General features: G+C 41.8%; 1 protein-coding gene across 4 annotated transcripts; it reads right to left on the minus strand.

Moving 5' to 3' along the window:
• Window positions 1-55823: 55823 nt before the first annotated feature.
• DNAJB6 (DnaJ heat shock protein family (Hsp40) member B6) lies at window positions 55824-120336 on the minus strand. 4 transcript variants are annotated; one of them, XM_065830054.2, is made up of 10 exons: window positions 120220-120336; window positions 111020-111138; window positions 109482-109591; window positions 106762-106821; window positions 106302-106412; window positions 94361-94492; window positions 93344-93485; window positions 91195-91265; window positions 65427-65633; window positions 55824-57434 (listed from the first exon to the last, which is right to left on the minus strand). In XM_065830054.2, exons 2-10 carry the CDS (start codon window positions 111082-111084, stop codon window positions 57352-57354), a joined length of 981 nt encoding a protein of 326 aa, XP_065686126.1. In that variant the 5' UTR covers window positions 111085-111138; window positions 120220-120336; the 3' UTR covers window positions 55824-57351. The 4 variants fall into 4 exon arrangements, with proteins under 4 accessions (XP_065686126.1, XP_071661417.1, XP_071661419.1 ...); XM_071805316.1 differs by having other exon boundaries at window positions 55824-57490; XM_071805318.1 differs by lacking the exon at window positions 120220-120336 and adding an exon at window positions 119967-120065 and having other exon boundaries at window positions 55824-57490.
• Between the last annotated feature and the right edge of the window lie 1560 nt (window positions 120337-121896).

The following is a 121896-nucleotide window of genomic DNA, read 5'->3' on the forward strand; positions in this document are numbered from 1 at the left end:
AACTGTAAATAAAATCTAGCAAAATTTCCTCTGAGAAATTTCACCATGGAGCAAATTTTCATGCCTGAGCTATAAACCCAATGAATTCACAATACTACAATGATAGTAATTCACAATACTACAAGGATAATAAAAACCATACTACAATAGTGCTATTGGGGATGTCTAATTCTGGTAGATGTTATTCCCTTTGTCTTATTATTGTTCCTTTCTTCCCAAGCTAGAAATAAATATATAAGTTAAAAGGAATAAAAATGCCCACCTAATTGTGCAGATGCATAGTTAATTAATCACTTAATTTAACCCACTTAACTTCAATAAGAAAGAAATGTAATCTGACAGCCAAGGCAGCAATATTTTCCATTCACTCTAGTGTTTGAAAATATCTACCTTTTTTTAAAATAGCGCCTGCATTCAGTGGATTGATGCTAATGTTCTTGCTTAATTTGGTTTTAGAAAGGCTGTATAACATTAAATAGGTAAAGCATGCACCATGGATAAAAATAACGGTGTCATCATGTGTCTGGTAAATATTAACAAATTTTATTTAAAAGAAATATATGTATTTGTGGATAGCTGAGAAAATTCGCTTTGGGCTGAAACTTGATTAAAAAAATTATGTGCTTATGGCTTCAGCATATCCACTGAAACAAAACATTGAAATTGTCTTGTTCATTCTATTTTAAATCTAAGATTCCGATGTTAATGTCTCTCCGATATGCATTAACATAATACAGCATTAAACAAGCTATGCTACACTGCCTCCACAACGCCTTTCTCTCTGTCAGGGGGGAGCTGGGCACTGGGGACCTGATCTGTAACTCTGTGCAGCCCAAGGCTGATTTGCTCGTTTTCACAGAATCACAGAATGTCAGGGATTGGAAGGGACCTCAAAAGCTCATTCAGTCCAATCCCCCTGCCGGAGCAGGAACACCCAGATGAGGTTACACAGGAAGGTGTCCAGGCGGGTTTGAATGTCTGCAGAGAAGGAGACTCCACAACTGCCTTGGTAGCCTCTTCCAGGCTCTGGCACCCTCACTGAGAAGAAGTTTCTTCTCATATTTAAGTGGAACCTCCTGTGTCCCAGTTGGCACCCATTGCCCCTTGTCCTATCACTAGTTGTCACTGAGAAGAGCCTGGCTCCATCCTTGTGACACCCTTTACAGATTTATAAGCATTAACGAGGTCACCTCTCAGTCTTCTCTTCTCCAAGCTAAAGAGACCCAGCTGCCTCAGCCTTTCCTCATATGTGAGATGCTCCATTCTCTTCATCATCTTTGTTGCCCTGCGCTGGACTCTCTCCAGCAGTTCCCTGTCCTTCTGGAACTGAGGGGCCCTGAACTGGACACAATATTCCAGATGCGATCTCACCAGGGCAGAGTAGAGGGGAAGGAGAACCTCTCTCAACCTACTGACCACCCCCCTTCTAATACACTCCAGGTACAATTGCCCTTCCTGGCCACAAGGGCACAGTGCTGGCTCATGGTCATCCTGCTGTTCCCAGGACCCCCAAGTCCCTTTCCCCTACACTGCTCTCTAACACGTTGTTTCCCAACTTGCATTGGAACCTGGGGTTGTTCCTGCCCAGATGCAAGACTCTACACTTGCCCTTGTTACATTTCATTCAATTTTTCCCTGCCCAACTCTCCAGCCTGCCCAGGTCTCTGGATGGCAGCACAGCCTTCTGGTGTGTCAGCCACTCCTCCCAGTTTGGTGTCATCAGCAAACTTGCTGACAGTGCACTCTGTTCCCTCATCCAAGCCGCTGATAAATATATTGAATAGTACTGGTCCCACTACCAGCCCTTGAGGCACTCCACTAGATACAGGCCTTCAACTAGACTCTACCCCATTGACCACGACTCTCTGGCTTCTTTTCTTCAGCCAATTCACAGTCCACCTCACTACACTTGCTTCCCAGTCACCCCTGAACCAGGTGGCACCTGCATCCTGACCAAGCCTTCACGTTCGGCACCACTGCGCAGGTTGAGCTGGTCTTGCTGCACCTCTTGCTCTACACACACTATCCATATGTTATGGCAAAGGTGGCTCAACCAAACTCAGGGGGAAGATAAACCTGAGATTTGGCCTCGAGGATGAATGACCAGGGCCAGTTTGCCGAATCCATGTCCTCTGTAGAAGGCTTGGAGCCGAATTTACTGAACCTGATGTTGCCAGAGATGGCAGCAAGAACACCTTCTCCAAGTGCTGTCTCTCTTGCATGCCAAATCATAGCTATGATCCTCAACACCTTATACACCACTGGTAGCAACAGCAGATCTACCTCCAGGGCATCTGGACCATGACTCTTATACAGCTATACATATATCTCATATATACCTTATGCATTACAGCCCTGCATGTTTTCTCTGCTCTTAGAAGTGGCCCTGTTTCAGGAAACGAAAGAAATGTTGGGATCCAAACACTTAGCACATACAGCCTACAAGATGAAGCGGCACACACACGTGTCGCGTCATGGTGGTTTCCAAAACAGAAGAAAATGAGGGATATTGGGGCCTGTTAAAAAGGTTAGTAATAGAATCTTACACCATATATTCAAGGAAGACTTTTAGGAAAGACTTAAGGAAAACTTCCAAGCAAAGCTCATTGCAATTACTGAAAACCACAAAACACAAACATAAGCATGTGCTTAAATCTTGAATTGAGTCCAAAGTTGTAAAGAAATAATATCCGTAATAATGCAGATGGCATGTCTCTCCATAAGCTATATTGAGCTACTACATTTGAGGACAAAACTACTTGTTGTTTACAGTTATACACTCACACATTCATATATATATATATACATATATAAATATACACACATGTACACATATATATGAGATGTATATATATATATAAGTGCACAAAATCTACCACCAAAACCGCATAAGATGCTTTCAACATAACATTCATGACTTAGACTGTCTGAGTTTTACAGATAGTGGATTTTTATCTCATTAGTAGCTCTGGAAAAATGTCATTGACATAACTGTGTCTCATTCCAAAATGTTTTTTTAGTTATCAGCAGACAAATATTTTTAAAATCATTGTACCAGGCAAACTAAAATTCTTCATGTAATAAAATAATGTATTTTCCTTTTGATGTTAGCATTTTTTTAATAAATTTTTATGCCATTTCTAGCTGAAATGTATTTTCCAATAAAAATACAATATAGTACCCTGGAAGTATTAAAAACAAGCACACTTTCTATGAAACTAGAAAAAAAAAAGCCTCAGCAAAATAAAATATGTTTTGAAGTAAATATTTAGTATCATGAAATCTTTGTGGTTCAGCAGAAATTTTACATGAAATAGTTCATCCGGTTTCATCTTTTGGGCCTGGTATCTGGTTCCTGTTGTAATTTTGAAGTTGTAGACAGATTGGAGGAAGTTTAAGATGTGTCCCTAATCCCTCAGGTTTTTTTGTGCAATTACGTATTTTGTACCATTGAGGTAGAGACAATAGGGGAGGGAATACATATGTAATAAACGGTAGGTGGGCTGCATTAGTACTGGGAAATGAAATATTTTCTTTGGCAATAAATGTATTAATGACAGAAAAAAAGTGGAAAGCTCACCTTCACTAAGCAGTAAGGGAAAAGGGAATGGTAGAAAAGGAGAAAGCTCAAAACCAAAACCCACCGCTGTGGCTACCATGATCTATAAAAAGCTGTACATCTCCTGCTTCACACATACTGATGGCACATTTGTCAGAAACATCCTTCTCCTAGGATGAGAACTGGGGTTCTGGCACTGCTGGGGTCTCCAGCTGCCTGCAGGCGACAGAGTTTGACAGTTCCGTGTCCAGGGAGCTGAGTACGAAACTTGCCTTCAGGAGATGGAGACAGGTGAGGAAATCAAAGAAAGCCTAAAAATTGTTATTGCCCAAACACATAGGCATAGAATTTAATTAATATTCAGCTGAAAAGATAGGCATGAGCATGTGTGAAGATACCCTGAGCAGCAAATAAAAAGAACGGAAAGGCCGGGCTGTGCTACAATTTGTTTAATCAGAAATATAATGAGTGATGGTGAAGAAAAAGGTCTTGCTAGTAAGGCAGCATAGCTGGATCCTTAGTGAGGCGTAAGCTTTAGTCTCAGATAGTCTTTCTTGAAAAATAAATTCATATTGGCTTGAATACGGGCATTGTCACACAGAGTGACAACTGGCTGAGTGGCTGTAAACAAAAGGTAATGATAAATGACACCACATCAGGTCGGTGTGTCTGCGTGGAAGTGACGGCCAACAAGATACCATTGGGGAAAGGCTGGAGCTGTCACAGAGCCAGCCCGGTTTTATGTAACATCTTTGCTAATGATCTGGAAAAGGAAGGAGAAATGCACAGTATTTACTTCATTTGATTTTCAAGAAAAGAGGCAAGACTCTCACCTGCTCCTGGGAGACCCCTAATATCAAAGCCCTGTTATCCCCTGTCTGCATGGAGACGGATTGCTCCGAGGCTGCGCAGGCGAGTGTTTGAGAAAGCGCCCGATGGTGGAGGTGGTGGCAGCAATACAAAAGAATATGTAGCAATTATCTGCCTGGCGAGGGGGCTGTACAGGAGCAATCCAGCTCTTGACGTAAGCAAAATGCAGTAAAGCAGATAAATAAATCTCTGTGTGTGGAGGGCAGGGGGAGGTTTTCAATGAACCTGCAGGGATTTTTGCTCCAAATTATTTTAAGTATCCGTGATATTTCCGTGAGGGATTTCTTATCTTTGCCTTCCATTGTCAGTGGGTTCATTCACCTCGCAGAAATATGAGCAAAGAGAAAGAGGTGAGATGGCATTCATTACCTGAATGTTGAGGTTTTACATGACAAGGGGGGATGAAAAGAGTAGCAAGAGGGACGTCTGAGTGGGCAGAGCAAAGGAAAAGCAGAGGCAGAGAAAGGTAATGGTACAGGTTAGGCAGAGATCCTACAAAATATGCTAAAGCCAAAGGGAAAATGACTGTTTTCTTGATGCCTTTTAGATGAAGGCAGGCCTGGCTCTGCTGTGCCCTGCATACCTTCCTGCCAAAACCAGAGCAACACTGTTTAAATGAGAGAGAGAAAAACTCAAGACATGGAAAACAGAGTAAATGGCAGACAAAAAGAATTCACAAATAATCCTTCATGCTGGGGGAAGGGATAATCCCTCCACACCACGACAGGCCCAAGGGACTGAGATTGCTTCAGTCCACTCCTGTGGCTAGAGGAAAGAGGGGGAAAAAAGCAAGCAAGCTCTGTTGGATTTCTCGGGTGCTGCGTCTGACTTTCATTCATACAGAAGATGGCTCTTAGCAAGCTGCTCCTAACCACTCCCCTTATTTCTTGATCATTTCTGCTCTATTGCATATGTGGTGCTATTGTCAGATGCTAAAAGCCATCAGGATTTGAGGAAGAAAGAGACAGAGCAAGACAAGGAAAACAAACAAACAAAAACTAATAATTTCTTCAGGAATTCAGCAAGTGACTCCAGAAAATAGTGCATATCTATACTTCTGTCCAGGGTCTGACAAACTGAGCATACTTTCACCTTTTATCAGTTTTGTCTTATTTTCCTGAAGGTATTTTTAAGAGTGCTTTTCACTGCTGCACTATAAGCCAGGGAATAATACCCCCATACACAGGGGAGTCCTGCCATTTCATTGTAATGTCCAGCGAGGGGTATGTAATTGCTGAAGACGCTTGCAATACCTTCAATATTGAAGCTGAGAGGTGTGGGGATGTTCCCAACAGCCTCAGTCACATCTTCAGGTTGCACAAGTAGAGGAATAGCTGAAGTGAACCAACACTGTTTCATGGAAGTCAGTCTTCTTGTTCCCACATCTGCCTTGATGCTGGAAGTAATGGACTTCCAAGTAACATCACTTGACATGTTTTGACAAGACACATGAATTCATAGATGCTGTTGGAGTACAAATAATTAATAAAGATGACCAAGAGTGTGTCTAGTAACAGCTTCAGCCAAGAACATCAAGCATCAGTATGCAATGGCCTTTTAAACAAATCTTTTCACATTGCCATCATAAAATAAATTGGCCCTTGACTCTTTAAAAGGTTCTTTCCCTCAGCTCTGAGTTGTATAAATACAATATGATTTCATGACTTTAGACATGTGGTACTGTCCAGAGCAGGCTGTTCTGTATCACTGAGATGCCAAAATTTGGCTTGCAGAAGTGGAAACACAGCAGGTAACAACCCAGCAGAGGCAGGCTGATGAAAGTATTTTATTCTGTTCCGCACTGTGACTCATGTTACAACAGAAAAATCTATCAGATTGTTGTTCTCTCCTTGTGAGCCAAACAGAAGGTAGAGTTGTTGTGCCTCCCTGAGACACGGTCATGACTCCGGGTCAAGAATTACCAACACGATGGTCTAATAAAACTCTTCTCTTTGACTATGGAAATCAGATCATGCTAAGAAACTTCGACCTCTCTTGTCATAAGAGATTCAACAGTCAGAATTCAATCCTATTCCAATCCAAGGGCAAAGATGTCTCTGGCATCAATAGGAGCAGCACTGGTATGAAAGAGTTCAAATGTCAAGTGTGTATTTGCAGAAACTGATTCCACTGAAGACTATGCAGATATTATTATGCTGCTCTCTTCCTCATTGCTCTCTTTTTATATTATCTAAGGCAGAGTGCCCACAGAGGACACAGATGCACTCTATTAGATGTAGAGTGAGTATTGTTAAAAATATCCTGCCTAATACCAACTACATATTTACTCCTTTGTAACCTCGTCAACTGTGACACTATGCAATTAGAGATTGTTCAAGAGTCTTGTCTGCCCACTCAGTGCCAGAAAAAAACAACGAAAGAAAACATAAAAAGCAAAACAGACAAACGAGCATGAGCCCTCCACCATATTCCCAAGAGGCTCAATGTACAATTCACATCTCAGGGCAGATAAATCCCATGTACAGCATATTCTGCCCCTCAGCAAGACACTTTTACTACACTAAAGTTGCTAACAGAAGAAAACAGCAACATGTGAGAAAGTAAAAGTTACACAGAATCAGCACCGATGAGTCACATTTAATTTCTTATTTCTGTTGCACAAGCTTTCCTGAAAAAGTGTGGGTTTTTTTCTGAGTAATGGTCTCTTCTCTCATGTAGTATTGGTGCACCCAGTGCTATTCCAGGACTCTGCCTAAATGCCCCAAGAAGTGCCGTCCCTGTTGCACAAACCTCAGTCCTTGTCCTCCAATCAGCCCAGCATGGGCAGAGCATCGGTACATGCAGGGTTCTGCTGAGATTTGGGAGCTCGGCACAGATGAGGCAATCTTCCCACGCAGATCAAGGATCGAGAGTGGGGTTTCAGAGAAAAAATAACAAACAAAAGGATAAAAACCACTGTGAAATACTGGGTAATTTTTTAAAATGTAATTTAGCAGGTGTTTAGTTATTACCTTGAAAATAAGGCATGAACATTTTCATGACTCATATTTGTGCTTTAGTTAAATTCTCTCTTCCATGCTACAGCTGTAATTTAAAACATTTGCTTCATCCTGAGAGAAAAAAAAAATGAAGATGTTTTAAATAAATCACTGCTACAGAACCATAGGGTGCACACAGAAACTATATCATCAGCAAATGTTGGATTCTGATCATCATTCCTCCTTGAGGGAAGAGCTGTACTCACCTTCTTATTTTGGATCCCTTGTTCCTTCTACACTAAATGCTTTGATCTAGTCAGCTATAAATAGCTTATGGTACAGTCCCACATGCTTTCTGGGATGGGGACTGCATTACATTTTTGTCCTAATCTGGTGATGTCCTAGACTGGCAGGCCTATCTTAATGTTTTCGTAATATAATAGTGAAGTGCTAATTAAATATATGAATAACTGGGTGGGCAAGGTGAGAAACTATACTTCTCAAAAGAAGATTGCTAGTGAATTTTTTACTGTGCCTTTATGTTTAAGATACACTTGCTGAGTCAAACGGTTGAGGTTTTCTTTGATTCCACTGTGACCCTGCTCTCCATTCATGGTTTGGTGGGCCCTATATTTTTACTGGAGGTAGGAGAATTAGGGACACAGAGCACTATACAGGATGCTACAGGTTGTCACTCCCTTTGTCAATGTCCCTTAACGTGCACATGCCACTTCGTAAAGCACTTTCTACATCTTCAAATGATATAAAGCACAACAGATCCACTGGCAGGAACTGACTCCACTGGAGGTTGGTTGATTTATGCCAGAAATGGTCCAGGACCGGGCATTGCTTTGCAAACATTCAGTATCAGTATTGCAGAAATTATCAGGCAGTCTCTTTGGGGGTAGGCTGGGAACGTTTAGCAGAGATTTACTTTTCAAGAGAAAATGCCTCTTCAAATACACCAACAGTAATAAATCATCTAGCCATTCCTTCTGAATTTATCCTCTTTCTTTCTTAGATCATTTCTTCCTCTTTCCTCATCACTTGCTAGAAGACAGTGATGGTGTCTGACCATGCAGCATACAAAAGTAAGCAATTTCTGTCAGGGAGATGTGGGGAAAGAAAGACTTGGGAAGTGCTTTTTAGAGGTAGAACTTCAGCTAAGTTATAGAATTATGCTATCAGTTTATATAGGTATTTACTGGTGGAAAAGATACCTAATGAAGAGCTTTCAATCTTGTTGACAAAAGCTTGAAAAAGACTGAATGGCTGAAAGTTGAAGTTAGACGAATTCAACCTTGAAACAAGATGTAATTTTCTTGCAGACAGAGTAATTAAACATCAGAAGATGATCAGTGACAGGGGAGGTCTCACTATTTCCTGGAGGTTTCAAGGCAATACTAGATACCTTCCTAAAAGTTGGGGTTTGATACAACCTCAGAGTGAGGCAGGGTGGGAAAGATTCCCTCTCATGCAAACTGGCTAGATGGAGATGACTGGGGGTTTGAAGACTGGGATTTTCTCTTTATTTGAGTCTTTAAGGCTTTCTTTTCTTTTTTTTTTCTTTTTTTTTTTTTTTCCCAAAATTACAGACTTGCTGTAACAGATAAGAAAATACCAAATAAGCTAGAAGTGTGTTCTTGTTGTATTTCTTAGTGAAATATAACAAGGGCAAGTGTAGAGTTGCATCTGAGCAAGAACAACCCCAGGTTCCAGTATAAGTTGGGGAACCTGTTAGAGAGCAGTGTAGGGGAAAGGGACCTGGGGGTCCTGGTGGACAGCAGGATGACCACGAGCCAGCACTGGGCCCTTATGGCCAGGAAGGGCAATGGTACCTGGGGGTGTATTAAAAGGGGAGTGGTCAGTAGGTCGAGAGAGGTTCTCCTTCCCCTCTACTCTGCCCTGGTGAGACCACATCTGGAATATTCTGTCCAGTTCAGGGCCCCTCAGTTCCAGAAGGACAGGAAACTGCTGGAGAGAGTCCAGTGCAGGGCAACAAAGATGATGGAGTGGAGCATCTCCTGTATGAGGAAAGGCTGAGGGAGCTGGGTCTCTTTAGCTTGGAGAAGAGGAGACTGAGGGGTGACCTTATTAATGTTTATAAATATGTAAAAGGTGAGTGTCAGGAGGATGGAGCCAGGCTCTTCTCGGTGACAACCAACGGTAGGACAAGGGGCAATGGGTGCCAACTGGGATACAGGAGGTTCCACTTAAATATGAGAAGAAATTTCTTCTTAGTGAGGGTGCCAGAGCCTGGACCAGGCTGCCCAGGGAGGTTGTGGTGTCACCTTCTCTGCAGACATTCAAACCCGCCTGGACACCTTCCTGTGTAATCTCATCTGGGTGTTCCTGCTCTGGCGAGGGGATTGGATGAGATGATCTTTTGACGTCCCTTTCAATCCCTAACATTCTGTGATTCTGTGATTCTGAACAGATAGAGACAAATGTTCCTAGATACTATGTCTGTATTTCTTGCTTACAGGCACAGAATCATATTGATCGGCAGATTTAAGATTGGAAAGAATTTCTCAGGTTAAATTGTAAAGAAATGAGTTAAAAGACAGGAGACAGTATTACTTTGACTAATTGCAATCAGTTAGGCATGGCCCATTTAACAAACTATCCATCGTGCTGGGCCTCACACATACTTGGCACTATAGTTTGTTCATCCTGTTCTATGCCTGTTAACCCTAAAGACAAAAATGCTTTACCTAAAATCATCATCCTGGAAATACATGTGAATTGCAATAAACTGATTAGACTGTGTAATACAGGAGATCAAACTAGATGATCTTGTGGTGCTTTCTTACCTCAGAGGAAATTGCTCTTAAGAAGCAAAGGCTCAAGGTTGTTTCCATTGATCACAATATAAGTTTTGATACCACTGTCAACAAAATTCCTATATATTCAAAGCTAACATAGGCATGATTCAAACACGCCAATTTTGCTAACAACTGTGAGTTCAAGACTTTCTTGAAAAGCTCAGTCAATACACAATGTAGGAGCCCACTGCATGACGCAGGGTTTGCTGAAGGGGAATTAGAGCTTTTGCTTATAAATAAGCTGAGTAATGTTAACTATTACACACTAATTATCTATGCTACTTTTATTCACACAGACAGCTACTGTATCAATGTTTCTTTAACGTGAGCACTTACTCCTTATGAAACATCCATGATTCTGGTATCGTGGCCCTTTCTCTAGGAAGATCCTACCCATCATGGCATAGAAGCTATTTGTAATCCAGTAGAATTATGGCATATGGGATCCACATCCAAAGTCCCATTATTCCTTTTATGTCATTGTTTTATCTCAGTTTTGGATAAACGGCAACATTTTGACCTACTCTATTTAACCACAGAACATTGACAAAACAGTGTGCTGTGTCACTATGGTAATCGCTGCAAATACACAGGGGTTTCTGGAGATGTATTAGACATTTCACTGCCGGCTGGCTGCAGCTTCCCAGGTTGGCTGCCAGGGGTCTTGGAAAGCTGAAGCAGCTACCGACCTGTTTTTAAAGCAGCTTCTGTGTCTACGCTTGCAGGGATCCTACCTAAAGCTACTGCATGTGGGTTAGGAAAGTCAACAACCAGTTACTTTGGAGTAACTGTTCTTGGCACTTTCAGAAAAAGGCTCTTTCCAGGCTCAGAAACAAGCTGAATGTCGAAGAGGATTGTGCAGCAGACAGCAAAGACCAATATGTCTGAGACACAACAGACACAGTCTGAAGCAATAGGATGCTTCATCAGAATATGAGGAGAAACTTCTTTACCTTGAGGGTGTCATGGCACTGGAACAGGCTGCCCAGAGAGATTGTGGAGTCTCCTTCTCTGGAGCCATTCAAAACTCACCTGGACACATTCCCACACAATTCGCTCTGGTGAACCTGCTTTAGCAGGTGGGTTGGACTAGATGATCTCCAGAGGTCCCTTCCAATCCCGACCATTCTGTGATTCTGTGATTTTAACATCATGCTGAGCTCTTTTGAAGGAGACATAAAGTGAGTTTTCTGAAGAGCCTGGATCACCACAACTTGTCATGACAGCATATGGTTTTGGACCTTGTGGTCCTAACACAAAAGTCCAGGACATAGGTCTGTCTCAACCTACAGAAGACAGAATTAAATAGATGCAATGAACTACATGCAAGAAGGGACTGTTTATCTCCAGTGCCTGGGCTCACTAGATCTGCTGTAGATGTCTCTACTCCAAACATCTAGCACATAGCATCATGTTGCCTGTTCTTTCTTCATTTTGAAGAATGATTACTCTGCAAAATGGGACCAAATCTGAAACAGTGCCTTGCTCTAAGAAGCAAAAATCTCAGTGGCACCAGCAGGGTCTGAGTCTCTCAGTTCTCTCTTCCCAGTCTATAGCTCCCAATATCCACTAGTCAAGCAATAAAACTGTGACAGCATGCTTGTAAATTATTAGAAAGTTTTAATCGGTAAGTCTCATCAGTTTGATCAATACCCTGGCTGAGCTTACAGACTTTGTACTAAATAAGTTTGTTTCCTAGTGCAGTATCATAAAAATGTATAAACCATATCGCACTGCATGTGAGTACATTGCACAGAGCTATATTAGTACTTTTTCTCTGGTACAACACATAACATTCAAGGACTAAATATGCATTTAGAGGATCACTGAAAATTCAAAGAGATGGGAAAAAAGCATTAGCAAGGAAAGAGTGCAGCCACGCTGTTAATCTGCAAAATTCTGAATGATCATTGCAAAATTCCTTGCAGTTCACAGCAGACCTGATGCACATCTACAGGAAACACAGGTACCAAAAGTGTCTCTTATGGCTCTAAACTTACATGCTCAAACATCTTTGCTGCTCATTCCAGAGTGGATGCCAAGACTCTTCTAACTTTGCAGCACCTTGCTGGGTTCATTTGGTCAAGTAGTATCAGCACATACCATATTACTTCTCCCAGACCAGATTCTCTGCTTCCTAGCCACATGAAATAGTGCCCCATCCTCCATGAAAGGGCTCCCTATAGAAAGGTTTGTCAAGCTATTAACCTGCCCAAATTCTACTCTTATTTCGTCAGAAGTCTCACTTGCCAACTTAGTGTTGTAGCAACAGCTGCAACTCCCTTAACTGCTGATAAACACAACCCACCAACAAAATGCTCCAGAATAGTGAACCAAAGTGTTCAAAGGCAAAGGTGCGCAAGATGGAAAAGGGTTTGACAGAAGTACTATTAAATGCCGTGACAGAAAAACAAGTGGTGAAGAAAGATCCTTGCTGTCATGGAAAGCTAAAAAAGAAAAGAGCATTTGCCCACTATTTTCTGTGCTTCCAAGGCTTGGCACTGAGCCCTTGTGCCTCCAAGGAGCAGGATTTTTTATTGAAATCCTGGCCTTTAGCAAACCTGATGCGGACCACTAGAAAGACCAAAGAGGTTATGTTTTTAAAAACTCCCAGCAGTCTCCTTGAGGTGAGCCCAAATGGGACGGATTCATGTCTGGGAAGCTTGAAGGAGGCCCAGGGATAGATTAAAAAGGACTCACCATATCCCTGTTCATACTAATAACAAGAGCTGCCTGTCTTAGGGTTTGCTAACAGAGTGTTCCCAGTGCCCTTGACCTGAAACTCACTTTACTTTTGACATTTCCTGAGCAGCTGGCATTAAACAGTGGGTTTCTTTATCTGCGCTGTGATTCTCTATCCTTTGTTGATTCTCATCAGCTTCATCACACTATACAATGTTTGTGGATTAATGTAAACTCTATGAAGATTACTGATAGTATAAACCGGTTGAAATTACTTCAGCAGAAAATGTTTTAAATTATAGAAGGATCTTTATGAAGAATATGTTTGTGCTACAGCACAATTTTGAAACTATTATTGTTAAAAATGCAAAGCTTTTTTGTTCATACAGTCCTTAATAGAAAAGAAGCCTTGGAAAGTTTTCGTTCTTTTTAAGTAAATTGAAAGAAACCTTTTGTTTCTAAAAGAAACTTCTACTGAAACAATAACACTGAAAATTAGGAAGAAGTAAAATACAGGTTTGATATTTTCCGTGGAAATAGATTTGAGATTTTTCAGTCAGATGCTACAGATATGAAGAAAAAAAAAATACTTCCTCTCCTTCTTTTCTCATAGCCACTACTGCTTTCTGAAGGTCACCTCCTGCTCCACCCTGGCCATACATACACCGACCTCCTGCTCATCATGCACCAAAAACTTCCCTTTCCTCAGTCAGATTTTTCCTTAAGAGCTGCTGCTTTTGTGAAAGCTTCCTGCACCATTTTTCTCCCTGTTTATGGCTCCAAACCTTCTTGCACTTGAACTATTGTCTGGTATATATTGTATGCATTTGAGTCTGGTTGGTAGGTCCACACCATAAAGGCCTCCAGCCCCTCCTCACCTGTCAGCACACAAACACAGCAAAGGGAATTATAAAATCTTAATCAAGAAAACCTGGCAAGGTTCTTCCTGAGGAGCTGCCTACAAAATGTCCAGGAGGAGCCATACAGCTCGCTGGAGTTGAGATCTCTCGGCCCTTCACATTCAAGCACTCTTTTCATGAAGTTAGGACCAATGCATGAAGGCAACAGTTGTGCTGCAGACATCGCTACGATGCCCAGCTCTACTAAGATTTTTCCAGAATCTGACAGCATAGCTGCAGAAAGAGCTTGGCTGCTGGTGGTTGTATTTCTTGTAGCTCCTGAACAGAAAGATGGAGAGATCCTAAGGCCATTTATAAGACTGGAAATATAGATTTGTTTAAATTGCATGTGTTTAAGAAGTCATTTGCTGCCTCTTTCCTGACTATTTCAGCTATTCCAAACCTCATGGTGCATGCTGTATTTATATAGGTGTGGGAATACTCATCTTCCAATGGATTAGGTATAGAGTATTATACACAAAAATGTAGATCACTAATTGAAAAGTTGAAAACACAATTATTTGGTTCACAAAAACACGACCTACACTTCCCGCAAGTACAAACTGCTAACCTATTTTTCATTTTAATGTATGTTGCAAGGAACCACTGTCAAAAAAATAACAAATTTAACACGTTCATATACACAAATGTTAATACTGTGTTTTCAGCAAACTGCATCTCAGACATTTCTGTGGTTTAAGCATCATTGAGTCTCTAATGACACATCTATAGCCTGAGCTTTTTTTATAATGGAGTTTGATGAATGTTCTGTCAGGAATGTGTGGGATAGGCAATACAGTTTTGCCTTAACAGTTTTCTTCAATAGAAAACATTTTAATAATAGAAAATAATAAAACTTAAGGGCCATTGCAGCTGAAGCTTTTAGGGACCGCCTGATAGTCAGAGTTGAGCGTAAATGTTCTTTACTCCTACATGCAGTGTTTCACAGACTTTTTTTTTCAGTGCTCATTGGTTTTTACACAACAGAACATTTTGTTTAATAATCCTAGAAATAAGATACCATTCTACTCCGAATCACAGGAGGGTCGGATATATTTCATCTTCATCTCAGAGCTCTTGCTTAAGTCATTTACTTCTCCCTGAGGAACAGCCATGAACCAGTCAGGAGTTGAGGTGTCAAAAGCATAAATTCCATGATACAAAATCTGTAGAAATTCATCTAATTGCTCAGACATTTCCTTGCTGAGTAAATTGCTTAGCCTGCACTTGCCTTAAAAACAGGACTTTGAGGAGGAGTGGGGCTGCCTCATCCCCCACATCAGTCATGAACCTTCAAGGCACCAAGAGACCTTCACTGCGGTCAGTATTTGGACAGCTGAGTCTGGCAAATATTGTGCAAGCTTAAATCTGACTCGAAATAAGGATCAGTCGCATTATTTTCTCTGAAATTAATAATTTTTTCAGTTCACATTTGTCCACAGAGGCTTGACACAGAAAGGATGGAAATAATTTGTCACCAGTATGGAAAACAAAACAAAACACAACAAAACACACACCACTCTCTGCATGAGCACAAGAGAAGTGTCTCTTCTGATATCAATATTCATTAGGTATAGGAAAATACCATAATTTCTGTAGCATAACATCCATCATACTTCTTAAAAGATGAAGATTAGGGAATTTAAATGAATTGCAATAACCTGTTTATTCAGGTAAAAAGCATCAGAGGTTTTGTTCGTGTGGGGGGTTCCAGCTGCGGAATTATCTGTGGGTAACAACATTCAGTTTTGCACTTGAGTGAAGGGGACAAGTTGCAGATGTGGCACTCGCAGGGATCCTCTCTTCAGCCACTGGAACCACTAATTGAGCCCCAAGCCTCGTGAACTCCATCAACAGAAGGTCTCAGGTCATATTTGGGCAGAGGTAACTGTTACAAGGTGAGAAAAGCCAGCACACTGGCCAGCCTGGCCGCTGGATTCCTCCAGCTCCATCGTGCTCCAAGAGGACAATCTCCTTTCTAACCATTAGAAAATAACCACTTCTGGTGTTTGTATCCTGTTTTGTCTCCGAACCAAAGAGGGGGGAAAAAATAATACCCCAACGAGTCACAGAGTTCAGTGAAAATCCTACAAGCTTTTCCTGAACAAATAACAGATAGTGACCTCTGGCCCTGTCTTTGCATAAGAATTAATATCAGTATTCAGGAGTCACTGCTGTGACTGGGGACGGCGCAAATGCCAGATTCTGATTTAAAACTCAGATTTTTTTTTTCCTTTTTTTCATTTTTTTAACTTTTTTTTTTTTTTTTTTTTAAGAACCCAGAAGAAAAGGGGAGCCTTGCAGCTCATCTGCATTACAGATCAGGCCTCTTTGAGAAAATCAACCATCCATAATTCATTACATGTTTCCTGCAGGGCCCGGAGACGGCCGAGGCCCTAGCAACAGAGTCATAGCAACAGCAGCCGGCCCCAGCCAATCGGCGGCCACCTTCCTGATGCTGCTCAGCCAATCCAGCGGGGCGGCACAGTCCGAGGTGCCATCGACCAACGGCCGGGAGTCTGCGCTGTTAATGGGTGCTGAGCATTGGGAGGGCGGGTGGTGGTGTTAACGGCAGAATCACAGAATCATAGAATGTCCTGAGCTGGAGGGGACCCACAAGGATAACGGAGTCCAACTTCTGTCCCTGACCACAACAACCCCACAGTTCACACCATGTGTCTGGGGGTGTTGTCCAGTCTCTTCTTGAACACTGTCAGGCTTGGGGCCGTGACACCTCCCTGGCGAGCCTGTTCCAGTGTCCAGCACCCTCTGGGTGAAGAACCTTTTCCTAATGTCCAACCTAAACCTCCCCTGGCACATCTTCCTGCCATTCCCTCGGGTTCTGTCGTTGGTCACTAAAGAGAAGAGTTCAGTGCCTGCTCCTCCTCCTCTCCTTGTGAGGAAGCTGCAGCCGCCATGAGCTCTCCCCTCAGTCTCCTCCAAGCTGAACAAACCAAGAGACTTCAGCCACTCCTTGTACGTCTTCTCCTCAAAACACTTCACCAACTTCATAACCCTCTTCTGGACACTCTGTAGCAGAGATGGTGGTGGTGGTGATGGTGGTGGTGGTGGTGGTTGTGGTGGGCAGCAGCTGCACAGGGAAGGTGGCTGAATTTGTTTTGTGGAAATCAGGTAATTTTGAAAGTCTGTCCAGCCAAACCGTAACAATGCATGCTGATGCTAAAAGATGCAGTGGTTTTTGATCAGAAGGAAGTGGAATTATTATTGATTTATTCTTTGTGGCAGACAAGTGTATATTTTTTTTGAAACACTTGTAGCTTGAGGAGGACTTTTCTGAGTAAAAATGCCTTGTATCTACCTGGCACAAAACCTACATACATCTCTGGTTGTTGTTTCCTTTTTTCCTAATAAAGATTCTTAACTGCAAATAACTGTATAATTCAAAAAACATTCTTTTGTATTCTGTTGGTCTTTATGAAGCAGAAATACTCTGCTACAACTTGCTGTGACAGTCTATAACTGAGAGATTACTTTTGAATAAAATGGCTTAAAAAACAGATTTTTTTTCTCCTCAGTTGTGCTCTACAACAATAATTACTGTGTTCTGACTTTGCTCTTCCATGCAATAGTTTGTCTTACAAGACACAGTCATTGTTCTCAAATGACATACAGGAGAACAAAGCAAAAATGCAGGAATTGTGGAAACAGAATAGTTGCAAAAACAACCAAAAAATCTGCTGTAGTAGAAACTGTACTTGGAAACAGAAGTGCAGAAATCATTGGGCATTCCGGCATGGAATTCTGTTGTGAAGTTTTGTTAACTGGTGTAAAGTCCTAGTACTGCTACACACACGAAAATGCGTGATTTCCTTTCTTTGAGGGAAAGGAAAGGTATTGAGCTTTGTTTAGATTAAATAAGAATAGTGAAGCCAGGAAAGCTTGCCGGTCACTGAAGTCACACAATGGTGGCTTACTGCAACCATCATGCTCTGGAAAATAATACAGTTTTCCTCAGAATGGCATAAGGAAATATGTGCTTTTGCAGTATTTGTATTTAACGTAAATTTTAAAAGAAATACTTGATGCCCATGTCTATGTGGGTATAGAGGTCTATAAATCCTAGTATAAAACTGTATCTTTTATCATTTATCTGTGGGGAAAATGAAAAGCAATCATTTATCCAAACCTGAGCATTACACTTGAAGCCAAGATACTGTAGGTTATCTAAGAAAGCGTTTCACCCCTCAACCTAAAAGCCGAACCCAAATTCCACTCTAATGCGTATGTTGCTCAGATAGTGAAAGTGGAGATTAGAAGATTTGCTATGGATGCTTCAAAGTACATTTTGGGACCCAGTGCCCCACACTGAACTTTAACAGATGATGCATAAATTGACTAAAGCCGTGAAGGCTGCCAGGGGATGATTGAAAAACACATTCCAATCTCCTCTCTTATATTTTATAAAATGTTGGAAACAGCCTGCTTTGTCAAGGCCATGCCTTCTGAGATTCCACAGATGAAAAAATTCCCTATCACTAACTTCCTTGATCTGACAAAGGCTCAGAACTCTGCTTAATCATTAATTTTTTTCAACAAATTAGTAGGACTAATTACTGTTTTCTGTTTAGAAGTGACCGTTTTTCACTTGTTTGAAGAGAAGCCATGTTAAGATTTTTACAGCAGTATTTTGCAGCAGTTAAACCTGAAATCAAAATATTTATTTCATCCTAAAAAAATCCCCAAACAGAATCGTTTAGGCACAATGGATCTGAAAATATAATTACTGACTGTAAATTAAAATTTTTATTTTTCTTTCTTGGCAAGAAGGATCAATCTAGCAATTTCATATTTTGCTTGCAATTAGACACAAATTAAGATTTGAATGTCAGGCCTATGACTGTTCCTTAAAGTCATTTAATGAACCCTGTGGTCTGCATAGTTAGAAATAAGAAATTGCCTTCCAGGATGGTTAGGTTGTCCCATACCTTTATCCTTAACTTTGACAGATTCAATGCAGGGCTGGAGGCATGCTCACTCTGAAAGGCACAGTGCTCTCTAATGAGCTGTTGCAATCACATAACTTAAGCTAATGAATTTCTTATCCTCTTATGCGGATGAAAGTTTCCGTTACAAGTCAAAAGATCTCTGCTTTTTAAGTGGATTTGTACTTCGCATTTGGGGAGGGAAGGGCGGAAAGGATACTGCCATGAGTGAAATTCATTGTGTTCTTCTTAACGAGCAGCACTGTATGGCAATAATGAAATCATCACAATTAATAAAGGATCCTCGTGTGCTCAGTTTGAAGTGCAGAACGCTCCAGGGCAGAGCCACGGATCCATGGGTATGGGTGGAAATTTGAACGAGCCCCGCGAGTCTGTGCAAGAGAGCGGGTCCTGTTCCCCTCACATGCTGTGCAGAGAACCAGCAGCCCACCTACCTGCAACTCAGTATGTAGAAGAATATGACACTTGTATTTGCAAAGGCCAAATCTCTCATTTATAAGAGGGGTCATCTGAGGCACCGATGAACAATGTCAGTCCTCAACTCCGCAGTGGTGAGGTGCTGTAGAATAACAATATTGCACATTTACACAGGGCCCTCAAAGGCTTTTGTAGCCATTTGCTGCCCAAGCCACACAGCATCACAGAGACGTATTTCATCTAGAGCATAAAACCTATGTTGTTCCACATTTAAGTGCTACTGCTTCTATAGAAACAATGTGTTATCTCAAGAGCTGGGTGGGAAGGGTCTGAGTTATTCCAGTGTGCTCAAATGTGCAGACTGCAATCACAGTGCCAGGGGTCAACATCTGCCTTAAGAGAAGTCGTTCTGACTTTGCAGAGGAAGTGGGAAGGAACAAAAAAGGAAGAAGAAAACAAGGAAAGAAAGAGGGAAGAAGAAAACAAGGAAGGAAGGAAGAAAACAAGGAAGGAAGGAAGGAAGGAAGGAAGGGAGGGAGGGAGGGAGGGAGGGAGGGAGGGAGGGAGGGAGGGAGGGAGGAAGGAAGGAAGGACGGACACATTCATTTATGCTGCCAAATTAGTTTCTCTACTCAGTCTTATGAGTATGTAGAAAGTCTCCACATCTTTTTTAGGCAGGCTGCTGTTCCTGCCATTTAATACAGTGAAGGCTGAAATTGTAGGATACCTTTAGAGTAAAAGCGTGTTTTCTACTTCAGTCTTAGGGCCAAATTCTTGTTTCAAGGTAAGCAGCTACGCAGTGCTTATGTCCCTTGTCTGTGCTTTGGCAAAGAGTGGCTCACCGACTGTAATGGGGACTGCAAACCTCTATCTCTGAACAGAATTTGGCCCCAAGACTTGAAAGAATCAGAACTTAATCTGTGAAAAAAACAGCTTTTGACGAGGACTTTTGATTCCATATTAGCTCCCTAAAGATCTTCCCAGAGACGAATGCAAGGACTGGTCATGGCCTGACCTAAAGCACGTGAAATTCAGCCAGAACGCTTACATTATTTCAAAGGATTCAGATCAGGCCCTAAGGGAGTCACCTGAAACAGTTCAAACCCTAAACAACAATCAGGACAGTTGTTTTTATTTACTGTTTCCTGCCTGATAACACAGAATCTGAATTTTCCAGTGTATTTCACATGATCATTGATTTCTTACAGTGCTTCACAGGAGCTTAATGTTTTCCCCAAATTTAGGGCTGGTGTGTACTCAGAAGTCAGTAGAAATTTTGCCGTGGATTTGCAGCGGTGCTGGGTGGTGTCACCAAAACCTCCAAGTGACTCAGAACCTTCAGCATTTCACTTTTATGTGGATTTTAAAGTTTTGCTCAGCTAATTCTACTATGCCCCAGCAGCCCGAAACATCCTCAGAAAAAAAAAGAACCTTAGGAGCTGCCCTTTTGTTATTGCCTCTTTCCAAGAGAGGCCCAGGTAGTGACTTGTGAGTTCCCTCTACACAAAGAAGAGAGAGGAAAAAAAGAACTAATCTCCCCTGCCCCCATGCAGGAGGGCAAGCGAGCGGGAAGGAGAGTGTGTGTGTCCACAGAGCTGGGCAGGAGGTGACCCCCGGCTGCCTGTCCGCCACAAAAGGGACCATGGCATTGACACGGCCTCGCTGCTCCCCTTCGGAGGGGGCAGATTGAGAGGAAGTGACCCTCGGTGCCCCCCTTCTGCGGGGGACCTTGTGAAATAACTGTTGCTCTTCTCTTCCTTCCTTCCTTGGGCAGGTCAAAGAAATTAATGATGAGGAATCTCTCTCTTTAATTTCGTCATTTGGAGAGCAAGAAAAAAAAAGGCTTTTTCCTTGAAAGGGATGAGGAGGAAGTGCTGAGGTTCTAAACTTGACTATTTACTTCTGTCTTGGGAAATGCAGAGTCGTTCCAGAACCAGTCCGCGGGGTTTGTGGGTGACAGGGCAGCAGCAGCTCCGGGTGAGGCTGTGTGAGTCCATCTGGGTTTGTTTTCTAAGGAGACTCATAAAACCCTGTGGCTCAGTTCCCAAGAACCAGGAGTATCAGGAGGTTCAACGCTGTTCAACACCACTCCCAGATGACATCTGCTTAATTCCTAGTGAAACCCAGAGCTGGGAGGAGAAGGAGGATCCTGGGGACTGTGGGAAGGGAAAGGCTGGTTCAGGTAATTGAAAAGGAATCAGAAATGGTTACCCCCCCCTTCTCAGCTGTGTGAGCGATCTCTGCCCTTCGCTGCTGAAGTTCACGAAGTGCCAAACCTTGAACCTGAGGCCAGGCCTGAGTAGGTTTGAGTTTCGAGGTAAACATTGCATATACTGCCCTTGTTCACATCTCTTGGCTGTTGAGGGACAGTAGGTAGAGCACATGGACTCAGTCTCTCCCCTCCCTCTTCAAAGGAGTTTTAAATGTCTCTCAGATGCACTTGGGGTGAGTTGGAAAGGGAGGGAATGACCTTTGGATTCTCCCTCCAGAGGGAACCTGAGAAAATGACCTTTTGGCCCTTAGCTCCACGGGGGCTCGGGAGAGGTCGGGAGGAATGACTCTTGGTCCAATCTTGTTCTCCACAGGGGCTAGAGGGGGGGAAAAAAAGAGAAAGAACTCCACGAATATGTGATCACGGGAATTTTTGTCTAAAAAGGGACATGTTTACTTCATAGCCCCTCTAAGAAAAATAACCTGCCACAGAGAAGCAAGCAAGTCCATTTAAAGCAAGAAAGAGCCTCAACTCGATGACCTAGAAATCAAGGCAGAAGGTAAAAGCTAATAAATAAATAGATAAGTAAATAAAATAATCAGGGATGTCACACAAAATCAAGGGGTGCCCTCTGAAGAGGTGTAATCAAGGCTCTGAGCCATCAGTTATAATGGTTTTGATTAAAGAAAGCTGTGCAGAAGTAATCTGTTTTATTTTTAAATAGCTTGATTTTCCCTCGCTACTTGCTTGGAGGCTGAACCTAGAACAACTCGAAGGAGGACATGAAATGTTCAGTGAAAAATGACAACTGTAAAGGCATGCATTTCATAAAAAAGTTACTTTTGCGTTTTGATGTGGCACATTAAAATTGGTTCAAAATAGGAATGCTTTAGTAAAATAAAAACATGAAAGACCTTCCAGATTCTGGCTGATCAAGCCACATGGTTCTGCACTTCTTCCACAAAACCTGTAATATAATTAGAAGAGCAGTTGTCGCACTGAGCTGGGGATGGAGTTCATCATACACTGTACACCTAGAAGCATGAAGGTTTTTATTTATTCCCTGTATTCTTCACAGTGTAAAATCTTAAAGTGAAAACTTCCTTCCTCCAAACTTCATATTTATTCACAATTTTGAACGTCTTTGCTTGTTTCCATTAGAACTGAAATCTTTAAGTCTGAAAGTCTTCTGTTCTTACACAGGGTCAAATTTACTGTTTTTGCTTGATAAATAAAGACAAATAGTAGAAAAGAACCTCAAAAGAATCACAGCTGGGGTGGGAGGGGAGGGAGGTTTACATTTTCTTCCTCAAGAAGGTCAGATGTTTATTCAAGCCTATCCAAGCCTTTTGAACAGCGCATAGGCTGTGCTGGAAATCTCCTGAGAACAGCTTTTCCTGGAGAATGGAAGGGACGGCTGTCTGCAGAGCGGCCGGCTGCAAAGCGCTCTGCTGCGTTTACAGCCTGACAATGCCAAAGGTGCATTGAAATACAAGGTGCAGAAATGCAGCCTGTTTCCAAAATGATTATTTCAATAAAGTGAGCTGAGTTCTTGTAATAACCTGCATCATGACTGCAAGAATAAAATGTGTGTGTTATATCCTGCCAGTTACGCTCTGGCCATCACTGAGAGTTCCTCCCAAATGACTTAGATGTTGGAAATGGGGGGTGGGGCTGTCCCCTTACCTAGAGTTTTGCTGACCAACATTTTTAGTCATAGCAGTTTTTAGGAGAACTTTGGAACATTATTAGCAATGTTCAGCTCTTTCCTTTTCTAAAAATTATTTAAAATAAGCTGCATAAAATATTGGAGCCTGGAAAAGCAAAGGCAAGCCAAAACTTCTACTAAGTGCAGAGCAACAACACTGTGTGATTTGGCCTACAAAAGCATCAGCGGCACATTCACCACATGGCATGGCAGAGCCATTTAAAGCTGAGCATCTTAACACTGATCCATGGAGGATGGCTGTGAACATGAGCACAAGCAAGATGCCGATGTCCTTTTCGCGAAGGTACGCAACAGGATTGAACAATGTCTGCAGCCACAGCTTCCTCTGCAGGGACCAGGAACTAGAATTACTGCTCTCCTGATAAAATACAAGAATCCAAACCAGCCTGCAATGTACGGTTTTTGTAGAGGTTTAGAAATTATCTTTGACCACAATGAATGGGCAGAAGCTTATTGTGCCCACCAATCCCGACTCACAATTAACACTGGATTTCTAAAAGCGTGGCAATCTTGTATGTTCTTTTCAGTAACAGCATGTGTTCTCTATTCATAGGAAATCAAAGTTGTATGATGTTTACATTTCAGCAGCATGCTTCAGAGAATGAATTTAGCCATTCAAAGCAGAGCTACTTTTAAGTAATACCAAGATAACAAGAAAGTCATGGAACAGAGGACCAAATGAAGTTACATTCCTCACCTGCTAAAATTACTTTCTTAATATGCCAGCTGTTGCCTGAGCTTCAAAGATCTGGAGGTAAAATAAGCAGTGGTCTAAAATAAAGCTTCTTTAAGCCATTTGTGAGGAATAATGTAATTACATTCATGGCCAGACACATTCTGTATCTGGACCATCCCTTTCCCAAAGTGAGACTCACCCTCCCCAGCTAGCTGGGAGCATCCTACCCAGCAGCCATGTGGCACTTTTTCTGTTGGGAGAAAATTTTAGCTCATTTTAAAAAATTTTACAAGATACTTATGCATTGAAATGCTGCCTGTTCTGAGCGACAGTTACAGTAAAGTGCCCCAGGTGTCATTTATAAGGCCTGTGGTACCCTAAGGTACCCTGGTTATCTCTGCATAATGCTGAAACATGCTGTGTAGGTACGCCTTTGTGGTGTTCTTCGGGAGAAAATCTGTTCCTTGAACCATAAGGAAAAACTGGATAAAATTTGATTTATGCAGAAATAATATCCTTTTATGTCCTGTTCACATGGCATTTTTTTAGGTAGTAGCAAGAGACCACTTTTGCAAGGTGTACGAAGAATGAAACAAATAGTCAGCTCTAAGACACAGTCGCTTTAAACCACCTGGAATTCACCACCTGCACACCAAATGCATTGGACAAATCCTTGTGTTCGCTGAGGATGGAGAGGTTGCTTGGTGTGTCACCTACAAAACTAGGATGTGGCTTCGGCCGATGGTTCTGCTCTTGTCACCCAGCCTTAGTCAGTTTGTGTCAAGTCTTTGCAAGTTACACAGGGATCCCTGGAGCTCCCATTCAATGTAGATGATGTAAATCCACTGTGTTTGCCATTGGCGACTGAAGATGTGTTTAGTGCATTATTATTAAGTGAGAAAAGGCAATGTGTGACTGAAATTCCTGCCTTTGAAATCAGTGAAGTTCTTTCTGTTGATATTGGTGAGCTGTGGTTATAAGTTTACATGCATTTGTATTAACAAGAGGGAAAATAAACAGAAAGATGACTGGAATCACAGTAACGCAGGGATACAAATACAGCCACAACTGTTGTACAAGGATTGGTTGCTGTGCCCTTGGCATGTGGATTTGTCAAAATACTGCTGAGAAATGTGTGTTTGCTGGATATATATTATAGCACATACTACCACAAAAAGGGGAGGGGGCGTTCAGTGACACATTCTGATTAATTGGTTAACAGGAGCTTCCTCATACTCATTACAGCTATTCGGCCATATCACTTTCTAAATCGGAAGCCACAATTTTATCTGAGAGTCCATATGGCTTATCAGGAAACTGTGCATATAGAAAACTTCCACAATCCTGAACCAAGATAATATTTATCTAATAGACCATAACAGCTCGGAAAGAGTCAATATGGTCTCTCATTTGAGCATGCATTTTGATATGCATTCTACCTATCCAAACACAAGCCATTTACATTGTAAGATATCTGCCTGGTAAATCCATGTTTAGGTAATTCTGATAACGGTGGATTATTTTTTTTTACAAGAGAGATTACGAAGATCATTTGAATGTATTGTCCATGGACTAATTTGGAAATTACTGAATATTTGCCTGATAGATTGTAATGGACTCTGATGGAGCTGTTGGCTTTTATCAGCTAAACCCATATTTTGATATGTAAGCAATCTGAAAAAGAAAAATATTTGCAGAATAATCAACCAGTCCGCTCTGTCTGACTTGAAGCATCCTATCTGCTTGAAGTCACTAGATTGATGAAAGGAGCAGACTATGTGCAGCCAGGGCCCAAATCTGGCAGAAATTCTGTCTTACCCCTTGAACTCAGAGAAACCCAGGAGCATGAAGAGCAAATTGCTGGGGGTTAATAGTTGAGCAGAAAATGAAGAGTTAACCCTGTTCACCTAATCCCATAGAGCTCTGCAGAGAACATCCCATGGTAAAGCCATACTTGCCCTGAGAGTCCTGAGTGGGTTCCCCAGCTGTATGTTCAGACAGCCTCAAACAGTGTAGTTCAATAGGCTTAATCTTCCTCTCTCTTGGTATTTTCTGTTCTGTTTTCCCACTGTTGGAAAAGCGAAGCAAAATAAAGAAAAAAATTGAGAGAAAGCAGGGAGCGTTGGAATATGGAAAAAGAAAATTAGCAACAAGACATAGTTTAGGTTTTGTTTCAATGTTTGGATACTGTTCAAAGTGAAGGATCAGAAATTTTCAAAGAACACAGGTTTTTGTGAAAAAGACACTTAAAGAAAATCTTTTTGTCAGTTTTTTTTTTTAAGGCAACATTTTTGGCAAACTACAGTCAAGGAATAGTCTTCCTGAGGAGGGACTGTCCAAATTCACAGGTGGCCCCTCAGCGTAAGCTCTGAGAGCCCACAGAGGGATGAAGATGTCTTTCCTCTTCACTGAATGTAGAGGGACCCCACGTGGCTGGTGCAGACTGTGTCTGCTTCCTAAATGATTCAAGTTAGGGGAGACGAAACGTTCTCAAATTCAGCTTTTTCGTCAAATCCTCTCATTGAAGAAAAATGGAAGAGCAGCCAGGCAGTACCAGCCTTTCCAGCAATTTTCCACAAGTTATCAAAGCAAATCTCCCCACATGTCAAGGTTCACAATCCTTTTAAGTAAAATGATTTCAATGATGTGTTTATACCATCTCCAAGTCATTTGGTAGCATTTCCAGAAGAGGCAGGACGTGCTGACACTGAGTAGAATAGAGAGAGAGTTATTCTGTGTTGGAACCACACAGAGAGCAAGTGACCTTGTGGGCTAGAGCTCTGGTAGGTCTTAATGCAACTGTGCATAGAGTTGCAGTTATTACCATTATGAGACATTTACGAAGTCAGCCACAGAATACTAAAAATAAAATTCCTATAAATAATTTAAACTGAAATACGTATTTTTATCAGATCTCACTTTTCTGGAGGAGTATCAGTAAAACGACAGTTGACATAGTGCCAATAAGATAGTATAATGAATGGTAGTATTTAATTTTCTTGAAAACACATTTGGATTTGATTATTGAGGGTCTGTTGGCAGCTGTTGAACTGCTAGAACAGACATCAAGACCTAAGAGTATGACTCCATTACCCAAACCCTTCTTACTATCTAAGTAAATAAATACAATCCATATTCTGTTTGAAGTTATTGAAGAAGTTGCTATGTTGTAGAAATTAAGGTGTCATGAAGAAATTAAGATTATGACCATAGAGACTGCACTGCTCACTGCAGCTTTGCCTGGGGTTTTAAGAAGAGGATTGGAAAGGAATATACTGCAAAGAAATGGCCCTATTTCTGAACTGCCATGTCTTGCCCATCTTGTGAAGTGAATGAGGGGAGAAAATGGGCCTCTCCGCAGTATCCCCTGATTTCTTTGATGTAGTATAAGGGTATATACGAAGCCCCAATTTCATTCATATTCTGGAAGGTAAGTAAGGATGCTACATTTAATCTCCATTGAAACAGCAACACAGATTCAACAGTGCATCTCTCTGAGGCTTCCTATATACCTTTGTATCTTGTCTGTCACTTACCAGCCTCAGTCCTTGCTCTTCGTCACTTCCTGCTCTTCCTTGCTCCTGCCATCAAGTCAGTGACAGTTGTATCTACTATTCTCAAGAGTACCCCTACCCCAAGCCCATCTCTGACAGTCTCGTGTTGTGGTCTTCAGCCGTATGTGTAGCTTTTGTCTCAGCAAAGTCAATATATGCCTATTTCTAATCACAGGGTAATTCGAAGTGTAGCCATCACATTAGCCCTGTCTTAAGTAGAAGGGATTTGAACCAAACAGTTACTAAGTTCAGGAAAGCCATGTTTGCCATCAGTGAGAATGGTCCATGCTTGAAGCATGTATTCAAGCCCTTTGCAGGATCAGAGCCCCAGTCACTTATGTGCCTCGGTTTCCCCATTATCCCTGGTGTGGATACCATTTACTCACATCACGTTGCATGGTGAGCTCCCACTGATCTTATGTTCCTAATGTACTTGGAAAAATATCATTAGTTTTTCCAAAGATCTGAATTGCTTCTCTTTAATTTTAACTGGTTTCGTTCATAACCTCCAATGTTCTTTCCCCGTAGAGTGTGTCTGTGTGTGATTTCTTTATTGGTAAAATTAAAATGCATCAGGAAAGTTCCTGAATAACAAAATGCAGCACTCCAGCCTCCTGGAGTTTAATTATATTTGTATGCCCACTCCTGCTTCAGTGGCTCTTTCAGAGGTTCCCACTCACAGCTGCAGCTAAGTGGGCACGTCTTAAGGTGACAGATTGAGAATATGTGTTCAAGTGCATATATAAGTGTATATATAGATTTCCATTTCTCCTTCATTTCTCCCTCCCACTCACTGATGATAAAATCACACACTTGCAATTTAAACTGCAACACACTTGGTTATTTCAATAAAAAAAAGAAAAACGTATTGCTCACCCTCATCCCTCACCTTTTACAGGATTTCACACATTATTTCCCTGCTTGCTCACCCTTATTCCTGATTTGACAAGGGACTCTCACAAAGCCAGTGATCCTCTTCTTTGACCATCTCCTTGTCATCCCAGCAGAAGTATTTCCCGCACCACAGCCTTCCCATCTAGGTCTAAGCTGACAGTTGACTATGAAAGCTTCAGATCCAAATCAGACTTTGTGACACAACTGATAGGTTCCTCATAAGGCTCTGAGGAGTCTCATGGCTTGTATCGCATTATATTTACCTGAAAAATTCAGAATCCAGTCAATACTGTAAAGCTCTCAAAGTTGAAGGCACTCATGTTGGTGGGGTGAGGGGAAGCCGTGATTCTGGACTTACATTTTTAAAGCTGTTTGCTTCAACCACACTTGCGCTGCTTTTGTGTTCACTTTCTTTGAATATTCATGTGATTGAAGTCTGTGTCCATTAACATTCAGAGAAAGTGAACCTCAGAGCTGCACATATATTTGCAGTAGGAGCGGTTTACATTTGCACGCTTAGGTATTCATAGCTAAAAGCACTCACTCGAGGAGCAAAATCACCACCATTTAGCCAGCCAGTCCCAAGCAAAACTATATATTACCCACAAAATAAATTATTTTTTATCCTGCTATAGGATTTTTTTTGCTTGCTCATAGAATAAAAAATGTATTTAAATAATCCAAGGAAATCACAGCTTTCCCATAGATTTGTGCAAGTAGAAGAAAAGCTTAGGCTGATTGTGCGTTATAAAGTATTTGTTCAGAATTTGGATCCTCCTGCCACAAAAGCGTGACCTCTTGTAGATGTTAGCGGTATGGAAACTATGACACACAGCTGAGCAGATACAGGCTTTTCAGCAGAGATGTTACACATCCACCTGACACAGTTAATTAAAATGTCACTTCTATAGGAGTAAAGGGAGATGAATGTGAGCCAAACAGCTGAGCAGAGAATTTTGTTTTGCCTTTGAGCAATTCACTGTAATTTTGTTTAAACACAGGGTGTTATTTTTCCCATTGTATTGATCAACATAAAGCTACAAAATTTACCCTAAAAAAAAAAAAGAGGTATTCAAACCATTTTCTTCACACCTTACACTTATTGATCTTAAACTTTTGAGCCTATTGAGTGTGGTGGCCTGGCACACTAACATCAGTGCAAAGACCCCTTTTGATTTCAGTGGGAGTTATAATGATCTTGCTGGGAGGGTATTTAACATCAAATGCTGTACTGAGTGACGACGTGGGGTTAAGTCATCCTCTGTCAGGGTATATGAAGTAGCATGTGGTTTGTTGAAAGTGTAGCCTAAATGCAAATGTTAAATTGACACAAATGTCAGGAACATGTTGATGATGGGTATTGATGGCACAAAGCTGTGAGGTGTTCCCAAACTGAGAAGAATAGTTACGTTGTATGGAAGGAATTGCATGACACTTTGAACTGGAATGATGGAAATAGGATGAAATTCATTCCAGGTGCAAAATACTAATTGATATGTCTGGAACTAAAACCCAAAACACTGCCTGTAAGAGGGGAGCTCATCAGTGGGAAATGACTGAAGGTCATGAGTTGATGTGGTGTGATCATGATGATGATGGTGGCTATGAGCCACCAGCCTGGGGCACTTGTGAGGAGGCTGCCTTCAGTTGTACCAGGAGCAGTATTTCTAGAAGAGCTAAGGATGTATTAAACTAAGTATCATGGTCTGGTGGGCTGATCTAATGGCTCACTACTGCCTTAAAAATGGAGACATGTCTTGTGCCCTTTCCTTACTTTCAGTCACGTGTTCCCACCATCTCCTATGCACCATCTCTAACTTTCCTCATACCCTTCTCCTAGTCTTCTGCTGCCTGTCAGTCCAGACTCCTGTAATTTTCAGGCAACCAAGGTAAAAAAAAAATGTTTTTGTTGTTACTGAGCTGCATGCATTTGAGGAGAGATCCAGACAGACTCAGACCTCCCACACAGCAAATGGCAAGAGTGTGTAGCAGGGAGCAGAGGCAGAGGAAAGAGAAAGGAGTAGGTCCTTCTTCTACTGAGAAGTGGCTGTTAGGTCAGTGTAACCCATTTTCATAGAATAGTTTGGGTTGGAAGGGACCTTTAAAGATCATATAGTCCATCCCCCCTGCAATGAGCCGGGACATCTTCAACCAGCTCAGGTTGCTCAGAGCCCCGTCCGGCCTGGCCTGGGATGTCTCCAGGGATGGGGCATCCACCACCTCTAATCCTCTGTTTTAGGAAAACTGCTGTCATATTGTCTTTGAGTAAAACTTTGTCTGGGTAGGAGCTCATCTAAAACATAGCATACACTGATGGACACAGAGGGATGGACCCTTTGGTGGTATCATTGCAGAGCAGCCAGAGAAGGGGTGTTCAGACCACCTCACTGCCCTCCAGAGATACTCCTGGGGAAGCCAGAAGTTGAGATTTGCTTACCAGTTGCAAAATGTATATTGCCAAGTGGCAACCTCTGTGAAAGACTAATTTCTAGATCTCTAGTCTGTGATAGCAACTCATCAACAAGAAGTAGACACCACTCTACCTCCAGGGAGGTCTGAGACTTCACAGAGTCTGGCGTGCCAGCACACAAATGCTGCGAACACCATCATATGGTCCTTTTTGTAAACCTGTTAAGTTTGTTGATTGGATTTTTGTTGTGTTTTGGGTTGGTTTGTTTTTTTTTTTTGCCACTACTGAAAGCCTGGTCCAGAAACTGATATCTGTACTTAGTAAAAATCTTCCAGTTTTCAGCTAAGTGTATTTAAGACCTGTGTACACAGGGAATCAAGTAAACTCAATGGCAAAACAAGAAAGGAGGCAATTGGCAAAATGTGTGGTCAGGCACTTAGTTACCGCATTGAAAGCAAACGGTCACAAGGAAACAAAAACAAAACCAAAAGCCATCTCTAATCAGAGATGGCAACCAACATCCAGCACCTAGACCTCTCAAGAGCCTTTTCAGCTGCCAGACATAGGAATCAAGAGCTTCTGGAGACACCCTACCTTCCAAATGACTCTCCCGTTTCCACTTCTGCTTGTATTCTGGTGTTGTACCAGTTTCAGGAGCTGGTGACCTGGTTTTCATCCAGTGACCCCTCCCTGAGCATCCCTTCGGCATCAGGATCTTTCACTCTGCAGCCACTTACCCATCTTTGTCAGAGGGGCTTTGGCATATTGTACACAATTGTAAGCGATCTTGATGACTCTCTCAGGACCCAAATCTGCAGCAGTGAGCAGGTCTCAGAATCCTTTAAATGATGCCTCAAGGGATATAAGACAGAGATGAGGAGCATGAGGGACCATGTTTGAGCATGAGGAAGCTGCACAAAACGAGGAGGACAAGGTGTTTTCTGCCTTCGGAAAAAGAACAGGGAAATAGGTCTGGAAAACAGAGCTGGAGGTGTAAGAACCAGATGATTCATGTGTAGATACACATGAGAGAATGAGAAGCAAAGTTTCAAACCAGTAATTGGTTTAGGGTTTATATTTATTATAAATTCTAATTCCAAGCTATAATTAACAACCTGAGCCTGGACCGTACCTGTTATACAGAGTTGCTAACACATCTCTATAAAATGTCTTGCAAGGCAATAGCTAGACATAAATTCTGTGAAGCTGATGCTTTTCAGCATGTTATTAATACCAACTTTCTATAAAGACGCTCCATTGTTATAAAACTTGGCAGCAGACATAGTCATGAAATGTTGCTTGGAACCATCTTTTCCAGCAACTGTTTTCACTTCTTGTGTTACCTTTTTAAGATTCCTGTGGTGCATTTCACCCACATCCCCCTTTGTTCTTGGGTAAAATAAATGGAATAGTCATATGTGAAAGAATGTTCAAAGACCATTAATGCTATTTTAATTTCTGTGTTTATGTCATAATTCACTCTTTTTGCTTTGGAGTCAGTGATTTATACCCATGGATGAAAATTCAGATTTGTGCTTGGGGCTGTGTGATTTGGGCTGAGTTGACATTGCTGTGTTTTGACTTTGTGGATGGGTTTCTTTATACAAAATTCTTTTGACTTGACAGGCCTAAAAAGGGGGCAAAAGCACCCAAATGCTTTTATGTCTTCTCTTACGTATGACTTCAACAATAATATAAAAATTTTCATTTTGAAGTGCACTAATGCCATTTTAATCGTTTATTGAGCAACTAACATAATACAAAGGAAAGGATGAAATGGAATATTTGTGGCTGCAGGGACAGATATCATTATTCAAGGGTAGAAGCATGGGAAAGGGTAAAGGGGGTTTAAAGAGATACTCTTTTGTTGTACTTAACACTGATAAATGACATACAAGTCAGGATAACAGGGCAGAGCTCCTGTCAGGGAGACAGTGATAAATGTGGAGGCTGGGACAGAAAGGTCCACTAAACAGAAATCTGTATATGACACGTTGAACATTTGATAGACTTGTCTGCATGGTCTGAGTAATCCACCAAGTGTTCCTCTTGGCTCGAATTGTGGCCCTCGAGCACATCTTATACAATCACTGAACTCATGTTTGTTTTCCCATTTTCATATGGCAGCAAAGATCAATACCCCCTAATCAGTGCAACACACAGGGCTAAAAACAGTGAGGAAAAATGTCCTTATACAAATATAATTGATATCTCTTTCAGGCTAATCATTGCTAATATGAAACAAAAAGCAGAAAGACCCTTTATTATTACTGCTGTCTCAAAAAATGTTCCTTTTAAAAAAATGCTCAGCATCAGCCTGTTAACCAAAAGATTAATTTAAGAGAAAACAAAATCCTCAATTATTTCTTCTTTATGAATAAAACAGAACATCTGATTCATACATTAAGCTTCCTACATCCCATGTTCCCGTGCAACATGACCTGTACTTCTCAAATGTCCTCTGTGTCAAACACGAAGACGGAGGATTGGAGACAGCCAGAAAAGCATTCATGTCCTTAAGAAGCAATTTTAACAGTTCACAAAGAAAAAAATCCAAGAATACACTCATGTAACATTCACTGTACCCTCTTAACAGATGACTAAGCCTTGCACTTTGAATAGGAGGAATGTGCATGAAGGGATAAGTGTGATATCAGGTAAGAACACAAAGGAAGATTGAACGAAAGTAATTCAGCCAGATTGGTGGGAGATTAGAGGCTGATGGTCAGTCCCTTTTGGATTCTTTTAAGCACATAGACATTTTTTACTGGCATATACTGCCAGTCTCGCTGAGCACTGCAAGTCTGATGGCGTAGTGAAGAATTGCCAAGTTCCAGGTGGAAACATTTTCTCTGTTACAGCAGGTTATGAGCACAGCAGTATCATCTCATACCTTAGGTGAGGCTGCCGTACATATGCCTGTGGGTACGAATATGTGCTGACACAATCTAACAAAGATGAATCACAAAGGCAGCACTGAAACCTGAATTTCAAAGCTATCCAGCTTCATATCTACAGGTTTTGGCATCTGAACATCATGTACCACCCATGGCACACTGGCTTCTTTTGTCCCTTCCCTCCTCTAGTACAGTCCCAGGGAGTGACATACCAAGTGTAGTAGCACATCTACTCTCCAAGACATGATGTCCTCTCGCTCAGTGAATTTAGGATGGGGAAAGCGAATGGGACAGAGCACAGTCCCCCTCTCCAGCACTGTGCAAAGGAAACAAAGAGAGACTAGGAACATATCTTCACTTTTCCACTGGAAACTCCCTTCTTCTGAAGTCTGGTGGGACTGTGGGAGGGACCAGCGATGGCACTGTCAAAAATCCTTTATAGGGAAAAAATTATGGACACCTTCCACATAAGTTGCTTCACTTTCCAAGCACTCATTAAGTTCAGGAATGTGTTCTGCAACCTAGTCTGCAGAGGAGAGGGACCAGAGACCATCTCTATGATCACACAATTGAAGAGGAACCCCAGGGAAGGGTCCCTGTGAGGGTGGCCAACCCCAAGGTCGTCTTAGCAGTTATCAGTGGGGGAAGTGTCAGACCCACAGATTTAACACAGTGAGGCCAGGCAGCTGGGTGCCCACAGAAAAGCTGCAAAATTAGGAGGAATCTTAAAAAGAAACAAGCCCCTTAAATAAACTCAGGTGCATTTTGGACCCCTGCTTTATAGAACCTATGTTTGACATTAATATACAATACAACCTCAACATGGTGCTGACATAGTCTCTCTGCTACTCTCCACTCCCATCCTTTGCCTCTGGGTCTGATGCATCCCCCGAACACCAGAAGCGGTGGGAAGAAATTGTGTACGGATTTTTAATGTGTTTTTCCTCCTTCACTGCAGCTCAGTAACACGAGCTCTTGCAGCCAGAAGGGCTTGTTTACCCGCCTGCGTTCGCACGTGTACACTGGCATGTACTGCATCATGTCAATACTGCAAAGTCAGTGAACAACAAGGGTCCATATGTCCCCAAAATGACCTACAAAATACCCTGAGAAACGGATGAGAGCCCCTTCAGAACATCCCTTTTCATAACATGTTGCCTTGACACCGTGGCTAGAACTGGGTCAGGATAAACAGATTGTTTTGTGAAGGAAAAAGGGAGAAGGGAGGAAAACAATATCCTATTTCCCACATGCTGCTTTCTGTCTTAATTTGTTACCTTTTGTAATGCGGATAAATGCATCCTGACACAGAAATCTCGTGCAAGTCCCTGGCATCAAATAGTGCACTGAAATAACAGACCTCACATTGATGATTTTAAAAGTGTATCACAAGTTTCTTCAACCAAAATGCCTTTCTACTGCTGAGTCTAAATATTGATTTCAGGCTAGAATAGTTGATACCTAGGATGGAATGAGTGAAAAAATATGCTGTATTTTCCTTTTTTCACTACTACAGTACCTTTTTTATTATTAAAACAGTAAAAAGGGAAGAATGTATTAAATGTTAGCTGTTTGTTATGTTCACCTTGTTTTTTCCCAGTTCATTCCTATCCATTTTTGACAAGAACTGAAATAAAATCTAGGGGGAGTTTTTGAAGAAGAAAAGTCTATTCAATAGTAATGTAAAATGCAAATTAAATATTTGTTAAGTATTTAGTCATTCCGCAGAGATTAAAAGAAATTATTCATCATGACCTCTATGCTGACCTTCACATCAAATGAGAAAGTTTTAGTGTGTATGTGAAGCCATATACATTGTCCCTATAAGTGATTGTAAAGAAGAAATTAATATTGCAAACTTGTTTCAAGGCTCATTTTGTGAGATATCTGCTCACTGAAGACTACGATTTACCTTTTTACAATTTCATTTAATGATCTGACATTTGAGACACTTTCTAATTAATTCTGTCTCTGTCTAAGCCAGCTGTGATAAATATAACCTGTGCATACAGGATTACATTGTCACTTTTAGAAAATACATCCAATAAGAAAAGGTGAAGCTTTCAGGATAGGATGTTATATCAACCGTATCATAAACGATGAAACTCTTATTGTTAATCTGAAGTAGCTACTGTACTAAATAGCTAGTGTGAAAGGCTGCACCAAGTAAACGTGGGAGCACAGACTCTTTAGTTGTTTACAGAACATCTTTCGCTGTAGAAGTTGTGTTTTAGCACATGAAAGCGGTTGTTCCAGAGTCTGGCATTTGTAGGATGCTTGTGTATAAAAAGTTCGCTAACCAAAATAGTTCCCACGTCGAGCGCATCCGCAGGGCGGCCGTCAGCATGAGGCGATGGGGCAGGAACGCGGCGGGTGGAATCCCCTTCGTCAGCCCCGCGAGCCGTCGGGGCCAGGACAGAGCGTGGGCTGCAGCTCAACGCTCTGGTTAACGATGTCACACCACAAAAATGGTCATCTGCAAATCAGCAGTGGGGCATTTTTAAAATGGCTTTATAAGCAGCAGCTGTGACAACTGTTGATGTGATTTAGAGAGACCTCTGGAGCACCAGACAGAGCAAACTCTCTGTTAACTGTGTAGTTAGCCATAGGGTTTGCTTAATCAGCAAATGAAAAAGCATTTCTAAAGCTGACAAACACTCCTGGATAATGCCCTAAAATTACACACTGCAAGTTCAGACTTTTTCCTTGCATCTTTACTTCCAGGTAAATATTCCAAGTTTTCTTCTCTTTTTGTTGAGCAATTTAAAGCAGAGATGTGTAAGGGCAGCTTTACATGCCACAAAAGCTGGATGCTTTTCCATCAAAGAGCAAAAATCTCTGGAATAAGATTATACCAGATCTTGAGGTGTTCATTATTTGCTATATGACAGATCATGCTGTGGAGGAAATAGTAATTGTAACAACTGGAATAAGTGTAATACTTCTAAATTTCTGTTTCTATGGCGACTTTAATAAATTTTCTTTTCAAGATAAATTTAGATACTCAGGAATATAAATGTTTCCTGCCTTCTGTTTCAGGCAAAAATAGAATTGTATTTGCACAGAGATATGTTTTAGACACATTTGGCATGTCTTTCCCAGATTGCCACTTTCTCAGTGACTATTCTTTTTTATGGAAAAGTAGTGGGTGACCATAAATATTAGTTTATTTAGCTGAGAAAAAAAAATGCGGTTTGGCAATAGTTGACTTGTAGTAATACGGGTGGACTTAATGTGAAAAAGAAAAGGGAAATCCAGCTTTGCTATGGACATCACTCCCAAAAACTTGCAGCAGCGAGAGGAACAGCCTGGCCATCAGAGATGATGTGGTTGCCTGAATGTATCCTATGGCTGCAGACCGTGCTACAGGTGTTTGTGGCCTCATCCTGCAGCCTTTGCCTGCTTCAGTTCAGCACAGGACAAGTTGGGCTGTGGAAGAGCAGGCCTGATGTCCTCCCCGTGAAGCTTTAACATGAGTCCAAAGCAACCCAAAATAAGTTTTTTCCTTTCTTTTCCTCCTATGTTTATAGAACTAATAACTTTAGGTGATGTTAGGTCTTTGTTTTTTAACCTGAAATAATTTGTAACCAGCAAATGGATGGAGTCTTCCATCCAAGACAGAGCAGGAGTGGATGGGGCTGGAAGGGCTGGAGCAGGTTGCGGTTTGTTTTAGTTTTGTAGTGGAGGTGTCCCTCCAGTGGCTTCTCCAAAAAATGCAGCATTGAAGACAAAACTGTTGGTTTATACTGCTGACTGAAATGAGGTGCTCTCATGTCTCCCAATACTAACAACGCACCTTATTACTTTAGAAAAAAATGGCAATGATTTAGGCAAACTGATGTCAACACTCACGGCTCCCAATGGAATTCATAGCATTCAACCAACAGGAAATTTAGGCATGTCCTTTAATGAAAAAGAGTTAGCACCCTCCACATCTTTTCTAATTATGTATTTATGTCACTCAGTTCTTGGAGTCCTAATAACAAACCCCTGAATGAGTTTCTTACCCAAAGAGTTTATAATCAAAGCATTAGAAAAATACATAGGAAATATGGGAAATAATTAACGAATATATTATTGAGTGTAATATACTCACGTAGTCTGTAATGTCAAAGGTGGGGTTTTTTCCCAAGGCTTACAGCAAAGGAGAATTTAAATCAGAGTTTTGAAGGCAGGTAATAATGTTGCTTTGTGGCTGTTTGCAGGATGTCTCTCCCAAGCCCGAGGGTCTAACGGAAGAAGTATAAGGGTGCTTGTTAGAAAATTAAACAAGGGGATGATGGCACCCCAGCAACAAAAACTGATGCAGAAGGTACAGAAGTGGCCAAGCTACATCCGGAGAGCCAAAGCAAGAAACTTATATTCAGTGTATTTGAGAAGAAGGTGTCAGTGTGGAAAAAGAAAGGTGAGAGGTGATCCAGGCTAGAGAATGACCTTTGATAACCCATGAATAGGAGGAGGGTAGGACCAAGTTTCTCAAAGGCAACGGAAAGGAACTTGCAAGGATCTAGGTGTGAAACACTGGGTGTCTGGAGAAGATATTTACCTGCATCCATCGCTAGGAAGGATTGGCTATTAAAGATGTCAGCAATCAAGAAGCACTGGGATTTCAGTAATCACAGCTCACCTAAATCTCAAACATAATAATATGATAGCCAGGTTGGGAGCCTGAGTGACAGGCACAATAGGGTTATATCACCTGCCATGATTGGGAAAGGATGTAGAAAGGAGGAAAGATGAAGAAATTCACAAAAAACAATGGCTGGGTCTTCACGAAGACTCACCAGGATTTTAGTCTGGACAGCAAAGGTAGGATTCAACTCCTGCTTAGGACACAGAAGTTGAGGTGTCTACCAGGGTGACTGGTGTGTAGGGCCCCGTTACAGTCAACGTCAGTCCAACCACTGGAGCCCAGAGTGCAAGTCAGCTGGTCAAAGGTAGGTCAGACCTCAGGATGAGCTTAAATATTCCTGAGAGTCAATGGATTGCATTGACTAGAGCTCCACTGACTGCAGGAGGTGCTCTAAGACAGCAGGGCCCATGGAGACAGCTCCCCACGGGTGCTTGTCACCCAGAGAATCCAGTAACCCAGAGAACTGCCAGCATTGAGACAATGTGGGGCCTGGGGAGCAAGGCCAATGAGGGATGGAAAGAGCTGAGAAAAGAGTAAACGGACATCTAGGAGGAGAATCACTAGAGAACAATGTCTTGCACAGAACAGGACCAATTTAAGTATTCAGTTCTAGTTCGGCAGAGCTTTAGCTATCAGATATATTGAATATTTGTTTACTTTAATATTTTTTTGTAGCTTAAGTGAGTTTTTTTGGAGTCCTAGGTGTATTTCTTTGAAAATTAGCTTTTTTTCTTTGTTTATCTATGTATTACACTTAAAACAGATACTTTAAGTCAGAGATACTCTGTTCTTATCACAGCATGACCCATCACTGGCCAGGTGGGAGGCATTTCATCCACAGTTTAGCAAAACATCTTGTATGTAACTTAAAGATTAGTCCCTCCTAAAGCTGGGAAATAATTCATACACTTAAATGCATCTAAACACTTGTTTTTAAGCAGAATCACAAAAAAAAATTACTCACTTAAATGCTGCAGGGGATCATAGGTCTCTTCCCCAGTCTCACTGACTTTTACGGCACTTGAATTTTTAGCATTTAACAATAAAATATAAGTGTTATGATCGTTATTTTTGGATGTGTTTTTACTTTGCTATAGAGCTGCTTAATTCTCTGCCATATCTGGAATGACATTTGTGATGGAAGTCAGCCAGTAAGTTTGTGAAAGTTTTTCTGGTTCCCTGGAAACCTTCCCTAACATCCCACCCTGCCCAAAGTTTAGACAATGACACATCTCAGCCTTACATACTTCCCATGCCTCGAGTCTGAAAGGATTTTTCCCCTTTGCATATGAAGAAGAGCTGACATAGCCTAGATTGGCTTTTGAGACATTCTTGGGATAGTCAAGATGCTCTGTGTTTAAGAGAAATATTTATTTTACAGTTCACAGCCAAGGGCAACTGGCCTGGCTCAGAACCCATTGACTTCATGGGGAATTGGCTCAGGGTTGATGGGAGCTGCTCTGAGCCAGCCAACACATACATGACCCATCGAAAGTGTAAACCTGAGAACGGGAGGAATTGTGCTACCAGCTAATAAAAATTAAAATTAAAAAAAAATTAAAAATGCTTATACAGATAACACAAAGCAAACTGCGTTTGGCCTGCAGTTTTAAGAGGATTTACCTTTGCCAAAACCTTAAATGATTTAGAGAGCCACTAAAATGCAGGCCTGGGCCGCAGTCCAGCGCTCCTGGGGAGCAGAAGGAGACGTGTATCAGCATCATCGGGTACCGGACTCCAACCTAAGACAGCAAAGCAGAGGATGAGCAGCCCCTGTGACAACACTTCCAAAGGGAGAGCACTCAAAATGAAAGGAATTAAAATCAGAATACATACAAGTTGTTTTACTTAAAAAAAAAAAAAAAGTATAATAACCACTCTATAATAATATTCTTAAGGCTCCCTCTCCATATAGACAAGTCCTCTAGCACTTCCTCAGGCTGTCAGAGAGATTTGCAGCGGATTTCCCTATTTCCAGGCTTTTTGCACTGTCTCCTGTTTGCGGAGCATCTGTTTCTTCCAAAATAAGCAGGACTTACTCCTGCTGGCATTACCCCTTTTACACATAAAATAACAAGGATAGAACAATAACAAACAGATGTGATATATGACATCTCATAAACTATAATAGCAACATCTCTCTCCAGCCCAGGAGGGTTATTTAATTCATCAGGTTTAACGAGTCTTCAAGCAGTTTATGGCACGTACTGATTCATGCAATCTAAATGCAGCTCTGTCATTAATATCAGATAAATCTTTCTAAGCAAGAAGCTATGCTTTCACACCAAAAAAAAATGTGTCTGTGCTACAACAAGGCCTCGTGTTTTGGCAATTAAATTAAACTGGGATTTAGGCTAGTGGTTTTAAACAAAATTATCCTACACTAAAGGTAAATTTAATGCTTTTGAATATTAGTTCTGCTCCTGTGCTGGGTCAGGAGGAAGGTGTTGAGATCACACAAAGAGTAAGTAGCTCCCATAAGAAACCTGGCAGACAGATTGGGATTTGGGGTTGTCATGCTAGCAGTGGGATTTTACTCCCAATCTGTGAAAGCTGGAACCCATGCTTAGTAATAAAGCCTACACAAATACATATTACAAATAAGGAGAAGAGACAACATGAGATTTGAATTAATAATATAGTGGTTCCCAGCCAGGGGTCAAGGTCAAAGAGCGTATTGATAGCGAAATCAGCAGCCGTTATTTTCATGTGCCTATGTCTTGTCCACAGCCATATATTATACTGAAAGAGCCATATATACATCACGAGCAGACTGATGACAGCTTCTGGCAATGCTCCAAAAGTAGGCTACAAGCAGAAAATGACGGTTGGAAAGTGGCAAATTTCTGGCTTTCTTCTGTTTTTAAAATATGAATGAATTTTACAGGGAGGTGAGAGAGATGCCAATAAAATATTTCCTCGGCATCAGAATTATTCACCTGAAATAATTCAAGGAAGGCAGTACTGGTCTACAAAATCCCGGTTAGAAGAATTTTTAAAACAGGAAAACTAGGCAGAGTTGGGATTATGGTCACTTTACTCACAATAGAGAACAGTACATGTATGTTTATTTTAAAAGCTTATCTTTAGCACCAGTCTTAATAAAATGCCTGGAGCTAAACATGAAACTTGCAAAGATATGGAATCTATTTTAACCACATATTGAGCAATGATTTCTATACTACAGCTAGCCTTGATACAGCCATATAGACAGCATCCTTAAATACTATTTGATAATATTCGTATACTGAGACAATTGTATTTAGAAGTTTTGAGGTTAAAAAGGAGTGATGTAAATTCAAACTGGATTGGTAACTGCGGAATAAATTCTCCATTTTAGCTTGGGTGAGTTACTTACAGTTAGGTTTAGAAGCAGAACTTGGGCACTCGATTACCTGAAAAGAGCACTGTTGCCGTGAAGCCTTCAGGCACTGGAGCATGTGAACCTGCAGCTGCTCCATTCCAGCAGAAGCTGAGACCATCTTTAGGCACATGGTCCTTTTCAGGACGGTCTCTGAAGGTGAAAATGGGCACTGAGCACCTCATTGGTGACTATCAGCAGGTGATTGTATGTCTCTGAATACAGAACATGTAGGGATGTTTAGGGAAATCTTCAAGAAGAACATGGGGAGGTTTCAGGCTTAGGACACTGTCAGGTTTTGCTGAGGAAGGGTGGTGGCTGAAGGCTGGGCAGGTAGACTTTGAGCTTTGGCACTGGAATTGCTTTTTTATCTCTCCATGCCGTGCCTGTAGGAAGGAGATAACAGTTTTTCTCCAACTGGTCGTAGAGGGACAAGGAAAAAAAATAGAAAAAGGGAGCCAGTTATACAGTTATAACTAAAAGCTAGACAGTCAGAGGCATGTTACTTCAACAGCACCAGAATCTGAGGCTGAAAAACAGAGAAAATTGTGTCTGTCCTGGATTTAATAACTTTTAGAAGAGTAAGTTGAAAACCCAGAAGTAGATTTCAAATTAAAACCATACCTGTTCTCTCTTTAGGGGAAAACTGGTTAAAGACATACAGCAGATGGTGGGAGCAGGGTTGAATCACAGCACAACAGTGAAGGGCCAGTCACCAAACACACAGTGCCCTAGCAGGTCTGAAGATGGGCAAGTGAAGATGCCCAGTTATGCTGCCCTGGAATAATTTACCATAAAATGATGGCAGGAGCCATATAAGAAAGGTGAGAGATGCATCAAATGGAGGTTGGCTTGCTCGTGCCCCCTAAAAGCCACCACCAGCCCAACATGAGAAACTGCAGGAAAGGAGAGGGCTGGAGCTGGGCTGAGCCTGAAAGAGATGGTACCTGGAAAGATGTCATAAAGAAGAAGAGGACAAGAGCAGCAAGGTGACTTGTGCCAGAGCTGAGGACTGTACAGCAGGAATGTAACCCGTCCCCTCCCCTCAATGCTTGGAGTTAACTACACAGTCGAGCAAAGGCACAGGAGAGGAGGGGAAGGGGAGGGGGAAGGGGAAGGGGAAGGGGAAGGGGAAGGGGAAGGGGAAGGGGAAAGGAAAGGGGAAGGGAAAAGGAAAGGGGAAGGGGAAGGGGAAGGGGAAGGGGAAGGGGAAGGGGAAGGGGAAAGGGAAGGGGAAGGGGAAGGGGAAGGGAAAGGAAAGATTTTTTCATACTCTAGTAATAATTTGCCCGATTTCTGCTACATGTAAATACAGTCACATTGTCATGAGGCGGCAGGGAAGTGGCGTGGAGGGTGAGCTCCTCACATGGAGCAAACAAGCTTGTACCACGTTCTCACAGCAGAGCCTGTGCTAATGTGAGTATGCTCGGGGCATGCCTGGTATTTTTGGAAGCCTGAGCAGATTCAAAATAGCTGAGTGCTGATGTATTTGGGATCAGGAGCCCAGGTCAGAGGGAATTAGGAGGCAGGATTCGTGGTAGCATAGCTGCTTCCAGCTCTCCTACATCAGGCAGCAGCCAGGACTCTTTGTCACCAGCTTTGTCCTTCCCTGCTCACAGCCAAGCCAGCTCGCTCTCATGTTCACCACTGTGGGATGTGGGTCTTCACAGATTTAACCAAAGGTACAAAGGTTTCACACTGTGTTCAGGGTCAAAGGCAAAAGCAAAGTGGAGCAGTTTACAATTGTTAAAGCTGGTGGACATAATAGGACGTAGGCACTGGGTCCCACTGAAAAGACATTCCCTTAGGGACTATATTGTGTATACTTTTTTTTTTTTTCCCAATCTTTGCCATGGCTGCAAATGGAAAAGGAAGAAAAAACACCAACTACCACTTTGTGTTTAAGTTGCCAGCCCATGCGTGCTTTGATAGGAGATAGCCTAATCCTCTTCTTGCTTGAGTGGTCTCTCCAATTTCTGCTGTAGCACTGACAAGTCCCTTTGGGTTTATGGTGAGGGATTTTTTTTTATAGCCTTTTTTTTTTATCTTTTGCTCTACTGATTTTATCTCAGGGGAAATCACTGATTTTTGCTTTTTTTTCCACAAGCAATAGCTTCTTATTTATTTAGCTAAGCTATCTAATTCCATTAACAGTAGCTGTTTTGGGGGCCTTTTTAAACATTCCTCCTTTTGTTCTGGATTCTTGAGGTCTTACGGCATCTTTTTACTGCACTAGTTGGCTTGGATAGTTAGGATTACATTAGGTTTGTCTAACAAGTGGGAAAATACATTTAAACCCTTCACAGAGGACAGTTAGAGGGTCTGTTCCACTCCAGTGGGACTCGTGTCCAGCACGCTGAGGGCAGAGCTGCAGCAAAGCCAGAAGAGAACCAGTTATGTTGTTCTTGCACTAACTCGCACCTTGAAAATGTGAGTAACTATGAAAGTGCAGATTACAAATGCAGAAGGTAAATAACTGAAGGAGTTAAATAACTTTTCCTGGGATGGATATGCTGAAATGTTCTTCTATATCAAGAAGGTGTCCTCCTCTAGCCCTGCTCTGTGTCACATCTCAGAGTGGTGGACATCAGAGCACAGGAACAGCTGGATAAAGACCTATAGGCTGAACTATGCCAGAGGGCAGGAATGTGGTGTTCCTCCAAATACCATTTAAGCTGTTCAGTTTTGTTTTCTCTTGACAAACATGGGACAAAGTAATTACATTATTTTGCAAATCGCTGTGGGTGGAAATGAAATAAAACCCCTTATCTCTGGGAAAGCCCTTGGATATGGTTGTGGTTGTACAAATAATTGCACTGCAAATACAATTAAGCAGAATGAAAGGGGATGCAATGAGAGGCACCAGCAAAAGGGTGGAGCGGGGCACTTCAACCTCACCCATCTCTGGTGTGTTTAGACTTCATGGAGAGGGAGAAATGTGTTCTCTGGGTCTTGGTAATAAGGGTGAGAACTCTGTAGGGTTGAATTTCATTTTTATAAGCTACAAGACTGTTTAATCTGTGCTGCTTCACATTATTTCTCTGTGTGCTTGCTTTGTGAAACAGCATGATTGAGCTCCCGGTCCGGAGAATTAATGAGCTAAATGGATTGAATGAAGTGCAAGAGAAAAGGATCAAATTACCTCATTTTATACACAGGGAACAGAGAGATGGGCTGACTGGTAACCGTTTTAAAATTGACTCAAGAAGGCAGGAGCAGAGTGAAGAACTGCATGCAGATCCTCTAAGCCCCCGGCTGCTCTCTTAACCATGAAAACCACCTTCTCAAGTACCAAGTTTGTTTGTAATGTGGCCACACATCATACATCAAACCACTTTCTGTCTCTCGTCCACCCTCACTCCAGCAAATTTCCAACTTTGATCTTCATATCTGTGAGGAATGATTCCTCCAGTAAAAAATGTGCTTCCAGATGAATATGCTTTGCAGCCCCAAATGTTCAGGAAATGCAGAAGACCAGAAGGACTCTAAACAGATTTTTTTTTCTTACAAAGCTGATGAATTAGGCTAATGTGGTAGGAAATTCAGCTGTATCAAAAATGAGAATGAGGTGGCTTTCAAAGTAGCATGCTCTTGGCTAATGCCAAAAAGCTGGTTTAGTAACAGTTTCAATTTGACGGGACAGTCAGGAACACAACAACCTCTTCCTAGGGGGAAAGCAGAGCACTGCTTTATTTATGAACTCAGGAACCCAACAGGAGTACATTAAGCTCTGTGGAGCAAAGCTCCTTGTAGGCTCATAAATGAGAGCAGGATTTAGGGGTTTACTATGTCAGTATTGGAGTTAACTCATCACAATAAAGTGCTCCAGCATTTGGAGCAACACAAATTATTTGGCAAAGGCTGCTTTAAGTTAATGTGAGTAGATGGGATTTCTTCCTCACTGCACTTGGAAGGAGGTATCATGATTTAATTCACTGAATATCAGTATATTTTAGTGCAAATAGCACAGCAACTGCCAGGGCTAAATTAAGGAATGGTTAGTTCCATTCTGAAAAAGCATTGTGCACTCAAAGAGCTTTAATTTAAATAGGAAGACATTTTCAGGGTCTTTTCTAGAGGACACAACCTGATAATGTCATCAAATTATGACCAGATTCTGAGGTAGCAACATGGTATGTCTGTTACATAGCTAGTCTGTTTCCTGACCAAATAAAATACCCTTTAAGAATGAGATTCAGTGTAATGATGCACATAGCAATAGCTTATTTATGTTACATATGTGAAGTCTTAAATAAGTGCAGAATTTTACTTCAGAATATCTGTGTTGGTAAAATTAATGTATAACACCATTTCAAGTTCATGTGTCATTATCCCAGTAAAGGTATTTATCACTAGAAATACAGTGCTAAAACACACAGTGCCGAATCCTGCCCCAATAGCTGAGTGAGCACACACAAAAACATCCTCTTCCAAAGTGGGACATCGGGAAAAGCTGCACCTGCACTAAGTACATCCACATGACAAAAATCCCAGGTGGAAGGAAAGAGCCTGATATAAAAACTATGGTATTTATTTTAAATTAATCTTCAAAGTACAAGAATACAGCTGTGTCCTGGGGCTCTCATTGCAGATAGGGAAACAAAACTGTGGACTCCCTTTGACAGCTCTCTATCCAACTCTTGCAAGTCAAAGAAACAAACTGCACCAAAGTCCCTTTAACAACAGTGTAATTACATTTATCAAAGTCTGCATAATTGTAGCTACTCTGACAGCTGTATTGATGCTATTTTACCTACTGAAACCCATTCCTTGTAGCCAACTCGGCACAAACTCTGTGTTTAGTCCAACCACAGACAGTCCTACCTGTGCAAAGACGTTGCAGACAGACAGGCAGTTGCTTGGAAGAAGTTGCTGTTTGAGGAACTGGTGAAATTGAAGTTAAGGGATGACGCCTAAAAGAGAGAATTATTCCAGTTGTGGCTGGATGTTTCCCTGTGAGATACACGCTGGGTTTGCCATGACATCATAACTTCAATACAAGCATCATTAAGTGAAATTAAATGGGCCCATGTAATGTAGCAGATCAGATTTTCATTATATTCTCCTCTTGACCATAAAACAAAGAAGTTCCACTGAGGAGACCCAAATCAGACTTAAATCACCCCAGTGTTTGGCACTACCTGAACAGAAACTCAGAGGCCTGAAAAACAAAGGCTCTGCACAAAGATATGCAGAAAACTGCTGATTCCCCTGTTTGAAGACCAATAAAGGCAATTCCTGTTTGCTTCAGCTTCCTAGTTGCTAGTACAGTATTCATCCTCTTGGCCTAAGAAAAGTAGTTGAAAGTATCCAGAAGAATACTTAAGATACATATAAATGTGTATAAGTTTGTGTGTATATTTATTTCTGAGAGAAAAAAAAACAACTTTCAGGTGTTCAGCTTGACTGGAAATCAGCCCAAGAGGGGTAGCAGGAAGGGGTAGTAAAACATTTCAAAAAGAAAACTTTACTTGATAGAAGACTGACTTATTAAAATTAATGATTGACCTCTTTCTGTTTGATGTACTTGCTTGCTAATGGAACATTCATCTCTCAAAATACCTTAACTAAAATCTCTCAGTTAACTCTTCTGAGAAGCTCAGTTGTATTAATACATAGAGAAATAATTTGGTCCCCATGTCTTTGGCTCTTTGTCCAACAGTAATAGGTGGATATTCAATGTCCCTACTTTCCAGTGCAAACCTGCAGATGTGCCTTTTTGAACACCAGACTTCTTGCACCAGTAATTTTGCAAAAAGCGTGGCCCCTTAAGCTGCATGTTGTTGGGCAGAGTCGTTTGCTCAGGTTAAATTTGATTCTGAGGAGGTGAAAATTTCCACCCTGGGCTGGAATCACTTGGGTGGCTCTCCAACGTCTGGGGGTTCGGGGCATCCCAGGTCTCCCAGAGCACCCTTCCTTGGAGGTGTGGGGTCCCTGTGCCAGCTGAGGTGACCCCCAGCTCTGCCGCCCTGGGGGCTGTGTCTGCTCTTCCCTGGTGTGGGAGATGCAATTATGGGGAAGAGCTCAGGGTCTGGTTTCAACTGTAATTGCTTGCAGAGGTGCTGATATATGCAGTCAGACAGACAACCTCCTCTCTCCATGTCAATACACTTAAACTGTAGCTTAAAACACTGTTAAGCCTGAAATAAAGGAGGAGACTTGGAGACTATTTCTATTTTAAATAGAAAATAAAAATAGAAATAGAAAAATAGAAACTAAATTTTTAAAAATGTGATAAGGAGCTCCCTTAGTTCTTCTGCCTTAAGAGAGGCACAAGAAGTGTCCCCAAATATGTAAGCTCTTTATTTCCTAGCTCTTCACAAAGCAAAAGACATTCTCAGCACGGCCACTGGAGGAAGAGGACCCACACCTGCTCTGTCTGGGAGCAGATTTGCCCACAGTAGATAAACCCGACTGGTATGCAGCAGAGAGATTGCTACAAAAAAAGCAAAAAAGAACAGGAAAAAAACCCTGAAACAGCCTCATAGGCCTCCCCAGACATCTCTAGCAATATCTTGCACAGCTATCAGGTGAAGCGGTTCTGCTTCCCTGCAGTCAAATTGGTCCACTTTTTGCTATCAGTGTTGTGAGATTTTAATAGTAAATCCTCAGTGCTGACCATCATCTCCCCAGTGAGTGAGGGGAAGTGATAGCAGGTGCTTTATGGTCGGCTTTTCCCTTCCTCCTCCTCCCTCCAGCATCTCTGTTGTCCACAACATGTCCTTCCCTGCCAGCGTGCTTAACTTCACACCTACTCGACAGCTTTCCACATCAGCACCAAACCCTTACAAAGACAACAGATGTTTTCTTCATCATCACCTTTAAAAAAATTCTTAATAAAAGCTGAGATTAAAAGAATTATGTTAGAAATTGCTCTGCGGCACTAGACAAACAGCCTTCACACTCCGAAGGTAAAAGCCTTATTTCAAGAAAGCAAGCACTCTGATGGCAAGACGCAGACCGTTATCGATTGCTGGTCCCATAAATCACATTTATTTTCCAAATAATAGGAAGATTCATTGTTTTCTGCCAAGCATTTTCACCTGGTAATAGCAGCCAGTCAAAGCAACAGTAATTTTCACACCATAAAAACAGTATCAAGCCTGTTCACTGAGTAGGATGAATGTTATTGATCAGGGGGAAGAGGGGAGGAAAAAAACAAGCAAACCTATAAAAACAAGAGACAAAAGCAAAGAAATTAAGTCATGATGTATTGTGTGTGTAATGAAAGGCCTGTTAACATTTCCATTATTCAGCTTCCCTCCCCAGATGCCTCCTCTGAAGCATTTACAGCCCCGCTAGGAAACCCTCTCCTCAAACCAGGGCTACAAGGGGTTAATGGTGTGAGACCGACACTTTAGAGAAGGGGAGTTCAAACCATCCTATAAAAATGATGAGAAAGGTCCTACCCTGGCCTCTCTTTATTGACACAGCAAAAGCCCCAGAGCATTTAACTGAATTGATTTTTCTTTCTGCTGCAGAGGGACGGGGCTACAGGGACTGCCCAGGAGCCGCAGTCAGGAGGAGCCACAGAGCCATGGAAAAGGAAACATGTACCTGCCCGAATCTGTCACCTGTGTGAGGGGCTGGAAACCACAGCTCTCCTGCTGGGTCCACTCATAGACTAAATAACTAGCACAAGAAGAAAAGCTGAGCATATAGATCCTTATTCTCAAAATTTACCTAAACTTCTACATTAAAAAAACCACCTCATCCGCCATCACCATAAGCAGATTGTGTACACCGTACCCTTCCAGACTGCCCCGCTGAGTGGCTGTTTGCTTGTGCAGCCTTGGAAAACCCATGGGCATTTCAGCAGGAGGCAAAGCGGTTGGCTGAAGGTCTCACCAGACCCGTGGTGGAGAGGGACTGAGACCTGTGGACCTCCTCCAATTCCACCACCTGCATCCCGTAAACACAATTTCATACCCAGGGCTGGTGTGATGTCCTGAAGGGTCCCGTGTGTTTCTTCTTAATGACCATCAGCAACACAGCCATCAGTAATGGAAAAGTCTACCTTGTAAACCCTTCGAGTTTTTCTGCCTGTGTCTGGGCATCTGTCACTCTCTGGATCAAATTCAGAAGTACAGGGACAGTCTTCAATCTCCTGACTTTCTAAATTATGCCCTCATATTCTCAGTAGTACAGCAGCGACCAGCAATGCCATCGTCACCCTCTTCTACTCAATACCAGCAGAAAGTAGCTCCAAAATAAAGACAATCTCACAAAGTTCCCCTCTGCCAAGAGAGACAGTCTTGTCCTAATGACTCGAGTTTTTGAGCAAGGTCAGCCCTTGTTAACAAGAGACTGATGACTTTTCTGGATGGAAAATAGATTCTGAGGCAGCTCATTGTTAGGAACTTAAACAAAACATTGCTAAACCGCAGACCTAAACCTATCTGCTAACTATCCCAGGAAAAACTTTGTAATCTCTGTATGAACCAGCGATTGTTTCATAATTGGGCTGGTAAAAACACCTAGAGCTCTCTAGCTTTCTCAGCTGACACATCACAATAAAACATGATGTGAGGTGAGTCATTACCATCATGTTCTATCACATCCCATCTCCTAACGCAACCTGAGACTTGCATTACACATGAGCTGAACAATATTTTCCTAAGTATTCATGATAGAAAAAATCTGTGGTTCCAAGGTACATCATTTTGTTGATTAAAAAACCACCACCACCAAACTTGAATCCTGCTGAGGAAAATGAGGCCATAGGCTCAGGTGCACCCAAAAAAACCTTCCTGCAAACCGCAGCAGGGCTATCTGCTGGAGGAGAGGTACAGTGAGCAGAGGTTACCTGTCACTCGAGCCTGTGTAGACACTCAGATCAAAAACCCATTGGACAAAATCATATTTAAAGTGGAGCTGGATCTGAACCAGAACTGCAGAGCCAGACACACTGAGCTTTGGCAAATCCTGACACAGCCTTTTGGGGGTTAGATCAATGGGCCAGTTTTGACTTTGCATTTAAGAGTCAGTGTCTGATGTGATGCACCTCCCATCTCTCTGGATCCTCCCTACCATGACTGGTGTTTCCTCGTAACTAATGACCCAGTCATTTAAGATTTCCCAAATGACGTCAGCGACCCTAAAACCCAGTAAGCAAACACTTGCACACAGCTGTCCCTGCACAAAAGATACTGAGGGGAATAGGGAAATCACAGGTTGCTACAGACGGAAATACCAGCTGCACGTTGGAAAAAAGGGGTTGGAAATGCAAAAGTTGTCGTGTTGCCCTGGGCAGTGCTGCAGAAATCCGGGATGCGTGGAGTCGCACTGCCCGCATCTCCAAGCACTGCCTGGAGGGATGCGTCACACCAGGAGCAAAGTCTCTTCCCGAGGTCACCGGACCCGTCTCTCTGGTTAGCAGGGATCATACAGCCGACAGCGGTTCTCCGTGAGAACAGGAAAACTGACAGTGGTAACACCAGGTGCTTCCTAAAATAAAACGCTTACTCCACAGTCCGTGTCCTGCCAGCCAAGCAGAGTTAGAAACAGCCCGAGGAACAACAAGCGGCGGCAGGAGCTGTGCCTGAGTCAGGAGGTGCACATCCCATCACCCACCAAGGAATGTCCCATGACGCGATTCCATCTGAGGGGGCGGGAAGGAGGGTGAAGGTGCGTGGGACCACACTCTGGAGATACCATCACTGCCATGAGCTCATGCGTTCTCATTCCAGAGCCCGTGGGAGCCTGGTGGGACCGAGGGCATCGGAGCTGGATCTCAAATGTGGGTCTGCTCTTTCTGTGTCCTGGGCTCTGCGTGGCCTTTTTCTCTTTCTGTCAGACTGATAACGGGTTATTAGCAAGTTGCTCAAATGCTCATCATCCTCATCTGAGTGGTCATCACAATTCAAGGAGCTGAGTGACAGGTGCTGTGAGTGACAATGTGCTTTCCTAACCTAACTGAGAGGGTGATCAAGGGTAGGAAATGGCTTTTCTGTGAGGAATGGTTCAATATGCTGGACCTCTTGAGCCATAAAAGAGTTAATCGAACACTGATGTGAACAAAATGTGTAAAATCATGAGTGGCACAGAAAAGGTGAATAAGGATGCGCTGTTCACTGTCCGGTCCAATGTCAGGAGGGAGGAGGGAAGGAAAATAAAAGAAGCTTGCAAGAGAGGGGTTTAAAACACAGAGGGTATCTCTTTACCTGACAGTCAGGTGAGGAATCCCTTGCCATAGGACATTGGGTATTGAGCAATTTTCAAGGTTAACAGGCAACCAAAAAAGTCAGTGTTAAAAAATACTGGGCAACAGAAAAACCATTTCTGGATCCAGGAGCCTCTGACCCACAAAGTGCCGTGGTTGGGAAAACATTCTGGTGAGGTATAATTACATGCTGAGCCTGTTCCTGTGCTCTCCCCTGGCATCCATTGTTAGTCTCCATCAAAGACAGGACAGTGGGCCAGGTAGCTGACAAATTGTTTTTATGGGTATAAAGCGTGACTCACAGCACAGGGAAGGCTCTAGCGCTGGTTACCTCCTTGCCTGGAATCCTGAAGCAGTAAAACTCATGTTGTCACACCACCACCAGTGTGGCAGGTTGTGGCTTGCATCTGCTGCCAAGATCACATTGTGTACCTTTGGCGATTGTCCCTTCCCGGTGCCGTGGGAAGCGGCAGCTCAGTGCTCCTCAATGTCTCCTTTTGCTCCTTTCCGTGCCCAGCTCTGAGCGTGCAGTCTGTTAAAGGAGCTCCAACCTGTCTCTTGGCTTCACATAGCAATATGTAATCAGCACTGCTCAGCTTCACATATTACAGCCTCCAAAGATGTCACACATTGGGACTCCAAAAATCAGGCAGGAACATTTATTTCATAAGTTTCAACCTAATACATTTAAGAGGCATATTTTCCTACTGGCTTTGGAGTGATCTACCATTTTTCCCTGTTATCTTTCACCTTAGAAACCTGGAAGTAACTTTTGCTTTTTAAGTTAAAGAAATTTTCCCAACTGTAACTCTCTAATACTGAGATAATGTAAAAAAAAACCCACTTCTCGTATCATAAGAATTCATTAACTTGTAACCACCAGCAGCCTAAAGAACAAGCAACACATTCTGCATTGACTGAAGGATGAGCTCTTCCCAAACAAGGGATGGAAAAAATTATGTATCCTGTTTAAGTAGAAAGGTGTATGTGCATGCCAATGGAAACAGGCATTGAAGAGATGCAATTAAACATCCAGCCAGTGTGGTGAGGTCCTGTTCCCTCCTTGGAGACATCCTAGAAAATCTGTGATCACTTCCAGGCGGATATGGAGACTTTTCCCTGAAATCAAAGCATCCAGACTCATTAAGAGAGCATGTGTTTTGAGCTTCCTCTCACACTCACCTCTTGCTTTTTGGGCCGGCTTTGCAGTGACAACATGAGGCCTCCTGGAAGAGTCGGAAGGAAAGTCTGGGATACTTGATGCTGTAGTTCAAGATGTGACAAATGACATGAGTAGTGTCTGCTGGTTGTGATGACAGCAGCAAGGTAACCTACCCACTTGGAAATGTCATCTCATGTCAGCTCAGCCACTTTGGAAGTGCAGCTCCCACTGTCAGCAGTTAACAGCTGGTGGCCAAGATGGCACCAACAAGGTACTTAATGAACCTGACACTTCCCAACACCCCACCTAATCCTTTGGGGCTAGGAAAAAATCGTGAGAAGTCCAAGTGTGCTGACACAGGGCAGCTGAATTGATCACAGTTTCAAATATGAACATTTATTAAAATTGAGCATCTGTCTATGGCTTTAAGTGCCTTGTTTTAATCCTTATCAGTGGAGAGGAAAATTGTCTTGCCTTGCCTAGTTTTCAGTGCTACAGGTAGCGATGAGCAAAGTTTTGCAAATAGTGATAAAAAGACCGGATTCTGGCCTGGTCATTGGGAAGGGGAGAATATACCTAATCATGAGCAATTGTACCACTCCCAAAAAGATATGTGACTTATAGGGGAGTAAGGTGCTCCCCAGGCAAGGTAACATGAGAGAGCACTAACATTTAAGTTTGGACATAAAGGAGCAGGACTGCACACAAAGGAAGAGAACTGAGATCTGAAATGCAGGAAGGACTAACTTGAGCATCCCAGGCATAAACAATCCGGTGCAACTGGCACACAAAATGAAGGAAAAAAATGGAATCAATATATTTCTATATAGGCAGAATAAAACATTGACATTCAATATAGTAACAAGCTAATCCCACCACTTGACAGGCACCAGTTTGATGGCACATGTCTTGGAACATTCCTGAAGAACAAGGGGGCGCAAGTCATACATTTCAGACATGGCTGGGAAAACAGGCACTTTGGTGCTTCCCTAATGATCATTATACATTTTCCAGGTATCTGACTTTCTTCTTTTTAAAAGAAGCATCTTTTCAGTATGTTATTTCAACAAATACATACAAAGTATCATGAGATTATTCTGAATTTTGGGAAAAAAAAAGCAAGTCTCTGTAAAGGCAGCCAAGCTGGCAGAGAAAAAATGAGTTTTGTATTGCATCTAGAAGTAGGATTTACAGGTCTGCCAGCTGCCCACCGAGGTGAGCAGCAGCACCGAGCAGAGACTGGGTAAAAGCCTGAAAAATACATTTTTATCATTTTGACACCTGCGTTCTCTGAGATCATTTATTTGGGATCAAAGTCTCCCCAAACCTTAGTTCAAAGAGCAGGTGGTGCACATCTCGGAAAGGTGTGGTAAAACAACTGAATTCGAACCATTTTTGTAGTGGCAGCTTGCAAGTGAGGAACAGGAACCCTTATCTAGCAATATTTTGTTTGTTTGTGATTATGTCCCACTATCTTACGATAAAATTGGTTTGTTTTCAGTGTATCATTTTAATTATGCTGTTACCCAACTATTCTCTACTGTAATAACTTAATTTTCTCACGGGATACATTTTGGGTCTCTGAGCCCAGGTATCTGCTCTGTAAAGAATCATTTTGCAATACGTTTCATAAACCACGTCAGGTCTGTATTCAAAGTAGCTCTGTTTCTGTCCTCAGCTCTTCCACAGAAGTGTTGTAGGATGGTCAGCAATCTTTTCCCAGCTTTCACAATACATTTATTCATCACAACCACTCTTGGGCCAGCATCATCTGTTATCAGTTGTGCTGTCTCACGCCCACCTGCATTTTTCTTGCCCCGACACATACTTTAAGTAACCATATCATCATGCAGTCCTCACCTTCGGCAGACGGATGCCCTGGGATACCAGACGTCACATACGTGCCTGCTCGTACATACGTGGCAGATGCGGCGCCACGTCCAGGATGTCCTGCAAGCGGTATAGCCACACGAGCACAGTGCTACACCCAGGCTGTCAGCCCTGCTCCATGCTGCTCAGTTAAGCGATGACCCTTAAGCTAAAATCCAGGAGGTAAAAACATGAAGGACAAGAAAAAAATCCAGAATCCAGGCTGAGAAGGCAGGAATTAGGCTCAATGGCCATGGGCCCACATTTCTTAATTTCTGGGCAAGCTTAGGCAGATACAAGGTAGTTACAGGAAAGATTATTCCCGTTGTTCCCTCCTCAGGGGCCTCTGTGTTTCCCAGGAGTTTCTCCCCATGGGGTGTAGGAGCCCAGCCCCAAGCACACCAGCACCCTCCCGGTGGGATAAGGATGCCCTTGGTGAGACAGATTTCCTCACTATATTAGAGCCTACCTTCAAGTCTCCTAACTAATTAATGCTCTACCCTCCTCCTAGCACAGGGATCAGAGTCAAGAAGATATTTATGTACCCAAATCCAGGTCTGCTCTAACTCATGGAGGCACATTCCTGATCCGGAGCCACCCTGTCCGATGACGTGAGGCTGCTCCCAGTATGGAGGAGACCAGTCCTACGCGAGCGCCACCTCTCCTGTCCTCCACCTCCCCTGCTTTTCCAAAGCATTCACCATTTTCCCAAGAAATAAGGAACACTAACAGCTTAAAATTGGCATATGTACTGGGGGGACTTCTCCCACATATGGAAAGTGTACAAAACCCGATGCAATTCACAGTGTTGTGTATTATTGAGAATCAATGTTCCTTGCACGGCAAATGTGCAAGGTCTTCTTGAGGTATATTTCTTATAGTCATGTTTCCAGCCAGAAAGAAACCTCATTTTCCAGTATCAGCCATTTCACACAGGGATTGTATCGACTCGCTCATGGATTTAGCAAAAGGAATAACTCCGTATGCTTGTGGGCGTTCTGTGAATGTCAACTCCCTCCCCTGTGCTTACAGCCTAAACTTTAAGTGAAACTAAACACAACCAAGTGATGCCAGCTCTAGTCTACAGTACAGTGCAAGAGGACAAAGTATAAAGGATAATTTTCTTTATTTTAAAATATTAGTAACACTGCACAAAACAAAAATGTGGTACTTAAGTGACATAAAACTGGTACTCAGTCTTATTTCATATTAACTATAATTTAAATACCCTAACAGAGTTCACATATGGTTATATGTTTGCATAGGGTTACACAGGGTAATGTAAGCATTTGAAGCTAAACTGTTCAGATACCAGAGACACCAGAATTTGTTGTATCAAACTATGCTAGAATACAGACTTGATTTTTGTGTTTAGCTCCTTCCTTACACCATTATGTGCATTCCTACATCTTTTAAACGTTAAGATGAGTAAGTTTCTCCAGGAACATGGACTTTCAATATTGCCAGGTTTAAGTCTGTTACAGCAACAATGTATTGGCAAAAGAAAGACAAACAAAACAAAACCATAAGCTGCTAACTCCTATCTGGAGGTTAAAAAGAGGAGGCGACATACTGACAAGAAACATGCAGGTATTATAAATGCTTAAGGCAACAGAAGGGCTCTGTACAAACTAACAGGTTAAGAGAAGCAATGTGTCATGCACATGAGACAAGTATGGGTAGCAAGGAAGTAATCTTGCCAAAAAAATAATATTTCTTTTAAACTGAAAACATCTTTTCAGGCTAAAAAAAAATTAGTCCTGCAATAAAACCGATGCGAAATGCTTTCATACATAAAGGTGTAAGTTCTTTGCGGAAACAACTTGATAAAATCTTATACAGATGCTGAAAAAATGTTATCTAAAACCTACTCAGCAGAAACAAAGAGCAGTTTTAAAGTAGCACTTAGATCATTTGTCTCTAGGTTCTGAAAATAACCTTTTAAAATAAGGAATGATTTCACTAAATGATTCATCAGGAGTCAACTATGCTTATGGAAATCAGTAGGAGTGCTTACAGGAGACCATCATTACACTAAGTTTCTTAAAATCAGAGTAGATAACTTCATGACACAATTTAAAATGAAGGAACATTTTAATAGCTGGGACAAATGTTTGCTGCCCAGCTTGGGAAAAAAAAAACCCAACCGTAAAAGTCACTTATTAAGCTTGCATAAATTACCCTAAAAGAGCTCATGCCTCAATCCCATTCCCAATGACATGAGCAAATAGGACTCTTCTTTCAACAGGCTTTATGTTGATGCCAGAGTGACCAAAGAAAGAGGCATTTGCACAACCCTTTATATCCTACAAGACAAATAAACAAACACTAGACTAGAGTCGTTTTAGTCCCAGGGAAGGAAGAGGTAAGAAATTCTGCAACGCTTTCCCATCTTCAAACGTAACACACTTCTAACCAAGATCAGCCTCATTCGAATTCCCTAACCTGACTGGCAAGAAAGCCACTCCGTGAAACTAAAAAGAATAACATAGTGCAATTTTTAGTACAGTTTTAAACATGAGTCACTTCCTTGCTAGCAGTGTGAACAATCAAAAAATATACACAAAAGAGGTGTGCTCAAATATAACATTAAGTCATCATTATTATAAAGGTATTGGCATGGCAAAGAAGTCCATTTTAGTAACTCCCTTTGGTTGACTTCTTCTTCTTCTGTTCCTCTCTCTGCTTCTGCTTCCTCCTCTTGCTGCCTTCTTTGTATCCTGAGGAAACATGGCTTGTAAAACACTATTCACAGCATTCATGGACTTTTTTCCCCCTAGAAAAAGCACACGTTCTCTGAATGGTTTAAGGCAGGGATGTCAAACTTATTCTCACCACAGGTCACATTAGCCTCGTGGTTGCCTTCAAACAGTCAAATGTAATGAGTGAAAATGAGTTTGACACCCCTAGTTTAAGGAATCTTAAAGAAAAGGTCTGGCTTTCTAATGCATTTGGTTTTTATAAATGATCAGTTCTACTCTATCCCCAGTTCTACTATATCCCTTATATAGGATACAAAGAAAACACTATCAATCTTTGAAGTTTGAAAAGACCTGGAGAACTTTTTCAAAAGACTTCAAAGCCATTCAGGAAAAGCTTCAAAATTAGAGCACATGCAAAACCAGAATAATTCTCAAAATAGAAGCAATAAATAAGGCTTATATAGCAGGAGCTAGTTAAGTACTCGCATTTCCTGCTCGGAGTAGTCAGAGGTACCACAATATTTGCATTTCCATTTTAAGACTAGGGAGTGCTGACAATCCTGAGTAAATAAGAAGGTGCTCAGTGTTTACCAATATGCATTTCATATGCAGGTCATCAGCCTGCTCATGCTTAACTATGCACCATAGGTTATATTCTACTGCAGTCCCAATGGCACATGGAAGTATTCAGTTCAAGCAACAATTATCTGCTACAGGTTCAGTAGGCACAAGCTTCCAGCCACATGATCATCATCCCAATTATTCCCCCCCGCCACGAAGATGCATAAAAACCAGGTTTTGCTCTGCATCTCATTCTTTCCTCCAAACTTGCAGTAAAATGCAACTTGCTAGCAGACAGTGAACTGTGCGGAAACAACACCAAGCGCACTTGTAAATCGAAACCTGAAGCTAGCAAACATTTCCCTCAGATAATCATCCTCTGATGCTTCGAGATAGCTGGCGGGATCTCATAGCTCAGTGGTGCTCTGACACGGGGAACAACACAGCCCAGTGAACGGGGCCAGTCTGGAGCGGAGGAGCCAGCTGAGAGAGGCAGAGGAACGGCCCATGAAGGGTCCAGTTCTGCCCGTCTGGAAACAGATTTATATTCCCCATTCCATCTGCAGGCATATGTGACCCTGAGAAAGCCACATCGCCAGTGCACCTCATTCTCCATCAGGTTAGCACCAATAGCAAAATGAAGACGGGAAAAGGAAGCGGTGGGAGGTCAGAGGAGCACTAAGGCTACGCCATGGTTGAAGTCAGCTCCTAAGCAGATCTCCTCCCAAGCGCAGGTAGGGTTGTACCCACAGCGGAACTGCAGTTCTTCAGTTTAAGACTTAGGGAGAACCACGAGGTAGTTTTTGGGCTAAAAATCGCTTATCAAAACCTTGCGCGTTAGAGGAAACACACTCCCTTGTAGCAAAGGGAAACAGTTCCCAGGTTATCGCTCTAGCTCCTACATTGTATCAACAGCATGACTTCATCTTTTGTAATCATCTGAGTCAAGAAGTGGGGTATTTATTTAGAAATTCTGCCATGAGTGATTAGCCTGTGCAAAGTTAGAGGGGAAACCAGTTCTGTTGTTTAAGGAAGAGGAAAACTGGCAGTGCTTTGCAGAACTGCAGGTGACACTGTGTTTTGCCTGCACCCTGACACCCTTCCGAGCCACAATCCTGTCCCCACGGACAGTTCATGGACAATTCCTAATTAAGAACTCCATCCATAAAGTTTACTTCAATGTCAGCCCCTCGGTCACCTATACATTGTCAAAAATAGGATCCCTCAGCATTTAATTTACTTCTGTGAGGGATACATCCCAAGCACCTCTTTGCTTTCCCACAGAGGCCAATGGAGGCGGAAGGGACACGCTGACTCTTGAGAATCCGTCATCCAAAGGGTGTTATTCAAATGATTCTTCCCTTTACTGGAGGGAAAAACAGCATCATATCAGCTGATCAGAACTAGTTCATGTAACAACTATGAAATACTAACACAGACATTTGGGAAAGGATCATTAAACCCTAACAGGTTTAATTAGCTTCATCATTTTCCCATTTTTCATTCTCAAAACACTGTCAGTATTTTTTAAAGGCTTCCACATACAGGCATGATCTCATTTGAAACTGCCATTTTATATCATAACACTTTTCTCTTTTGCAACGGTTCTCTTTCTTAAAATCTTTGAGATTTTGAAAGCAATTCTAGCAACTCTTGCTCAAAAATATTGTGAGTCAATGTAAATTACAACTTGAAATGAACGTCACATACTTCATTGTCTTCTAAATGAAACAACTCAAATGTTAAAATAATGTGCTATGAAGATAGTTGGGCATTTGACAACATGGTCTCCTACCAGCCTCTGGAATGATAAGAGTGAAAAGTGGAAATCTTTCAAGTGTTATCACTGACACACAGAAACAGATTGGCCGAAGTAGGAGATAACGCACAAATAGAGTATTCCTCAAGAGAAAACTGCCAGGTCTTTTCTGTTTCGAGCCTGCTGTGATAAATAATTTCACTCTCAACCATTTCTTTTTCTACCCCTATGTAAGAAGAAAGTAGAGGTCAAACTTTGCCAGTCTGTTGGTGTCAGTGATGCTATGCTGGGTCATAAAGACCAAAAACCTGACCCGAACAAGTGAATCAGCTGCTAGTAAAAAGAAAAATTGCACACTGAAGATGTAACCCTTCGGTGCTTATTTCACTTGAATACTTCAACCAACACTAATTAAAAGCATATTTAGCTACGTTGGTTACAAGACTAGCCCTGAAGTCACAAGAGAACAAAATCTGAATTAGAAAGCAGCAGTCCCATTACTATTTGATTAATTTGCAGTGAACTGTGTCCTGGTGAGGCGCCAGTATCATAAAGCAGGCACGGAGACTTCACATAGTGCCTGGCTGGACTGGCTTCAGCCAAACAGTTCTGGCCTTGGAGATGGGCTTTTCGAATTTCTACCCTTAGAAGCAATTGTTAGCTATTTAAACTCTAGAAATGCATGACATTAAGACAGAGAGTCTTAGGGAAGGGTGGGGGAGGACAGCCTGCTGAGAGTTTTCCCAAGCTTTGACATTTGGAGAAAAGATTCACTCAAATGCAGACAGAAATCAGCCTAATTTGGTACATTCTTGCTTTTGTCGGCTGCCAGGCACAGAGATGGATGAAGTAAGAATCCACACCACTTGGAATTTAACCTGTTTTGCAGGCTGGATAATTCTTGTCTAAAACAAACCACATCTGCTGACCCACTCTTCTGATATCATCTGCTCTATTCTGAGTAGATGCTCAGATGCTCTCTTCTGATTCTGCTCTATTCTATGTCCAGAAGAACAGTAAAGAGCACAGAAGCTATTCCAGCTCTCAAAAAGCTGCTGAAGACTAACAACAACTTCCAACAACACTTGTAGCAACTCTCTCAGCCACTCAGCAAGGATCAAAACAAATTGGCAAATCTCTTTGCTGGGTCCCAGATTGACTTTCCTTCTGGCTTCCTACTTCTCTGACACCTGCACCTCCCAAAGTCACAGGTTTGTTCAGTCAATGACTATGAAACTTGTCACATTCTCAGGCGGCAGCTGCAAGAGAGGTGTGCACATCAAGCGATTGACCCAGAGGGTCAAGTGTCTTGGGGAAAACACTCTTACCCAATCTATTTGTGGCATCCTATTTCTTCCAGCCCTGCCTGACACCTGCCTGCTCTACCGGGATGCAGAGGGTAGCCACAGGTCTGCTCCACCTTCCTTCTGCCAGCAAATGGGAGTGTAGGAGTCAGCAGAAGGAAACAAGGTGTTCAGTCTCAACCCATCATTAAAATGAGGAATTGCCACTTCTCGACCAACATCAGTCAGTAATAAAGGCCCTGGCCTGATTTTTATAAAAGATCTCCTGCAAAGATGAAGACTTTAGAGGAGCCTCCTTCTACTTTCAGGTTCTGAAGCACTGAGGTTGGGGGTGACAGTGATTTATGTTTTCTGCTCAAATCCCAAAGAAAATGATTTTCAAGATCTACTAAACTGCTAAGATTGCAGCCATTCTTTTGCCCTTCTTCAAACCATGAAAGCAGTCATGGCTCCAACATGCACACAGAGCTTTAACATGGCAGCAGGGCATATGCAAATCAGGTTCTGTAGTGTGCTTTCTAATTTTCTGCTCTTAGAATCTCTCTAGTCAAAACAACAAATTGCTATTTGAAAGGTAGATAGCTTACTTCTGAGTTGCAGTCACAATCTGTTATTTTAGACTGACCCCACTTGCATATGCCATTACAAAAACCCATCCCAAATCACTGCTTCAGTATAATTTCATATGTGTGACTCAATTTACAATTACAGCTTTACACTACACTTTCACATTCCCTCCTTTCAGCCCGAGCCCAACACATACCACAATCTGACCTACTAATTCTCTCATCGCACCCACAGCTCCTGCCCATGCCACAGAACACTGCGGAGAGAAAACCCGCCTTTACATAAAGACTTGAGGTGACAAAACATCCCACCCCGTCTAGGTATGCTGCTCCACTATTTAATTACCCGAACTGTTAAATCCAAGGGGTGAGTTCTCCAGTTTCACTGGCCAACCCAGTGATGTAATCCCAATTTTGATGTTTTAGGGAACTGAAAAGCTTTAGTGACTTACTCGGGCCTTACTTCAGGCTTGCTCACCATACTATTTTCATTACCAATTCTGCCTAGAATTACTACAAGAACATACCAAAGCCAGATACAACCTGCTTGCCTAATATTAGTTAAGGTAATACTATTACTGAATAGAGCCCGAGCTTCTGCTTCCACACAGTAAGCAAAAGCTTGCAAGGCTATGTAGCCTTGGAAGCCCTTCCATGTGCAACCCAGCCATCTTCTATAAGAAGCAAACGGTTAACGGGATGCTCTCTTACTAGCAGCCAAACAAACATGCATGGAGGCAGCTCTGGCTAAGCCAGGGAACAACAAGCCAGCCTCCAAATCCACCAGCCGATCTTCCAACGTTCTGCCCACAGACGAGTGGGGCTGTTGCCCCTTCCCACTGACGCACAGTTACAGCCAGGGGACGTGGAGCAAAGGGAGGGTGAGCTCCCTCCCAATTCTACACCTCCAGCATGCCTCGTGTATTAGGTTTCCACAGAAACGAGGGGCTTTGCTTTCCTTTCTCTTTCCATTATGTGCCCGAATACAGGTCTGTGAGGGAATTATAAAGTAATTAGTTTGGATAACGAAGCACATCGATTTTACTAGTTAGTAATGTGTAATTCAGGAAACCATATGTCAGTAAAGAGAATGGAAATTGCCTTAAAGATGTAATAAAGCACAAATAGCTCAACTTTCCAGCAGAAGAATCCATGGGAGGAAAGGATCAAGATTAGTTAGGCTTGTTCTTTTAAAGTGGTTTCCTTTTCAGGGATGCAAGTGGATGAAAATGCAGCAAAAAAATGAATTATTAATGTTGTTAAGCTTCAGGTTAATGCAAGCTATTTAATTCAAAAGGAAGAGCAAACCTTGCAATATTATCTTGCAAATAATGATCTTTGATATAAAGTAATTTTTCAGTATTTTAACAATCCAGCATTTCAATCATTCATGCTACATAGAGATCAAAACTCCCAAATCCAGAGAAGCAGATTTTGGGGTGTATTTACCACTACCCCTACCATTAGTGGCTGCAACCTCCAGGTCTCAGTTGGCATAAATACCACTTTGTTATAACTTGGATATCACCAGTCAGCCATACATCCTACAGTCATGGAGTACATTACTTCTAGGATGTGAATTCTTTTTAAAGAATTACTTGTTTGGGGCTAGAGGACTGTTTGAGATATGCAGCAACTTCGGAGCACAAGAGGTGAAGTTTTATTCTAAAGGCTGTTATGAAACCATGAACAGTAGGAAACCCAGCACAATTTCTACTAAAATGCAATGTGTCAGCTAGATGAAGAAGCAAACTTAATTCTTATTTTTCATTAAAAACCCATTATAACACCTGGAAATCCTGGCTAAGGAGAGGATTCATCTCACCTTTGGATATCGGTTGCCAGTCTAAATGAGTTGGCCAGCCTTTCTCCTTGGACGCTAGAGAGAGACGGCCACTTCCAGAGCCATTCCTACCATGTAGTGAAGATAAAACCCATCCCCCTTTCCTTCATTTAAATTTGTTAATGACTTATAAATTAAAACTCAAACATTCATACTCTTAGAACAGAAAACCGTTTCACTGCAGGTGAATCATTAACGACTGAGGATTTGCTTGAGGTGCTCCAACTGGGACATCATCTAAAACTGCCACATGCCAGCGGTGCCAGAACCATCTGATTCGAGGTGGAACAGCACCTGAGTCGAGACCATTGAACTTTATTTTCCACTGAAGTGAGTCGGCGTTGGACCAAGACAGCAAAAGATGCTATTTTTGCCCAACGCTGGCCCGTGTAAGCACGGCAGCTGTTGCAGTGATCAACGAGAAGCCAAGCAGGAGCAATTAAGTGGTCTACATAATTACAGAGCTGTGCTGGTGAAGCCTGCTTGTTGGGCAAGGCAGTTGGCAGAGGTGAACACCCATGAAGGAGAAGGGCGTTATTGGCCAGGGCTCGTGCACAAACGTCCCAGGGAGGGATTAAGACACTCACGTAGGTTTTTATGACTGACTCGACCAGTTCTTCAGCAGCCCTGTCCATCAGAGGAACAGTAGGCAAAATATTTAAAGCAACAGTAAAAATCTTAGTCTTACTGCAATCAAGTTTTCACCCTGAATCTTTTATGGCAACTCAAAATCTACTGGTAGAAGAGAGGATTTTGTGATTGCGTAAATACTTCTGGAAATTCATTTTAATTGCAAATTTGTGCATCTTGGAGCACAAATAGATTCACAGCAAAAAGTCCTAAGCAATCTTAAAAATTGCTCCAAAAAATTGCAAGGTGCGTGTCAAACTCAGATGCTCTTTGGAAACAAAGTATGGTTATGATTGCAGAGCATCTCAAGTCTCCAAATGCAGAACTCAAAGGTTACATTCAAACTACAATCACGTTTCTGTAGAGAAATTTTAAATTTAAAAAAAGAAGATTCAACTTGGTCATCCCTAAGGCTTCCAGCAACTGATCAGGAAGACATTTATCTGAACATTTCTATTTTTATAAGCTGTCATCGCACACAATATCTTTAGGTCTTCCATACAGAAGACAGTGTTAGATTCAAAGGCTCATAAGTGCAGTGGAAGTTGGTACAACCCTGGGGGTACATGAGCACATGTTTTGGGGCACAGTGCATGTTTTCCATGTGCTGTTTTTTACCCTGAGGTGCCTCATACGCTCACACTTTCCAGCACTTCACCTAATTTAGCACTACTGAGAAGGGCCCTTGATTTGGGCATCCAAGTAGAAAGGCATCTTCATGTTTCGGAAAAACCTGTCCTGGCAGTCCTGGGTGATCTTTGACCACAGGTTCAAATTAAATCAAGTAGTTATGAGGACTCTGTTGTCCAAGATAGCCTCTGGACTACATTGCCAAAACATTACAGTCAGGAAATATATCAAAGGACTAATTACTTCCAAAAATAACTGGGACAATTGCCATGCTTCCATGTTTGCCTGAACAGTCTCAGCCTTCTCTATTAGGATTTAGGTGCCTAAAACTGCAGCTTCCAGAAATAATGTCAAGTGCTGAACTTCTCCTTCGGCAAGGAAGCCAAGCACAATTTAAGTAAACGATGTGCAAAGTATTGTGATTAGTTAATCTCTAAAAGGCCTTCACTTCTAAGAACAAAGAGCATGGGCACTTCAGCAGCATAACAATATTTGCCTTGGAACCTTGAATATCCCAGGGCATTTGTGAATCCCGACTAAATGGAAGAGCAGAACTAATGCAGGATGAAGGCACACAAGATGCCGTTTATTTCCTACCGGGGAGCTAACATTAAGTCAACACACAGCAATAACCTTTTGCTCGGCTTTTTGGTTTTGGCTTTTGACTATCTGATGGATCCTTTTCTGCACATTTCTCATCAACACGCTTGTGCACACCTGATAAATAAAAAGGGGTCTCCAAGCTGCTTGTAACCCGGCTTCTATCTTGTTCTTCCACCTCATCGCTATTATAATGATAGGCATATTTGGGGGAACTGGCAGGTTTGTGAGACTTCAGCAGGCGAGGGTTGGTGGGCTGGAAAGGCAGAGCGTGTTGTCCCCTCCGTCTGCACTCCTCAGCAAAGGCTTCTTCATCTGCCACACCTGAAAAAGCAAAGAGTGCAAGAAAAGTGAGCTGCGAACAAAATGTTATAATTTTAGCCTGAAAAAAACCCACAAAACTGGGCTGGAAATTGGGTGTCACAGAACTACTGCCTTGGCTGTAGACAGTCCTGTCTATCTGCTGATCGGGGAGTGTCTGGAGCAGAAAGGTCCATCGGTGGCATCTTACCACACTGAAGTCAACCAAAGACATCAGCTAGATACAACAGCTCTGGGGCCACTGTTTTCCCAACAGGCAGAGTGAGCGAGCTTAGCACATTGCTCTGGACAATATTTCTGTCCTGTGCAGAGCAAGTCATCTCATCCCAGCTCACCTGGACTGTCTGCCTAGGAAGGGGCTGGCCCTGCTCAAGGAAAAGCTTTAGGGAAAAAAGGGAGAAATACCCAGGCTGGCTACAGGGATGGTGGGAGAAAAACAAAGCCAACGTGGGTTCAGAGGGGCTGGATGTTGGACATCCACAGCTGGGAGGACGGCAGAGGAGTGTGAAGGTTCACATGAAGATGGGAAATTAGGCTGAAGATGTAAGAGGAGAGCGCAGTCCAGGAGGCAAGGCAGGCACACACACCAAAGGTGAATGAACACAATGGGAACAAAACACCAATGTTTGTAAAAATTAACATGAAAGATGAGGTACTCCCATCATACTCATGCTGTTTTGCAGATGACACTTTGCCGCAGAACCTGTAACAGTACCAATGTTGTGAAGTAGAGAGATCAGCTACTGTAACACAAAACCCCTCCAAACAAACAAACCAACCCAGCAAAACCACACAGCGAAAAGCAAACAGTAAGATAACAAATAAAAAAGCCAACCGAAGACATTAAATGGGGAAAATAAGAAAAAAAAAAAGTGAGAAGGAAGGTGTGTACCACATTTGTCTCTTAAAGGCTTTTAAAAGTTTCGTTAATTCAATTACTTAAGTACTTTTAATAGAGCTGATGAAATACAGCGTCATTTTATTTGCATCTAAAGTGGTGTGTCACATTCTGGAAGTTTTTTCCTGGGATGTGCCCAGCATCAGCTGCTTCAGGAGGGGTGTGAGCTCTCAGTTAATGTGTGCGCTCTTAGTTCATGGCTGGAAAATGCTTTGAAGATGGAAAAAGCACCACGTACGCAGTAAGGAATAAGAGCGGCAATACCCACTTCACTGTGCGCACCAAACCTCCAACACTTTCAAACAAAACAGGTTGCGTCGTCTTTACCTTGTAATCCTACATGGGGAGATGCTTCTGAGGGCATGAGGAAAAGGAGGCAAGGTATGTTTAAACAGTCATTTCACAGTGCGATGCGGCACCCGAGGGATCATAGGAGAACAGGACTCTAAGACATGGCCCCGCTGTGTGTTTGAGCACCTGATGTGCCCAAATATTATGTAGAAGACCTTTTTTCCCAGGTGATTAAATGCCCATTCCCCCCACAGTCCCAACGCTCATGCCTTTTTACCCTGGAGCCTCCTGCTCCTCCAAAGGCACAAGCAAACAAGGTGAACACACAAGTGACGATAACACTGAGGATTTCTGCACTTAGACACCGCCTGCTTGCCCCATATCGATGGCAAGCTATGGCTGTGCGGTTCCCAGCTGCACCCATGGCTCTTCCCCCTTGCAAGGGGCACAGCGCTTCGGCTACAAGGGGCGGTGGGCAAGGAAAAGCTCAGAAAACACCAGATGCAGAATTGATGGCATTGCCTGTAAGAGGCTACATGATTTTACACACTATATAAACAGCACTGAAGCACAGATCAGTCTGACGATACCAGGTCTATGAAAATGAAGCCTATAAAATGCCAGAAATTAGAAAAAAAAAAAGGCATAGGAAACCCATGTACACCATTGCACACACAAAAACCAGTCAAGAGAGTTCACTTTCGAACAAATTATAGTGAACCAGAAAGAGAAGATCCCTCCCCTCCCATGGAAACACAACCTGCAAGGCTTTCTTTTTGGTGTGCAAAGTCTTGCTCGATGCATGTTTAAAACATACATTGGCAAGCAGATGCAGGAATGAGAAATGTGCTGGGGCCATTCTCAAAACTGCATGTGTGTGTGTGCATCACAGAGACACCTGAGCAGACACACTAGCACAGTAAAGTATTAAACCAGTTGTTCTACACACACCCCAATAAATACCTCCTAACTTCCAGATCAATCTCAACACCTTTGGTCTAATTCAGCTGGTGTGAAAGGCACAGTTTAACACTGGAAGGATTCAAAACAATCCTGCTCCTCCCTGGTGACGTACCCGCAGCATCGGTGCATCCTGACGCCTCTGACCTGCCTCCTGCAGCGAGGGCTCTGCAGAGCCACCCTGTGCTGACCTGTGACCGCTGAGCACCCAACGGGGCCACAGAGAGATCATCAGCAAGCACTCGCTGCTTGAGTTCAACTTAAAAAGACATTCGGTACTCCCACTTGTTGGAGAATGGCTTAGCAGCTGTACGAGCAGAGCCTATTCTGAAAGCCTTAGCATAAGTAGCAAAACTAGGCCGCAGTGGGAACCGCTGACTGTTTCAGTAAAATCAGCAAGGTCACTGAGACCTTGGCAGAGTTTCACAAACAGCTTTAGAATGTAGAATGAGCATAGCTAGCAGCTGCAAGTAGGAGGGCCATGCAAATGTACTGTTAGAGCTTAAGCCAATTAGTAGGTGACAGGTATGCATAATTATCGTGAACTGTATAAGTATATGCTATTCGGGCTAATAAATCGAACTATGCTTTATCACTCATACTGAGTCGACCTGCGTGTTCCTCCGCCGCTCAAACCCACCTTCCCAATTAAATCAAGTGCAGCCTAAAGAAGAGGTAGAGGAGCTTGACCTGCTTTATGAAACCCTGTGAGAGCTGCTCTCCAGAGCAGGTTTTAGCCTTCAGCTCCTGAGGGTATGAGCACAGCCCTCGCTCTGCAAAACAATGGTATCTGCATGTTACACACCTCCTCTGAGTTTTGGGAGTCCTTACAACTATGCCACTTTTTGGCTGTGAAAAGCCACAATATGACCATCCAAGGCTTTGCCTGGAGTGTTCTCCAACTGTGGCTCTCCTGCAAGTGGTCCAAAGCAAGGACTGTCCCCTGAGAGCCACACAGCCTCCTCCAGCTGGGTTCACAGTTCAATTGCTCCATGAAAGATGATACATCAAGGAAAAACAACAACAACAACAACAAAACCCCAGACGACACCTGTAATGCATATTTCTCTTTCCTTCAAAAATGATGCAAAATTAACCCCCAAAGGTGGACCTTGCACTGCACCATCACATTGGCCGGACACATTGCAGCAGCCCAGCAAATTCAGGAGAGCCCTGGCTGTGCTTGGCGCTGCTGGCACGCTGCCTGCTCTGCCAGATGCTGCCTGCACCAGCCAAGGCACAGCACCGGGCTGCTCCTGCTTGGGCTTTATCTGTGCAACACAGCTGCGGCTGAGGCACAAGGAAAGGACACGTGGCTGAGGGGGGGAATCAGTGAGAAATGCTTCGATACCATCCGCTGAGAACAAGTGGTGAAGGGGCTGTTTGCAAACTTGTTGAAACCCCAGAGAGGCGGCAATCTGCGCTAAAACCCAGAGCACAACTCCTCAGCATTGGACTTGGGGGACCAGCATCCCTTTGGAAGTTCGTGTTTAAACTTTCCTTATAAGCTCTCAGACTTCCTGTCATCAAAGATTCCTAATTAATGTTTTTGCTAAGATGAGCTAACCTGTGTTATACTGCGAGAATATTCTCTCTTAAGCTGCTGTTGGCATTATTCTGCTGTTTGGGGTATGCTGTAAAAGCATCAGCACACCAGAGGCGCTGCATCTGTGTGCCACAAAACATAATATAGTGGCAACTGAGGTAAAATACTTTATTACCTTCCATTAGACTACAAAGTTACCCAGTTTCCCTCCAGAAGAATAATTAGTGCTTCCTATTTCTAGGCTGCCCATGCCTGTCCCCACCCATCCTTCATCCCATGGCAGAGCCCTGAGGGCGTCATAGAATCATAGAAGGGTTTGGTTTGGAAGGGACCTCCAAAGCTCATCCAGTGCCACCCCTGCCATGAGCAGGGACATCTTCACCAGCTCAGGTTGCTCAGAGCCCCGTCCAGCCTGGCCTGGGATGTCTCCAGGGATGGGGCATCTGCCACCTCTCTGAGCAATCTGGGCCAGGGTTTCACCACCCTCAGTGTTAAACATTCCTTCCTTCTATCTAGTCTGACTCTCCCCTCTTTTAGTTTAAAACCATCACCCCATGTCCTGTCTCTGCAGGCCCTACTAAAATGTCTGTCCTCATCCTTCTTATAAGCCCACTTTAAGTATTTAAAGGATTAAATCCACCTCAGTCATCCAACAGTCATTCAGTTTTCCATCCTTCCCAAGTAAAGACAATTTTTTGTTCAATAAATAAACCCTCAAAATTGTCCAAACTCTTTCTCCTTTCTGAGTTGCAGGAGAACACCATGGAACCAGGAATTAGTTAAATGCTGTAACATGACGTCAGCTGTGATTCAAATACTGAATTATCTATGGTGCCGTGCACAGTATGAGCCTCCAAATCTCTGATCATCTATCTTTAGTGCACCTTGCAAAGCAAAACTGAAGTGTCATTTGCATCAACTGTTTTCTCTTGTTCTACATATTTAAGCATACTTGAAACATTCAAACCAGACTGAATAAAGCCAGCTTTACTAGTTGCAAAATATGAGACTTGAAAAGAATTTACTCAGGGAAAGGTCAGGCACACAGGGCATCACCACCAAAAAGTGCTTAAACATTGCTGGAGCTTCGTCAGCAGTGACGTTTATCCTAGAAATGGCTTTTAGGAACACAGCTCTAATAGAAGGGGAATCCATAGCCGAGTTCAGAGCTGGAATATCCACTTGAGAAGGAACTTTCCGGGGTTGCACAGCCCTCGGTTCCCCCGCGGTTCGTTCTTGCCGCCTCTCACACCTCCAAGCCAGCAAAACCCACGTGAGAGCCCGGCAGTCGCGCCGTGAACCCGAGCAGCGGATTGACCCGGGTTAAAAATAACACTCTTTTTGTGAGCTTATTTTTAACCCAGCTCGGTGCCTGGATCCAGCTCATCCTGCAGCCGCCCCGGCTGGGGCAGGCGAGGGAGCAGTTACCGGGGGCTGCTGGAGTCAGCATCCACATTCCAGCATTAAGCAAAAGGTCTTGTTCTACTAATGCAAATAATAATTAAAAACCTTGCAGTTATTTGACTTGCAGAACCAGTTTGGAGAAGTTACATTTCTAAGGGATCATGCTGAAAATGAGGGATTGAGCGTTAATACTAACATTTAAAAATAATAATTAAAGTTTGGTGTTCGGGTGCACCAGGTCCTTCCAAATGAAAAGCAGATTCGGGGGAAAACGAAATCAAACAAGCTGTAGCATCCTAAAAAGTTGCATTAGGACCAAAACCTGCCTTCTGCTCCAAGCAAGAAAGGGTGAAAAATAATACAACAGCACTTTGCTATGAGAAATTAAAGGGGAAAATATGGATCCTTTACCCTGTAATTAACCAGTAGAGGGCAATATTGCCTATCGTGAGGGGCAACGTTATCAGAAAAGTCCCTGCCAACTCATGTTTTCTTGGTAATGCATCGATTTTATATATCTGAGGCAAACCATGAGTACAGTTCTTGGATCAGGCGGGCGATTTGGGGGAGCCGCCACATCTGTTCCTGGAAAATGGAGATGACACATGGGAATAAAAACACTAAGAGGATATTCCAGGTCAGGTGGGACGGGTAAGTCACGGAGCACTTCACAAAAGAGCATCCCTGCATGAGCTAGTATTATTATTTCACGTTACATTTAAGTAATATCTGTATACATCCCAGAATTGGACTGAAATCCTACCTGGAATCAGCAGTAATTAATTGTAAGACCGTAATTAACAGAAGGATGCTGAACACACTGGGGTAAACATCCTCAGGACACTGAACCACTCATTTACATTTACCAGCTCACTTCCCACACAAGAGGAAGTGGTGGCTTCATGGTTCCCACACGGCAGCCCTGCCGCTTGTATGCCATTTCATTACACATCTAACAAAAAAAAAGAAAAAAAATATATATATATATATGCATATATATAATTGGGATTTTCCCCTGTATTAAGAAACAAAAGTAGGTGGACAGGTTTGCTCAGTTCAGAGGAAATTTCCCTGAGGCTGTGAACAAAACGCAGCCCTTCCTGTAAGCAGCATCAGAGAAGATGCAGCCAGTGAGGGACACCTGGCTTGGTCTAATGACACAAGTCAGCTCCGAGATAAAGCTCCAGGGAGCTGGTTGGGCAAGAACAGCTTGCAGGAAACTCCCTCCATTCAAATCCTTCTTGAATGATGGCCAGCAAAGTTTCTTTCTAACACTTTAAGACTTGAAAGTTAAGGGGTGATGTATCTTCTGAAGCTCAGAGCAAGCCACTGTATTGCTGTTCTAGAGAGGACTCAATGGGAGGTGGGATGTTAGTCTGAGCTGCTGCTGATGCTGACTGATGACAAAAGTGACAAAAGAAAAAAAAAGCTTAGCTAGAGGTTTTTCCCCTGTTACTACAGGGACTTGGAATTTACCCCGTGCCCACGGAGGGCACTGGAGTTTCTGATGACTCAACTGCATCCGCTGCTGGCCGGGAGAGCTGAGCTGCGGCTGACGGAGCAAACCAAAGGGAAAAATCCCCCATCTAAATACATTTATCTAAAGTCAACAGCACTATGATCCTTGTAATCTGTTGATAAGATTTTTGTACTGATAAACTTTTCCGCTGTTGCAGCAGCTCAGGTATTAATATTTACCTTAGTAGAAGATATCAGGGTTCTTCTGAGGCTCAAGGCCAACATTTGCTGGCAAGTCTCATACTTTAGAGAAGACCATTGGTGACAAGAACGTATTTAATGGAAACAACCTGTCTAGAGGCCTGGATTACCCCAGGGTTGAAAAACTCCTGGAGATTAACTGGTTCTTTTATTTCTTGTCTTAAAAGCTCCATATCCAATATATTATAGCACAGAGAAAACTTCAGGAGGCCAAGTAACTCTACTAATACATAGAAAAAGTGGTCTAATTGGGGGCACCAAGCTTGAATCTTATTTTCAGAGTTACCAAATCATCATCATTTTATTTCTGTTGGGATTGAAGGATGCTCATTGCAAGATACCAGGCCTGGAGTATTTTCCAAAACCACACGTGCACACAGTCCCCAACCCCTGAACACGCTCAGCTGAGAAAACACCTCACCATTACTGGAGGCTATGCTGAGCAAGTTCTTCTGATTAATTGTTCTTAAAACTTGTTTCTAAAAGCCAGGAAACACTAATACTGTGACACTTAACAGCAGGAGTTAAAAAAGCCCCTTCCAGGCTGTGCTCTCTCGTGTTTGTCAGACTTGTCAGAAACTAAAATTGGCCTCAAGTCCTCTTTGGAAAACATCACTGTCTCAGTTTGACAGTGACAACCTTTAAAAATTTCTCTCTCGCTATTTGATGTGATACTTATGAGAAAAAGCAGTCATTTACAAATCTACCGATTGAAAAAAAGAATGCAAGTAGCCTCGGAAGCCAAAAGAGCCTGAAATCACTCAGAAACCATCCGGGGAATGCTGGAGCAGCTGCCCCATCTGCACTGTTGCTTCTAGGGGCAGAGCTTCTGTAAACTGAAAAGGGAGTTTATTTCAACACTGAAGTTCATTGGATAAAGCACTAGATGAAGGACGTTTTGAGTCACCTCAGGCAAATCAGTGGCTTTCACCAATTATTGGCAATCCGGAGCAATTGCATGTTTCTCAGTGCTACTGAGAGCACAAGGATATTCAGGGTTTCCTCCGACACAGCAAACTGATGTGTGGCTGAGACGTCCCTCCTGCAAAACGCTAGGAAATGTTTAGCCAAAGTGGTGCCCAGAGCGTTCAGCCGGTTACAAACTCCAGATGTCGTCAGCTCTTAACCCGCACCCTCTGCAGAAACATCATCCCCTCCGCATCTCACACCCTGCGCTGGCTCCGCGGTCACCAACGTCACCACGCTCAGACGTGCATTATGTCTCCCTGCTCCATCTCAAAACCTCGTATGAAGTTTATAACTTAGGGGATTTAGGCTGGGCTTTCCCGGGCCAGGACCAGCACCGCTATTTCCTCTGCCGTGTGAGCCGAGCATTTCCTGCAAGGGGGTAAAAAAGTCCACAAGTGGCGGGGATGGCACAGAAGGTGGTGGTGAAGTCCCTGCGAAGTGATGGAAAAAACAGGGGGTGGGATTTGGGAAAAAGGACAGACTGATGTTGTGAGTCTCGCCATGCTATTTCTGTCACAGAAGAGCCATGGCTGCAGCACGTCCAGGTCCGGGAAAGGGCAGGGCTCGGTGCTTTTTGCTCAACACACACCGCAATCCTCTGCCCTTCTGGTTCTACATGCTGGCAATGGACCTGCTCCTTTTATTTTTGCCCTCGTATCCAGCTGCTCCGGCGCCAGCTCGCGCTGTTCCAGCCCAGCCCGAACCCCTGCGGCACAGGGAAAGCCCCACGCTGGGTCCCTCACCCTCCCCGCCCCGCGGCAGCTCCCTTAGAAACCTCAGCCTATTTGATTTTCTTCCATTTTTTTAAGCCATCTGGGTTTTACCTTCCACCCCCGTACACGCCCCAGAACCCCATTATATCCTGTATTCAGCCCAGCGTGTACCAACATGAATCCTGCAATCCCAGCACGTCAACCTACTCAAAATGATGACGTTTCTCCGCAAAGATACCCCAATCTGCAACAAATTTGAAAAATTAAATGTGTGTACACCCTGCTCTAACTGCAGAAAACGGGTACTTTGAAAGATGCCATCATGCTGTTCTCCTGAGCAGCTAAATGGGGATCGATGGCTAAAGCCACTCCTGGGTGACTGCATCGTGTGGCACCGAGCTCTGCAACCTGATATATAGAATCATAGGATCATTTTGGTTGGAAGAGACCCTCAGGATCATTGAGTCCAACCATAACCTAACTCCAGCACTAAACCATGGCCCTAAGAACCTCGTCTAAACACCTTTTAAACCCCTCCAGGGATGGTGACTCCACCACTGCCCTGGGCAGCCTGTTCCAATGCCTGACAGCCCCTTCCATGAAGAATTTTTTCCTAATATCCAATCTGAACCTCCCCTGGCACAACCTGAGGCCATTTCCTCTTGTCCTATCACTTGTCACTTGGGAGAAGAGACCAACCCCCTCCATGCTACAACCTCCTTTCAGGTGGTTGTAGACAGCGATAAGGTCTCCCCTCAGCCTCCCGATCTCCACACCAAACAGCCCCAGGTCCTTCAGCTGCTCCTCATCACACTTGTGCTCCAGACCCCTCACCAGCTTTGTCACCTTTGATACGGAAGTTGCTGAGAGAGCCTGGATTTACCTCCTCACTGCCAAAACTTACTCATCAGAAGATCTTTTAAAGCCCAACAAATAGTCCGACATTAAATTTGAGGTCAGAGAGAAGTGTGGGCTGAGCACATCCAGGCTGCTGCAGTTATTTCACTTTTGTTTGAAGCACATACAGATTACACCAACTGCTCTCATCTTAAAGATCTGGGATGTGGGAAATGCAAATAGCAGGAGGTAACACGAATCCCCACGTTTCCAGCAAGCAGAGAGATGACCCCATTTGCACGCTGCTGCTCAAAGTGAATTTTATTAATTTTAAAAGACTTCATCACACAGGGGTCTTTTGTTCATTTCTGCATGAATTTTGAAAGGAAGCAAAGAGCGAGGAATGAGCTTCGCAGCTTGACATACATAAATACAAATTAGCAAGATTTCAAGCTCAGAGTTTGAACAAATGGACCTGACTTAAAAAAAAAAAAAAAAAGGCCAAAAAATCAGCAATGGAGATTACTTAAAAAATGATTCTTTCCACCCTTTTCAAGGTCATGCCAGCTCTCTACCATGGTCACGTTGTCTGCCTTTACACTGCAGTGCTGTCAGTCAGAATCCCTTCAACAGTCACACCAGGGGCTCCCACCCTTGGGGCTTCTCTCCCCAACGCAGCCCTACACAACATGCAGGTGAGATGGGGCTCAGGTCCCAGTAGCTGTCCCCCTCTCTTACACAGCCCTTCTTCCTCCAGAATTGCTGGCACTGACATCAAAATACTTGATTTGGTTCAATATTCAGAGGGTGGGTTTTTCTTTTCATCCCATCTGTATTTCAACCTCAGGCAAAAATCCCTGCAAGGTTCACCTCCACCACGAGCAAGCCTCACAGCTCCTGCTTCACTTTAAAATTGCATTTTGAAATGCAAAAAATAAAAAAGAATTATATTGAGAAAAACAAGACTGGGCCCTTAAAACACAAATTAGTACTTGCTACTGTAGGAAAACAAACAAACAAACAAATCCACAGCGCAACCACACGCAGCCCGGCCAGGTCCTGCATCACGTACCCAGACACATGGCACCTTCCACCAGCGTCTCCTCTGCCCCAGCAGATCGCCATGGACCTTCACACCCCACACGATCATCTCCAGAACCTCCCAGTCCCTTCGCTGCCCCAAAAGACAAAACTTCGCTTCTTGCCTTCAGCCCTCCCAGGAGTAACCAACACCAGGTCAAGCAAAATTGGCTTCTCATTAGAAAACTGTTCAGACAGCAAGCAGAAGTACTATTCTGCTTTACCAACCAACAGATCTTTTACTCAATAGTTTTTAAGAGTTCTAAAGTATCAAGACAGCACCTTTTATTTCCATTAGTGAACTTCACTAAAAGGAGCAACTCCCAAGCAGTTCTGAGCAAGCCCTAATTTGCAGATTATACAGTTTTGTTACACATTTTTCCATTGATTACCAGCTTTAAACCAGTCTTCAAAACCTTAAATACAGCAAATCCAGATCACCATAAGAGAAAAAAATTACATACAAAGTAAAAAAGCCACACTGTTACATTTTAAAATAAGAGAATCTCATGAGTGACTTCAGAAAAATGTGCTGAATGACTTCCCCAGCTGTTTTGTGAACGCTCCCATAGTAATTTGGCAAAAGCACAAAATCACCAAGTTTATATTTTCATCGAATGGCTATTAGCGCTGTTGAAATCGCACAGACAGGAGACGGGAAGAGCAAGCTCCATGTTTTATATCGCGCGGCCCGTGCTCAGTTTGTAAGCCCTCACCTTTCCATTTGAAAAATATTCTCCCTTCTACCCCGAGCCTTAAATATGACATAAAGGGTTTCACGTATTAATTACAAAAAAATGAAGATACACCCACCCTCTCCAATTACAGCCCCATCAGGTAACTCATTCCTCATCTGATTCTTCATGACCAGGAGCAGGACAAGCACACCCCAGCTCCCCTTGCCCACACAAATCCCTGAATTACAGACCTCCACATACAAGATCATCATCTTTCAGCCGGCCCTGCAAACAACACGTGCTCGGGGTAACAGGAGATCTCTTCTGACAGCTCAATAGCTTTTTATGAACCTTCATCACAACACCAAATCCTATTTTTGACATCTTCCTGGCAACAAGAGCACTAAGCCATTGGCTGGCGTTCGGCTCGATAATATTGACACACTAATGAGAATTTAAAAAGCCAGTGTTTCAAGTTGATGTTCAATACTAATTTTGACTGAATAGTGTATTTAAATAGGAACATGCACGTGGGCCTTACAGGGGCTGCAACTTCCCAGCTGCACCACTTTTTGTTGTTTGGTGTCTCAAACCCACCAGCAAACTCTCAAAGTTTCCAAACAATCTTTCTTTCCCACCCATAGTCCAGCTCTTCAGCCTGTGCCTTAAAACCCACCAGAGTTTAGGAATACAAGGAATTATTTGAATCCACGACCTATCAAGAACTAAATGTTTATACTCACAAACATACACATAAATATATACATATAGATATATACATGCAGAAATTGCTCTGGTACACTGCTTGAACTGAAATTCTGACCAAAATAAATTAAAAACTTCTCAATAAAATAAAATTTAAAAACCAAAAAAACCCCATCACTACTACAATCTGACAATAACAATACTTACAATTAACTTTTGTGCCCGGGAACAATATCGTCAGTCAGTTTATATGCTCCTTCTGCAGAGATCCAGTGGAATGGGGAATGTTTTACCACGAGAGCTTTTTGACTTTTGGAAACAGAGGAGAGTTCGAGCAGCATCAGTACCTGCTTGGCACATCCAATATGGCCACATGTCTCCTGGGAGGGCCACCCCAGAGCTGCCCATGCCCAGAGTGATCACAGAATCCCAGAATGTCAGGGATTGGAAGGGCCCTCAAAAGCTCATCCAGTCCAATCCCCCGTCAGATGAGGTTACACAAGAAGGCGCCCAGCCGGGTTTGAATGTCTGCAGAGAAGGAGACTCCACAACCCTCCTGGGCAGCCTGGGCCAGGCTCTGGCACCCTCACTAAGAAGAAGTTTCTTCTCAAATTTAAGTGGTACCTCTTGTGTTCCAGTTTGAACCCATTACCCCTTGTCTTATCGTTGGCTGTCACCGAGAAGAGCCTGGCTCCATCCTTGTGACACTCACCCTTTACATATTTATAAACATTAATGAGATCTCCCCTCAGTCTCCTCTTCTCCAAGCTAAAGAGCCCCAGCTCCCTCAGCCTTTCCTCACACAGGAGATGCTCCACTCCATCATCTTCATTGCCCTGCGCTGGACCCTGTCCTTCTGGAACTGAGGGGCCCAGAACTGGACACAATATTCCAGGCATGGTCTCACCAGGGCAGAGCAGAGGGGAAGGAGAACCTCTCTGACCTATTGACCACTCCAGGTACCATTGGCCTTCCTGACCACAAGGGCACAGTGCTGGCTCATGGTCATCCTGCTGTCCACCAGGACCCTCAGGTCCCTTTCCCCTACACTGTTCTCTAACAGGTCATTCCCCAACTTATACTGGAACCTGGGGTTGTTCCTACCCAGATGCAAGACTCTACACTTGCCCTTGTTACATTTCATTGTTCCCATCCTACCATCCCACCTCTCCTCTCCTAACACACCTCTGAGGCCCAGGGGGTGGAGCACCAAGGATGGTAACAACCATTTCCGACCACCATCTCCGGGGCCAAAAAGAGTGGGACCCACGTTTCAGAGCTACCACAAAGGCAGGGAAACTGGAGCAACACACTGCAGAAGGCAGCAAAGAGCAACTGGACACCCACCGACTCTCAGCGGAGGTGGGTGCACCTGTGTAAAGGATGTACCCACCAAAACTGCGTGACAGGACAACAAGACAACGCCTGAATCACAGAAACACAGTATAGTTTGGGTTGGAAGGGATCTTCAAAGCTCATCTAGTCCAGCCCCCCTCCAAGTGGCTGTAAAAAGCTTCTGCTCAAAATCAGCCGGCGTATGGACATGCCTGCATCTCCAATTCTGTAATGGCAATGAAAGCTTTTCCAAATATGTGACTGACAGTGGACTCATTTTACCATGGTATGAAAGTTTGAAAAATTTCACAAACACTCCATCAAAACTGCAGAGGTTCAAAATGTTCAACTACAAAAACCATATTTGTACTACGAGCAGCCCAAAGTGCAGGATCCACCTCCCTCTTCAACACCAGCAAACTCAAAATCTGCTCAGAAACACTTGTTGAGAGTTTTATGAAGTTTGAAGATGTCAAACTTCATTTATGCTACAGCCTTTCTCCTTGTAAGATCATTATTGCTCCTTTTGCAGGGTTGAAAATGTCCTGCAGTCAGCACTGTGATATCGAAAGGAAATCTAGAACAGATGCACACCAGATAAGACTGACGTTCACCTATTTGTTGTCATGCAAGTCAGCAACTGACATAAAAAGTCCCAGACTTTGCACTTTTCAGAACATTTCATCACTCTCCAATTAAAATTCTGACCTTGCCTGAACTCCCAGTATTGGATAGAGAATCACAGAATCGACTGGGTTGGAAAAGACCTCAGAGATCATCAAGTCCAACCCTTGGTCCAACTCCAGTCCATTTACCAGATCATGGCACTAAGTGCCATGTCCAATCTCAGTTTAAAAACCTCCATGGACGGTGAGTCCAGCACCTCCCTGGGCAGCCATTCCAGTGCCTGACCACTCTCTCTATAAGGAATTTCTTTCTAATATCCAGCCTAAATTTCCCCTGGCAGAGTTGAAGCCCATGGCCCCTTGTCCTATTGCTGACTGCCTGGGAGAAGAGACCAATCCCCACCTGGCTAGAACTTCCCTTCAGGTAGTTCTAGAGAGTGCTGAGCTCACCTCTAAGCCTCCTCCTCTCCAGACCAAACAACCCCAGCTCCCTCAGCCTCTCCCCATACGTCTTGTGTTCAAGTCCCTTCCCCAGTCTTGTTGGTCTTCTCTGGACCCGCTCCAGCACTTCAATCTCTTTCCTGAACTGAGGGGCCCAGAACTGAACACAATACTCCAGGTGTGGCCTCACCAATGCAGAGTACAGGGGAAGGATCACTTTCCTTGTCCTGCTGACCATGCTATTTTTGATACAGGACGGGATCCCATTGGCCTTCTTGGCCACCTGGGCACCCTGTTGGCTCATGTTGAGCTTCCTGTCCATTAGTCCCCCCAGGTCCCTTTCTGCCTGACTGCTCTCCAGCCACTCTGTGCCCAGCCTGGAGCTGCAGGGGGTTGTTGTGGCCCAAGCGCAGGACCCGGCACTTGGCCTTGTTCCACTTCATCTCATTGGAATTGGCCCGTTTTCCCAGTCTATCCAGATCCCTCTGCAGAGCCCTCCTGCCTTCCAGCAGGTCGACACTCCCTCCCAACTTGGCGTCATCAGCCTGGTACCTCTGCAGAAACAATCTCCTTTTACAGTAATTTTTAAACACGCCAAATAAAAGAATTAACAACTGGTTTTTTAAAGAAAAAATTGCTTAATCAAGACAGAGTACTGGACTGGAGACAAAATTACAGGAGGTAAGGTAGTAACATTGCAGAAGCCTTCAAAGCACTGAGTATTTATTGAGAAGATAAACCAATAAATAAAACCATGTGGCTGTAACACTAATATACTGGACACTGATGACAGTCCTGTTAGGACCTCAGAGTGTCCATCTCTATCATAATTTCAACTGAAAATATGCAGGGCTTGTATTTTAAGGGACAAGTAGCCAGAACTGTCACCAAAAAGAACTGGAGAGGCTTTGACCTCTGTCAGCAATATATCATCTAATCTGCATTAAAGCTGCACCTTGAGCTGCTGCCTTGGCTCTGCGCCACTTACAGGTCCATACTCAACACCGGAGACACCGATAATTGGGGGAATTTTGCCACCACACCCGGAAAACACAACAGTGAGTCGAATGTGACGTGAATAAAGGGTTGGCTTTTTGTTTCAGGGGAAGCTGGGAGGCGTTAAGACCAAATCCACACCTCAACCATAAAGAAAAGGTTTTTTGCTACTGGAAATTATTCCATCAAGGGCAACAAGCACCTCCCTGCAATGGAGCACAGAGCATGGGCACATGCTCGGCTTTGTGATTTATTCTACAGAAAGGGTTACTGGGGATGTCGTCACCTCCTTCTGCAAATACAGGAGCAAAGCGCACCCGGCATCTCCGAGCAAGCGCAGGAGGAGAGGGAAGAGCGGCAACCACGTCAGAGGAATCAGTTCACCTTGTTGTGCTTGATTTTGTTCACCAAGAGCAGCAGGGAGGCTCAGGCACCCCCGTCTTCACAGAAAAGTGGTTTATTTCCCCAAGCTGAGCTTCGTGTTTTAAGGAGTGTTAAGCACCTAAATTTACCTCCTGTCGTATGATACTTTTCAAGGCAGAGTTATGTCTGTTAATAAAGAAATTATTCGTGGCTACAAAACTGCTCTGGGCAGAATACAGGAGAAATTACTCAATTTTCTTTTAACCTTTCAAACAGGACTATCTCCCAATTCTTTCAGGCTCATACATTGACTGATTTTTCATCCATCTCCAATGTATTAGAAATAGCTTGGAAATTATTTAAACAGCCTGCCAGTAATATACCATATGGTAGTTGCTGGCATCCATAGAACTCCTCAAAAATATGCATATGCAGAGTAAGCTATGCATACTTTTTATTCAGCAGTGGTAAAAATAATCATCTACTTTGTTGTTTACTACCCGATTCTTTAGAGAAATTGCTGTTTTGCCTAAGAACACACGGATGTCCCTTCCAGTGATGTAACAGGGACTCGAGTTGTACAGCAAAGAGAATTGCATCTCCTGACTCTCAAATAGGCTCCATGCATATGCAACTCAAAGATTTTGAAGCTCCTTGGAAAATATGGACAAAATGGGTACTACAGCACGTACACTTGTTTGCTCTGCCATTAACGAGTTTCCTTGTCACCACAGCTGTGTCTATACCGGTGACGCTGCGCTCCTGGACTCTGCTGTCAGGGGAAAGCATTGTGGATTTTATTATTTGTACAGAAAGGCAACTGCACGAAAGCTATTTTAAGGGTTGAATATTTAGATCTCAAAATATGATTAATTTGGCTTTAGAAGAACTAAGAGTTGGTTCTGGAGTTGCAGCACTCCCCAAGCTGGACACCTTCCCCAGGACAGACCCAGAGACACCAGGACTTTGCCATACAAGAGTTCACATTTTGGTGTCGATCCGAACTATGTTTGATAGTTATATGACCCAAATGCTGCCGAGTTATAACTCCCATTAATTTGCCTTTCCTCAAGCTTATTTTAGAAATAAACCTAACAAATGCAGTTCCAGGTGCACACAAAACCCAAATAAGCACCCGCAGACAGTTTTTTCATGCGCATCAGCCCTGTAGGAGATGCTTCTCCGGTTGTTCCCTTTGGAAATATCTTCCTGACATATTGCAGTCTTAGGCATTTAGTGCACTACCAAAGACCATCCAATTAACAAAAAGCCAGCTTCTTCTCATTGTAGTCACTCTAAATTCCAAACACACATATTGCTATCCATGTAAGATTTAACGCACTCTAAAAATAAAAACTTTACATAGTTAAAATGTTGCCCACACTTAAGAAAATGAAGAGTTCATTCTGCTAAAGGAGTCTTTGTCATAACGTTACATTCATTAACAAGAAATGTCCTAATCTTCATCTCGGGAGCTGAAGCGAGGCTCTCGCAAGCTCTACAGTCTGTTGGTGGTGAAAAGACAGGAGATGTACAAGGGCTCACTGTAACATGAATTCCAAATCAAATTCCCTGGGACACTCATCACAGCCCTCACCCTGGTTCCTCCTCATCACTGAACACCCAATTTGTCCACTGAAATGAAGCAATTACTTACCTTAACACATCCAGAATGTCTTCTCCCACACTTCTCCACTCTTGGACCCCTACACATCCCAGACTGGATGGCAACAGTCATCAAGGAACAATATCTGTGCCCTAGATGGACACGTTGTCTCCTCTCTTCCCACCTACCCGGCTTCCCCAACACCTCCTGACGGGCAAGGCAGCAGCCCCAACCATCCCTCAAATTCCTTCATCGCAAAAGCGTTCCAGTCTCAAAATCACGGTAAAAGAACAGGTCATGCGCATTAATGTTAACACATCATGAGAGGGAGGGAGGGAAGAAGCCAAGACACAGACTGTGAAGAAAGGCCCAAAAAAGTGCTGTGCCTCATGTTGCACCTTCATCCGTGTCCCAGGCTCCTGGGTTTCTGTTGCTTCTGTGCAGAGCCCAAGCACTCGCTCCTCACTAAAACATCATCTCCAGAAAGCCAACTCTTTTAAGACACTAAAACCTGGGGAAACCACTTCTCGTGGTAGGTTCTTCCAACAGTTAATCATCCATGTGTTAAAAATGTATGTTTACCTTCTCATTTGAGTTTGGCTAGCCTTATACAAACGTTTATACCCTTCTGCCAACCAAAGCGACCTTTCATGTGCACAGTTTTATCTTGCTGGTGTACACTTTTTTTTAGAATCAAACTGGAATTCAGCACAGAATCCTTGAGAGGCAGAAGCAGCTCCTTTGCCTTTGCTGGCGGGAAAACCAGTCTCCGCAGCAGAAAACAGGCAGGAGGAAGAGGAGACAAATGCAAACGCCCATGGTTTCTGCATTCACTGTGATACCTCGTGATCAGGTTTTCCTGATGAGAAAGGCAAAGGTCAAATGAGAAAAAACGTCCTTGAAATCTGTCAACGGCGCAAAATAGGTTGTGTTGGTTTCCTACTTCAGAGAATCATAGAATGGTTTGGGTTGGAAAGGACCTTCTAAGCTCCCCCAGTGCCACCCCTGCCATGAGCAGGGACATCTTCACCAGCTCAGGTTGCTCAAAGTCCCGTCCAGCCTTGCCTGGGATGTCTCCAGGGATGGGGCATCTGCCACCTCTCTGGGCAACCTGGGTCAGGGTTTCACCAGCCTCACCGTAAAACATTTCTTCCTTCCATCTAGTCTGACTCTGCCCTCTTTTAGTTTAAAACCACCACCCCTCGTCCTGCTGCTACAGGCCCTAATAAAAAGTCTGTCCCCATCTTTCTTACAGGCCCCTTTTAAGCACTGAAAGGCCACAATAAGGTCTCCCTGGAGCCTTCTGTTCTCCAGGCTGAAGACCCCAACTCTCTCAGCCTGTTCTCCCAGCAGAGCTGTTCCAGCTTCTGATCATCTTGGTGGCCTCCTCTGACCCCCCTCCAATGGGTCCATGTCTTTCCTTTCTCCCTTACTGGTTTCATGGCCTACAAGTTACATTGCAAAACTCATTGTGTCTATCAAAGATATTAAGATTTGCCTTTCTTCTTGGGGTTAAAACTTGCAAGCCTAGAAAAGAAAGACGTAGCACTAGCGGTATTTAATGAAAGAAATGCTTTGGTGGTTGTCCTAACTCAGAAGGTCAATCTCCCCAAGAGAAAAATCTACTTCACACCCACTGAGAAGCTCAGTCAAAGGCTGAGGGCAGGTGGCTCGTGAACATTATTCGCGCTTGCAGGCAATACCGGGTGCATCCAAAACAGTTTCAAGTGAACTTCTGGCCCTCCAGTGCTCTCCCAAACATTCAGCTCAGTTTGTACAAAAGAGCTGAAAAATGCACTCTCGTTAGTGAAGTGCAGTACACCTGGTGAGAAGGACCTGACTGTATTTCCCATTAAGCACCCAGTAGTAAGAAACGTGTATGTCAAGATTAGCACACTAATTCCAGGAGGTATGTGAGTGACTGCTTAACAGTGCACATCCAATTAAACCAAAATGCCTTTTGATGAGAGGCAAAATCATTACAGAAAGCCTGGCCAAAGCCTTTTGAAGACAAAATGCCTAGGTCTGTACCTCCAGCTAAGGAAAACTGAAGGAAAGGCTGAGCCTTGGCCACGTGATTTTTCTCCATTTTCCTCCAGAAATACCATCATACAGAAGTCCAAAACAATTTAAAAACATGCATAGTCTAGCTCCCTTTGGGAGAAGAATGACAGAGACCGATACTACAGAATATGCCCTTTCACAAAACGAGATGCAGCACCCTGTTGTTAAGACAAATATCGCACCAGGATGCCCAATTCAGACTTAGTTTCCGTACTGGGTTCTGTGCTGCTCACAGTTAAAGGGCAGCCTCCAACTCCATGCCTAGAAAACAGTGTGCAGAGGTGGCTATGGTGACAGTTATGCAAATGTGTGATAAATGAGTTAATCTTACTCTATATATCAGTTAGACACACATGGCATTTATTTCTGGAGAGAAACCGAAAGGCTGCTGGGTCTACCCAGCTTCTCTACCAGATGTGTCAAAGCCTTTGTAGGGTTATGTCTGTTGTTTGTGGGTTTTTTTTTCCAGGTAAATTCCCCTCTTCAACCACATTTCCATCAAGCTCATGACTGCAACCAAGATACAATACTGTTGGTCTAGATCTGCTGCTTCCTGTCTTTAGCTGTTTTGCTAACAGCTTCAAACAATTCTGTTACAGACATGGTCAAAATAATTCTCTCTTCTTCATCAGAAACATGTGTTCCAAAATCTGAATTCCACCACCAGTCACCCAGGCTGGATTCCCGTCCCATATTAGTAGCTCATTCAAACAAATTTACAAATAGGAAACAATGCAGCAGATTTCACATTTGATTTTTAGCAGTCAATAAGAGGAGGAACTGAAGCCTTGTCAACATACTGTGTCATTTGTTATATTGCATAAAGGACTAGCATCCTTACTGTGGTCTTTACAAACTAGGTTTTAATACATATTCTCTCTCAGAATTAACATTTAATTGTATGAAAGGATTCAGCTTTATTTTGACCACTGGTAAACTGGCAGCTACAGGGGTTTTCTTCTATTTTTGTGAAGTTCATTTGAAGCTGGTTGCATTGAAAGGAATAGCTGAGAGAGCTCTCATTTATGATTCAATATAAAGGAGAAGTTACAGAGCAAAGTTTTAAGAATTATTACCATAAGCCTCTAAAAATCTATTTTCTTGTCAATTTTAAGTCAAGCTAAAAAAAAATCATCTATTTTTAATGATTTTTAAGTGAACCCACCATGCTCCAAAAGCCGGCATTACTTAAAAAGCCAAAGAATTAAAGAGACAATTCTACTTAACATCACCCTTTTAATAAAACTTACTTCTCTTCTGAATTAAATATATTTTAATCCCCACCATCACATTTCCAAGCCAACGTGTTCTCAGGCAGACTCCAGCTTCCTTTATTTAGAAGATAATCAGTATTTAGGCCAGCAGAGCAACCTACCTCACCTCATGACTTCACAGCTTTCAGATTCAGGTACTATCATAACCAAACTACGGTGTGGATTTTAGACATGGTAAGCATGACGGGGGATATAGTATTCATGTGGGCTTCCAATTCACTTTCTACTAGCTGTTTTAAGCACTCTAACGCCTAACCAAGCACTAAGTCTGCCCGAACATAGTTTTCAGAGAAGTTTCAAAGAGTCTGAATGAGCAGGCAGCTGCACAAGTTCAGGGTTACATCTCAGATGGTCACAGCATTTATTTTCCCTTTTAAATTCAACAACAGCATTTCAAGAGCAGGGCTTATGGTTTTGTGAATGTCTGACCTATGTAGCAGAGCATAAACCAATCATCTTCTGCTCTACCTTCTCACTACTGCACTTCACTAAACAGCCAACTCTAGTCGAGGTGTTTCTTCCAAAACCAAAGCAGATCAAACAGTAAACCCACTAAAATTATAAATTCAAAAGGTATAAGTTCTTACACGAACAAAGTAAACATGCTTCATTCCAACACTATTGCAACATAAGGACCATTTCAGCTCAAAGATAAAATACCTTTTACTTAAGACAACCTCTTGAAGACAAGCAATAACAACAAGAAAACCCAAACTGTCTACGTTGAGTACAACCAAAGCAAGCCTGTGATGACAAATGAGTCCCAAAGCAAAAAAGACCAGAGGGAGCAGACAGTATAAACAAGTTTCCTTTTCTTACATTACAAAAATTTCAAAGTCCGGATAACTGCTGGCTGGCAGATTAACAGATGTCTGTATTGCAACTACCTTGTGAGAACACCATGAATTAAACGTAAGCCTAAATACCAAGTACCCAAAAACCACAACCAAAGAGACAAGTTTTCCGAAAGTACTAAGAAATGCTTGCACAAAGAGGTTAATGAGTATTCTAAAACCAAGTTAAAGCACTGCACGGAGTCCTTTTGAAGAGTTCTCTGCCCATTAGCATCATACAGCTGTAGCATTCATTTTGCAAAGCAACAATCTCAGAGGTGAACACAATCCCATTCCGCTCACAGATCGTACAAAGGCACCGCAGGAAACAAGCTCACTTCTCACACAGAACCAAAGCAGATTCAGGAACAGAACTGCCATTTCCAAAAATAACAAAATGTAACTTTCTTTATCACTGGTGCATCTCAGAGATGGTCTGAAACACAGAAGCACAGCTAAATACAAAAGACAAACCTCCACTCACACCTAACGCTAACACATCACAGGAGGACAACAGGACAGCCCAACACAGACACTGACAGAGAAAGATAAAACCCTTGGGCTTGTTTAAGCTTGTTTAAGCCTTGTTTTCAGCATTCTAAGACTCAGTCCATCAATTAATCACAAATTGATACAGTCTATATCTTACAAATGCTATACAAACACTTGCTCTGCAGAGCAGCTTTATCACTTACACCACAAAACAACACCTGTCATTGCCACCAGAGAAGGTATTATAAGAACCAAGAAATAGCTGCAGCCATTTTAAAGCACGAAGAACTGTAAGCAAAAATCCCAAACCTCTTCAGCACAGTCAAGTGCAAGGGGCAAGTGCCATGCGATCTGAAGAGAAACTCGTGTTACGGTGAATTGCACTGGAATTACTGCCATGCACAAGAGACCAAGAGCGGTTGCACCAAGGAAAAGCATCACAAAGTTCTTGTCTTGGACCAAAGAACTTTGAAGCAAGCACAGAAGAGTAAGTGACTCAGCAGGTTCAAAAACTCCATCTTAGTTTTTCCAAACCGTGGGAGGAAGCTTAATTTAAAGGGGATGGTGTCACTAAACATTAATCCCTCATGTATAAAGAAACTATTTTTAATTAAACAGCACCTGATTTTGAAAGCCACCTCATTCCACTGCATGTTTGATGCCTAGCATTTGCTAGAATTAAGTACCTTTTTTTGTTATTAAGGTTTTTTATGCTGTTTTGGCCAAAATTGAAGTTTAAGGAAATTTGCTGCCCTTGATGATCCATTCTGTCTTGTGCACAGGTTTTGTACAGCCATGCAAATTACATATTAGTAAGGAACAACGTAAAATTTTTCAGGACAACCTAGCAAGTAGATTTTCAAGAGAAAAGAAACTCAGCAGCATGAGTAAGTGAAAATTCTGAATGTACAACACAACAGGAAGAATTTAAATTGGATCCGCAGTAAACATAGAATGAGGATGCATTTTGTTTTAAGTTGGGTGCGAGAAGTTACATTTTAAAAAAAGTTGGATATGTTGTTCTTTAATAAAAACCCAACTAAACAGCCCTGTGTTCTACATATTGAAACAGGTGGACACTATCAGGCTTAGGTCAAGAGTAAGAAGATGACAATTTTTTACGTCTGGAACTGGAACTGCCAGTCCAGTTGTACACTTGGACCAAGTCCATGTATCCACCCAGTTCAACCATCAGCCTGTTCAAACGCTGGTGTGCGGGGATCTGTTTAATGCTCTAGAAAACCTTCCTGCTGAATTCCACCTTCACCTTATTTCTTCTGGGCTGCTTTTGTGTTTTGCCAGTTTCTACCACGAATGCGCAGCGCTGCCATTAATGCTGCATTTTGTCCAGCTCTGCCAATAACCAGCTTCAGGGATCTGAAAGCAGAAGACAGACTCCCCAAAATACTGACCTGCAGCAAATTTACAGCGTTAAAGGATTTCACTGTAGAAGCCTGGAGTGAACAGTTTGTAATATTATGAGAAGGGTAGGAAGATCTAAGACAAGCATGTGGGTACAGATTTGCCAGTAGCAGCTACGCTATCATAACTTCGTTGTTAACCAGAGCTAGGTAATTTCAATGTTAAAGAAGATTACCTGGGATTAAAATAGAAGGTAGTATGGCAGCTTAGCATAAACCCTATGGGTATCCACAGGAAGGAATTCAAACTCAACTGCAGATTGTCCTAATTTTATTTGAGTTGGTTAACCAATTGTGAAGCACTTTTTACAGTTTACATAACTTAAAGGAGCACACTGCGTCCTATAAATATAAATTAACATTTTTAATAACTCAAGACATCACAACAAAGCCAGATTTCGAAATAAATTGTCTGTTTAGTTATCTGGATCAAGAAGGAACATACATGAGAAAGTAAAAAACAGCATTGACAAGAAAACACTGTTTAGTTCTAAACTGAGTTTGTGCTTCTACACCAAAAACACAACACTGAAGTAACAAGAACTCTGCAAAGAACTTGAAAAAGTACATTACTTCTGTAGTCCCAAAACCAAAGCACACATTTATTTCTTCTACCGGTTACTTTGCTTGGTTCTATGAAATCAGCATTAATGGTAGAGGGACAAATTAAGACATATTAACTTTACTGCAAATATGAATTCTATTGGAGCAGTTAGATTGTTGCTTTGGGTTGACTTGGTTTTCCTGCATGATAAACAAGAGCAAATCTTTTTGATGTATTTATTAATCAACATATCTGTTAGTACAAAGCAGTTGGTGTTCAGCAAGAAGGCATGAAGTGATCATTTGAAAACACCATGCCTTTTTTTCTAACACTAAGCCACCCTGCAGGATTTGGTGAAGGCCAGATGTTCAAAGTTGGTGCAGAGATAAAAACTGCACATCCAGGATTGATGCATGGAAATGCCCAGAGCCTGGCAGGTGTGACCATACGCCAATACTCATCTGAATGCTTTTGCTATGACATACAGAAATCAAGTCATCTTTCATTAAACTTCAAAAATCTGGTCTTAGCTACAAAATTAACACCTCGCTTCACTTTATTAATTTTAAAAAAGGCATTAAACTGTGCTTCAATTTTGGGTTGATGACTAAAATTAGAATGAGATGTTTTAAACCTAATAATTCTGTACACGTTTTCTCCAAAGCTATTATGCTGGTTTCTAATATAAGCAAAAAAAAATCTTATTGTTCAGAAAGCCTTTTTTAATTATTAAATGTTTTCCTATATTTACATTCATTAGAGACTATTTTTTGAAGCAATCTCAGGAACTTTCAAAACCTTTTTTTTTAAATGCATGTTCTAGGGTAAAGATGGAGTTAGAGAGTCGGCCTCTGAATGCAGCTTAAAAATAAGTGCTTCAAATACAGGTTTAGAAAAGAAATTAAATATCATGTTTTCAGTCACACTGAAGAAAACATCTGCAAAGAAAAAAGGCCCTCATCCTTAAGATTGAAGAAAATAGGTGGTAGGGAAACAAACAAAAAAGAGCACTGTTTTCCCAAGTTACCCAAATCACACACAGACACAAGAAGGTTACAAATGCCATTCATGAAAGAATGCACCACAAACATCAGCATTTATTCATTTTGAATTGTCTTATTTTAGCAAATGACAAAAGACTCAGCTCACTGGCTTCACTTTTGTGTACCTTTTGCTTACATTACACATTGAAACATTTGTCAAAACTTACTAAGTTGTCTGCATTCATGCACAACTAGAAAACATCCTTAATTTATTTAAACCAGAAATGCATTACCAGAAATGTATTAACATCGTTCACTACTAAACAGTTAAAAAAAAAAAAGTTGAAATTATTAAAAAGGTTATCCTGGAAATGTTAACTTCACAGCAGACTTAAACTACTAATTGGCTCACATTTCAAACAAATTGGAAAAGCAAGATTCATGCTAGTGTTAGTGTACATCTCGCCCTAGCACTACTCAAGGATCATGGTTCACCTTGATCATATATAATAAAAAGAAAAGTGCATACAGAAATTTACAACAATTTTAAGGACAAAAATGGTCCAATTGATGTGGTCCCAACAATAAACTCAAAAGTCTATGACAAGTACGAGCTTCGGTGAGCTATTTATTCTACTTAAGTACGGATATACAGAAAGTTGAGTTCGTTTGAAATCTTCAAAAAATGTTCCTGTCAATCCTCAAATGGTGGCTGTTATAGCTTAAAATTTCTGTTAAATGCGTGCGTTGAATTACTTGTTATCCAAGCGTAGCAGCTGCTCCTTACCATTTATTGTTAGCGACCTTAACTGGCCATCTTCTTCAACTTCTACTCTCTCTTGTCCATTCTCAACAATCCTGTAGGACAAAACCACAGTTACTCATTTTAAAGCACTGCCAGCAGTTTGGAAATAGGTTTTTAGATAAGGAACTATAGCAGAGCGCTGCCTGCTTCACGCAACTGTACTTGCCAAGCTTTTGTATCTAACAGAGCAGAAGCTGTAACCAGTAACCATCTGCATTCCCCACTTATTTATAGCAGGAAAATCGCTTTCTGGAAGTTTGGATCCTTCACTTTGTAGAGTTCACAGTTACAGCTGCCACCTCGTACACTGTCACAGTTGTACTGACACTACCCACTATTATCTAGAACTAAATGTCTTTTGACAGCTCAACTGTATAATCTTGATGCTGCATTTAGTACCTACCCATTTGTTAAATACATAACATTCTAGATCACATCACAATTTTGCATGATATAAGGCACACTCTTTAATCCATTTTAATTTGATGAGACCAATTAATTTGAAGACCTAATGTGTAACAAGCTTATGACCAGCATGTACGCTGCACAATTTAAGTAGCCCTGGCTGGAAAGCGAGATTATCAAAGAGCTCTGTGTGTCTGGTTTGAGGTTTTTTTGTTTGTTGGTTTGGGGTTTCGTTGTCCTTTCTTTTTAGACCACTTAAAATTTATGCCTAAGTTTTCCCCTCATGATTCAAATGAGGAAACCACACAGAGGAACACAAATTTTTCTGGAGATCAGGCTTATTGAAGAGAATACACCCAAATTAAAATAAGAGGGAATGGTTTCTTGCCTGAAGCAAAATATTAGTCAAGGAAGATTTTCACTGGGTATGCTGGGAGATGAATCTTCCTTAGGCTTAGCGACAGACATTATACAAAGCAACAGGACTTCTCAGAGATAGAAAATCCATCTTCCTACATGTGGCTAACCACATTTCTTGCTTCTCCTTGCTCTAAATATGATTCTAAAAGATATGACAGCAGCATGCCTGATTTAGCCTGGTTTTTAATACTAAAACAAACATGGTGCCTTGCATAAACACTTGTCTCTCTTACCCAGTACAATTCCCTCAAAAGTGGGCAGTATTCAGATTTTTCTGGAATACACTCACACAAAAATATCTTGACCATGCCAGCATGTGATGGCAAAGGCTACATTTAAGTGGCCAAGAAGACAGGATCTCTCTAATACAAGAGGACACGCAAGAATTTTGCACTTCAAAGTACAGGACAGAAGTTACCAGACAAGAAAAATTGGTTCTCCCTTGCTTTTCTGTAACTTTTTATCAAGTAGTGAAATCACATTTAATGACTTGTTCAGTTCTCCTATAACTTACTGATCATAATGTCCCATGTAAGTTACTCTATGGCAAACTAACATCTGGGTTTCCCAAATGCAGTGATTTTCCCATCACAAGCATGAAACAGAGGGCAGTCTGTGTAAATACTGGAAAATTCACATTCCAACAAACAGGAGAAGTTTTCTCCAAGGCAGATTTCAGTCACTCACTTAAAATATAAAAGAAAATGGCTTTTTACACAAAATCTTAACACTGCCCAGGAAAACAAACTAGAGCAGATGTTAAGGGAAATTGTTTCATGTGTTATCATGTCAAAAACTACATGATGAGCAGAAATCAAGCGCACTTTTCTCCTCCAGAAGCTCAAGCTGACTCAGCAGACAGTAGTCAGGGACCATAATAAAAGATGTGTCACCACACAGGAGGTTCTGAAGGCCTGGAAGGGCTCCATTGCCAGGGCCCTTTCAACCAGCAAACAAGCTGCAACCTGCACTTTTTGATCAGAGCAGTTCTGAAACCATGTCTTGCATGTCTGAACCTTCCTTGACTATCAAGAGTTTAGACAAAAACATCATCTTCCCCATTTGCACATGCTATAGCTTAATGTGAAGTCTGCAATGTCAGGAAGAGCCACAGGACTCAATAAAACTTCTAATTATTTTTTAAGCATTCAGAGAAATCCAAGTAATATCAAGATCACTACAACAAAAGTAAAAATAAATATAGTGATACATGTATGTATATGTGCATATATATTGTATATTTACATGCATGTATTTATAGCTATATATGTCTCTACATATAGTTTCATACAAATATATCACTTACCTCTTTGTAGTAATTTTTCTGCCGTTAACTATTTTAGTTGAGGTTGATACTGATTTGAAGTTGCCCATCCCACTGCCACCAAATGACGTAGAGGAGAACGAAGTAAGGCCTCCGTGTCCCAGTGAACCAAACGAAGTAAAACCTATCGGGGAAAGAGATATTTGACTAAAAATATATTTTCCAATGACTGTGGGATCCAAATTTATCAGTCTCTCAGACTACATCCCAGCTTCAGGATGCCCTTAGATAGCTGCATCCACACAGCATCAGTGACTGACAGCATTAAACACCAGTTTGACAATAAAAACATTACTCCAGCCCCACCAATTCCTCCCATATGGACCCATTGTTCAGATTCCAAATGGACAGCATAATCCAAAAACTGCTGGTTACTACTTCTGCTCAAGAAAAGCCATTCAGGTCTGTCTGCTGAACACAACTGTTATTCTTGCCATTCATAGTAAAGCTACTAACTTCAATGAGGCTGATTTTTTTGCTTTAACGTGGATGTTGGTAAGCACTGAGTTAGCGGACTGAACACGTTGTGTATTAACACCCAAAAGGACGCCAACTGCCAGCAGCTCTCAGCAACCTCTAAGATACAGACGTCAGTGTTCAAACTGATGACTCCAGAACTGATACTAAGTAGTCCTATGGGTTTTAGGCACACATTTTTCCAGGACCTTAAATAGAAACCATCACTCCCAGCACCTAAAGGCAAATAGAAGAAAATTCTAAAGCTATAAAGAAACAGTAGCACCAAAATTAAGAACACAAAGTTCTGCCTCTTAGAGGTCTTTCTACTTTTCATGAGCTTCCAGGTAGACCAAATATTGATAACTATGGTTTTATTTGCATTCAGACCTTGCAGCAAGCACCTTAATTTCTAAGAAAATGGCCTTTAAATTTCCTGAATGAAGAAGGCAACTTTTTAAAACAAAAGTATTTATCAGTTTATTATATTCAGATCCTCTGTGAGCCAAAATGGCATTCCTTGTTAAATATTGGGATATTTACCTGTGTCAAATGAAGAAAAACCACTTCCAAAAGCAGGGAATCCACTAAAGGCAGAGAAAAATGATCCACCACCTCTGTTTCTGCTCCCCCTTGGACCCCGTCTGCCACCAAAGAAGTCCTCAAAAGGGTCTTCTACAAAACAGAAGACAACATTTAACAGGTGAGTATTACTGAGTGATTCTGTACTTAATCATTAACGATTCTTCATTTAATAAAAGAAATTTCTTGTTACAGATAAGATTTATATTGAAATATTGCTACTGAGCTGAATAGTCCACTAAAAAGCCAATTCCTATGATACTCTGGACAAATTTCTGTTTCCCTTTCAAGCTTAAAAAATAATTAAAAAAAGCAGCTGCTTTCCTTATTTTAGCTACTTAGTATCAAAAACTGGTAAACCTAATGCAAATACTCTCATGTTTTTCAGTATAATAGAAGCGACAAGAGCTACAGAAATAGTATTATTTCCATCACATGCTCATACAGCCTAATACACTCGAGGTATGATAAAAAAATTAATTGGAAGTCAACTCTGAGCAGTCAGTTGACATTTGACAGATTTAACACTCTTCAGATGCATAATCATGATCTTTACGCACCAAGTCATCATAAGGCAAATCCATCAGCTGTTCTACAGAACTCCCTGGCATCAGACTAAGTTTTTCCAAGGTGTGGAATAAAGAGTAACACTACAGACAAACTAAATTAATAAAGCTCTTCGAAATAATTTTACTCAATCTTGTAATATCACACACAGGTACCTAAACTTCCTAGCTTATTTCTATTAAAAATTTACTGTGGATCACCGTGACGAGGTCTCTGAAAAGTAACTTCTGAATAGGTTATATCAATTATTGAAATACAAAAACAGCAGCCAGGGATTGTTGACTCATACTCTCAAAGTGTTCAAAGTGTTTATTTTAGCACTTGCCACATTAAGTACTTCAAACATGTATTCTGATGCACATTTAGGCAGCAAAGTATGGAGTTTTACACACTGTCCCAAAGGGGCATTGGGTCCCTACCAAGCAGAAGGAAGATCAGAGAAAAACAGAAAGGGGTCATGGATGAAACACTATTTCAAATTCAAGTACAACTGTTATGTCATTCCAACAGCTGCTGTTCCATCCTCATCAGAAAACAACAGTCTCTTTTTAAAAAAGGTTTAAAAAGAGGGGGAAGGAGAGGGCAGGGATGGAGAGGACCTGTATGGAAGAAATCCTTATTTTCTTTGTCACATTTTCCTAAAGGATAGTTATCGCTACATTTATCTGAAACCTGCTTTTTACTAGTGCTCTTAAAACAACACACAATTGCAATCATCTAACAGACACTCAATAAACATAATACTTGCACAAAATCAGAAAAGTTTAGGAACTTCAGCTGCTGCCTCCATCAATCACAACTCTCCCCAAATTAGTGTTGTACAGTACCAATGATTTTACCAAGGTTTACAAGTGGGTACTTGATATTTAAAGGTAACAGTTTGAAACACTGCTCAGAAGAAGCTCTTATTGAAAAATGCAGAAATTAGTGATAGCAGCGACAGTAGTATGAGAGCAAGGGAAAACTCTTATAACCCCATGACTGCTCAGAACTACAAACTGATAAAGTGAAGGTCAGAAACGCAGTATTTATTCCACCTCTGGTACTCCCACAAAAATCCAAGCTGTTATATGATAAATCACCAAGTTAAGGCAATAGTGACAGTACTAAAATGCCTTCTGATAATAAAAAGATATCAGTTACTGCCTGCTCCATTTGCAATTACTTAATAAAGGTGAAATGTCATGATGTATTTATGCCGAACGAAAAAAAACACACACACCCATCAGCAAAGACAAAAAATGCCAAGAACAACAAAATTAACCCTATCCTTCTCCAAGCTTCCACAGTTATGGAATAAAACAAGGGAGGACCAAACTTTTATCTTATGTACAGTAGCCAAGCAAGCAATAAGATTTTTTTTCTTCCTGGGGTGTTTCTTTTGTGTTTCTTCAATAAAAAGATGACCTGTTATTACCTTTGAAACAACAGAAAATAAACCAACTCTTCAGTTTGGAAATATGGGAACCTACCACCAAAATTACTGTTTCTAAAACAAACGCTACACCCATTTAAGTAAAGGTATTTTTTTCAGACTAGCATTATCAGCTAGCAAGTAAAATCACCGCAGTGAATTTTTTTGTAGCGCAATTTATTCTCACTAGAGTGACTCATAAGTTAGTTATGAAGGTCATTCACTCACGTGTACAAATGATCTATATTATATTACTACCAGTGTTAAGCCTTCTATTTATAATTCAATTTTTCTCGTTACCTGGAGTTCAAATAAAAACAAAACAACCAACCATATAAGCTTTGAGGTTTGAATCCTCCACAGTGTATCAGTCTATTCTGCAAGTGAATCTCTCCTCCTCAGCACAACAGCAGCAGAAACACAAAGGTTTTTAAGGGACAATCACAATTTCCCTGAGATCCCTGCTACTAACTCAGCTTCTAAGTGGATTACTGCCTTCACAAAAACCTAACGGAGACTGGGACATGCCTTAGTAGCCTTTGGCAACCATACACACCAAAGGAAGAGGCCAGCACTCTGTGTTAGCAAATGCCCCAGCCTCAGGTGATTTCTGTTGGCAGCCCTGCTAATAATCCTCCAGTGCTCTTCTAGTAACTCTCGCCAGTGAACAGAGACACTGGAACCACTGCAGAATGCTCAGCAAGATGGATGATGCAGAGACTGGAAAATGGGTAGGACCTTCCTGGGGGAATATTTCTTATTATCCTGACATCCATCCAGGTACAGCATGCAAAGGGAAAAATAAAGAAATAAAAACCACCAACCACAACACCATAAAACACCACCACCAAAACCCATGAGGAGAGAAGGCAGCAGGAGGCTTTTGCATTCTTACTTGCTGTATCCACCACCAAATATACTTTAATACAGCAACCTCACATCTATTCAGACCCTGTGTATGCTTTTAGTCCCAAAATCAGGATGATCAATAGTACCACTCAGCAAAATAATAACATCTCAGCCTGGTAGGTCTATTTTTGTGATCTAGCAGAACCTTTCCATGCATGATAACCTTTTCACATAGATGGCTTTTTCCAAACAGTTCAAATGCAGTGAATATGGCAATAGCCAACTGTTTCTTGTATGGTTTTTGTTGTTGTTTTGTTTTTTTTTTTTTTTTTTGTTTGTTTGGGGGATTTTTTGCCTTTAAAAAAAGGTTTTGGTTGTTTGTTTCTTTCTAATGACTCCTCATATGATAGTTATTTTGGTGCAACTTACAATCCATGTAATTCCCTGACTAAATATCAGAAGCCCATCAGATCAATAAAAGTAAGAAGTAAAAAACAAAACAAAAAATCACCAACCACAAGTTAAGGCCTTTCTAAAAAAGGCAAAAAGCTATATAAGTACTATACAACTGAAAAGCTTCAGAAAACCAAAATACTAGACCAGTGTTACCTCAGAGTGTAATAAATGCTGTTTGGAGATACAGCCATAGTATATTCTAGTCTGGGTATTACCAAAAGCTTATGGGAGGGCAGAGTATCAGATTCAGTTTCAACAGAAATATTGGAGCACGTTTCTGACACAGAACTTGTGGTGCAAAAAATAGCAAAGACAACAAAAGGTGAAATATCTCAAGGTAGCCAGTGAGACTTCTAGTTTATCAGCAACAGGAGATGACATGAAGCTGTTTGGGGAAAAAGCAAATGCTTAAGCATAAGCCTGCTGTTACTAGGTAAGATTACAGTTAGAGAAGCCAAAAAAATTAATGTGAAGGCTGGAGCACAAAAGCCTCAGCAACACAAAAGGCTGCACGCCAACAAACCCATCTGAAAAGAATGACATTAGAGGTAACATTTCCAAAAGAATTTATTTAGAAAAATCTTTGCTAATTCAAATGCATGTCTCATTCCTCTGGATAAAACATTACACCAGCTCACTGTGCACCATGGAATCCTACCTTGCTTTTCTGTAGTCACAAAGAAAGTATTTAACCTCTAAAGTCAAACAACAACTACTACACTGCATCTCTCTGCAGTTCAAAATGAGGTAGGTCATGATTAACCCCACCCACAGGAGTCCTCGGCTCTAACACATTTTCCCACTTTCAGCAATATAATCCTATTGCAGAATACCACTTAAAATAACTGATAGCTCTTCTTTCCTGCTTTGTGATCATGGAACCGAATGACAAGTTGTATTAATTCATTAATCCAAAAGAAAACACTGGAGTGTTTATATTGTTACATTTCTGTTGCATCCATGAGCTAATCCCACTGGTATATCTGAAGACTGGTATGTCTGAAAGAAAATGGGCAGGAAAGCACCATATGATGGGGAAAGGAGGAAAGAAGGCAAAAATCCATAATATCTACATGCGAAGCACTCTACAATACAGTTAAATTTAATGAAATTCATCAAATCTAAGGCATCAGCTGGAATCATCACAATATACTAAACAAAATGTGCCCCATCCTATAGCAGTCACTTCTACCACAACACTGGTACCCTGGCAGCTTCTTGGGAACCAAATGAAGAACAGATCAGCAGAACAGATGGAAGGAAGTTCAGCCACATCAATTCTTTGCTGAAGTTCACACCATGACCATAAAAAGCAGCTGTGCTGGTTAGAGGGAAGACAGCAGGAAAAAGTGCCCGGTGGCAAAAAGCAGCAGAGGAAGATGCTTTCAGCCACAGAACGATGTGGTGAGCACACTGCAGCGCAATGCTATCATTCACCTCCAGAAAAATCAAGAGTTGAGACAAAACATGCACTGCCAGAAAGCGTTCTCACATGCACACGCTGCAGCAGGCGGGGACACTGACAATCTTATAGGGATAGTATGTAAAAGAATATTGCCCCATAAAAGCAGGATCACAGCTCAGTCACCACTTACTGGGCTACTTCCCCAACCACTACACTTTCGTTCCTTTATTCTCTGCGATCAGAGCCACACTGCTGTCCCTGCCAAAACGTGATGCCAAGGAAAAGCTGAACACCCACCCTGCAGATGCAAGCGGGGGACACCAGAGCTACAGTGCACTGAGCAGTGATGCTGAAAGACTACTCAGCCCCTGCAGAACAAAGCAGACTCAACAGCACTGAGAATTACAGCCTGCAATCAGTTCTTTCTATCAAAAGCATACTATACGTCACTTTATAGATCATGCCAGAAGAGATTCTGAAATAAGGGTCTGAATAATATATTTATGCAAAGGGCTATAGATGTATGATATATCTAATAAAACAGAATTCTTGCAGTAGGTATTTCTAGCTTGTCTCCTATTTGAAAAAAGTTTCAAAGATGCAGATTTGCAGGAAGTACACAACCTCACACCACAGCTCTGGAGCGTACCCGGGCACTACAAAGAACATCATCATAACAAGACAGGTCACGGAAACCTGTAACCACTTCTGCATTGAAATAATGTCATCTTTAACAACAAAGTACCAAACTGTTGATGCCACTTACTCAGAAGAGACACTAAGATGCTGTTGCAAGCACTGTTGATTCACCTGCCTGGAGTGTTTCTCCATGTTCATTAATAAGAACTGCACACTTCCAAAACACCAACTCAAATAGATGTTTGCCCCACTTGTTTAAGCCAGTTTACCAGTGGAAGCATTTGCAAGTCTTTCTAATGATATATAGCAGAGATCTTGAGATTAGTAATTTCCTAGGAAAAGGAGGCTTAATACATTACCTTCAAATGCCATCTATACCATAATTACATAGACACTAGAGTATGTAAGTCCCACTCTAATCAGCATTTCATCTTTACCAAACTGCTGCCCAAATGTTCAGGCACACCTTAAAAACAGAGGAATCTTCCACTACCACTGTATGACCCAATCCCCTTGCACTATGTTTTGCATTTGGCCTCTGACCAATCTAACCAGCTAGCTATTCAAGGAAAATTAAGCATCAAAAGATAGATAACCCCCCTAACTGTTTTCTTGAGGACTAACAACTTGAAGTGACTAAGGATGCTGGAGGCAAGTTTCCTCTTTGGCCAGTGAGCTATCAAACAGCTTCTCAATGTGTCTAATGGGATATTAGTGTCAAAGATTAAAGCTTTAAGATGGACATGAGAATTTGGAACTAGGCCTCCACCCTTTCAGCAGCAGAAGCTAAACATTATTTTAGCTACACATGAAGCCATGACATCAGTTCCATCTATTGCTGTTTGGTAATGCTGTCTGGGAAAGACAATTCCTGTATTTCAAAGACCTTCTTTGAATCTATCAAGTTATTCCTGAAAAATTCACCGTAGTGAGATTTGGACCATTCAGTGGATAATTATGATCTAAGACTGGTGCTCATGAAATACATTTGTGCACATTCATACCAAAGCAATGAATGCACATTAAAATCTCTGAGCACTTCATAAATACCAAAAGCTGCAAATTTATGTCAACAAGAAGATTAATTAGAGAGAGGACAATGTTGAGCAAGACAGCTTTAATTGAAAGCCGCCTCCATTTTCAGTTTTAAGAGATGTTTGATTAACAAATACATTTTACATTAGAATACCTAAACATCATGATTATTCAGAAATGAAATTACACGTGGATTAAAATCATTATCTGACTCTTAAGCAAACCTTTTGCCCCAGCAAGACAACTTTCCGTCCTTGAGATAAAAAGGTTGATGAAGCTATCCCATTCCTAAACGTCCTAAAACACAGATCATGTAAAGTAAGAGCTTACAAGGATTACTGCATGCAGATTCTCCTCTTTCCTGTCAGGTGAAGACTCTTCAGCCTGGATGCTTGAAGTAACTCACTATACTTCTCCAGAACACTCAGGCCTCATCATATGTAACCAATATGACAGCAGTCAACCTACAGTAATTCTGTTGTTTGGTGGAACAAAACTATATACCATATAACTAGCTAGTTGATGTTCTCTGTGATAAAAATTCAATCTAGATAGTCATATTAATGTCATGTTAAATTTAATTTTACCTTTGGTTTACAAGAGTAGAGACTTTTAAAAACCACAGAAACCAGGTTAACAGAATTCTCAAGGGGAAACCCCACAGAATGTATATGGATTTATATACATCATGTGGTATTTAGATTAAAATACATCCTGAATTCTACTTCAGAAACTAAGAAATCATTTAAGGCATTTATAAAATGCCATCTCAGAAGGCACAATGGGAATACTAAAGTGTTTAGGAACTACAGCAAAACTGTTCAAGATAATAAATTACGTGGAAAGAGACTCCACAAATAAGACTTCGCTCAGACATGAAATCTAGAGAGGGCATCCATCTGGAGCAATTTATCACGTCACATTAACAACACATTCTACCACAGAGAAAAGCATGGATGCCTGTGGGATTCACTGAACTAAACATACAGGCATCTAAAGCTGTTTGAAATGCCCAGAAACATTCTGTCTGGCTTCTAGATATTGCTGCTGGAGGATACTGGGCTGCTGTAGGTACCAAGCTGGATTTTCTAGCCCACACAGAAATTACTCAGGCTCATCAATGTCACCAGATGCGTACGTGAAGTTCAATGTACATGAAATATGACTTAACTACTTAAAAAGTTGTTTGAACTACTAAATTGCCTGTTAGGTAATGTTATGCTGTTGTGATAACCATTCCATCTGTCAATATAATTCCTCACTGATAATCCCTTCCAACACATAACCCATTCTTGAAGTGAGAATCTGAAAAGCCAAGACTAAGCCAATTCTTTAAAAGCCCAGAATCACAGCCCAGCTACACCAAAGCCTATCAGTTTCTGTTCCATGCAATGTTTGAAGCAGCAGTCTTTAAATTAATGAATGCACCTCCATTACTAGTGATAACACTGAAAAACGTCCTTGAAAAGTTTACAAGTAAAATACAACAAACACACTACATGGAAGACAAATGAACCAAATCAAGGCAAGCACTATATATAAATTGAGTAGGGTATGGTTTACGTATAAAACTAACTTTATATAGAGATGAATTTCTCATTTCAGTAGGAGGAAACAGTCCATTCTAATGTCAAAGGATGGTCAAAGAATAGAACAGGTATATGGTACAGAGTGCTAAATACCAGTTAACCAGATATTGATACTCCTATGTAGTACTTTGCAATACAAAGAGTGGTAGTGCATAGGAAGCATCACCTTTTCTCTTCTTTTACTCCTGTTAATATGGATTATCATCCATTCACATGTCAAAGAGATTGAAAACTGTCACTGGAAGAGCTCACTATGCAAAAGCAGATTGTGCTGTAACAAGGAGTGACAGAAAGTGAGCCCAATTCTCACAAGTTAACCTGCTGTCATATTATCAGATCAACTTTTCAAAAGTACTTGTCTTCATGCACCCTGATTTTTACAAAGTATTTGCATGCAAATCAGTGAAGAGAAATTGTGACTGGCTGAGCTACGTGCAACACACAGCACATAACATTAATTTTGCCCTATTTGGAAGCATTCAGGGTGTCTTCAACAGTATTATAAATTTTCATTTGAAAAGTCTGAAGGGACTCATCAGTTAAAAGCCACCACCAAACTCTTTGTACATTCTTGTCTTTTCCATAGATGAATTAAGATGCCTCTGTTCATAAAGAAAACTTTCTGTAACAGCAATAGTAGTGCAACGTAGCTCAGTGGAGTTTAAGAGACTCAATTCATAGCACAGTTTTAGAAATTCTTCATATTCATAAATTTACAGGGATTATGCATCTGAATGCTACTCTTTCCATATTCAATGGCAATCAGAAAACAGTCCCACCTGCATTCTGTGGGCCTCAGTATATGCCACTTCAAACTGTATGAGAAGGTGCAAACATCTCAAAGCATTTATTCAGTTTCATGTTTGATTCCACCAGCGCACATTTTCAGAAAGCCTTATAAAACCAATTATAACCCAAGTGCCTTAGAAAGTCACTAGTTCCACAGAAAATTCATCAACAAGTTGAAAATTTCTGGGTTTTTAGAAGATAAATTCCCTTACTCTTCAGGACAGAAGCTGCCCAGCAGTACTCCACCAAATCAGACTCTAGAAGAGCTCTAGTTAACCAATACAAATAATCATGTTATACATAAAATTCTACTGCTTGCGTTGGGCATTATTAAATGTACTACATTCAGTTGAAAGCACCCAGATTTTCATGCTGTACCACTTTAAACATTCATGTAAATATTGCAGAGATGAGACTGTTGCCAACACTTTTTATAGAAAGCTGTGGAAAATTTGATTCAAGTTACGCTTTCCCATCCAATTAGAGAATGTCTTGAGTATATTAAAGGCAAAAAAAAAAATTCTGAAAAATAAGAGGTGCTCACCTCAAAGACTCCTGACTAAAAAAACTGCAAGACATTTTACTCAGAATTCAAAGCTCAACACAGGTTCTAGGACTCTGATCACTGACACTGTGACTATCTCATGAAGGGGAGGAAGCTTTGAAATGGACTGTTTTCACTAACTGGACTATACCCAACACTGTTGACAGTGTTACTTACTCTGCAAGAAGTGGAACTTGTGCTACGTTACTCACATCTTAAAGCTGACAATGACAGTGATCAATACATGAAGTAGTTAACCTCCTTTAGAACAAGTAAATAAATTGGGGTGTTGAACAGTGGGAGAATGTTTCTGGAAGTAAGCCTTCAGTGCAGAGGTCTGGTTTTAAATCCACTCTTTCCACAGGGTAAGACAAACCAGCTTTCCTCTACAGGAGTGGCTGAAATAGCTGCAGTATCCCAGGAAAACTTTGGCAGTAGTGGTACCTCTATTTGGTAAGCTGGAGACCTCTATGCACTATGTTGTACAGCCTTGTTTCTAAAGAATTCAAGAGCTAAGCCCTCAGGTTCTTTTTAAGTCCATGAATATTTAACATGCAGAGTTTAACTTCACTTCTTTAAGGTTAGTCACAAACATCAACATTTTTAGAGACACCAAATTAAATCTTCTACTGGTGAAGGAAACACAATCAAAATAAAAAACAGCCTATGTCAATCTCCAGAAGCTAGAACATGCCTTACCTATATAGTTTACTCTAGTTGAAGACATCTGATTGAGAACCAACTAGTTTATTTAAAGTATCTGAGATTCAGAAATAAACAAAAGAGCTGAACATCCTCTCCCAGCTCCCCCTCACTAGCTTCCTACTCAACATCTTGCTCAGATTTTTCTAGGTTTTCTACCACTCAATCATAAAATGATTGAGGTTGGCAGGGACATCTGGTCCAAGCCCTGCTCAAGCAGGGCCACCTAGAGCAGGTTATCCAGGACTGTGTGTAGATGGCTTTTGAGCATCTCCAAACATGATGACCACACAACCTCCGTGGGCCATCTGCTCCAATGCCTGGTCACCCTCACAGTAGAAAAGTGTTGCCTTAAGTTCACACAGAACCTCCTGTGCTTCAGTTTGTGCCCACTGACTCTTGTCCTGCCACTGGGCACTGCTGACAACAGCCTGGCTCCATCTTCTTTACACCCCCCTTCACATATTTATATATGAGATCCCATTCTGAGCTTTCTCTATACTGACCAATTCCAGCTTTCTCAGCCTTTTCCTCATGTGATAGGTGCTCCAGCCCCTTTTTTGTCTTAATGGTCCTTCACTGGACCCTATTCTTGTATTAGGGAGCCCAGAACTCGACACAGTACTTCAGATGTGGCCTAACCAGTGCTGAAATCACTCATCTAAACTAAAATCCTCATCTAGTATTCCTTAAGATTCTGCTGCTGCTGTGGGAACAGTGAAGAAGTTGCATCTTCCTAGTTCAGCCCCCGTTTAATGCATCTGTATTTTACTAGATGCAACCCCCAATATCCCCTTTACTACTTCTGCTGATTTCCCACTGCACGTAATTGCTCAAGTTCTGCTGTTTATCCTCAAGCAGATTCTTCCTTTAGCTACTCATCTAATTCATCAGCTAACCTTCTACTGTATTCAGCCTCCACCCCTTTAACCCCTTTTCTAATCCTTCATTAGTCATCCAACAACTGATGATCCCTGAATAGCAAACTAAAGAAAGATACAATTAAAATCTGAGCTGAATTAGCCCCTTAATGCTGCCGAAGATAAAAAGCTACCTTTCAAAATATTAAAACATCTACATACATTATTATAGAGATTAATCAATATCAAGGTACTGAACAGGAAGAGAGATTTGTTTTTCAAGCACATCTCTTGCAGTTTTCAATATGGGACCTTTAAGTAAATAATGAACACACGATGTGCTCCACTTTGAAGGTCAACATTTTACTGAATATTCCAGCACCTCTGAGAAGACCTTCAACACACAAGAGCAAGCAACATCACATGCCAAAAGACCATCAGCACTGCGGTAAAAAATATTACTTTGACAACTTTACCACATATTACTCCCTTTAACTAAATGAAGAATCCAGGCTTCAAGAACTATTTCAGTCATCTGAGCCTTTAGGGGCTACATCCCACTAGCAAACATGTGACACAAATTTGGGAGTCTGTCTAGATTATGTATGCAGCTGTTCTTGTTTTGATACAAGAAAATCATTCCTGCTATGATACAATACAGCGCTCAGTGTGAATTTGTACCAGTTACAGTTAACCTGTCCAGTTCAGAAGCTCTGAAAGCTACATTAAATATTTACAGATCAAGAGAGACTATCAAAAGAAACAGATTAAGTTTGCCTGATCAAATTATCGAAAGCGAATTCCAGTGTGCACTTTTTCCACTGACTGTTAGTTCCGTCCAAACTATAGAGACACAGCAGGTCTTCCAGCAAAACATTAATTGACAAGCCATACCTGTTCTGTACTATCAAATCAACAAAGGAGAAACAGGTAAGAATTGTTTACCTCCAGTTTTCAGAGCTATTTCTAATAAAGCTGCATGAGCTATGTTTGTTTTGTAAAAGTTTTAGCCACACTTTAGATACACATAACTAAAACCAGTGGATTACTTACCAAAGAAGTCAAATGAAAACGGGTCCCTTCCACCAAAAAACTCCCTAAAGACATCTTCTGGGTTACGGAATGTAAATCCAAATTCAAATGGATTATCATGAAGATTTCCACCTGCAAAAAGAAGTTAAACTTCAATTACCTTCACCATTCTATTAACAAGGAAGTTCAGGCCTATATAACATTTGAATAATTATTTCTAAAATTTCTCTTTCCCTTTCAGATATCACTGAAGTTAAGTACAGGTATTACTTTCTATAATTAATTATCTTTTCTCTGTTTCCAGATATCAATAATGCATTTTAGAACTGAAGGCACTGTAGAAACAATTGTAACTTCAGTTTCAGATCACATTTTAGGCCTCAGAACAGGCATTTCCAGATTCCTGTCTTAAAAAAAAAGCTACAGAAAATGGTTTTCCACCAGATTAGAGAAAGTAAAGAACTGCTAGTTGTCAACGTACCTCCGCCTCCATTTATTAAGCCTTCTTTTCCATATCTGTCATAGATGTCACGTTTTTTAGCTACAAAAAGAAGTTGTACATCATGTCAGTAAACAGGCACATTGAATTTGGAAAAAAAAAAGACTTAACTGGTATTCTCAGCTAAAAATCTCCCCAGAGTCCGTTTATTAAGAAAGTTCTGGCACATAACTGATGAACATTTTTATTGAGAATTTCCAAACCAGTTTAGGTTCAGAAAGAACTGGTACTATAGTTTAGACTTGTTACCATTTAGTTGTATAAGTTCAAGTCCTGTTGTATCATTAAAAAATCTCCAGTATTTCACAAGGAAGTTTGCCTTTACAAGAATACCGCAATCTTCACCTTTCCACAGGTACCAGGGAAAGCTTTGGGTTGTAAAGGACCTCTGGAATTCAGACTTCTCCTCCAAACAAGTCTAATCTCAAAGTTGGTCAAAACTTGCCTGGATATAGCCCCGATCTCAACAATCGCCAAGAAAATCTCACAGTCCCTCTGGAAAACAGCCTCAGTGCTCAAGTATTCTCATCGCAAGCATTTTGCTTCTTCTATCCAGCTGGAATGTCCCTTGTTGCAAACCCTGACCACTGCCTCTTTTCCTGTTATTGCACAAGACCAAGCCCATTGTGACTGTTACGAGAAAGGAAGAACAGTGTTTGCATGAGTAACTGCAAAACCCCTCAAATTAATTATAGTCACTTCTAGGTTAATAAAAGCTAATGAAGTGATGTTAAAAAATGCCATTGAGGGATCTGAAATTGCTTGAGCTCTATTATTTCAGAAGACATGGAATGGCTCGCTCTTAATTTCACTGCAGACCAGCCTTCCAGTATCCATGAGAAAGTGGAGAAAAATCAGCTTTACAATACTACATCAGACTGCACTGTTGGTACTGGAAGGGAACCTAAAGAGTTTAAAGAGGCAGATAATCAGCTTATTTTGCTTGCATTGGTGTGGAAACATCAGCCAAAAAAAAAAATCAGTCAGGGAATCTGATTTAGACTCTTAATATGCTATTCCCACTGGATCTCTTCAGTGAAAGATGTTTTTGAAATTTAAATAGCATCATTGAAAGAACATGCAGTTACCCCAAACAGCTGCTAAAAAGTAAAATACTTCTGACTAATAGGAATTAAAATCTTATATGCTGGTCATTATCTCCAAATAACAGAAACTTGCAACATGTTCCCACACACACTCCTCCCTCCACACTTGCCCAGCAAAGTTTGGTACATTACCCATGTTATCTTTGTAGAAAACAATTTTTAAAGAAAGGAGGTTAACCTACCCACCAATGTAAAAGAGCAAATTCTGAAAAGGAGCAAGAAACGAGGAAGACCTGAGGGTTTGCAAAGCCCAAAGTTCATCTTGAAAAATACAACGTTCTTGAAACCACAGGGAAAGTGTGTTCTATGATCACCCATTTTCAGTATTCTTTGCTTATGCAACCCCTTACAAAACTATTCTTCTGCCAAAAACATGTCTTCATTCAAGCCTGTAATGGTGTCAGAAAGCTTCATTAAGTCTGCAGAATAGCTGATTGCCTCTCAGCCATGGGGCTCAGCATTCAGACACCCCTGGTGCGCAAATGATTGTGAAGAAACCTGTAACTTAGGATTTGGTCTAGATCCAAAAACAGGCAGCATTTTCAGAAGGTGTTCTAAAATTCTAGTAGTGTACTATTTCCAAAGAACTTGAAGATCTGTATAACAAGCAGACCAGTATCCTATTTTTATCTCGCTCAAAAAAATGTAATTACTCTGGAAGACAAGTATACAATGCACTGCCCATAAATTAAGTTCTGTTTCTCCCATGACTATTAATTAGCAAAACCAAAGAAACAGGGTGTACAAGACTGCAACTTAATAAATCAGGCCAAATTCTGCAACGTAATCTAGATGCTGCTAGTGCTTTAAATATAGCTTTCCCATGCTCACTGGTCTCAGGTGCAATCAAGGACACTTCAGAAATAGCATACAGACAGCTGCAGTCAGTTACAGGGGAAAATAATCAAAGTGGCTTAAATCAACTTTGTTATGATTCAGACTCCTTTTGCCAGAACACTAGCAAAACTTAATGATACTTTTCAAGCAAAAAGATAGTGGTGAACTATAAACTGAACTCTTGCACCACATGGGTCAGCCTAAGCAACTGTTTCAGAACAATTTAAAATATAAACACTCACATTATCACAGTTGACTGAATTTACGGAATTCACCCAAACAAAATCCAAATTTTCAGCAAGGTTTACCAAATGCTTTGACTTTGTTGAGACTAGCTTAACTAGACACAGTACACCCAGCAGCAGATACTTCAGAGCTTGTCTAGCCTAGTTTTTATTGGATAAACACAATAACTCCCCTATATTGACAGTAACATTGGCTTTACTTCGGAAGATAAAATGAATCCTAGTATTCACAGATGCCTCTTCAGAAATTCCTGAAGAGGGCCTGGCAAACATAGGATTTCAATTTCTAGAAGGAAACTGGTTTGGTTACTTATCTGGAGAGATCCCAAACTTTTTGTTTCAAAATTCCTGTTTATTCTCCAAGTTTCTTTTTCTCTCGCCTTTCTTTTGAAAAGGAAGTAGTTGAGTTCGACGGTAAAGTTACAATATCCCTTTAAAGCACCATGCATCAGCATTTTCAGTCTGATACCCATACTAGAGACCTGCAGTTCAATAGCCCTTTTCAAATACCTACCATCTGACAAAACTTCATAGGCCTCAGCCACTTGTTTAAATTGCCGTTCTGCCTCTTCTTTATTGTCTGGATTTTTATCAGGGTGCCATTTTAATGCCAATTTACGGTACCTAAATGGAAGGAAAAGACAGGATATTTTACTCTGAAATGAAGGAATATGCTGTACAGAGAAACACAAAATGTTTCAAGCAAGCTGTCAGAGATTAAAGTATTTAGAAATTCCCCAGTGCTTTGTATCTTGTGCCTAAACCAGTACCAACAGATTCTGTAGGTACAGAAAGAACCATCTACTCAGATACGCTTTAAAAAAAATAAGTGGGTTTGGGGTTCTTTAGTTATTTTGAGATTATTCTTCTGCATTTCTGATGATCAACATTTGGCAGGTCTAAGCAACACATTCCACAACATTTCTGCTATGGGCTTCTCCTTAGAGCTCCATAATTGTTCAATACCACAATCAACCATTGGAAGCATCAAGAGCACAGTTCTGGTACAGACAAAGATGACAAAGCTCCGGGAGTACTCTGATACCAAACTGTGGCAGCACCCTAAATTCAGTAACAACTTCGACTGCTATACCTGCACACAACTCCTATCTCCTCAAATGAAATACTTTCGGCAAAGTGTCCATAACTACTTAAAGGGGGCAAAGTCAGTCTTGCACTTAGGTTGGTTTGGAGTGTTTTACATGGAGTCATACGAGATCACAGTTCAAACATTTGAGTTGGCAAAGTAGTACGTGCAGAAATTAGGTAAAGAACAAGGGAGGAAAAAACCAGACTTCCACACACTAGTGCAATTTGATTAAGCTCAGGCCCCTCGGAGAAGGCACTATTTCCAGGTCATTTGAAACTGCAATTTACTGTCAGACAGTTTTGGTATACTAGAAATGTGTATTACATAAATGTTTCCTCCCAATTGTTTGTCGAAAAGTAAACAGTATATTTTGAAAACATTACAAACACCCATCTTAAAACAGTATATAAACAGTAAATCTAAACAAAGAACTGTATTTAATTCCTTTGAACACTCCTAATTTAAACAGTGGTGGATTTTTTTAATAGTAACAGATGCTCAGTCCATCAAAATGTAAGCACAGAAACCAGACCTCATGTTAAGAAAGAGCTAGTATCCAAAAAAGCAGCATGCCAAATACTTGTTAATAACCTTGAAAAATCACCCCTGCAAATGGAGGGAAAGACTAATTACTGCAATTCAGCCAAAGAAGAAGGGTCTGTCACTGCCTGCACCATGTCAAGTTTGGAGGCACGCTTGTACAGAAATGTGTTTAACAATGATCAAAAACCAGTGACTGACAGCATTTTCACTTAAGCAGTACTCAGTATTCTCTTCCCAGTTTCATAAAAGTGAGCAAATGCTTTTTATTCAGAAGACTGAATAATTCTCTGTTAGCAAAGGTATCACCTGGGATGACTACTATTCATCCTAGCACTGACGACAAAGTCAGTATCCAGAAACCATGTGATTATATTTGTTCCTTAAAGCACATAACATATATATTTATCAGTGATACTTACGCTTTTTTAATATCTTCTGCTGAGGCATGCTTTTGCACTCCCAGAACTTCATAGTAATCCACCATGTTTCGGTAGTTGTCTTGTTGGCCTTGTTAACAACAGCTGAGTCCTTTCACGTCCTGTAACAAGAAGAACTTGTAAATGTAACTTGTATAGTAAAGCTACTTCAAGAAAGTCAGGTAGCAGCCTAGTACCTTCCAGTTCCAACTCTCATCTGAGCAAGCTGCTTGTTTTTAGAAATCTGAATGTTCCAAACACCGGTAAACAGGAGGTTCCAGAAACAAATTAGGCTGAAATGCTAGATTTAATCACTATATTAAGAAAAGTATGAATAGTGTGTCATCATTTTGATATGTAAACACTGAATGCAAAAGAAACCACCTATCCTGTTTATGTCACCTGACACCTGTGTCATGTCTTAAGCACACATGAACATAAACAAGGGGCCACCTCTTTTCTATCTACTGTTCATAATATTACTGCCACTGAGATACTACCTTCAAAAAAGCAACGTACGTGCTGGAGTACCCAGTTTAAATATACTTAGAACATAACTACACAGCAATGTATTAGTCACATTTTCTTATCTGTGCACCAAGAACAAAAATTCACTGAAATAACTTTTTTCAACCCCCTCAAGTCATTCAGTGTTTTTTAATTTCAGCCCAGGCAAAGTCTCATTTTCATGTTCTTTCACATAAGTGCTGAAAGAATCAAGCATGATATAGCCCAATGAAATCTTCTGAAATCAACTCATTGTGCTAGCATTACATGTATCTTTCAACATCCTGGAATACAAACATTAAAGAGACTTCATTTTAAAATAAATTGGTACATCTTAAAAATACCTTGCTGTTGTAGGTTAAAGCTTAATTAACTTTAATTAGGGATGTGGTTATACACACATTTCCTCAAATGGCAAAACCAGTTTAAGAAATACCCTGCCACACTACCTCCCCCCTCACAACTACTTATAGAAGTAAATGTATCAGACAAGCATGTGTTTTTTCAAACCTGGGTGGTTTTAACAACCTAGTTAACATACAGTCCCCACAAATACTTAGAAAATTAAAGTGCAGTGGGGTTAACAAATCTCTAATCGACTTTGCCCTTTGAAGAAACCTCCACACTGAAAAAAATAGTAAAGGTATAGTTAGTATTCTAATCAACACCAAGGAAGTTGTGAGACATGCATTAAAATAAACACTGAGAATGCCAAATAGTAATGGCAGGGTTCAATATGCAAACATACAGATGACCTAAAACATCCCAGGATATTTGCTATCAACCAGCCTCACTAGTTTTGCTGTTTCCAAAACAATGATTAGGAGAACAACTCTATGAATACACAGGTGAGGAGCAAGGTTAGCATGGGTTTAATATGTTATCAAATCCTGTAGCCAATCCTTATGAGTAATAGCATCTGTGGAACGTACTGTTTACAGAAAGAAATTAAGAGGGGGGACAAAAAAAATCTAGTATGAGTCCAGCTTAAGGCTAGAGGTCAGAACCCCTCCTAACAAGAGGCACTGGCCTAAAAATCAATGAGCTAACAGTAGGAAGCCACAACACATAAGAGTACATACCATACCGCTAAGCTTTTTTTTCCATATTTTGCATTTGGGTATTTTTTCTTAAATACAAGACTTGCATTAACACTCCTCCAAATTTAGGCAGATATCTTAGAGGGAAAATTCAAAACTCAAGCTTCTAGCTAGAATAAGCAGGTAGGAAAAGCAATTTAGATCTGAAAAATAAATCTCATCTTTCCCTAGAGAACTCTGCTGAAACTGGTAATCATATTAATTTCGACATATCTTTCTTTAAACACTAGCTGTTTGTATAAAAACAGTATTGCAGTGTTACAAGCTCAGACTCAATATATATACCAATACATCCTAAATAACAGAAACTTGAGGCTGGGACAAAAAAAATTAGTGCTGAGACAACATGACTAGCACTTACTAGGTTGCTCTGACCCAAAAAGTAACTCCTCCAAGAACAGAGGAATTATTTGTTTCAATGAAATGCCCAGCACTTACATATTCTGTATTTTGTCTGTTATTGTTTAGTTTTTACTTGCCACTAACATGAAGTCTGGAATTAAGACAAGTCAGCATTTGTCCAAAGAAAAACTGTTTGTATTCTCCTTCTCTCAGTCAAACATTTCAGTGACAGTAAGAGTTCATCTCCAATGATCTCTTAAGTTACCATAAAGCATAAACTGCACTGCCACATCTTTAGGTACCATAGGAACATTTTTGTTGCGTGCAAAATGGTTTTAGCAATATTTCCATGAAGAAAAATCATCTGCAGCTTTTTTTTCTGTCCAGCTTAAGCAACACATCTGAATACATAGAACTGCAGTAGCTAATATTTAGCTACTTAATAAAAATCTGGATTTTTGCTCAACAGCCAGTAAGAGAATAAAACAAAACAAAAACCAAAACCACACCACAAACAAACAACCACTCATGAGCTAGAACTGACCTCTGCCTCTAATCTTTCCAGGAAAAAAAAGTACTTCAAATAGTCAAGAAAAAAAAACACACCATCAACTTATAATAAAACAGAAAATGGCTGACAAAACTATTGATCTTTTTGAAGGCTAACCAGAATCTGCATGGTCAAAATGCCTAGATGATTCAAATAAGCAAACCATATACCTTCCTGCAAAAGGAAATCTCAACTGTCTCAACCAAAACAACACAACAAAAATCTTCTTCCAACCCCAAATCTGTCAAACAATTGGTCTCCAAATATACAAGCAAGGCTCATTAACTAGGCACTCATTATTGTTTTTCCAAAGCCACAAGGAAGCCAGCCCACATTAGCTAACTCCCTGCTTCCAGCCACAGAAAATCTTCAAAGTCTCAGAAAAAAAAAAAGCAAAAAAACTCCAGATGAAAGAAGTTGTTTCACGGCCTTCATGTTTGCTTGCAAAAAATCTACAGTTACTTGTGTTCCTAATTGCACTGTGTTTATTGGATGCCATCAGCTACTCTAACTCCTTATTCAGAGCATGAGCAAATCAAACATCCAAACACCGTGAACTAGAAGTTTCCATAGCTTATAGATTTTCCAATCATCAAAGGAGAAGTCAGCGTTGTGCTGGTGTATTGAGCAGAAGCCCTGAATGCTCATCCTGACACAAGTGACAGGGGTACATGACCAGATCTGAGACCTCTCTCTTGCAGCACAGCCCAGAGCTAGACCAGTTCAGAGTTACCTTTACAGTATAGTCCTCAGCTACATAAAAGGCATGAGAAGAATTACAGAAGACTGATATGTAGAGAGCTATAAACTTTTACGAGATGGCAAAGAAAAAAAGTAATCAGATGCACAACCTGCAAGGATGACAAAGCAGCACCCCTTCCATACTGAAGGGAGGAAGGCATCCAAACTAGAAATTCTTAAATCGGTCAGAAGGGAATTCAGACAGCAAGGAACGTGCGACCTTTGCAGTCAGCCTAGTCAGAAAAAGTTATCTATTTCTGGCCATGAAGCAAGAGGGCAGCACAGAGAGTCCTGAAAGATGCCAGAATAGCTCCAGCTTAAGTGACTGGAGCAGTCACCTGCGCAGAGGGAGTTGAAGTTCCAAATTCCTGATTCATGCAATCCACAGCAGCAGCCAGTCATCAACATCCTGCGCAAGCCATCCTGGTCCCTGCCTGTTTTCCACAAACACAGCTCAGGGACTGCAGCCTGCTGGCAACACCGGGAGAATAAATACCTTGTTCTGAATCCCAGCTGAGCTTGAGCTTGCGCCTGACCTACTCAACAGCAACTGAGCAATTTAGAGATGTCTCTGGTATGTTAATAGATGATGCACACACTCGAGGATCTTTGGAATTGCAACCTATGATTAAAAAAACATTATTTTTCACATTCCAAGAGTTTTTACTAGAAAGCAGTATGTCAGCTGGACCTGATGAAGTTTTACACTCCTTAAAGTATGAACAAGACTACAGCAGCATTAATACTGTGGTGGATCCAGGACCATACAAAGAACAGCAAGCGACACACACATTCTTGAAGTTTTCTATTATTTCTTCATTTAATTTTTATATAGCTAAGACGGTATGGTAAATTCAGAGACATCTACAAATATTTTCAGTCTTGAAGTAATAAACTCCAGATAAAGTTCAGTCAACTCATTTGTTCACAAGCCACAGATTTCAAATGTAATCCATGAATTGTAATTACTTGCTGATATCTCTTCAAGTTACCCATCTAAAAGAAGGGTAAATAAAGAGCCACCATAAAGCACTAACTCTTTGTCAAGGCTTCCAAGACACACGTGTATCATTGGTTCAGGGAGTCCTCACTGATTTGAAAAGGTCACGGCCTTTAACACACAGATCTTGGTTATAGAAACTGCCTTCTGGTGTCATCCTACGTCTCAACCAAAACCAGATAAACCTCACACAACAGCTCTTCGGAGCAGAACACCACTCAGGCAACAATCAAATGCATTTTACCTAGTACAACTCAGCAACACAGAAAGCTATGTAAGACCTAAAACCTTGGCCAAATCTCTAATAAATGAAAATATCTTTGTCAATTCTAGCAACAATATCTGGGATGTGCCACACAGAACTACGCTCAGACCATGAGCAGTCTGCTGGCTGTGCTTGCAAAGGTCCCCAGTGCTAGTGCTGTACAAGTGCTAACATAAAAGTGCCCACACTGTACACCAGAAAACCTTTGTAAAAGGAAGTTTGAGAATGCTAAGGAACCGAAAGAAAGTTACCTTAATTCTGCTGACTGTAGTAATACAGAGCAAGAAAACCTGTTTAAAGTTTCTGAATAATTAATCTGACAAATACATTTAAACAATGCACCAACATAATTTTTTTCTAACCTATCTACAATATATGCGCAGTGTGGTACAGACTGAGGTATATTAAAAACGTCAGTATTTTTAATTTCTACTTACCAAAGCTTTGAAAAGCTGTCACAGTTTACCTTTGTTTCCCAAATTTATTGTTTAATGGAAAAATGTAAATTTTCCACAAAACTAAAGTTAATAAAATGTCCTTAAATAGCAATGTTTATACTCATTACAATAATACTACCAAAACATCCCCAGGAGATTAATCTAATAAAATGAACATTCCAAAAAGCTTAGTTGAATCTCATGTTTGTGCTAAACATCCTGGTTTTACATTAGAAAACAGAGTGGATTTGAATACAGTGATTATTATAGGAGAAGGTGAAGTACATACAGGAGAAGAGGTAACTAGGCTGACTGTGTTACCTTGTAGTTCAGATCGCATTAAAATAAACAAATAAATAAATAAAAATAAAAACCACAAACACCACAACAAAACAAAGCCGCCAGCTGTACAGGGGCCACTCACTCCATCAAGGCAAGAAGTTACAAAGACCCCTGTCCAACTCTCTCCTCCCCAGAGAGAGCAAGACACAACCAGCAAGAACCACAGGGTTCATATTACTGTCTGGCACAGTGAAAGCCTGTAGAGGGCAACATGTAAGAAACCATTAAAAAACAATTAACCTACCAAAAATAGAAAGAGAATAAATCAAAAGTCTTCATCTGTGAAAGAAAAGTAAACGAGCTGACAAAAACTGGAAAAGGAAGCTGATGAGCGAACAGGCTGCCCTCACACCCCGGCTGCTTATCCAGCTGATCTACAAGCAGGCCCTAAATCAAGGGGCACTTATTCACCATCCCTCCTTAAAGCAAAGGGGCATTTTTCCAAAACACAACAACTCAGGTGTCCAAATTTGGAATTTAGTCATACAAATATCTGGAACACTGGTACCCTCCTAAAACTAACCATAAAAGGCTATTTTATACAAAGTAAAAATATTCCTAACTCATTTTAAAAAAGTATGATCTGTGTTTGATTAAGTGATTAAAAACAGTGAAAGTCTCAACTGGCAAAGATCAGGTCTAGAAAGTTTCAAGCCAAATAATCACATGCAACCAGATGATCCTTCATGGAAAAGAAAATAGTTCAAAGTTTCTACACACTTCCCCGAAGTAGTTTTTTGAGTCACAAAAATTTTACTTAAGCCAACCAGCAAAAAAAAGTGTTACATTAAAACAAACACCCATTTCTTTTTCAGAGCAATGACAGGGTGTCACAGATTCAAACTACATTTTAAGACAGAAAACAATCTCTTCTAATGAAAAGAACTAACAAAGTTTTAACAAAAACTGGCTGCAATGTAGCTATCAACGGCTTCAGGCTTATCATATGAGCTACAAGATCCTTGTTAAGTTGTGGGTCCTCACTAGTATCAGTGGGATATTGGTACGTACGCAGAACAAACAGAAAACAAAACCTACAACTGCAGGAGTAAAATTCATACACATGAATTATTTCTTCCCTAGCAGTTAAATAAACAGAAGCAGAATAATGCTTTCATTAAGTCCAAACTTCAGAAAAATCTAACAGCCATTCATAGGTACTATTTCATTCAAAAGCAAAGCAAACATAATTTCAACCTACTAATATCATTAGCTACAGTTTTAATTAAAATCTATCTTGAAATACATGATCAACAGATATAAAATCCAACAAGTTTTGACAAAGTTAAGTACATGTCTCACTACATTCTTTAATAAATCAAGACAAAGGAAAAGTTGCTGACAGAAAATGCTTTCAGGACAGAGCTGATGGGGTTCCTTATAAAAGCTACTAAAGTAAAGAAGCACTTCCTACCGAAGGAGCAAAATACTACAAAATTAAACCTCACACGACAAAGTTGAAATTAAGGCAATACATTCCCTTCAAAACATCATCATATGGTAAGAAACAGTTTGCTCAAGTCTGGAAGTTCAGTGTATGGATGTGATGGAGATCACAGAATCATTTTGGTTGGAAGAGACCCTGAGGATCAAGTCAAACCATAACCTACTTTAGCACTAAACCATGTCCCCAAGAACCTCGTCTAAACGCCTTTTCAACACCTCCAAGGCTGGTGACCCCAGCACCATCCTCTAGAGCCAGGAGCACAAGAACTGCTCACGCAGCTACAGGGGCGGCTGCACTCGCTCTGCTCAACCTGCAGCGCCTCCGGACTCACTGTAACACCGTCATCACCCCCACCCCACACCACCTCAGCTCAAAGACCAAACTGCGCCAATGGGTTAAGCACAAATGTACAGCTGTAGTAGTCCTGAAAGTCTGACCGTAAATTAAAAAAAAAAAAAAAAAAAAAAAAAAAGGAAAAAAGTGCTTCCTTCCTCAGTACAGCCCAAATACTATTAGGGACTCATATACCCTAGTTATTGAATCGATGATTTAACATAAATTGTTACCTCTCTCCACATACATTCCAAAACTTCTAGTGGATGAAAGCAAGTATTTGGTAGGTAGAGACAAATCTATGTATCTATTGAAAAGCTAAATAGCAAATCACATTATACCTCCAGCTAAAAACTCTGTGTTACACAAAACCAAGGCCTTGCATGTTCTTCCACAAAGTCTGCTTAAGATAAGTTCGTAAAATGCACCAATCTAGGAAAGACAGAAAATATCACGGAGAAATGCTGTTTTGGTAAGAACAGGCTGTAGTCACAAAGCACAAGTGCTAAAAAGAAGAATCTGACAGAGAATTTCTCCTCAATGTCTGAGATTTTTAAAGAAAATTTAATCATAAATTAATTCGCATTTCAAATGGTCTCTTGTTCTCCATGGAAAAGGTAGCATGAGAGCTAAGAGAGGAAAACAAAATTAGACTAATATTATGCACTAGCTAGCATTTTAGTTGTTTAAAATAATAAAAAAATAATCACAGAAGCAAAATCTGTAAATACATTTACTCACTGGTCCCAACAAATCTTCTTTGACAACATAATCCAGCAAACTAAGTGGTACTTTAACCACCAGGCTCTCAATCATCAGCTGAACACAAAATCCTCCTAACTAGAGTACAAAGATCTCCAAAGAGTAAACAAAAAATTAAGGTCAGTAGTAACCGCAGCCTCAGAAGACCAGAGAGGCAGTGCCTAACTAGGCTGTTCCCTCTGTGTCAACACCTTGTTCTTATCACTTTTTGACACTTTACTTCCCAAAAACTCAGGGCTTGATCACTGATCGACTATGCAATGTCACAAGCTTGACCATTTGCACATTAGCATTGTTATAAATTTTGCTTCTCTTCTGTCGCTGTGTCCAAATGAGACCCAACCAGGCAGTTTGTTATTATCAGAATTCAAAACAAGTTTGCTCAGCATTTTGAAGCACCTTTTCTAATGCCTTCATTAGAAGGGCTCAAGCCTGCAGCACACGTTTTTGGCAGCCCAGGAGAACTCTGACAGTAAAACTAACACAGCATAAAGCGTTGCTACAAACAGGAACATTGATCATAAGCAACTCCACTTCCCAACTCGCCACCCTTTCAGAAGCCCAGCAAATACTACCAACAAACTACGGCCCTTACCTGCCAGTGACAGTTTTCAATTCAGCTTGGACCTTGGCAACAGCAAGTTCAAAACACAACCGCCTTCCCCCACAACAAATCTTACTACTGAATCTACCCTGAGTTCATAATCGCAGAAGATAATTTAATTAAACCACTTCTACCGGAGGAAAAAAACACGTATAGTTTAATACATGTGGGGAAGAAAAAGAAAAAAAAAGAAACCCCACCAAGTTGCAAAAAAAAAAAAAAAAAGACTTTGGGTAAAAGATCCGTTCACCACATTGAAGAGCGAACTGGCGCACTCCCTCACCTTTCTGTAACCGAAACCTCTGCAAGCAGAAATAGAAACGACAATTTTTTTCTCTGCTTGCGGCAAGCGGGAGACAAAACCGGCCCGGGACCGCACGGCGCGCAGCTGCCCAAGTGCATCTCCCCCGCCCCGAGCCGCGGGACCGGCCCGACGCAGCCGCTGCGCCCGGGGCGGCTCCCGCACCGCCCGCCCCCCGCGCCGGAGACCCCGCCGCCCGCTCTGGCCGCCGCCACGCACCTCCCCATCGCACGGGAAGGAGCCGCCAAGGCCGGCAGCGCTCCCGGCTCCCCGCGGGGACACCCTCCGGCCGGTGCGCAGCATGGCGGCCCGGGCCCCCGCCGAGCCGGCAGGCCCCGTTACCAGAGACACCGTTGCTAAGAGCCGAGGCCTGGCGCAGGCACCGCGGAGCCGTCCCGCTCGCTCCCCCTTCCCCTCGCACGGCCGAACGGAGCGAGGCCCGTCCCGGAGCGGCCTCGTCCCCGGCACTCACCCGGCGCAGCCGCCACCTCCCGCCAGCAGCCCGGGACAACAGCTCCGCGGCCCTCACCTCAGCCGCAAACAGGAAGCTCCGTCAGCGCGCGACGTCGCTTCCGCCCGGTTATTTCCGGAAGTTTCTCGAAATGCCGCGCTGCCCGGGCCCTGCCCGGCCGGGCACAAGCAGAGCCCGCCCCCTGCCGGCGGCCGGCGGTGCTGCAGCGGGGACGGGGACATGGGGGCGGGGCTTCGGGCCTCACGGGGCGGTCGCTCCCCTGTCAATCAGCCCAGGGGGCGGGGCTTCCCCGGTGCCCACTCACGGCACCGCGGGGGCTGCGGGCCGGGGTCTCAGTGCGCAGAGGCAGCGTTTTGGGGGAGGAAACCGCTCTGTGGTTCTCTGAGGGAATTAAAAAAAAAATCAGAAGTGACACCCACGTGTGCTGAGTGAAAGGAGAAGAGAAGTCTGAGGGGATCTTATCATGTTCATAAATACCTCAAGGATGGGTGTCAAGAGGATGGGCCAGACTCTTTTCAGAGGTTCCCAACGACAGGATGAGGGGCAATGGGCACAGACTGAAGCACAGGAGGTTCCATCTGAATATGAGGAGAAACTTCTTGGAGGTGCCAGAGCCTGGAACAGGTTGCCCAGAGAGGCTGTGGAGTCTCCTTCTCTGGAGACATTCAAACCCGCCTGGACACCTTCCTGTGTGATCTGCTCTGGTGACCCTGCTTTAGCAGGTGGGTTGGACTGGATGATCTCCAGAGGTCCCTTCCAACCCCAACCAGCCTGTGATTCTGTGAAAAGAAGGATAATTTAAAAAACCAAAACTCTATGTGCCTCAAATCCTGTGTTCAGTTCTGGGCCCCTCACGACAAGAAAGACATCGAGGAGCTGGAGCGAGTTCAGAGAAGGGAATGGAACTAAGGAAGGGTCTGGAGCACGAGTGTGATGGCAGCGGCTGAGGGACCTGGGGGGTTCAGCCTGGAGAACAGGAGCTGAGGGAAGACCTTCTGATCTCTGAACTGCCTGAAAGGAGCTTGGAGCATGGAGGGGGTTGGTCTCTTCTCCCAAATAACAAGTGGTAGGACAAGAGGAAATGGCCTCAAGTTGCACCAGGAGAGGTTTAGATTGGATATTAGGAAAAAATTATTCCCAGAAAAGGTTGTCAGGTGTTGGAACAGGCTGCCCAGGGCAGTGGTGGAGTCACCATCCCTGGAGGGGTTTAAAAGATGTGCAGATGAGGTTCTTAGGGACATGGTTTAGTGCCAGAGTCAGGTTATGGTTGGACTTGATGATCTTGAGGGTCTCTTCCCACCAAAAAGCTCCTATGATTCTATCCTTATTGTTGTATTTGAGTATGTGGTTTTCTGAGTGTCATGGCTGAGAGCAAAGTATAAGCAGCCAAGTTAGTATTCTATTTTTAAAAATTGGACCTTATCCATTATTTAAATTGCTGTAAAATTATATTTCTTGCCCTTTATTCAAAATGCTGGAGAAGGCATCAGTTTATAAATCACCAAAGTGAAATTAGAGAGTTGCCAAACATACAACTTGTGCTCCCCAAATAAAGTCAATTGAAAGACTGCTCATGAATTTGGAGGTGTTTATGTGGGAGTGGGATGAGTTCAGAAAGGAAAAACCTTGGAATGAGACAGAGGACAACCTAATATAACTCAGCAAGGCAACTAGTAG

Source organism: Patagioenas fasciata, chromosome 2, assembly GCF_037038585.1.
Source record: "Patagioenas fasciata isolate bPatFas1 chromosome 2, bPatFas1.hap1, whole genome shotgun sequence".
Taxonomy (NCBI): domain Eukaryota; kingdom Metazoa; phylum Chordata; class Aves; order Columbiformes; family Columbidae; genus Patagioenas; species Patagioenas fasciata.

Coding starts and splice junctions, on each gene's coding strand:
- DNAJB6 (XM_071805316.1), bottom strand. CDS start 111,084: ATGGTGGATTACTATGAAGTTCTGGGAGTGCAAAAGCATGCCTCAGCA. Junction 109,592..111,019: donor GCAGAAGATATTAAAAAAGC/GTAAGTATCACT, acceptor CCTTCCATTTAG/GTACCGTAAATTGGCATTAA. Junction 93,486..94,360: donor TTTTTCTTCATTTGACACAG/GTAAATATCCCA, acceptor TTTCCCCGATAG/GTTTTACTTCGTTTGGTTCA.